This window comes from Ixodes scapularis, unplaced genomic scaffold (assembly GCF_016920785.2).
Source record: "Ixodes scapularis isolate PalLabHiFi unplaced genomic scaffold, ASM1692078v2 PGA_scaffold3__209_contigs__length_174095766, whole genome shotgun sequence".
NCBI lineage: Eukaryota > Metazoa > Arthropoda > Arachnida > Ixodida > Ixodidae > Ixodes > Ixodes scapularis.
Window position 1 is genome coordinate 11,877,561 of NW_024609868.1, and position 144,179 is coordinate 12,021,739.

The following is a 144,179-nucleotide window of genomic DNA, read 5'->3' on the forward strand; positions in this document are numbered from 1 at the left end:
TATATTAAAACAACATAATGTAGCAACTGGGTCCAATAATACTGGTTACGGCGATTGATTCAGTGCCTGAAGCGTAACTATAAACCTTTGCAAACAGAGCTCTCTGGCCGCCGCCATTTTGCGACTCGAGCGACTCCTACAAGCCAGAAATTTCTGCCACCCACCTGAGCTGTGGAAGCCCGGTCAGCACGACTCCCCACCTGCATTGAGCATTCGGAGTTCGCCGGCTTTTCTTTAAGTTTTTACTTTATTTTCTTGTCTAGGATGCTTATGTGTTTTGTGTTATCTTCCACCGTGAGAACCAGGGAATACCAGGATTCGTAGCCTGCTCGGCCTTCCCAGGAAGCGAGTGAAGAGAGCGAACGTCAAGCAGCCCGCGACGCGAGCAGTTCGACGTTCTTCGATGATTATTTACGTTGAGATAATCTCCGCAAAGCCTTCCCGGCTATGTTCCCGGACTTCCCGAAAAATAGCGAATAGGGTTTGAGGTGTGGGGACGGAAAAGGCACCTTCGTTCGTTTGCTTTGGTGCTGTGCAAAAAAAAGCAGCACTCTTCAAAACGTGCCCCGTTAAAAGCCGGATTGCGTCTATTATCGTGAAGTGTCTATCGTCGGCACTGCATATTGGATATGCTGTGTTAATCGAAACCTTGTCAAATCGTGTTCGGATAACGCGGCGCCGTGGGGTATGTACAAGAGTTTGTTCGCATGATGAGACTCGCTGAATTTCGTGCTGTGAGCGGGAAATACCCCTGCATTTCGACTACCCTAAAGTGGTCAAATATTTTGGACAGTTAAAACTTCTCTAGATTGACACGGCTGAGTGTATGGCGTAGTAAAAGATCAACATAAAATGAAACAAACATTCTAATTGCATTTTCTCTGTCCCGCACAGACTTACTAAAAAGAGATTTCATTTGTTTTTGTTTTTCTCAAAAATAGTGCAATGCTTTCTTAAATACCTCGAGAAATTCTCTTCGCCATAGAACACAAAAGACGGAAAAATAAAACGGGCAATTTCGCCGCCACCAGCGTCCAGAATCGCGGCTACGCAGGCTGCCACAGCCTACTGACGAGAAAACCCACAGCCCAGCGCAGTCGGGCAACACAGAGGTACACTCTCAGAACCAGGGACGCGCGCTGTAAATCGCTTCGTTCGAGTCTGCCGCTGGAAAGGTCTGTAGTATACATTACAGGAATGCTACAATCGCTAATGCTCTTGAAAGGTAGGGATTGCGAACCATCAGAAAACATGGTAACTATTTTTTCCAAATTATGCGGTGCGACGCAATATTAGTAGTAACACGCAGTACTAATGGAGAAGGACCTTCACTTGTATTGTCTAACTCCACAAAAAGATGTGTGTAACTTTTAGAGCGCAGCTCTTAGGCGCCTGTTTCCGGCTTGAGCGGCGTCGCCTTGGCCGTCGCCGTCGCCGTCGCCGTCGGCGTTACCGCGCGGTGCATTATGGGTAAATTTCCCCGCTAAATCTGGCGGAAAAATTTCCCCACTAAATCTAGCGTAAAAATTTCCCCACTAAAACTAGCCGCAAGATTTCCTGCTAAATCTGGCGGGAAAATTTCCCCGCTAAATCTTGTGGAAAATTTCTCCGTTAAATCTAGCGGAACATTTTCCCCGCTAAATCTAGCGGAAAATTTTCCGCGCTAAACCTAGCAGAAAAAGTTCCTAGCTAAATCTAGCGGAAAATTTTCCCCGCTAAATCTAGCGGAAAATTTTCCCGGTTAAATGTATCGGAAAAATGTCCCCGCTAAATCTAGCGCAAAAAGTCCTCGCGAAATTTAGCGCAAAATTTTCATCGCTAAATCTAGCGGAAAAATTTCCCCGCTAAATCTAGCGTAAAAGTTTCCCCACGAAATTTAGCGGACATATTTCCCCGCTAAATCTAGCGGAAAAATTTTCCCGTTAAATCTCGTGGAAAAATTTTCACGCTAAATCTAGCGGAAAAATTTCCCCTCTAAATCTAGGGGAAAATTTTCCCCGCTAAATCTAGCGGAAAATTTTCCCCGCTAAACCTAGCGGAAAAAGTTCCTAGCTGAATCTAGCGGAAAATTTTCCCCGCTAAGTCTAGCAGAAAATTTTCCCGGCTAAATGTACCGGAAAATTTTCCCCGCTAAATCTAGCGAAAACGTCCTCGTGAAATCTAGCGCAAAAAGTTCACCGCTAAATCTAGCGAAAAAATTTCCCCGCTAAATCTGGCGTAAAAGTTTCCCCACGAAATCTAGCGGACATATTTCCCCGCTAAATCTAGCGGAAAAATTTCCCCTCTAAATCTAGCGGAAAATTTACCCCGCTAAATCTAGCGGAAAATTTTCCCCGCTAAATCTTGCGGAAAATTTCCCCGCTAAATCTAGCAGGAAATTTTCCCCGCTAAATCTAGCGGAAAAATTTCCCCGCTAGATTTAGAGGGTAGGTCACGTGACCCCGAGGTAACGTGACCAACAGCGTCACATGCCCCCCCCCCCCTCCCCCCAAGAGAACAGTTGACCCTCAGTAACCTTCCCTCCTCCTCAAGAGCTGCGCTCTAATTCGGCGTTACAGGGAGTTGTAAATGGCTTTCATTTTTTTTCAATTGTTTTGAGAGCGGTTACTGACAAGATTGCTACGCTTGTGGTGCCACGTGGAGGTTCGGCCAGCATCACCCTTGCTCGTACTTGTGCTGCGAAAAGAGCACAGCACGAATTCGCTTGTTTAATAAAACAGGGAATACAAATAACTGTGTAAAAACGACAACAAGACGGGGGCGAACGAAGCAGGCTCCCTGCATAACGGCCTATGTACCGATTTTCAGCCAAAGTTACTTATTTAATATTTCCAGCATTCCATTGAACGCCAAAACAGAGAGTCGTACAAGTGTAACCGTGCACCATACCAAGGTGACCATGGACGAATAACAGGACAGTGAATTAGCTACTCAACAAAGTGCTTCTATAGGGCATCATTAAATGTAGCAAGTGACACCGAACTAAAAACAACCTTGGGAAGCTTGTTTCATTCATTGACACTATTGGGAAAGAAGGAGGCTTCAAACACAGTGGTTCTACATAAGGGTTCATGAGAGTTAGATGGTGTTTGTTTCGTCGGGGCCTAGTTTTATTAATATCCGTGTAATGGCTAAAACGCAAACGCCAATTGAATCGGAGCACATTAAACCAAATTTAATGCGGTCTAGATTTTGTTTTGTTGCTAAATCGCACAATCCAGACAAAGCATATAAGTCGAAAACCGAAGACATTAAACTGTACCGATTACACACAAAATGCGTTCTTTTTTTTTTGGACTGCCTTAAGCATATTGATTAAGGACTTGGGGTGGGTCCCAGACAACAGCTGAGTGCTTTAACATGGGTCTGATAGTAGTTTTATAATCGGTCAACTTAGTTTCAGCAGTGCAGTGGCAAAGATTGCATAACAAAAGTCATAGTTTCTGCATAGCTTTTTTGGCTATGTAGTTTACCTGGGCGATCCAGTTTAGATATGAAGTGATTAAAACACCGAGATATCGAAATTGATCAACAGACACCAGTGGTTCGGCATTTATACAATACGAGAAAGACAAACGTATACTTTTACGCGTTACAGTCATTTAAACATCCTTTTTGGAGTTCAAAACCACGCTCCATTTTGTGCACCTCAAAATGGAACACGACTGTGACTGGCAAGACAAGGATCGGACGTGTTTTCCGGAGCTCGAAGCTAAGTAAAACTTTTTGTTTTGTATCTGGGTTTTCTTTTAAAAGTACTTGTTATGGCTTAGCATAAAGCAGATTCAAAGGAGCAGTAGGATCAGGAGGGTGCAGTAGGAATTTAGGTGTAGAGGGAAGTGGTGGTAACGGTAGTGTAGGGTCACGTGTCCGAACACGTATAGATGAACTCTTTTGGCGAGCGCTTTTTCTCTCTCTCGGTTGGTCAATTTGAGGCGGAGTAGATATAGGGACACTTTTTTTTTCTCCTCGGTTGGATTTACAGATATTGGGCAGAACAGGAACGCGAATGGCAAAAAAACAGGACAAGGCCACATCGGACAAGGCCAAACCGGATGTGCCCAACGTGGCATGCGGTAGTTGTGAACAATGTGCTTCCTCACGGAAACCCCGTTCGCGAGCGTGAAGGAAGCAGCGGGCAAAGAGTACCAGTGCCGGATATGCGTGAATGCTAATGAGATGAAGGGAATGTTGGAAATGATGAGGGGGGAACCCGGGAAGGAGCGCGAGGCACGAGAGAGGATGGAGGTGGAGATGGAGAGGAAGGAGGCTAGAGAGAGGCTCAGGGACGAGAAGGGCGAAATCAAAGGTTTGGACGGCGGAGAACTTGCTGGGCGGAGGAAGGGAACACACGTACAGTGTGGTGACTGCAAAAAGTCAGTAGACATAGAAGACACTAGGTTTGATAGCGTATATGAGGCAGTGATGACAGAGTTCACGTGTAGAAAGTACGTCCTAAACGCACTACAAGACAGGATGTAAGCACAGAGCACAGAGCTAATGGCAAGGATTGTGAAACTAGAGGCGGAACTGGAAAGGGAAAGAAGTGAAAGAAAGGCAGTGTACGAGAAGCTGGTGAAGGCAAAAGAGAAGTTGGCAGAGGAGGTGGTCCTTTGGCCATCGGGCAGCACAGCGAATTACACGGTCGTGGAAAGGAATGGGGGGAGGACGTACAAAGGAGCACTGAAGCAAGAAGGAGAAGAGACGGGAAAAAGGGGGAGGAAAAGTCAAAGGACAAAGCCCCTGCTTTAACAAAGAGTAGGGAAGATATGAATGGCAACGCGATCATAGCAGGGGAGTCCAACATGGAAAGGTGCCGGGGGCAGTAGCTGAGAGGGTGATGATTGACGCCAGGGTCCAGATTGGGCAACACTTAATGAGGGCAGTGATCGAGGGGTTGAAAGCGACACTATAAGGGACAAAAGAAGGCCAAAACCTCGTGATGATAGCAGGGGGACTGAACGATGTACTACGAGGGAACGGGAAGGTGTGGGGAAGCAGTCGCGCGGGGTGGTGAGGAACTTGAGGGCGACATCGGACAACGTACAGATCCATGCCTGCACATTGCCAGAGGTGTGGGGGCAGGGTGTTCACATTAAGAGAGCTGCGATAGCCGCAAACCAGGGCATCTGGATACTGGGACGGAAGATAGGTTTTAAGGTGATTAACATGAATTGGGAGTTGCGCAACAACAGCGAGCAGGCTTTTGAAGGGAGCGGTATTCATTTCAGCCATTACGTGGGGGGAGGGCCGTTGGGTGGCGGATGGTAGGGAAGGCGATGGCTTTTTTAGGAGGCCCCAAAGCACTCAAGGAGAGGAATCCTTTCAGGAGCGAGTCGAAAGGCCTGTAGGAGAGGGAAGACGTGGTGGGCACATCAGTGGGGCATCGGAAAGCAAAGGGGTAGATGAGAGTAGGGGTGTGGGTTTGGGGGAGGTGCACAAGGAAGGTGGGAGGAAGCCACGCTGAAGCAGGAGAAAGAGGCTACTTAACAGAGCTTTCATAAACATGCAGATGGGCAGGAACAGAATAAAGTGAGAGGAGATAGAGGAGTAATTAGAAAGCGAAAGCTTTGCAGTGTATGGATTAGCAGAAACACATCTGAAGGATATAAAAGAACCACCATACATACCGGGATATCATGGGGTTGTATTCAACCAAGCCAATGGGGAACAGAAGGGAGACGGATTAGGGGTGTAAGTGAAGTTTCAGGAATGGGAAAGGGAGCGAGAGTTCTGCAGGGAACATATGCGGATCAAAGGCAATATTGGGGGTTCAGGCACAATCATAGGTTTCGTGTACCTGAAAACAGGGAGTGATGCTGGCGAGAAAAACGCAGAACACTTAACATGTATATCAGGACACGTTAGGGAAATCGGCACTAACAAGGAAATAATTATCGTGGGGGACATGAATGCGCATTTGGAAGACTTTGATGGACATACGAATACAACAGGGAGGATGTTAGAGGAGTCCTGCGCAGCTCTTGATTTGGTATTGGTTAACGCTCAGGTAAAATTTAATGAAAAAATAACATGGGAAAGAAAGAACTCGCACTCGACTATTGACAACTGTTTAACGTCGCGGAAGATATACAACAAATTAAAAGGTATGGAAATAGACGAGGAAGGCACGAAAAGTTTGGGGGGCGACCATAAGAAAATGAAGATCAGATTTGGCACAGTAAAACCAGAAATGCAAAATCAGAAACAAGGTGGTAGGAATAACTTAAATGTTAAAAAATTACAGGAGGTATCTAAGCAAATTAAGAACATTGTACCCAAGCAACCGGAAGGAGAATTGACATATGAAACTGAGTGTTTTCAGAAGAGAGTTAGAGAAATGTTGAATCAAGCAAGGAGGGAGAAAACTAAAACGCAAGCTCAAAAGCTGGTGGGATAAACAGGTTAAGACAGCAATAGCGAGATGCCAAGCGGCATCTAGAGAACACAGATGGGCAAAGAAAGGGGGCCACACTGTCCGAAGTAGCATTAAAATGGGAGGAATTTCAGGAAAAAAAGCTGGAGGAATCAGCATTAAGACAGGCTGAAATTGGGAGGAGGGGTCTAGTGGATGATAGAGATAAACCAGAAGAATAGAAATGCAGCAATAAGGTTCTGGGAACACATCAGTGCACAGAAAAAAAAAAAAAGACCGCGGGGTACGAGCAGACACTAACCACACCGGGAGGCATAAAGCTAGAGGGGAAGATGTAAGAGAAAACATTAGACATACAATCGAAGCAGCATTTTCGGAGTTAGAACCAGATCTGGCCATAGGGAATGGTAGCGTCTACAGAACACAAGAGGAGGATTATAGTGAAAAGAAAAAAAAAGAAATGACTACAGGGGAATGGGGAAAAAGCAAAAGGAAAGGTTCCGGCTGGAACTGCGACGAGTCCAGTCGGCATAAAAATGAGACTGATAAAAGTTCTAGGCAAAACAAGCAAATTGAAACTAAGGCAGGTTATTGGTCAGATACTTATGGGAGGGGAGGTACCCAGTGACTGAAAATTGGGCAGGATGATAATATTATATGAGGGAAAGGGAAACAAAGACAGTATCAAATCATACCGACCAATCACAGTAACTTCAGTAATATACAGACTAGCTATGCTAATTGTAAAATGAAGAATAGATGAATGGGCAGAGAGAAAGCAGATTCAGGGGGAGCTTCAAAACGGTTTTAAGAGGGAGAGACGACTAGATGACAACTTATTCGCAATCACTCAGTGCATAGAGATAGCAATGACAAGTCAACAGCCATTATGGGTAGCATTTTTTGGACATCAAAGGGGCATATGACAATGTGAACCAGGAAAAACTCTGGGACCAACTAAAGGGATATGGGCTAGGGGGAACCAAGGTTAAGTTTCTAGAACGGGCTTATACGGAAAATAGGGTGGTTATAACATGGGAAGCCAAAACTACAAGACCAGCAGCAATACAAAGGGGACTTAGACAGGGTTGCCCATTGTCTCCCCTTCTCTTTATGATATAACTCAGTGAGACGGAAGAAAAGATAAGAGCAGTGCAACCTAGGTGTGACCTGACTTAAATTGAGGAAGGACATGCAGTAAATCAAGTATTACCACGGTTAATGTACGCTGACGACATTGTACTCGTAGCAGAAAGTCGTGAAACAATACAGGAACTGATTATAATTTGCCGCAGGGAAGGGCATACTTTAGGCCTAAACTTCAGTAGGGACATGTCGAGTGTAATAGCAACCGGCGGAATCTTCCTATACCTCCCATTGGGACTCCAATTGCAGATGGCAGCGCCAAATCTCCCCTAAAAGGCGTTGGGTTTCTCCAAAAGCAATAAGAAATAGACAAAACAATACGCGCGCCGTCGTCATGGCAACTGATTGGTTATGGGGGAGGGTGTAAGAAGTGTGGTCCCTTCTCTCCCTCTCTCTCACCCTCGGCGACAAAAGGATGCAAGTTTGTTCGGAGTTCGGAGCAGCCTCCAAACTCCGAACGAATTTGCATCTTATTGTCGGTGATGTTAAAAGAAGAGGGAACTGCTTCCATTGCCGCCGTCTCGTTCTTCTACAATACAATGTAATCTTTTTAGAAAAAAAGAAAAGTGTGTTTACCTTTTTTTGCGAATGTCCGACGCTTCCGAAACGATTGCGCTTGACTTTGCGTCACTCGATTGAAATCGGCTTGGCAACAGTGCATGTTCAGTGACAGCCAGTTCTCATAAAATCATCAATCAATGAATGCAAAGTGCGCCCAGCCGCTGCTGTTTCGCGGCTAAAGATGGGCGCACATCGCCAGTCTGAGCACAAGTCCAAACTTCTTTTGCAAGTTCTCTTTTTATTAGGCAAAAAAAAGTGAAAGCCGTTTACAAATCCCTGTAACGCCGAATTGGAGCGCAGCTCTTGAGGAGGAGGAGTGAAGGGTACTGAGGAGAGGGTAGACCCCTCCTCTTTCTCCTCCTCCTCCCCTCATTCTTTAATATGCTCCGGGGGGGGGAGGTCACGTGACCTCGGGGGGGGGGGGGTCACGTGACTTCGGGGAGGGGGGTCACGTGACTTCGGGGAGGCGTGACCTGGGGGTCTCGTGACCTTGGGTGTCACATGAGGGTCACCTCAAGGTCACGTGACCCCCAAGGTGACCCCCACGTGACCTCAGAGGGGTCACGTGACCTTGGGGGTCACCTTGGGGTCACGTGACCTTGAGATGACCTTGGGGAGACCACGTGACCTCGGGGGTCACGTGACTTGGGGGTCACGTGACCTCAGAGGGGTCACGTGACCTCGAGGGGTCACGTGACCTTGGGGGTCACGTGAACCCAAGATGACCCTACGTGACCTTGAGATGACCTTGGGAGGGGTCACGTGACCTGGAGGGGTCACGTGACCTTGGGATGACCTTGGTTGCGCCGACGGCGACGCCAACGGCGACGCCGACGGCGACGGCGACGCCGACGCCGCTCAAGCCGGGAACGGGCCCCTAAGAGCTGCGCTCTAAAAACGTTCACTGCACGGCACAACAAAGTAACAAAATCTACACGAAACTACTATTCAAGTATTCACAGACCTGCAATCACGCATTTAACTTTGCAGTAGTTAGCGACAGTGATTCGATCGCCACGGTCTCTCGCAGGTTCCTTCTGCAGCGCCAGCTGCTCCACGCACGTGCTACCGAGCTGCGGTGCTCTAACACCGATACCGCCCACACCGCTATTTTTAAGATAAATGCGCTGTCCTTTGTGACCTCCTACAATAACTCTACCATAATGAAACATGCACCAGCAAGTTTTCGGCAATCCGACACTGTATAACCAGAAGTATAGCAACCCGTCTTTACCTTTCGTCACTCGATCGGGAACCTAAATAACTTGGCAGAGCTGTTGCAACTGGAATTAGAGCACCACTGAGTCGAGCAATAGACAAGGTTTCGTTTGCTCGGTGTACTGGTAGAAGAAATAGACCGATAACCAATAGGTCCACGCCACTGGCCGCTGCCGCAAACGAAAACCACCACCGCACCGCTGGCACAGGCGCCGTCGAGCAGCCGACGCATACGCGAGCGCGGCAGCCGACGCTCAACTGTTCTCAAAGGTTAAAATACGAAAAACAACCGGCCAATGAGAGCAAAGTATGATGGCGAAACTTTAGCTAAGCAAAATATTTGTTTCATCTTACCAGGATAATTTTTTTAAATCTGTAAACAGCAACAATAATATGTATCTCATCCTATTAAATCATCTTTCCGGCGGAAACCGGAAGAGCTTAATAGAATACCAACGGATAAGAGATGGAGCTCAAATAGCTGACAGGAAGTTGCTTGAAGTTTCCGCCGGTTGGTAATAGTTTTTAACGACGAGAAGGTGGAACTCCTTATACAGGACACAGTGATAGAACACGTAGAAAAGTACAACTATCTGGGAGTGTGGTTAAGTGAGGGAATAAAGTATTTAAAACAGCATGAAGATATTATAATAAAGAAGGGGAAATGGTATTCAACTATTATGAAATATAGGGCACTCTGGAACTATAATAGATATGAAGTCGTTAGGGGTGTATGGAAGGGAGTCATGGTGCCAAGACTCTCATTTGGGAATGCGGTATTGTGTATGTGGTCAGAAATTTAGGCAGTTTTGGAGATACAGCAAATGAGTGTAGGTAGGTTGGCATTGGGGGCACATGGGAATACACCAAACGAGGGAGTACTTGGGGATATGGGTTGGGCATCTTTCGAGAGAAGAGACGCGATCAGTAGAGTAAAATTTGAACAAAGACTAGCTGATATTGAGGATACACGGTGGGCAACGAAAAAAAGGGGGGGGGGGGGGGGTGCACAAGCATCTATATATGAAAAGTATAAACACTAAGTGGACAAACCGAACCCGCAAGCTGAGATCTAAATACATTACACGAGATGGGGCAGATCAGAGCATATCAGTAGAAAGGGAGTAAAGGAAACAGAGGAAGTTGCGGGAAGAGAGAAAGCAGGGAAAATCAGCTTTAATAATATACAGGGCAATAAGAAAGACATAAAGAAGGAACAGTTGTGTTATAATTCATTGGGGAGCTCATTGCTGTTTGAAGCTAGAACGGGGGTGCTAAGAACGAACACATATAGGGCTAAATTCCAGGAAATAGACACTCTATGCGACATATGCAAACTCGAAAGGGAAACTATAGAACATGTAATTGTAAGGTGCACGGGGCTTCGTCCCACCCTCTTCGGGGGGGGGGGGGGGGGGGGGGGGGGGGGAGAGGGGGGGGAAGGGAGGGGATACGGATTTGGAGGGGGCACTGGGATTCTCTGACATGAATGGACTAATGAATAGGGAAAGAATTGCGGTAATTAAGGGTAGATTGGAAGATTGGTGGAAAGATCTAGGGAGGGGTAAAACAGATAAAGTAGAGAATGGAAACACTTTTAAAGGGGGGAGGGGTAGTGTTAAAATAAAATTTATATAAATTAAAAAAAAAAGAAGGGACATCGAAATGTTAGCCTAGGTGGCGCAAGCTGCCGCCAGTTCCAAAGGGTATAGCCGGTCATTAACATCCATCCACTCATCTACCCATCCACGAATGAATCGAACAGGGACAGCGATTAAGGGATTCCTGGTCTGACAGACTCTTTACACTAGAAAATAAAACACAGTCATAGGCAAAAAAACTGACAATGAACTGACGGATTATTTGTTTTCAAATCATTGATAAATATTAAAAACAAGAGTGGCCGAAGAACTGATTCTTGGGGCACACCCAATAAGACAGATGATTCAGGCGAGAAAACACCATCCATACTTACATACTGCCGTAAATTTGTTGAATGAGAATCGAGCCAACGTAATATGTCCTCGTTAGTGATAATAAAAAGCAACTTGTGTGGCAGTTTTCGATGAGAAACGAGATCAGAAACTTTCGTGAAATCTAGAAATATTACGTCAGCTTGACCGCCTGTATCAATGGTAGCCGAAAATTCGCGTATTGTGTGAACTAATTGAGTTACTGTGGACATCCCGGGTCTTGACCCACGCTGTTCATCGTTAAATAAATTAACAAATTTGCCACGCATATTAACCAAAAAGCCAAAATGGAAGCCTAACTTTGGCACTCGTTAGGCACTTTTTGGCCCAAAGTTGCCACATGAAAACCGAACAGCTAAATTGGAAGCCTAACTCCGGCACTTTTGAATGGCGATTTAGGCACAACGATGCCAGATGACTGCGAAACTACCAGGAATGAAACCTAACTTGGGCACTTTTGTTTAGAAAGTTGGGGAACAGTACCTCAGACTCTGACTAAAGAAGGTCAAGGTTTGCTCTACCTTTGCTGCTTCGAGCTTTTTAAAGCCCAAATTACCGAGACAAAAAAAAAAAAATCTTATTTTTAATCTTCTCGATTTGGGAGACCTATAATAAGGACAGGCGCTCACTTCAATCTAACCTACAATTATAGTTTGAATAAATTATTTAAGTACTATTTCAGAACTATCGATTATTTATTTATCATCGGGTACAATTCATGTGCCGGAAGATATTCAAAATCGTTTCTATAAATGCACCTTTAAAATTCGCCGAACTCTATTTTTATCAGGGACACTGTGAAGCGCCCCCAATTCAGGCAATTCCCAGTGTCTCAAACTCTACTTTTCACACTGCAGTCCCCAAATTTTTCGTGGTCGCTGCCATTTCTGTGCTTAGTACAGAGATAGCGCAATTGACGATGGTTACGATTTGAAAATCTGACTTCCACTGCTCTGGATACGGTATCGAGAACCTCAGTTGTAAGGATTTGCTGTGTCCCGAACTATTTTAATATTTTCTAAGGACAGAAAATTGTTTCCTGCAGTTTTAGATAAGGCTAAAGGTAACCGGTAACGATTATTTTAAGCACCAATATTGCCGAAGTGATTGGCACGCTGAAGCGTAGTTTAGTTAGTGGGTCTAGTCGTGACGATTTTCGTTGCCCCCAACCGACTCTAGGATACTTCCCGACAGAGTCGTCAAAACGCAAGAAACAGACACCCGCTTCCTATATTCCGAGATCCTCCGATCGTTGATGATGGTTGTGCACTCACCAGCAGACAAGGCTCCATCTCGGAGTTTCTTCTAGAAACGCACCGCTCGATCGCTCGACGTTCATGCACCGAGAATCTATCGCAGTCTTTCTTTGGCGTCAGGAGTTTACCCTCGACCATACGGCGGGAAGGGCAACGTCCCTGGCCCATCGATGCGATGAGCGGTCAGAGAGCCCACGCGCCTGACCTGCGTCCATTACACACGCCACTGAACGCGGGGTTTGCCCGAACGAAGGAACGGAGATGCGGGAAGCTTGTTGATCCGATCTTCCACAGATTACGGGGTTGACGCTCGTGACGCGAAGCTGTCCCACGTACGCCGTAATCTTCGTTGTGCAACCTGTGGCTTGTGCATCTTCTTTTTGGCTGCTTCGTAGATGATTTTTTTTTTCTCTCATTCCCATGCACGCTCGGCCGCGCGTGTGTGTGCTTGTTTGATTGGATCTCGGCGGTTTAGGCGATATTCGTCGGAGATCTTGAGTGTTTTACGGCACACAAAACAGGAGGCTCTAAACCCATATCCAGAGCGCGCTTTTCTGTTTGTATATTTTTGCTGCCCATCATGGTCAATGCCTCCTTGAAAGGTCAATGCACAAGCCGACTTGGCTTTCGAAAGGCCGCGTTCTGGACATCCCTCCACTAGATGAAAATCGGGAAAGGGCGGAGAAATTGATCAAAGCGTACAGCGCATTTTTTCGCGTTTGCTTGTGGCTGTGTCTGTAGGTGGGATTATATTTCGGCGTGTATGTGTCTCTGGACGTTCTTATCCAATAACGTGTTTTTTTTATTGGAATATCTGTGGAGGTCGGTGGTGGCTACGCTCGGATATACGTGACGGAACAAGTGAGTGCGTGCGTGCATGCCTGCTCGTTTCTCGTGTATTGAAAGAAGGCATAAAAGGGCACGAAAGCCGATTGTGGTGGTTTTTATCCTTTAGGTCGTCTGAGATGTAGCTAATCATGGGGATGGCAAAAAACGGGGTTGCAACAGTTGGCTCACCCGGAGCCTTGATTCTCCTTTTACGTCTACCACACCCCATGCCAACAGAGCATTTTGGCTCACTCAGATCCTAACTTCTTTTCGAAAGTGGAGATCTGCCTGAAGCAGTTGGTCGCTTGGTTCCCTTTTGCGTTGGCGTACGCCTACCATAACTAACTCCACTAACTCCGTTTCAGCTTACAATATACCACGCTACGAGCCACCGCAGTGAATTTGTGGCTTGGGTCATGTCACGTGGCATTTCAGTTGAGCTCAGCGACACGCGACACGTGACGTCATATGGTGCACGTGTATCGTTGGATCGGCATTGGCTGCTCGAAGTGTCCGTTGGGGTGAGTTTATTTATTTATTTATTTCATAATACTATCAGTCCTCCAGTGGGGACTATGATAGGAGTGAGTACAAAAAACAGTAGACAATGTAATACATATGCAGAACACAATTTGTGTTGGGGTATGATGTAATCTCGCTTGTGTTGGGGTATGGTGTAATCTCGGTAAATAAATGTGAATTTGTGAACCATTCATGGCCGTGTCATTGTGTTTATTTATAAATTATGATTGTCCAACCAATTACGGCGGGTCCCAACTTCTAGCGAAGCCCACGGCTTGTTGAGACTCACCTCAATACTCCAGTCTTGGAAGTCAAGTTCTAGAAGATGCATCAGCCATTTGCATGGGTGTAAATTTGAGTCGGGCGAGGGCACATCGTAAGCGCTGATATCGACGGTACGGACAGCAATAGGAAAATTAAAAGAACAGAAGATTATAAGAAAAACAAAGCAGACCAGAAGGCATACATGTGGTCATTGATGCAGCAAGTATAACTTAATACACTATTTTTCATTTTCAGATTTTCTTTCTACAGTGCACGCGGCCGATGTTTAAAACATCTGTATATACCGAGCTTGAAAGAGAGTTTGCTGCTGTCTTCTGTTCACTAATTAAATTCTTACCGGGCATTTGAGACTATTAGGACCGCAAGTGGCAGTCACTATATTTCACACTTCGGAAGCGAATACACTAAATGGGAAACTGACGCACCTTTTACTCTAGATTTTTTGTAAGAACTCCATGAACGTTTGGCAGAAATGTCAATCGAACTATAAGAATAAATATTTAAATGTTGGTCTCGGAATACTATAGTTATTTAGGTAATCGTTTCCCTGTGTTTATATAACAGATGAGATAATTGGATGTTGGTAAGTTGTTCAAAATATGTAAAATGTTTTCATATAAAATTGTATATTTAGAGAACACAATTTCTGGGACTTGTACAGCGTTCGCCATGCAGGAATCGTACGCTTTAATGAAGCATTCGACTCTATTTCTTGCTCTTTTTGGCATACACATAAATGCCAGGTGGAGGAGAGGCAAACCAGAAAAATGTAAAGGTATTTTTACTTACTTCATGTTACTAGCCACTAGGTATTGATAAATTTATTTCTGTTCATTCCACAGTTAGTGTAGGCGCTGTGTTACTTCATTCTTTACTAAATGCGAATTGATCTTTAAAAAAACGTATTCCAGAGTGTCACGTACCTGTTATGAACCTCGATATTTTTAACAGAAATTTTGTTTATAGGCTGGATTTTATAAAAAAAAAAAATGTGTATCGCTCGATTGTGACGAAAGGCGTTACACGCAGACCAAGGCAACATAAACGATGCATGGCTCGTAGAAGGCAATGCTTAAGCATTCAAAGCATGTAGAAGGCATTATTGGATATTACAATCCACATGTACTCATTAACTAGAAACAAACAATCGAAACCAAAGAGAATCACCACGGAGCTCAGCGGTAATCGAACCCCGGTCTATGCGACGCGCAGCCCGACACCATTGCTCGGCGTCACAAGTGCAACATGAACGAGAGCTCAAGCAAGTGGACTAAGTGTGCCTTGTCGCCGACGGTCCCCTGTGCTAGCACGCGACTGTCCGCGGCGAATGAATCTTAGTCCAGCGTACTTGGTTCAGCATGCTGAGTCCGCCAGCGACCATCGAAGGCGATGTTATACGTAGTAACATATTGAGAAGGCACGGAAGCGCAGAGAGCGACAACATGGCTAAATGCTTACTGTTAATTCTGCAGCTGCTGCCGTGGATTTTTGCCGACTGATCGTTCGTCACTTCACCAGGTCAAGCATACGTCAGAGCGAATTCAGGTCAGGTGCAAGTCGACTTTGATCGGTTCTTCAAGCCACAAAAAATGACGTCCCCAGAGGGAACACTACAAAAAAAGAGGGTGTAGTACTTGTGCCGATTTGGGTGTATGTAACTTGTCCGATATACGGCACCCCCTGGGAATATACGCTACACCCCAAAAAGGGGTGCACAAATGCACCTCATTTTGAGGTGCACATGTGTCCCGTTTTCCTTACACCTCCATACTCAGCGGGCGTAGAGACACACCCCACCCCGGGGTGTATATATATCCCGCTTTCCACCCTCCTCGGTGACAGAGAATACTACTACACCCTAGTCTTAGGTGTACATATATCCCGTTTTCCACACTCTTCTCACTTACTGGGATTGCAGTTACACCCAATTCTTAGTTGTACATATATTCCGTTCTCTAAACTCTCCACACTACTGGGAATACCGACACACCCCATTCTTAGGTGGACATGTGTGTAGTCGACAAAACTTATATACAATCCGTTAATCCATAAGCTGAGACTGCGGTGGGAGATACGTGCCGGTGGGATCAATCGGCCGCGTCTATTTCATCACCTTACCCTGCTTTCTGCGCGTAGGTATGGACGAGAGCATGACCACGTGGAGAAAGAGGCGTATGACTGGTCCAATGGCGTATAGCTTCCTCCAGTCTCAGCTTATGGATGAATGGAGTAAATGCGAGGACATTGCATTATACAATTACATGTCATTTTACTGTATTCGTGAATCACTTGACACTAGTACCATACCGTTATATGATGTGTGCTCGTAATTTTGTTTTATCGAAGTTTGTGTCGTGGTAGGCTTGTTTGACCATCATCTAGTTGAATCTTTTAATGCTAGAAATCGAACGGTGATAGTCAAAATTAGTCTAGACTGCATACAGGCCGAGTGACGTGAAGGCGAAGTTCAAAACAGTAGAAACCCGAATCAAAAAGAAAAAGAGGGACCCAAACAACAATCGCAATTCCTGTTGGTGTCTTCCCTCCTTGTTCCTTGATGTCAGGTTTGCAAAATGTTGTAAGTCCAACAGCTTGCCTGCATCTTTTGTTACATTCCTGTCAGGATCATGCAATATTTGATAAAATAAGCTACGAAAATTGGCATCTTTTCTCACATATTTATTGCTCATAAACACTGGATTAAATATATACTACAAAAATACACATTAAACTTGCGGCTTGCTGTGTGGTCTGACGAAAGGCATGTGCCAGAAACGACGCTTGTTTCCTTTCTCCTTCTTTTTGCATGTCTTATAGGAAGGGTGTGTACTTTCCGGTGTTCATTTCTGAGAAGAATCGGCGGATGTTTTTCGGTGTTTATTTATTTTCAAAACACCGGTGTATTTCGGTGGAACGTCTCACGACAAGGCTAAAATCGGTGATTATCGGTGGAAAAAAATGCGATTGATCACAGACAGAGAGTTCCAATTTTATTCACATATTTCATACACTTCTTTTTTAGGAAGCATCTTTTTCTCACACTTGGTTATTATAGTAGATGCAAGCATACATTGAGAGGCTTGCATCCGTCATGGCAGCAGGTTGCTTGCGGTTCATAACCCACAATTATGAAAACTCACGCTCCTGTATGACACGGACGTTGGCAGTGTCTTCCAGGAACCACAGCAACCTCTGAATACGTGGCTTGCACCGACATCACTTGACCAGACACAATAGGGAAAGGGCACGAGGGCCTACCCTCCACCGCGTTAATTTTTCCACAAAAGGGGGCCATAGGAGACACAATAGGGGAAAGGCGTGTAAGAGCTTAGCTTCCACTGCGTTCACTAGACGCTTTTGACCTCCAGAAAGGAGGGCGGACTGACGCCATGTGCAAGCCATTTATAAACACTGGAAGGATCCACGAGATAACACGTTTGACGAATCTCTACGGGGAAAAGGTTTCGCTAGGTCGGAATCATGCCACGACCGGTGTTTTTCGGTTTTAACCAGAACGAAAAAATCCAACCACCGGTGTTTTTCGGTTTTAACCGATTTTATATTTTCGTCACCGACGGATGTTTATCGGTGTTTTTCGGTTAAAACCGGAAAATACACACCCTACTTATAGGTCACCCTCTTAGCTATGTGCCCTGGGTACTGACCACCAAGAAAAGCAATGGAGCATTCCTGAAAAGAAAAACATAATTATATACCATGATTACATACATAGAGTACACTGTGAAGGCCCCACACCTTACTTAATGAGCAAAAACAAAAACCCCTAAATCAGCCAAATTCAAAAAAAATATTGAGCACCAGTGAAGTATAGCGAAGTGCGAAAGTTGCCAACTTCGATACAGGCGCAAGGCTGGCAGACTGAAAAAACACATATGATGAGAAACAAAAACAATGCATGTTCCCAATATATTGAGACATAACTGATTTTTGCGGTTTTCGACAATGCCCAGCCTGTTTCTTATATCAACTGTGTATATTTTCACTATTAAAACACAAAATTATCCCAAAAATGCCAGAAGCAACCTTCTTTTCAGTGATCGCCAAACCAGATAAACTAATGCAAACATTCGTAGTGTTCTAATGCAAGCTTCATTTATAAAAAATTTTGGACCATCTAAAACAATGTTCTCAACTCATTCGAGTGTGGGGGCCAGATAGCCCACCCCCAAAAGGTCAAAGGCCAGTGTAAGGCACGGCGGGAGGAAGGGGGGGGGGGGGGGGGGGGGGGGAGGTCAAGAAATTTGTTAAGGGGACATTGTGCTCTCTGCTTTTTGTAACTTGCAACTTTGACAGTGGCATTTAAGCTGCGATTCGCAGCTCCTTTTGGCCCTTCCCCGATGCAGTCACAAGAATTAAAATGGTACTGCCGCCCACATACTGCATTTTCTAAGAGGAAAAGAGAGGAAGCACACTGTCGTTTCCGTTGCTGTACTTCACTCCGGAATTGTCCGAGCTCAAAATGTCTCGAAACAAAGTCTTAATTCAACAGTTCCTGCTCTTTTGAGGATTTTTGATTGCACCAGTATGAGAAAATACTTGTATTTTAATAGTGACCATCGTTCTTTTTTCGTTCACCTGGAGAATTAGGGGTTAAACGTTTCATCTACATTAAAGGGACCATGAAATGACCTTTTTACTTTTTCCCAGGTAACTTTTACATTAAACCGTCAATGTTCACTGAATGCCGAACAGGCATCCGTTTTCGTCTCGGTTTATTAACTTCTACACAATAAATTAATGAAATCTCGACTTTTTCTTTCTCTCCAACTGACCGCAAAACAAGCCGTGACGTGTGCTGTTTCCGGAACCGGAAGTTTTCTCGGCAATAGGAGAATGTGAGCGTTAGCGGCGACGAGTTGGGGTGCGCCGGTAGGTTTTACTGCGCTGATGTCACCGATGTATATTCTGAATCGGCGCCTCTCATCGCCGCATCTCAGCTGAGCGAAAATCAATGAGATATGTTGCGTGGCGACAGCATGGGACTAGTCCCATACGCCGGTATGCCTGTTGGGAAGTGCAGAGAGTCTTCCGGTGAAGACTCCAGAAGTCAACCCAACTGCCATTGTTGGTAAAAGGCGGCCCGTGTCAGTCGTTTGCAAAGCGACGTAGATGGAAACAAATTGCCGCGGCGTTTTTCGCGGCCTCGGAGATGCAGGAGCGAGCCGATGTTAAAAAAGATACGTTTGAACTACGATTGTCAGCAAGAGCCTCGTAAATACCTGTTCACACTCGGAGCGGACGCGCGCGCTTGATGGAAGTGCTGTATTCGCGCTGTTGGTAAACGCTTCGGGACCGATCTTTTACGATTGCAACTCGATACTGACGCGACACTCGGCAAAGAAAGTTTGGATCGGCATTGCACGTATACCTCCCACGAACTGTTATAGCTCGACGGTGGCGTGCAGTCTGTCAGAATAAAAATGGCATACCAATAACAAAGTGTACATGCCGTGTTACGAAGGTAATCCATACGGCGTTTATTTCAGCTCTATATCACACAAAACAAGAAGATAGAATCGACGAGAGTCCCTTTTCGACGAGTGTTCGTCAACACGGCCTCGGAAAACAAGGGGAAGAGATTGACCTCACCTCTTAATCTAAAATTGAGGTAGCGACCAAACTATAATACGGGAAGGGTCCACAAGGGTAGCGCGGGCATATTCCATTCAGCACGCCAGCCGGTCGTAGGCAGGCGGTCTTGCGACGACGCAACGCTGCGCCGAGTCGGAGTGCCTGCTTGGCCTATATTCTGAGCAGCTCGCTTCGTCGGAGTTGGTGGATTCGTCGCCGTTGTCGCTTTTCTCGGGTGTTTGCGGATCCAGCGTTCTTGTTCGTCGTGGTCTGTTTTAAGTACTTTTTTTCTTGCTGCTTGAAGTCGGCACGCGCGAGAAGAACACGTAGAAAAATAAACGTTCAGTCAGTCAGAGTTTTGAGACGAAGGAAATCAAAGGAAATAACCGTTCGTAGGTCGTCGCGACCCAAGCGACCCAAGTAACTGAAGTCAGCCCTGCCCTACTGCGCACGCGCAGTAGTTGCTTCGTTTACCACACGATAGATGGCGCTTGGCTCTCAGCATCATCAAATTTGGCAATTTGCGCCACACATCTCTAATTATGCTACAAAATGTGGATCTCAATATTATTTAACAAAACTTTTAGGAAACATTCGCCGGATATTTGTTGTTTACGATCGCGGTGCTGGTGAGGTAGGCTCTTACCCAATAGGCGACGTGGATTCGGCTGACTTGCTCCGTTTCCGCGGATGCATCTTAGTGAAAAGGCAGCGAGCTTTCGAAGGAAAGAAGGCGCAAAAGAGTCCAGTTTTCTTTTAAAAGTTCTATAGCAAATAATTTTTTTTTGCTCCCTATTTTTGTGTTTTTGTGTTTCTTTTCACACCTTTTACGACGTGCAATGGATGAAATTCGATTTTAAAATCATTTCATGGTCCCTTTAAAAAAAATTGGGTTGCGTGTACGCTTATACAGCCTAAAACTTAGTCTGTCTCAACGGGCGACTTGTCTCCCATCTGCAGATGAGGAATTTATCCAGCGCAGTACAACCGCAAGCCTGGGGTTTTTAACGTGCACCACGCAGTAGTGATACACGACCGCACACCGGTACGATGGTCATTCAGATCGAAACGAGCAGGGGTGTGGATCGAGGCCAGGATCCCTGGGTTCTGCGGCGCGAGCTTTCGCTCCACGTGCTCCGAGCTGGTGTGGGCTAGACCCCTCGGCCACCGGTCCCTGCCTCTCCCCTCCCCCCCCCCCCTCCCCCCCCCCCTTATCTACATTTGAAGCAGCAGTGGTGAGGTGGCCTTTGTTCATTCTTTTTACAAACCAGATGTTCTGCGGGACGTCAAAGACTAGAGCACCCCCTGGTGGCGTATGCCAGAAAAAGAATCTTAATGAATGCCTTGAAGGGCGAAGTACAAAGATTAACCCCTCCAATAAAACGTGCCCATAGCAGCTCACAAACGTGATTCTGAAATTAAAAAGTTGTTTCGAGCACTACTTTTTCCGCTCACGATTAAGTAGTAAAGTAGACTTCTGCTACCTTGATTAATTCTCAAATAGACTGATTAATAATATTTAGAATTTTAAAAACGCATTGTTCTGCTTGTTTCTTTCAACTGAGGGTTTTTATGTTTTTGTAAAATTACCAAATCGCGGAACCTGGATTTGTTTAATCATTTCTAGTAGCTTCCTCCACCACTGCTGCATATTTCAACAGAGCCGTCTTGATTAGACAAGAAATAAACAAGCACAGAAATTGGTAGCATTAACGTCTAGCCTAGAGAAGGTTGTTGTGCCTTTATACTCAACAATTTCAAACACGCTGATGTGTTTTCATCTTATCACAATCGATTTTATTTCGGATTCCGACTGCCTTCAGATGTATAGTTTTCACATAATACACAACGCTTACGGGCGATATGTGCACAAAACTATTCGTTCAATAACACCATTTTGTGGGTCCACCTGCCACATATAGCAGACGTTTTGCCACCCAGGTTAGCCATAAAATACCATACGCCTGAATTTTCGCATTGCCTCAAGCCGTAATTACTACTTTATATACACCTCACTCGACGGATACACCACTTTTTGGGCCCAGCATAAGGCTACACATTGCAGCACACAAACCTGTTTTACAGGGCCATATGGGGAAATTACATTTGCTTTAACGACTTCAACATTTTTTACTAGATCGAGCACGATATGGCTGAATAACTCGTGGCAGCCATGTCAGCCATACCACGAAGTAATAGGTTGTAAGAAGAATGCGGACGGACTTTAATTTTCTTTCCCTTAAGGATTCTCTAGAACTGCGTGCCTGCTTACCAACCCAGGATATAAAACCTGATCATAAAATCTTACCTTCTTTTTAGAGCATAGCAGGGTTGTTAAGACGCGCTGTACGAAAACAAGCTACATAACATTAAACCTCCTTCGGAGAAGCGATAAAGCTTTCACACATTCTTAATGTAACTGTCGCACTGCTATTGTGGACATTAAGAAGAAAAAAAAGATTAGCAGAAAAACAACGGTTTTTAGCACCACAGCTGTGCGAACATTGTAGGAATACTAGAGATATGAGCGTTCTCCCTGGTTGTTTTCGTCAAGAAAGCTAGGGTTTTTAGGGGCGAAGTCAAAGGTGTAGATGGGCGATTACTGCGCTTCAGCCTTCATCTATTCTCCACTTGAAACTTTGGCGAGTGACAGCTCTCTGGAACCGGAGTTTGGTCCAGGTTCTCTTGGTGGTTTGAAGATGCTAATCGCTTTAGTTGGCTGTGGGCGATGTAGACCCCAGGGCTGCTTCCTAAAGCACCGCAGTAAAACCCCTGCAGGGCAACTAACCACCGCCGGGCCAAAGCGATCAGCCATTCGCAACAGGAAACAATTAGGGAAACGGCGCTGTCCCAAAACGTTTTTAAGCTCTCTACGGCGCCTAAAGCGGCAAATTCTCTTCGGGTCAGTTGAATCACACAATTAAGCTCGGAAGAAACTTTGTGGTAACAATGAGACTTTATTCAGACTTTCAGTCTCGGCTGATAGAGCAAAACGCAAGCGCTATTCTAGAGCGAAAGCGGTTAGATGAACAAATCTTAACGCATCTACCGAAGACGCCTAATTATTTTAACGAAGGCTGTCAAAATGATAGGGAGTTTTGAAACGTAAATTTATATCTATAAAAAAAGTTAAACAAACATTATTATTTACTTAGATTTCAGAGTGTTTCCGACTGCTTGATAAGAGTAGGCTTGTTCGATCTACCTGCGCTTCCTTCACCGGTGCAAAAACAATGTAGGTTGGCGCACTTCCGGTCGTCGCTCAACACACATACCGGAAGTACACCGTCTTACACTTTTCTGCGCCGGTGAAAGGGAGAAGGTAAAGGGCTGTAGAAACAGGACGCTTTAAGAACGTCTGATGTGATACTTCTCCGCCACATAAAGTGCAAAACCCACTTCCGTCCGGACTTCTTTTTTTTTTAAGGGTGTGAAAAATGAAAGTTTTTCTTTCCAAGGTAGTTTGTGTCTTTCACGAAGGCTCATCACGTGGGTCCGGACATCACATGCCATATTGGCTGTCAGTTAATCGCTCAAGGCCTCCGCTATTCTTGAAGTCCTGAGAACTGGAAAGGGAAGGATACGGGGGCGCGGCGCCAACAGATGGGCAGGCAACAGGGACACTATGTGCAGGTTACCTGTAACGTCAAGTATGACGAGCACTGACGTCACAGAAAAGCAGAGGAGGCGAGGAGGAAAGCCGCGATGTTTGCCCGGTGGACGTCCAAACAGAAGAGGGACTGCCGGACTCCAACTTTCACTTCATATATGGTGGACAAGTGTTGCCCCACGTGTTTCAAGTTTCCTGTGTGGGCCACTAAACTCGACAAACACAAAGTTGGAGCCGAAGTTGACGGAGCACACCGATTGGCCTATCCCGACGATGACTTCGCGCTTTCTCCGCCGACGTCCAATCGGACCGCATCGCGAACTTTCTGCTCCGACTTTGTGCTTGACGAGTTTAGGGCTCCTGGTTACCCCTTTGAATCGAACGAGCCTACTGAGGTGGTTTATGGGCTACGTTTGCAATGCGGTGCGAGAGGGTGGTGTCGAAAGCGTTCATCATCCGCGAGCGTCTGCGCTCTCCGTCCGCTTACCTCCTCGCCACGCAACAACGCTACGCATGCGCACTTCTGAGCAATCTGGCCAGCAGGCGTCCGTCATTAAATCGCAAACGCCTCTCATTGGTTTAAGCTGATCCCTCTCTTAAATCTAGGCTTTCCATCACAACTTTCGACCAGCGGCGACATCTATCGCGAGCAAGGGCAAGCCAAGAGAAAGTCAACTGCTACCGCCACCTCTTGCATCGTGAAAGAACTGTTCTCGTTCACTGTTTGGCGCGAACGCCGCGCGATGCCTCTACCAGCGTAAACGAATCTGCCTGGTGAGCTCGTCCGCTTCAGCGGACCGTTCGATTCCCTGACAAGCTGTCGGGTCCGCGCCTTTCGGCCTTGGCATGTGTGTGTAAAGCAACCGTGTGTACAGTTTCGTTTATTCATAATTTCCTGCGACTCTCTCGCGCTCGCAAAGCAAACCTGTGTAGATCGAAGTACCTTATTATCGCTCCGTAGCTCATGACATTAGAGAGTTTTAGTATATCGTTTTCAAAGCACCGCGCGCTTCAGAGCACGCATGGAAGTGGCGGCGCGAGCTCGCGCTACAGATATCTACAGATATGTAGCATGGCAACAAAATCAACTGATTTTGATCCATGCTGACAAAATCGACCCCCCCAAAAAAATAAGAAAACATTTTTTTTTTTGTTTCTTTGTTGACGGCGTGCAGTTGTTTATTTTACATATAATCTCGACGGAATATTAATAGAGCGTGTATCACTCATTAAAGATCTTGTGTGTCTGTGTTGATTGATAGTGGCTTAACTTTTAGAGACCATATATTGTCGTGGGCAATGAATATAAAGTGTTAAGAATAGTATCTCGATTGACGAAGCCTTTTAGGAACCTCCACTCTTCTATGTGTCTTTTCAATTCTTTAGTAAAGTCACGACTTGAATTTGCGTCTGTCACACAAAACTCAATAAAAAAAAACACGCAGGTTATGAGAATTGAAAGTATTAAGAAAAGGGTTATTCGAATTGTGATTGATAGGTTCTTTGAGCGCCGTTATTTTATAACTATGTTTCCACTTCTATTTGCGTCAATCAAAAGAACTGTTCAAGACTGCGTTTTTTGCGTAAACTTAAAGATTGGGCAATGGATTCAGCGCAGCTACTTGAGAAAGTTAGCTTTCATTTTCCTTTACCTGCAACGAGACATTTGGTTAGTGTTTATGTTCACTCGCCTTGTAACACTTTACTATTTTCTAGGATCCAGTCATTGTATAACACCAACGCTCCACCTCACTCTGACATCTCGTCATCAATTACAGAGTACCGTAGCTAATTGAATGAGCACTCATCTGCCCCTTAATTTGTTATATTTATTGCTTGTTAGACTTCCTTGATAGTGTTTGGACAAATAAATAAAGAATATTACTATTATTATTAAAAATTTCAAAAAATTCAGAACGTTTTTTTTTATGCCAGTTTTATTGCTTTTATTCACTCACGTTATTTTGATACTATTCGTTTTTACCACACTTAGTTCTTGGGTAATAAATCCTTAGTATACGATTGCAGAGCCTTTACATTTGGTATAGTTAGTTCCTTGTTTCCGGATAAATCCGAAAAAATAAGAAAAAAACCCCGGTAAAAATTTTGGTGAATTTGGATTTATCCGATAAACAGCGAACTTGAATGTGCCAATCCCCCCCCCCCCCCCTTTTTTTCTCCCCAAAATTACAAAAAATACAAAGGGTGGTATTTTACAATTAAGTTTGATCAGCGCACAGGGTCAATAGTCCTAGAAAAATGACACCACAGTAATGTTTCACATCTAGGGCCATCGTCGAAACGATTTACCTCTTATCTCGTCAAAGTTCATTCAGGACAACAGGTCATTGGACTTTTGGGTCCCGACAAAAGCCACTGTGTTGTTCTTTTTTTAGTTTGGGATATACTGTTCGTGCTTTAGAGAAAGGAGAGGTTCTGTTTTTGTAACAGTGAAAGCTATGTGCCATAGACATTGCATAACATGGGGGCTTCTCTGTTATGTCCTATAACACCCAACATCGCGCGGCGCGGGGTAGGTTATTGGAACAGGATGGGATTAATACGAGTTTCCCAGCGACTACCTTCAAGAATTTATCAATTTTAAGGTATTGACGTTAATCGAAGCAAGATTTTTCTGCAACTTTTGTCGTGGGACAAATTAGTATTTTCAATGACAATTACATAAACGCCAAATCCAGCTGAAGAAATGTTAATTGATACGAGCTCGTTGTATTAATTCATTGTTTTATCGGGAATACATTTGCACCCGGATATTGTTTATTAACTTATTTAGTTTTAATAGGAAACAATGCGAAATTAAACTCCTAATTTTGGAGAATTGGAACCAAAAACAAACAAACATTAACTCCGATAAACTTCGAATTTTCGGCAAAACACAAATTCCGTAAAACACTTTCCGAATGGGACGAAAAATAAACTTTGAATACACGGAACCCTAGGTATAATACACGAGCTACTAACGAGTGGCTTTTGACACTGCCCTTTGTGCCAAGTTTCAATAAGTCAGGCGGGACGGTCAATTGTCTCTGGAGGGAGTCTTTTTTGCGTATAGTCATGCTGTTCTTGAGGTGTTCCTTTCTTTTTTTCTTTTTGATAGCTTCAAAGCATGGGAGCACTAACGGCACAGCAAACAAGCAACAAAACGAACAGTCCTCACGATTTGTTCGTTTCTTCTACCTCGTGATCTTTTGAGCACCGTACAGCAAACACCGCAAGCTACAAGCCCAGCGAGCCAATACTGGCAGCGTAGTAAGACACGTGAGAACGTATTACAGGAATTACTTTGACTAAGGCGGTGTCACCTCCCCCACTCTGCGCTCTTACTGGCTGTCATGGGGGCCATAGCTCTAGGTGTTTGCCAAGTTAATGCGCGCCCCGTATGCACGTTGAGCTCACTGCTGGATTGGCTTTGGTGAAATACCTCTGGTGCGAGTAATACATGCGGACTTCAATCATAAGCAAATCAAATCGCAGCCTCAAACGTGACTTTAAGCGCGAACAGGCGCCGTCGACGCCATCCGGAAATCAAAACACAGCTGCGTCTGGTCGGAGTGGCCGTAGTGACGTATGGCCGACTGCAGGCATCTTTAAAGGAGTACTCTGGCGATTTTATGAGCTAACCCAACTAACTATATTTTCGGAATCACCGGCCTTTAACTTTTCCGGTATGCTATTCAGAATTTCGAAATTCAAAATAGATACTGTGAAATCGGCAACTGAGGATGATTCCAAAACCAACATTCAAATATACCCGCGCTTTTCAGTGCCGTGACGTCAGTGGAAGGCAGGCTTGCAGGTCGTGCGTGCAGTCTCAAAATGGATTATGCCGAACATTTGTTTTGTGCTGCTGCGCGAGTGCTGGAGCGCGGCCTTCGAAAGTATTCATTTGAATCAATGGAACTCCTTGTAATCCGTTGGAAACAAAGTCTATCGAGCCCGAAGAGTTAACTCGTGCCTTCCCCTGACGTCGCTCTTTTATTGTTGCCAGTAGAGACTTTCACTTTGAAAAACACGATGATAATCAAAAGTGTAAATTCACTAACTTTGCGAAAACAAAAAAATATTTCGGCCCAATATTTTGGTTACCATTTCAGCAATGTTTGGTGGCGTGTTTAGCAAATGTTACGCAAATCAGGGGCTATGAAGAAAACGCCGGAGTACCCCTTTAAGGCTGGTTCAGACACCTGCAACGAACGTGTTAGCTATGGCTGCGTCCGTTGTGAGCGAAGCGACCGGAACGACCACTTTTCACCGTGTATACTCTTGCAACCATTGCAATAAACGCCGCGACTCTGGTAAGCGTGACGGTCGTCAGTGGTCGTCACACACCAGAAGGAGATGTGCTGCCACTCACTGGCGTAACAGAAAAGGGTCAGAAAGTTATCGATAGCCTCAAGCTTTAATCATTTTTGTTTTTCCAATACAGGACTCGCAGGGCTGAGTGGTTGGAGCAAGAAAAACAAATGAAGGAAGTATGCCGTCCTGGACGATCATGACTTTACCACAACTTTACCGCGGTCACAAATCTACGAATTCTATGATCACAGAAGACGGCGCAATCATAGATGGCGATGTTGCAACGTAGAGGTATGAATTTTATTTCTTGATCACATAGACGTTGCAAGCGTTCAGAATTTACACAACTATCACTTCTTGGATGGTGAAAACGTGTGAAAAGTCGGCCCATTCAGACACATCTTCAAAAACAGTGCGCACCAGTAATACCTTGAACTTGAGCATAGGCGTGGATTACGAAAAATAAGGAATTCGGTGTGATGTTCGAAGGCAAAAATTCTAAGAGAGGGCTACTGTAGTCTCTTCTAGGACGCGCTGGTTTATCATCGCTATGCACGACAATATTAACAGTCGCGGATAACGCTCTAGACGAAACGATGAGTTTCCAACACGCCGACCACGTCGACAATCGCCACTGACGCCATGTTTCCCACCAGATAGCAGGAACCGCGACCGGCATGCAACGCGCGCGGACGAGCTCTCCTCGGTCCATGATTGGATTGTCGCTGAGGTCGCTCCGTTCGTTGCCAAACGTAGCAAAAATTCTCAGCACGGCTCATCTCCTTGTGTTGCGGACTCACTTACACGACACGGCGGTTTGGCGCTTCGTTGCCACGGCAACTCGTCGTTCCAAACGTTTGCATTCGTTCGTAGCCGTAGGGGCCACACTGAACGCAACTGTGTGAGCGGGCCTTGACGTCTCCCGTCGTGGCAGGCGCCAGTGGCATGCTATACATTGGACTCAGTGTTTCTATAACCTGGCAAAAACAAGTAGCTGTAGGTTCTATGAACCAATACAAGCAGTGGAGCGAGACATATAAGGACGCACTCCTGGAGAAAACTCCAGTGTGTGCGTCTCTGTTGTGTGTGTAGGCATTGTAACTGGAGATTAGAAGAAGGGGGGAGAGAGAGGGCCAATTGCGTACGCGCACAAGGCGTATTTGTCATTGGCTCAAGGGAACTCCAGTGAGGCGCAGTCACTTTCCTCTCTTCGCTGCTCCTATTGGCTCCCATGGCAGACATTACAAATAAATCAAGAATACGGAGGAAGGGAAAAAAATCCCCTCTTTGCCCTTTCCCAAATAGTTCCAGCGTCTCTGGTTTGTAGCAGTGTGAAAGGCATGCTAGACTTGACGGTGTGGCACGAAATAGCTGACGCAGAGTATTGAATTGTCTTTGCGCTGCCATCTTCGTCTGCTGGGCTGTGGAATGCGTTCTGAGCATGCGCTGTTGCTCCGCTCTGCGGTATATCAGACGCTGCGCATTAGTCCACAGTTAAGTGACTCAGCATCTTTCGCCCGGGCAATATGCGATGCAAAGGTTTGTAGTATACACCAAGAGTGACGTTTTTCTTGACACCCAGGGGACCCTAAACTCATCAAACTCAAAGTTGGAGCAGAAAGTTCGTAGAGCGCGCCGATCGGACGTCGGCGAAAAAAGTGCGTAGTCACCGCCGTGATAGGCCAGTCGGTGCGCTCCGTCAACTTCAGTCGCAACTTTGTGTTCGACAAGTTTAGAGGCCCAGGAATATTGTAGCATTAGTTCTTTAACTTAATTCTTGAATTAAAAAAAATGATTTAGAGTTAGCCGAAATATAAAAACTGAAACCGGAAATAGCCGAAACGAAACCGTCTTAACAAATATAGAGCAAAAATAAAAATCTTAAGACCAGGTACAAAGGAAAGGGGACAAAAGTGTTGAGTTTGTCCCATTCGTTCCTAGTGTCAAGATGTTTTTTCTCGCTATGATCGTTCTCCAGCTCGCCTACGCAGTAACCATTATTCCAGTATTCATAAATATAACGGTAACCGCAAACGTAACCGAACCGTTGTTATTATCGGTTTGAGTCCCTGATTTGTACCGTTAATGAAGAAATGCCTTACTAGAAATACATAACTGACGTATGCTTATTTATCTTGACATTGCGTGTTGTCAGAAACCACGTTGATATTCGATCGTAGGTTTCAAGGTCGACAAGAACTCACGGATATATTTTTTACCATTTGTTTTGGCTGTCTTCCTTTCCGTCTTGGTTCAATTCGGTGAGAGATTGCCTTCTTTCTTACACAAAAAAATTCATCGCTCTCTCTACCTTAAAGTACATATATTAAAAAAAAAAATCTAAAGAAAAGCAGAGGTAGAAGAATCTGATACGGCCTTCTCGTCTTTCCTAATATTCAATCCAGGACTCCGGAGAACGACTTCATTTTGAGTCGAAAATGATACTTTGCGAAATTAAAAAAAAAAAATAATAATAATAAAAAAGGAAACAAAATCGTTATCAGGATGCCGTCGCAGTCAGTGCATATCTATTTTTACTCCCATAGTCATCTTATTCTGAATGGCTGGTGACCTCCACGTCTGAGCTTTTATTTTCTTTGTAGGGTTTGTGACGGAATTTCAAGTCTATATTGTGTGTGTGTCTGTGTGTGTGTTTGTGCGTGCGTGCCTGCGCGTGCGTGCGTGTGTGGATCTGCGTGCGTGCGTGCTTGCGCGCGCGCGCGCGCGTGTGTGTGCATGTGTGTGTGTGTGTGTGTGTGCTTATGTAATTCTAGGTTTTGCAGGTAATGCTATTTAAAATCTTGAGTAACAGAATGTGCAACCGAAAGTGAAAAATATCGCTTGTTTCCGATCCAGCGCTTTAGCCTTGGAAACTAAGTCGGCAGTTTCGTTTTTCATTGTCACGAGGAGACCCTCCAACCGAATAGTCCTCGGTTCATTGGGTTCAAGTTTTAAAGGCGGACTTAACGAAACACGACCTCATTATAGGCATTTATCTAGGCTGCATAGTATCCATTACCCGCGAAGCTCCTTTCGCACAGTTATGGAGTAATACAAAAAAAAAAGAATAAGAAAAAAAAAAAAAAAACAAGGGCTAAGCATCATCAGCCGGGCGATTTGCGCGAGGGTTCTTTTACTCTTTTTAACGTTCAGCCCTGGGCCCACTCATTTTATGGGATACTTAACAAGACTAACTACTTCCCGGCCGCCCCCCTCCCCGCCCCCTCAAATCCTTGTACACCTCCCAAGCCCTTCGATCAATACCTTTCTTAAATAAACAGAAAGTGGAGTGAAGGTTGAAGAAAAAAAATAAATAAAAAACACAATTTCCTACTTACGCAGAGAAACCAATAAATTCATCACCATTGTGCCCTTTATATACTTTTACTTTTTTTAAATCTTTCACATTTTTACACAATGAAAACCGATATTATACGGAATGTCCGACCTAGACTATGCATTCATGCAATATTCGCACACTCCGCAACCTGAAATAAATATCTCAACTCTTTTTATTTTATGAATAGTGTTGAACTACCCATGTTGGTACACAAGATAAATCCGTTCGATCCTATTTGTTTTTTTTACTCTCTTCCAGCACTTCTAGAGTTCTTGGTGCCATCATCCGTATGGCACGTTCAAATTCTGAAGCATTCTGTTTGTTTATTTTTTGCGCTTGTTTTGTTCCCTTGTACGTTCCCGCGTCGAATACGGCTCTTCTGTCTGGAATTGTATTGAATCAACTAATTCAAGCGTAATTGTTCGCGCACAAAAAATGCAGGAGGAGGCTTAAGATTCGCTTTTAAGAGTGGAACACCGATAGCTAAACATTATAAACTCGCTCGCTACCAAGCCGTCCAAGCGTGTCTGCATGGCCACAATAAAAAAAAAAGTGTCTGTGTGGCCTATAGACCTTTCCAGTGGCAGTCTCAAACGAAGCGAGCGGCCAAAAAATGCTGAGTCACTGAGCTGTGGACGCATGCGCAGCGTCCGATATACCCCAAAGCAGATCAACAGCGCATGCTTTTAAGGCGTTCCACAGCCCAGCAGACAAAGATGGCAGCGCGCAGGAGGCGATTTCTGCAAAGGTCTATACATTGGCTATGTTCCGAATTTTACTCGAGTAACCTGCCTTCTACGTCAGAGGGTAATACCACGTGACATCGCGAGTAAACGATCCGCGACTCGATTTTGGAACGGCCGGGATAATAACCTGGATACTACGCGGATTGGCTTCGTCTTGGGCTACGGCAAAAGGAAAACACAGCAGCGGTGGCAGAAAATAGCAGACGATCCTTCTGATCATCAAGAAAGCACTCGAAGAGACAATAATATTAATGACGACGCGCTTTTTTTTTCGGTGGATCCACCAGCTCCTTTTACTCACCTTCTCTTTTAGCTGTATATTGAGATATAAATTACTTACTCTTTACAGTTAGATATAAAAAAAATGTATTTTTATTAATCAGCGCGATCGCCCTAAATGCATATATTCCACGCATTGCAATTTGCACCGATTATGTTTTGCAGAAATTGATTCCACACGGTGTTGGGGTACAGCGCGAGGGTGCTTTCTCAAATATAATATTAAACTGACGTTCGCTTTGACGCGAATATGATTACAATAAAATCATCGAAGTCTTCACAGCTTTACAAGCGTTATCCTCTCATTACACACACTCTGGAGGAAACAAAAATGCAACTTTGAATAAAGAGCGTGCTGGTAGGGGTAAAGACGTCCTCGTCTTTAGGTCCTTCTCTTATTTATAAAAATACTACCTTATCATTTACTGGGATCAAACATCTTCAGTCTTGAACGCGAGAATACGGCATTCCCTCCAACGCCCAGGACGAGAATGCGGAGAAGCTCCTGTTTACGTTCGCACTCTGATAATAACAAGTATAACTTCCCGGGGACGGTGCACGGTCTGGATGTAATGAAGTCCATTCGTGCGTTGAAAATAGCAAATCGCAATAACCACACATGCTGCACCTATTCTTTGTCATTTCGAAGGTCCGCCACCAAAACGAACGGAGCGAGTGAGCTTTGACCAACGTTACTAAAACACTCAGTTGGGAAACTCCCATAGAGACAGCATTAAAATACACCATCTTCCCGAGGGGAACCATGGGGTGATGCGGAGCATCGTTCCATCACACTTCATTGGAAGAACGGAGTGAAGTGGAGTCAACAGCGGTGAACTGAACGCGCGCAGAAATTGGTTTGCTGTTTATGTTTATACAGCCTTGATGGAGATGCGCCTCAACGGGTAATCGGTCTCTTAGCTGTAGATGAGGAATTTAGCCAGTGCAGTACAACCGCTAACCTGGGATTTTTAGTGTGCATCACACAGTAGTGATTACACGAACGCGTGCCGGTACGAAACTCATCCAGATCGGAACGGGCGGGGGCGGCGGGGACTACACTCCGCGACAACTTTTCTTGGCAATGCAGCGGAAGGTACAGGCCCGCGTCCCTTCTCCCATTTTGAGTGTACGCAGGCTCTCCTCCTCCCCCATTTCCGGGGAGAGGAGGAGAGCCCGCGCAGACTCAAAATGGGAGAGGGGACGCGGGCCTGTACCTTCCACTGCATTGCCAAGAAAAGTTGTCGCGGAGTAGTTCTGCCGCTCGCTTCAAGCGTTTGCGCTCAGCGTCGCGTGTCCTCCGCTGCGCAGCTTTGTGTGCAGTGGACGCTTCCATCAGACTTCATCGGAAGAACGGAGTGAGTCAACAGCGGTGAACTGAACGCGCGCAGCGCGGCCCTACCGCTGCTTACATTCACACTTGAAGGAGAGGAAACTAGAGGAGGAGAGTTGCGCCTGCGCGCGGTGTGAGTAGAAACGGACGCACGCGAAGTGCACGCAGCTGGTAGCTGCCTGCACTTCGCGCAGCTGTTGGAGAGAGAGAGAACGCACGCGCAGCTGTTCGAGAGAGGGACGCAGCTGGTAGCTGCGTGCACTTCGCGCAGCTGTTGGAGAGAGAGAGAACGCACGCGCAGCGAGGAGAGTTGCGCATGCGTAGTGTGAGTGCGGACTACGACGCCGCGGGACATAGACCCGAGCAAGAGATGCTCCGCATCTAAAAGTGGCCCCAAACTGTCTCCGAGCACCGAGCTAATGACGAACACAACGCCACCAGTTCTACCGCAGCGGCCACTCGAGGAACTGCACGCGACTTCTACTCTGGCTTTAAGAACAGATACAGCGGAAGAGGTTACAGGGGTGCCACCCCCGTCTCCCCGGCGGACGTGCCGCGTCAACCTACTGAAGTTAAGATGCACCTAGGTCGGGACGCGCTACCTGAAAGCCCCGCTGAGGCATGGTTGTATAAAAACAATATTAATTGTGCCGCAAAACCCTGCAAACCAAAGATTTTAAAAACGTAACGCGCCCCTCTTTTTGTACTTAACTACAATAAATTTCATCCTAAAAAAGTCTTTTCCGTTTGTTTTTTTCGCAAAAACAGTCTTTCAAAAAGCTCAAGGTGACCACTGTACAGACAAACGATAAAGAGTGGCGCTGTTGTCGCATTTAGCTCGGTCACGGTGGACGCCAGCGGCCCAGGCTTCGATGGCGAGTTTCCCAACTGAGTGTTTAGTAACGTTGGCTTTGACGGCTGTCGGCGCAGAAAGCAGACGAAGAGCAGATCGCGTGACGTATTTACTCGGTTTGATCCGACGTTACCCCCCGATCGAGGAGGGTAGCGCGAGTAATTACTCCGGAGTAAACAAACCGCTTCTGGAACGCGAGTTCCGACGTCATAGAGTAAGCTCCAGAAAGTTTTGGAACGCCACGGTACGAAAACTTTACTCCGAAGTCGGATCGAGTAAATTTTGGAACACAGCCATTGTTTCACGATAAGTGGCGAACTGTGGAGGCTAGGGACCCCGCGACCCACTAAGAGCGTCGGAGCCAGGCACGTGACCTGACGTCACGGGAGCATTTGTGTTACGACGCCAAATGCCAGGCGTGAGGCCCGGAGGAAGCGACTGTCGTCTGCTAGTCAAGAGTCGTCTGCTCCGAAACAAACCAACTTCGGATGAACGTCCAACGTAGCAACATTTCCGTCCGCTAGAATAGCGAGCACTGCGGAGAAAGATCATGAGACAAGCATACATTCAATTGAGCCTAGAATCTATGACGGCTGCTGATGCCAGGGCACAGTGCCATGCTTTGAGCGGAAACGGCCGATTACACGGTTGCGATCGCCGGCGTTCGCAAACGGCCACGGAGCTATAAGAGGAAAACAATCGAGCGGATCAGGATGCGGCGTCACTTGATTGGTTTAAATATAAATGAAACTCATAGATTTCTGATTATTCATTCTTTATTCTTCATATCTTCTCATTAGAGCTGGAATCGGGATATTTCAATTGCTACAAGCCTAGAACTATACTTTGTGTCGCGGAGGGCTCTGTTGCTGTGGCGGTAACGAAGCCCCCGGGGCCTCGACCATGAAGTGTTATCACGTGCCTTGTTCCTGCGCCCTTATTTGGTCGCGGGGGCAGCAGCCTCCAGCGTTCACCAAGTTATCGTGAAACTGAGAATAGTCGGAAGCGTGTCTGGCTTGCAACCAAAGAGTCGTGGATTTGAATCTCACCACCGCCCAAAATTGTTCATACTGCTAAGAATACCAGCTTAAAGCTTGGTATTCTTAGCAATTCATTTTCAGGCAACTCAAGCTATAGAATATGAATTACTTTATAATGTGAAATCATTTGCGACGTACGGCGAGCTTTAATTCGCATTGCATGTCCCGTTTTAATCACTTTCACTCCACGCGTGACGGCACACTTCAGGTGAGCGTTGTGGGTTGTTTGAAATTCCCGCGCGAGGTCATGTGGCATGTGACGTCATGATATCATCGACCAATCATGATGTTCCCGTCAACGCCGACGCCGACACCTACGCTGACGCCGTCGTTCCTGCGACACAAGCACCTCAAAGCTATCGCTTTAAAAATTGTTAGCGTATTACATGATTGATACCTTCAACCTAATTATTACTTCAGATACGAAATGATGGGCAGACTATACATCGTTGCACCTCAGGACCGAGTGCAACGGATGCTACAAGCCACCGGAGCCAACCCAAGACCGTGAAAGTGTTACATGACCTTGGACAGGAGGCGCAGTGACGGGCGGAGTGCGTATCACGTGCTACGTTCACGTAGCTCCATTGGCTGAGATCTGATGTCGGACGTAAGGTGAAAGGGAGTGTAGTGAAGTTCGATACATTGTACAATAGAAGCACGGTGGGGGATTTGATGTTCCTGTGTTATCCTTGATGCTGTGTTATCCAGTTACTCTTGCCGCTTAGCTACATCTGCTTGCGTGTTCCTCAAAGATCTACCGCACTGGGTTCATTATGTTATCCTCCTGATTCACATCATAACCCTGGACTCGCTCATCATCATCATCATCATCATTTATTTTCCTTGAGGGCCCCAGGGGGCATTATACAAGGGAGTGAACACACTAAAAACATCAACAAAAATAGTTAATAAAAAACACGCTGTAATCTATACTTGTATTTCAGAAAGAAAGAGGTTAACGGCTGCAGCAAACTTGTTAGTATCAGTCATGTTTACAATGAGGTCAGGTAATGAGTTCCAATCGTCAATAGCAGATGGTAAAGTCGACATTTTATAGGAGACAGATGACGAAGTAATTGAGCGCAGTTTACATGAGTGGTCAAAACGAGGGATTGACATAATTGACTATTGAAGAGATCGCTATTAGTACTACCCCTAGCATTTTTGTGAAGTGCGTAGCTTTCGACAGTGTATTAATGCCATTTCGTTTTTATAGTTACGGGGCTTGTGGAGAATTATATAAATGAAGTCATTTATATTATCATACTCTAACGCCATAACTTTATCACCATGCCCCATTTCCTCAACTATACTCTAACTTTTTTTTTTAATTTGTTCAAGAGGAGTTGAAAAGTGGACCACTGAGGAGGCGTCAAGTTGCTTGTATGGACAGGGAAAAATAAATCAATGAATGAACGAATGAATGATATATGAATGAACGAATGAATAACCGCAATTATTGAAAAGGTTCGATTTTTTGTATTATTTTTAATAAATAACTTACATTTGCTGAAATTTATTTTTCTATAAAAAAATTGTAAAAGAAAAACAAAAAAAAACTCCTGGTTGCTGTGCTTAGTAATATATCTCTGATTCCTTGGGCTCATGTAAAGCATTTAATTTGTGCGACGTGTGTCTTTTTTTGTTTGGACAAACGCTCAAAAAGGTTTTCCTGGTACATTGGAGCCTGCTACGAATTACAATTTGACGCATCGTTTTGTTTCGCTCTACGTTACAATTGGCATTATGCATCACCCTGACGCATGGAGGTAGAAAGCTTCTGGGGGCTACATGATGCCACCAGAGGTGAAGCCAGATGTGTGGAGGGCAACGCCGGCCCCCAGCAATGACCAAATATGAAGAGACGCCATTGGATGAAAATAAGAGCTAACTCGGCGCTAACCGCTGTTTTGGTCACCCTCGGGGCCTCGGACTTCACCTCTGGTGGTCTTATGTCGCCTCCAGAAGCTTCCTTCCTCCATGCCCTAAGGAATCTGCTGCGTCCGCTTTCCCGCCAAGCACCTGGCAGAGTCATTTGCCGCAATCTACCTAGCGAGCTCAGCGAATGAAGGCAGCTGAAAATATGATTATCCCTTTAAAAAAAAATCTATCTGCGTCGTGGCAGTGAGCGCGACGCCTCTCCCAAGTGCTTTAAAGGAAAGTAGACGCACCGTGCTTCCTTGGGTGTGGACTATAGCCGGCACTGTGAAGTCAGTGACAATACTTATCTATCGCTTTTCGTATATTAAAGAAGAAAAACAAGGGGAAACTTTAATTATTTCTGTGATACTAAAAAAAGTGCTCACTCGTTTATACTGTTGATACGCACTGTGACAGAATCAGGATTTCGTCGTCAACTTCCATGACGTCAAGAAAGATATCTTGACGGCGTATCTAAGAACTGCTTGCCGCGTCCTATTAGGAGCACCTCGGCAGAAGTACATGCGGTTGTCTTATTACCTTAAGGCCTTGAAAATCCTCATAGGCCACGGCGCATAAAAAGTAAAAAAATATATTTGCCAAGACGTCAAGCTCGACACTTCCGAACGAGGCGTTGATGTTTCTGACGTCGGATCGTAGAGAGCAGTATGTCTGCTTTTTCTTTTCATTTCAATACGCTTCAAACTGAAGGACGGTACACATCTTATTTCCTGAAGCTTCCCAAAATATGACATTTCGGGGGACAGTTATGACGACGATGAACGCCTCAAGATAAAGGAACGCCTAATCTCAAGAAAAAAAAAAAAAGAGAAGAAAACCCGCGAATAAAATTGATTTTGAATTCTGCCACCTTATTTATAGAAGCAGTTCTTCCAAGTTATTTTGTTTGTGGTCTTATGTGATTATTCGTAGCTTACCAGATAACTCTAGTGTGTTAAGTGGGACAATGTCGAAAAATAGCAAAATCATGTCGAAACCAGTTGTAGCCTTCAGCGGAGGCAAATGCTCTCAGTTGTGTTTGGAAAATGAGATTGCTGCTAACTTGGAAGTCTTTCTACCAGAGCTGCAAACACGACTTTGCAGTTAGAGCTGAGGTTGTATCACAGTAAACATACAGTTACAGGTTTTCAGAATGATCTATATAAGGATCAACAACTTTCGTGTGGTACGTTTTGTTTTGAGTCTTGCCTGATTTCCACTGTCTTCCAAGCTGCCTTGTGCGTTCGCATGGATTTGATTGGCATCTCGTTCGCTCAAGAGCAGATGCGTATTACACGCAGGACGTGCTGGTGCCGCAGTGCGATGCTCCGGCATTCTGGAAACTATGTTAGTCTTTGCAGCGCCGCGGAAAAACGCAGACGCTGAGTAGAGTGACTCTTACAGTTACTCACAAAATCAAATGCACTTACAGTCTCGATAAGTTCGAAAAACGTGCTCGATATCATTGTTGTGGGCCCTGGGATTGACCATCCGCTGGTCATATTTCAAAGATAAAACATATATACAGGCAGACTTTGGAAGAAGACCGTAACAAGCAACGGATTACTTGTATTCCGTTACTTTTGCTTGTAATTTTTAGTTGCCGCGTTACTTTTTTTCCTGCGGTAATTAGCATTGTAAATTCGTTACAAGATATTGGTAACAGACTATTTTAATTACGCGTTACTTTTTAATAATATTAACATAATACAGAAACTGGAGTAACATGAGCAGGCAATTCAGCAGCATAAATATAGCAAGCTGAACAAAATCGAAACATTCTGAAGAAGAGAAGAACCGAAAAAAAAACACGAATTTTTGAATGTTTGGTGACTCGAACGACTAGAAAATCGTGCGAAGTACATAATAGTAATATGCGAAAAACAAAGATCAAAAACACAACGCGTGCAGCCCATGCATTTATCAGTACCGCATGCCACTATACTTCCATCATGCATAAGCTGACAGTGCGTCAAGGCTACAGGCACGAGACCGCAGCTTTGAGGCGTTGCGCTCACGTCTGAAAGACCCGTTTCAAAAGGGAGCTTTCGTAGATTGGTTCCTTACCTTCGAATCTCCAAGCGGAGGTAGACGCTGCTACTGAGCACGCGCACCGTTGGCTTTGTCAGCAGAATTCCAGAGGTAATTTCCTGTCGCCACACGGTACGAGATGGCGGGTGTGGCTGCAGCTTTTCCTGCCTTGTCAGCTTACAGGTGACAGAAGTGCACCTACATTCTATCTCTTAAAGGGAAAGTAAATTGGTTCTGCATTTGAGGAAAAACACTGAAATCGTCTTCTTATGGCCTCCAGAATCACGAATATCGTAATTATTCTTCAATTTGGTGCACGCAGCTTGCAGAATACCATTTTCAACGTATCGTTGAAGCCTCTCCTCCCCCGAGCATGACGTCATATAATTAGTTTTCGGGATCTCCGCTCTCGCGCTTCTTCAGCGCCTATAAAAGCTATGCACGCGTCCTGCTAATATTTTTTCGAAAGGACAGAAGAAAAAAATTAGACGTTTACAATTTTCTGTAACGCTCACTTAGAGCGCTACTCTTAAGCAGGAGGAGGGGAGGATACATAGGAGAGGGTATGCCCCTGTTCCTTCCCCGCTAAATTTAGCGGGGAAATTTTTCCGCTAAATATTTCGAAGTCGTTTCGCTAAATTTAGCATGAAAATTTCCCCCTCGTGACGTCACACATGACGTTACCAGAATAAATTTAGCGAAAATATTTTTTCGCCAAATTTAGCGAAAACGTTTCCCGCTAAATTTAACGGGAATATTGGCAATGTTAGACGCGTGTGACGTCACACGTGACGTCCTACGTCACGTGTTTTCTACATTAACGTCACACATGATGTCACGAGGGTAACCCTCACGAGGATTACGAGGGGTACCCTCACGAGGGTCACGAGGGTTACCCTGATGAGGGTTACGAGGGTTACCCTCACAAAGGTTGAGCGTAGCCCTCGTGAGGGTAACCCTGGTGACCCTCTTGAGGGTAGATTATTCTCAAACTTTGTGAGGGTAACCCTCGTTAAAGTCCCTGGATCCTCGCAAAGTTGCGCCATTGCCTTCCCTACCAGCTAGCCGGACACAAACAGACACTAACATACAGACGACCTAAACTTCGCAAGGCGATTGGCTTATCTGTCGTACGTTGCCATGGAAATTGCCATCTTGGTCCATTCAGATCCACGAAGCTTCCAGAGGTTCCTTCTAAACCAGTCGCGCCGAGTTCACCATGGAGGATCTTCGTACTGGAAGCGTTCCTCGCCAATATAAGCGTCTTTGGCACTGCGTATATGCAATCAACTTATCAATCATGCCCCTCTCCACGGATCTCTTACAATTATGTTGTTGTTTTTGCGTATTTTAAAATAGTAAACTTATTTTTCAGTGCCTCCAAGCACCGACACAGCGTGTGGGGGTGGTACGAAGATGTACGCTTGTTTCGCCGGTGTGTGACTGTGGATAGCAAAATCGCGGAATACAAGAAACGTCTTCATAAAGCTACCAGTCACCAGCGAATTTCGATCGGCTCACCAAGAACCAAGGTCATGGAGAAATTGCTTATTTCACGTACCAAGATGGCGACCATACGGGGAGCTTGGCGCTACTTTCCCAGGATCCAGTGACTTTAACCCTCGTAACCCTCGTGAGGGTAACCCTCGTGACCCTTGTGAGGGTACCCCTCGTGACCCTCGTGATGGTACCCCTCGTAACCCTCGTGAGGGTAACCCTCATGACGCCACGTGAGGGTAACCCAGCTGCTGTCACTGCGGGGAAATAGACTAAGGAAGCTTGCAATTGGACGCGCTGCCCACACGAGCGACACGCGCTTGGCGGTCCAGAGGTCCTAGATAACGTATAACGACTGGTTGGAGGTTTTTCCTGTTTTCTCGCGTTTAATTTCTTCTGCAGGGAACACAAAGTGATATTCATATTCACGGGATAAAATACTCTACAATTCTTCTGTTATGGCCCCTGCAAACAGGATACTTCGAAAATCGCGAGGCGACCCGACTCTGGCATAAATCGTGCGGCGCTCCGCTTCCGTCTGTTTTTATTGCAGGGGATAGAGTTCCCTCCGGTCAAATTTCGCCCGTGCCCTCCACGGGGGCCTGGAGCATTCTCATCACGTGAGTCCGGACAACCACCCACACGCTCTGTTGGCTGTCGGTCAATCGCCCAAGGCCTCCGCTGCTCTTCAGGTTCCGAAAACGGGAAAGGGAAGGGCTGGTGCTCGAAATCTTACCCAAATAGATCCGACCTACTCCTCTGGAACGCGTCACTTGATAACACAGATTGAGCGACGCTGGACGCGGGTAGGTTTTCGAACGCAAAGGTACAAAACCCTTACCCTGGAGTAAGATTGAGTACGTTTTGGAACACGGCCCAGGATACGAAGGCCCGGCAGAGCGGATGGACAGCATTAGCAGGTGTCGTGTGACGTCAAGTCTGACGAGCACCGAGGTCACCTTAAAAGCGGAGGAAGCGACGAGGAAAATCGTGATGTCTGCTTGGTGGTGTTCAGACATGGGACTGCCGGACTGCCGGACGCTTCAACCTCCACGATTTTGACGGAGTCGTGTCGTCTCCCCATTTATGAAGTGTCCTGTTGAGACAGACCTGACCTCGTCTTTCTTCTTTTTTTTTTTTTTTTAAGAACCGCTTAAGCATTCCTTTATATACAATACTTTATGTTTACAAAGGCTACCATAGTGTGGGCGTATGAGAAATGAAAGTACTGTTGCACAACATTTTTGAAAACATCAAAGTTACTTCTATTGTTTTATTGATAAGTGTACGGGAAAAGTAACGTAATTTGAAACTGCAATCTATTACATTTGAGTCTCGCTAATTTGTAATTGCAATCCATCATACATTCTTCAAATAACGCGCACAAGTCTGTATGCAAGTTTTTTTTTTTTTAAAGTTTATGAGATTTCTTTAAAAAAAAAAGCCATGAAAGCTACACTAATGCGGTTTTCGCAGTTGCGTTACACGGCCAGTGGGACATAGTATAAGAGGCTAATCGTAATAGCTAATTAACTAAATAATGTTAATTAACGTCTTAAATATTGAAAATTAAGATATGATTTTAATTTGAATCTCAAAGAGAGTCATCGAAAACAACTAAATGAGTCAATATTAGAAAGACTTGGAACTCGTGAGAAGCACGGTGAAGGCGCTAAAGTGACCACTGGTGCAGCAGAAGCAAGCCTATCTCTTACACGAGCGGCAAGTTAAACGCACTACTACGATTCCCACGAGCTCACTCTTTCTAAATTACTGATTTAGTGGTTTTCGACGACGCCCAGCAAGGCTCTACTCGGAACCACATCTCTATTCTCACCAATTAAAGAGTTATTTAACAAAAGCTAGTCAATGATACGATTTATCGAGACGATTAACCTCCTATACTATGTCTCCCTGGCCGCGTAACTTACCTGCACAAACCGTATTAGTGTAGCTTTCGCGGCATTCTTGAAACAAATGTCTAAAGCTGAAAAAGAAACACCCTGTAAATCGTATAAATCTGCCGCGCTCACGCGGGCGCGGCCAGGAGAACTTTTTTTTATTTTTCGTTCCTTTTAAATTATTTTCTTAGCTCAAAATTTGTGTATCGTAAATATCTCCGAAATCGGAACGCTGGATATATATTATATTGGTTCATTTCTGTTTTGTTCGGCAAGCTGCATAAAGGATATACTATATGGGTAGCGATAGGAACGCAGCTGTTCGTGCCATATTCTCGCCCGGTTTCGAAACCTGTATGAAATGAATTCACGTGACCAGACACTAGAAACTGTTGCAGTTAATATATGTCTTTCGCTGACAGCTTAAGGTACGCTGGGCGCAGTGGTGGGTCCTCGGCATCTCATTATCGGTCCGCAGCCAATGAGGTTGCTGCATCAGCCGGTGAAAAATCCCCAAGAGCCAATCACAAAGCAGCATGGGCTGACATATTAAGCTACGCCATGTTTTTTTTTTTATGTCAGTGATTATGAAAGCATACCGGGTGTTACACCAAACAACGACCAATTCTACTCCTGTAAAAATCAACTAAATAATAAAAAAAAAAAAACTTGGCGCATTATTATTTAGTACTGAAGGTTTAACTTAGTGAGGTGAATAGCGCTTCGGGGGATAATTAGGACTTTGATTCGATTTGAACGATCAACTTCTTGATTAGTACAAATTAACATGTTGTATTTAGAAGCTTGCTCAGCGTCATCGAAAAAAAATGAAACAAAGTTTGTAGATTTGAGAAAGACTCAGAGGCCGTGGAAGCTTTGTGGTGTGTAAAAATGGTAACCGATAATGCGTATCATAAAAAACGAACGACCCCGTGGGAGCGTCGAGGTTGGATGTACTTTCGGGGCCTCGAAAAACGCAGCAGAAGTTCCAGATCTTTTTTTTTCTTTTTTTTTTTTTTTAATGACTGATTTTGCTGTTTTTGAAGATGCCGGTCGAGCTTTCTGTTGGATTTGTTTAGTTGGCGGACTCCCTGGCGGATCCCAGGCATCAGGCCAACCAGGTTGCCCGACGCCCGAACTAGACAGCTGTCCTTTGAACGCGTACCGATAGTGCCATGCCACGAGCTCCTCGTGCTCACCGCCTTCATAAGGAAGAACAGAGTCGACGCTCATACTCACGCCGGTTGGCCGCAAAGTCGTAAACGTCGCATGGCTCATATATGTTGTCTATGTCCAAATAAATGCCGTTAACTGTTCTCCAAACCGTTGGCTCCGGGTTATTCGTCGGACTCAGATATGCAGCGAGGCATACCGATCACAATATTTACTACTACAAAAGATAAATATTAGAAAAAAATTGGAAAAACAATTGTCCCCAACGCAACGAACCTCAAGAAACAGATTTTTTGACAGCTTTCTTGCCTCTGCCCGATGTCTAGTCTTCATGCAAATATTTCGGTCGATGTTCGGTAAAACACTCAATTTTTAAAAGGGGAGCACTTAATGGTGTGGAAAATCCTTTCATTCACTTATCACTCGGAAAGGTAACTATGCATGTTTGTCTAAAAACAATAGTGTTCGACTGGTTAGCCAGGCAGTTGGATGTATAAAAAAAAATGCAAGAGCAATCTAAAGAACATCCTCTGCTCATATTGCTTCTCTTCTAATTTAATTAGGAGCTTGTTCATCATGCGTACCTGATCGTAACTAATAGCTACATAGTGAATGCGTAGTGCTTGATTTTGTGTCAAACTGACAGCAATCATGCACGTATTCAAGATGTTTATATAGGGGGCGCGAACCCTATGTACACTGCGATCATGTTAAAAAATAAATATGTAATGCAGCCCATACTCTAACTAATGTCTTAAAACCGTTATAATTTTATTTCGTGCTCCACATCTTTTACCTTATTGAAGAATGTTTGAGGGACAGTATGGCGAACCACACGCAAAAACACGGGACGAAAACACACGTCAAAACAAAATAAATATTCATAGAAAGTTGACAGACAGATAACTTCCGTTTCATTTTATTGTAAAAAGAAACCTTAAATACTACAGACATTTCAAACAGCTGCTTGTCGTCATTTCACAAATAGGCAAATGACGATGCTATTAACAAAAATATACAGTCGTGTATAAAATGCTGCTTTGTTGGTGATCAGCAGAAAAGTTTTCAAATGTAAAGCCTGGCTTTTTTAGCTTGTTCACTTCAGTGAAACCGACCCTTCTGTATTTCAGAAATACAATGTTCGGAATAAATAACTGAGGCTCAAATGATCCATTCAATCCCCCAGCCAAGGCTTCATACCAGCTTACCAAAACGTGGACTTTCTGCAGTTAACAGCTCCGAATACGTCGTCAATTAAACAAAACACTTTTGTATTTTTTTTACAGAAATAGGCATATCACTAGCAGTCAGGCCCATTCGATTCTGGTTCCTTTGGTCTGAAGTACGAAACACTGAACGATAGTCCAAGACCGCTAGCCTGTCATGGCTCTGACTAACTCGTATTTCATTAACCTTAGCCAGCAGTGTTTCTGACCCTCACGGGTTGGTTATGAAACTCGTGGAATGCCTCGTGCGAGGGAAATCGGATTGGCCTCTTTGTGCCAGCGTCACCCGGTCCGCCGCCGGTTCCGCCACTTCCCGGTCTCGGAGCAGGAGCACCTGGTCGGGCCGTGGTCTGGCCTTCAGGAAATATTGTTCCGCCTGGGCCGGGACGTGGACCAGGGCCTGGGCCGGGCCGAGGGCCTGGGCCGGGCCGAGGGACGGGAACCGGGCCGGGGGCCGGGCCTGGGCGTGGTCCGGTAGTCGGGCCGGGCCGAGGGCCGGGAGTCGGGCCGGGCCGAGGGCCGGGAGTCGGGCCGGGACCAGGTCGCGGGCCAGGACCAGGCCGGGGCCCTGGGGTTGGTCTGGGCCTCGGTCTCGGACGCTTCGAACCGTAACCTGGAGCTTCGGGTGGCGAGGGCTCTCCCGGCTCTCCAAATATGGCCGTACCGGTTGGTCTTCTTGGTGGAACTTGAGGTTTCACTCCAGTTGGAGGTTGGGGTCTCGGCGATGGTTGTGGTTGAGGACGAGGCTGTGGCGGTGGTTGAGGGCTTGGCAGGGGTGGTGGTGGTGGTCTTGGTTGTGCTGGAGTTGGCCTTGGTACCGGAGATGGCGGCTGTGGTCTTGGAGAAGGTTGAGGCCTTGGTTGTGGTTGAGGCCTTGGCGGTTGGGGCGGTAGCGGCCGTGGTTGTGGCTGAGGCCTTGGTTGAGGCTGAGGCCTTGGCTGCGGCTGAGGCCTTGGCTGCGGCTGAGGCCTCGGCTGCGGCTGAGGCCTTGGTGGTGGCCTAGGCCTTGGCCTTCCTTGGCCATATCCCGGCGCCTCAGGGAACGGCTGGGGAGCTGGCTCAGGCAACTCTGGTCTCGTCGGTTCGGGCACATTAGGAAGTGGTGGGGGGACAGGGGGTAGAGGACCTGGAATGAAGGGCCTGCCGCCGCCGCCGGGTGTTGGTTTTGGCTTTGTAGGCCTCTTTCCTCCATAACCGGGGGCGTCTGGGAATCCTGATGGTGGTGCAGGGGCGGGCTGAGGAACCGGAGCCGGTCGTGCTGGTGGTGGTGGTAGAGGTACCGGTTGTGGTCTTGGACCTGGGGCAGGCGGGGGTGGCCTGGGCGAAGTGGGCGGACCTCCACCAAATCCAGGACGTGGGGGTGGTATGCCCTGTGGGGACACCGGCCTTTGTGGCCTGTAAGGAGGTGGGGTAACTAAAGCACCGCCTGGGGGTGAGGGAGCCGGAGGTCGGGGTCTTGGAGGCGCGGGTGGTGGGAAGGACTGAGTTGGGAATGGAGGGCGAGGAGTAATGGTGGAAGGTCCCGGAGGTATGAACGGCCTCGGAGGCGTCTGAGGAGCAGGGGGTGCTGGACGAGGTCCGGGACGAGGACCAGGGGGCGAAGGAGGTCTTGGAATTCTTTGGGGTCCAGGTATTGGTCGAGGCCTCTGCGGTGTAGGCGGAGGCGGCAAAGGCACTGTAGGCCGCGGAGTGCGTGGTGGGCCACTCGGTCGTGGGGGACCACTTGGTGGGAATGGGAACGACGGTCGCGGAGGCGGTGGTCCCGTCTGAGGTCTTGGCGGAGGAGGAGGGCTTGGGAAACGTGAGGGACCTGACGGAACTTGAGGGCGAGGAGCCGGTGGTCCTGTTTGAGGTCTTGGTGGAGGAGGAGGGAATGGGAAAGGCGAGGGGGTCGGACCTGGTCTTGGGCCGGGCTGTGGTGGACGCTGCGGAGGTGGAGGAAGTGGCCTAGGCGGGCTTGGTGGTCGAGGCGGGCTTGTTTGAGGTTGTGGCCGAGCTGGCGGTGGTGCAAGTGGTCGTGGTAGAGGTGGGGGAGGACCTCTTGGCGGGCCTGGGGACACTCCTTCTGAAAAAAGTGCTCCACCTGATGGACGCGATGGTTTCGGACGTGGCCTTTTCGGTTTCGATGGATATCCGGGCGTGTCAGGAAATTCGGGAAAATCGGGGGCTGGACCTTGCGGTGGTCGAGGCGGAGGTGGTGGAGACGGAACGCGTGCCGGCCCAGTTGGAATTTGTGGCCGTGGGGGAGCAGGTCCGGGTCCCGGGCGAGGTACTGGCGGTGAAGGAGGGAAAACAGGTGTTGGAGGAGGACTTGGTCTAGGAGGCTGTCTGGTTGGAGGTAGACTTGGTTGTGACACTCTTGGCGGTGGTGGTGGGGAAGGTACTCGTTGAGGGCCAGGTAGCGGTGGCCCAGGGACAAAAGGTGTCGGCGGTCTTCCTTGTGGAAACACTGCTTGACCAGCAACAGGGGGTGATGGCCTAGGCCGAGGACGTTTTGGCTTTGCTTGGTACGTTGGGGCTTCCGGATAGAGAGCAACGCCTGGCGGTGGCCTTGGCCTTTGGGGAGGTGAAGGAGCTGGTGGAGATGGCGGTAACGGAATGCGTTGTGGCGGGGGTCCCGGCGCTGGGCCCGGCCTGGGAGGAGGTCCTGGTGACGGCAGAGGTCTGGAAGGGGTGGGCCCTGGAAATCTTGGTGGCGGAGGTGGAGACGGAAATCTTGACGGGCCCGGAGGTGGTGGTCCCGAAGGCCGGGGGGGACCGGGAGAGGGTCCCGGTGGAAACACCGCACCGCCTCCAGATGGAGGTGACGGTCTTGGCCCTGAAGGTCTTGAGCCGGGGTATGGCCGAGGAGAGCTGCCCGGTTTAGGTGGCTGGATGAGGAACTCGTGGAATTTGTGGTGTGGGATGTCAGACGGCTTTCTTCCAGGAGTTGGGCGTGGTGGAGCAGGTCCTGGAGCTGGCTGTGGGCCACGTGAAGGGGGAGGTCCAGGTACGCGTGACGGTCCCGTTGGAGACGGTGGGCGGGGGGGTGCAGGACCAGGTATTGGCTGAGGGAATCCAGGAAAGCTTGTTGGGGGCAGAGGACGTGATGGTCTGGCTGTCCCTGTGCCAGGGAATGGTGGAGGGCGTGGACCCGGTGGTGGTGATGGTCGGGGAGGAGCAGGACCTGGTCCGAATGATGGAGGTCTTGGTGTCGGGGATGGACCTGGTACATATGATGGCGGTTTCCGAGGCGGAGATGGGGCTGGTCCGAACGATGGTGGTCTCGGAGGCGGGGATGGACCGGGTCCGAATGACGGCGGTTTCGGAAGCGGAGATGGACCGGGCCCAAACGAAGGTGGTCTTGGAGGAGGGGATGGACCAGGTCCGAATGATGGCGGTCTCGGAGGCGGAGCTGGACCGGGTCCAAATGGTGGGGGTCTTGGAGGTGGAGCTGGGCCGGGTCCGAAGGATGGCGGTCTTGGAGGCGGAGCTGGTCCGGGTCCAAATGATGGGGGTCTTGAAGGTGGGACTGGTCGAGGTGGAGTTGGGCCGGGTCCAAAGGAGGGAGGGCGCGGAGGTGATGGAGCAGGTCCGAATGATGGGGGCCTTGGAGATGGAACTGGTCGAGGTGGGGACGGACCTGGTCCAAAAGATGGTGGCGTGGGAGGTGGGGACGGACCGGGCACATATGCTGGTGGTTTTCGGGGAGGAGATGGCACCGGTCCAGGTGATGGTGGTCTTGGAGGCGGGGATGGACCGGGTCCGAATGATGGGGTCCTTAGAGGCGGAGCTGGACCTGGTCCGAATGATGGGGGCCTTGGACCCGGGGCTGGACCAGGTCCAAATGATGGTGGTCTCGGGGGCGGAGATGGGCCGGGTCCGAATGATGGAGGCCTTGGTGGCGGAACAGGTCGTGGTGGGGATGGACCGGGTCCAAACGAGGGAGGTCGTGGAGGCGATGGACCAGGTCCGAATGATGGGGGCCTTGGAGGTGGAACTGGTCGAGGTGGGGAAGGACCTGGTCCAAAAGATGGTGGCGTGGGAGGTGGGGACGGACCAGGCACATATGCTGGGGGTTTCCGTGGAGGAGATGGCCCGGGTGCAGGTGATGGTGGTCTTGGAGGCGGGGATGGACCGGGTCCGAATGAGGGGGGCCTTGGAGGCGGAGCTGGACCTGGTCCGAATGATGGGGGCCTTGGAAGCGGGGATGGTCCAGGTCCAAATGATGGTGGTCTTGGGGGCGGAGATGGACCGGGTCCGAATGATGGGGGTCTTGGAGGCGGAACTGGTCGAGGTGGGGATGGACCGGGTCCAAACGAGGGAGGTCGCGGAGGCGATGGAGCAGGTCCGAATGATGGGGGACTTGGAGGTGGAACTGGTCGAGGTGGGGATGGACCTGGTCCAAAAGATGGTGGCGTGGGAGGTGGGGACGGACCGGGCACATATGCTGGGGGTTTTCGTGGAGGCCCGGGTCCAGGTGATGGCGGTCTTGGAGGCGGGGATGGACCGGGTCCGAATGATGGCGGTCTCGGAGGTGGAGCTGGACCGGGTCCAAATGAGGGAGGTCTTGGAGGCGGGACTGGTCGAGGCGGGGGTGGACCAGGTCCAAACGATGGAGGTCGCGGCGGTGGGGCTGGCCCGGGTGCAAATGTTGGGGGTCTCGAAGGTGGAGCTGGACCGAGTCCAAATGATGGAGGTCTTGGAGGCGGGGCTGGTCGTGGTGGGGGTGGACCGGGTCCAAACGATGGGGGTCTTGGTGGAGGCAATGGGCGGGGTGGGGCTGGACCAGGTCCAAAAGTGGGAGGTCTTGGCGGCGGTGGTGGTCGTGGTGGGGCTGGACCCGGTCTAAACGATGGAGGTCTTGGCAGAGGTGGTTGAGGTCGGGGCCGCTTTGGAGGTGACGGGAGTCCAGGTTCCGAAAATATCGCACTTCCGCTTGGCGGCGGTCGCTTCCTTGAGGGCTTGGCTGGGTACCCCGGAGTGTCAGGGAATTCGTCCCCTCCGTCGAATTGGCTAGGGGGTGGTCGAGCAGGGCCAGGTCCTGGTGTTGGAGGTCTTGGTCGTGGGGATGGACGAGGTGGTGGCTGTGGGCTCGGTATTTGGGGTCGTGAAGGTGGAGGAGGACTTGGAAACTGTGGCCTCGGGACTGGACCAGGGGGTGGTGGTCCAGGAAATCTGGGTGGACTCGGTATCTGAGGTCGGGGCGCCGGAGGTGGACTTGGGACAAATGGTCTAGGGGGGGCAGGACTGGGACCAGGTCTGGGGAACTGGGTTGGAGGCCCGGGAGGAGGCCGCGGTCCTGGAACAATTTGGGGGGGTCTCGGCACTTGCGGTGGTGATGGGAATCTTTGCGGTCCCGGTCCTGGAAACACAGCTGCTCCTGCGGCCGGCGGTTGAGGTTTAGGACGGGGCCTCTTGGGTTTTGTGCCATATCCGGGTGTGTCTGAAAAAATGGCCGATCCAAAACCAGGTTTTACCGGCTGAGAATGAAATTCGTGGAATTTGTGATGGGGAATATCATGCACAGAAGGTTTCTGTCCACTTGGAGGACGTGGAGGAGTTGAAGGAAAGGAACCCGGTGGGGGTTGCCTGGGTGGAGGTGGTGGGGCAGGAAGGCGTGGAGGTGGTTGTGACGGTGGGAATGACGGGGGTTGAGGCCTTGGTTGGAAAGGTTGAGGTGGTGGTCGAGGAAGGGAAGGTCCAGGGCCGGGTTGAAAGGGTTTCGGAATACCTGTTTGTGGTTTGTCTGGAAACCGTCCTTCTGGATAGAGCGCCACTCCCTGGGGTGGTCTTGGAGGTGAAGGTGGTCTTGAAGGAGGGGGTTGTCTAAGAGGGGGTGGTTGTCTCGGTGGAGGTGGTTGCCGAGGTGGTGGTAATCCTGGAGAAGGCCTTGGTGGTGGAGGTGGTCCAGGTGGAAATCTTGATGGAGGTTGTTGAGGCGGACTGGGCCTTGGACTGGGTTGATAGCCGAATGAAACTCCCGGTCCTGGAGGTCCTGGTCTTTGCGGTGGCGGCCCTGGAACTGGCTTCGCGCCTCCGGTTTGCACGTTGAATCCTATGAATCCTTGTCCTGACGGAGGTCTTGGGAACGATCCGGGTGGGGGACTGAGAGGGCGCGTGAAACCTGGACCAGGTCCTGCTGGTACTTGCGGTCGTGGTGGAGGAGATGGAAACTGCGGACCGGGTCTTGCGGGTGGCGCCGGAATGAGGACTCCGACAAGGGGAGGTCTTGGCGCTGGTGCTGGAGGGCGCGGCCTTGGCGGTTGTCGTGGAGGTGGCAGGTCGATTGTGTTAACAGGGTAACCGCTAAAGGCTGGGGGCCTTTGTGGAAGATCAGGTGGTTCGTACTCCATCACTGGAACCAGAATATCGGGCTCGAGAACATTGCTTGGCGGTTGGAAAGGCCCTTCTGGCCTGCCATAGCCCCCCGTTCCTCTAGATGGCTGCGATGGCTTTTGGGGCTTCGTGGGGGGCTCGAAAGGTTCACCGAAAATAGCCGTTCCAGGGGGCCTCCTCGGAGGTGTGGGACCAGTTGTTAAGCTAGGTGGGAACGCCGTTTGTTGTGGAGGCCTTGGAGTTGGCTGAGAAGGTCTTTGCTGAGGTGGCCTCGATGGTCCGGGCTGGGAGGGACCTGTTGGCGGTCTTCCTTGCTGAAACGGCCTCACTGGCTGATTGTGAAATTCGTGGAAAGCCTTGTGAGACGGGAACGCCTTCCCCGCGCTATTGGTTTGGGCAGCTCCTTCCAGGTCACCGTAGAGACTTTCAACGAAGCGTGCCAATCGGACTGATACATCTTCTTGTTCTCTTGGGTCACTCTCATGCTGTGGCCTTGCCCGAACGAACGTCACTGAACACAGCAACAGGGCCACCAGCGTGGCATGAGGTATCTGCACACAAAAAGCAGACACAAGAAGTCAATGTTTAGTCCCCTTCAAGTGTTAGGCAATGAGCAAGAGTTTTTGTTTTGGAAATGCTTGGACGTTTGATTCTTTAGCCCCATGTTCCAGGGAATAAAAAACAGCCCTCGGATCGTCAAAAACACATGTTATTCGTTTAAGGCTCGTAAAAATATTAGGTGCTGGAAAAAATCAGCCACCTGCGTTAAGTCCTTAACTCGAACTTTTTTTTTTTTTAATTTACTTGGGCTCTCTGTCCGTGCTTTTCAATGGAGAGAGCCTAAGTACGCTCCTGATCTCACTGCACCGTCGTCTCCTTCCGCACAATAAAGTATGTGTCAACGCTACTAAAACACTCATTTGGAAAGCTGCCATAGAGACTGCTCTGAAAAAGTGGCCCCGATCTGTCCTCGAGAACCGAGCTAATGGCGAACATAACACCACCATTCCTCCCACAGCGGCCACTCGAGGAACTGTACGTTACTTCTATTTTGACTTTAATTGGCCATTGTGGCGCCAAAACAGATACAGCGGAAGAGGTTACAGGGGTGCCGCCCCGTCTCCCCAGCGAACGCGCCGCGACTTACTACCGGAGTTGAAATGCACCTAGGTCGGGACGCGCTACCTGAAAGCACCGCTGAGGCATGGTTGTAGAAAAACAATATTAATTGTGCCGCAAACCCTGCCAACTAAATATTTTAAAAACATCACGCGCCCACCTATTTGCACTAAACTCCAATAAATTTCATACAAAGAGAGTCTTTTCCGTTTGTTTTTACGCAAAAACATGCTTTCTTAAAGCTCAAGCTGATCGCACTACAGACAAATAATAAAGAGGGGCGCAGTTGTCGTATTTAGCTCGGTCTCGGTGGACGCCAGCGGCCCAAGTTTCGACGGCGAGTTTCCCAACTGAGTGTTTTAGTAAGGTTGGTATGTGTGCTACGCTATGGCCACCGAATGTCAATAGACGCGCACGCGAACGCAGCGTCTGAAGCCAGCTACAGCCGCGCCATCTTCCGAATGTCGTCTGCTACCAGCGCGCCAACGTTACCTTCGGCTCCAAGCTAGGCTGCCATGCAGACAGCGCGGCAAGCGAAAACCCCTCGCTTCGCTCTGGGAAGTTTAATATAATGTCAGGATCAAGTGTGCTCCAAGTCTTGTCGGAACCGCCAGGGGTTCGCCATGCGACCGCTCTCCGTTTCCAGCGTCGATCTACACAACAGCGCGTCCGACTTTGGAGCGTTGTGGCGTTCATATTGAGGCCCAACCACACATTAAGTTTTTGACGCGCTTCGTCCACGTCAGCGTCACCTCGCTCCAGGCGCGGTGCTCCGTACCTATATCTGTCCCGTTCAGATTTCGGCGTCGACCGCGCGTCGCATTGTTGTGGGTGACCTCGAGCGACACGCGTCGACGCTGACGCTGGCTAGGCACGTAAAAATACAAACCTGTGTGGGCGTATTTTTTAAAGATGGCGACTTCCGTTGCTGATTCCAGACGCGGCGTTCGCGCGCTCCTCTACACTGAAGACCCTTCTTGCCATGGTGAAGTGAACCGTAGTAGACGGGCTTTATTGTGCGGTAGCAAAGGTGGGGGGCGGAAGCGAGATTAGACTACACCACCTACAATAATCAAAGCCTCTGCATCGCCTCGTCTCCCTTCATGAAACGTGTTCACAGTCGGATCGCGATATCTCGGCTATTGGGCCCGAGTCCGACCTTCGACGCGCTGATTGAACACGAGCCCCCGCCGAACACTGACGCAGCACTCGTGCCCAATCACAGGCCTCGATCGATCTGACTGTGATGACGGTGTGGAGGCCTTCTGCCTATCTAGGTGGTGTTGGACCAGGTGTGTGCTTGAGCTCTTTCGCTGTGCTTTTCAATTGGCGAGACGTGAACAAAAGTACTTCGAAATGAGGACTTAACTCAGATGGCTGATTTTCTCCAGCACCTGATATTTCGACGAGCCTTGCATGAAAAACATTTTTTAGCTCACAATTTGGAAGAAGTTTTCAGTACTGCAACATTGGGCTAAACTAACGAGGAGCCCGAATGCTTTAACTTTTATTTGCTTAATCGTGGAAATGTTGCAATCTGAGGTTGATTAATATTATACTATAAAATGCAAAAGTGAGCGCTTCATTATTATATATAAGGTTGCATCTTTGTAAAGGCTTGAACATAAAATTCAATAAAAGAAATTCGGGGGCATAGAGTGGTGACGTGACTACTTTATATGTACACAAATGTACATTCGGCTATAGTTGCAACTCCATAATTCGTTTTACCAGCACGTTATATTGTTCGCAGAGTTAAAGGAGAGTAAAAATAATGATATACCAAAGTTCATTGTTATTAGCACATCGTACAGTATCAGTAATAAAATAACAAAACCAATTGTAAAATTGGGGTGTTTTCCTTCTACTTCTAGTCTCTCAAAGTTACACCTGAAGAAAATCAAAATGTTTTCAAAACGTACTCGTTATTTGTGTATTTGTGTACAAATAATAATCATAAAAGCATTCAAAAGCGCTGGTATTAGCTGTCGTGATGCACCCCTGGGAGGATGACTCTGCAAGATGCCTAAACTCAAAGAAACTTCCTCACATTCAATGAACGTTTGTGCCACCGCTCTTTTAGTTTATGCATATGCAGCTTCAACTTCCACTTTTAATCTTAATTGCATGGCATTGATTTTGTTATTTTCGTTTACTTTTACATGCGGTCGTCCCGTTGGCCATTATAGCGAGGAATACAGTATAACACAACTTTCCATTTCACAGCGTCTCCTGAAACGCATATCTGCAAGGAAATAAAGTAAAGGAAGGGAAGGATGTTTTCTCCGTAGATACATAGCATTGCAGACATGTCTGCGTTGAGGTTCTCCCGTGCGGTCGCAGACGGGAAATTGAACGCGGGGTGCGGGTGGAAAGACAAGTCGCGCCTGTAACTCGAAGCTGAAAGAACAACAACAAAAGGAGAGCGGGCGACGAAAATACTGGAACCGGCTTTCACTCTCGGTACAACAGAAGACCTACAACTTGGGGCCATGTGTCTCACGCGCCTCGGCCCAGCCAACGGAGGAGGCCAAGCGGCCTCGCGACGCCCTTTTTGCCCGGACCATTACTGCGTTATGTGTGTCGCAATGACGGGCCCCCATGGAAGTGGCGCCCGCCTTCGCCGCGTGCACTCCACGTCCTCCGCAAAGCCCTTTGTTCCGCGAGCTTCTTTTCAGGGCGAAATTACTGCCGAGATAATTGGGCGGCCATCCCTCATGTACTCCACACGCTTCGCACTGGGCCACCCCCCTTCCCCTTCCACCACACGAAGACAGGTTCTCGATCCACTCCAACCTTGAAGATGCGCTCGAAACTCGGCTCCGATAATCTTCGGTCGTGAATAACTGGGATGGAATCCCTCCAGTTGGACACGAAGCGGACCCGGTTAAGTAGCCGCGCAGCGGGTGCGCGAAGGCATCTGTCTTGCTCGTTCTGGAGGGCAAGGACAGCGGCTTGTACGCGCGGGATACCGTGCCCCGGTGGCATTCGCGCGACACCGAGACAGACGATGTTGCTGGACCCTTCTTTTTCTCAGCGATACATTTACCACTCTCCCTGTCAAGGTCTCGCCCCTCTCGTGGACTGTGTCCCCCGCCGTCGGCTTCAGCTGTCCTACTTACGGTGAAGCGGTGACCACGATGGTCGGTTCTTGGACGCCTGACAGCTATGATGAGCGGTTCGCGCGCCTCTTTCCGTCGGGAACGCGTCTTCCGGTTCGAAACTACGTGATTTTTTTTTTTTTATGTAAGCGTAAGTAGGCATCAAAAGTGTGCGCAGGAGGTGTGTTTTGTTGCTGGAAGAGTGCTACCAGGAAACGTTTTGCCCCGATGTGGGTGCCAGTGTGCCTGGACCGTGATGGGAGGCACGATGGAGTTGCTTGAAAGGGGTTACTTGATGGGAATCGTTTCGGGTTTATTTTGAACGAAGATTGTTCAATGTCCCATTGACAGACGCTATTCGATGTCGTAAAATTTAGATACTCTTTTTTTTTTTTTTTCGAGCTGACGTCGTTTAGTTTGTCAAGATAACGGTCTAATATCCGCTGGGTTGCACAAAAGAAGCTCATTTCAATCAGAAGACGATAGTCGCTTGGCGGTATTTTACTGTTAGCTCAGACATTGCTTAAAAATCAGGGGAGTCGTAGGTATTTGTCATGTGACATCACCGTGCGTCAAGACCCGCTTTAGCATTGTGTAACAAATCCTGCTAATCTACGGACGAACTAAGTGCGTTCCCTCTGGGGAAATTGGCGGCTTGTTTTATAATTAGGAAGTACACACCAGAATTATATCTTTTAATTTTAAAGGAACCAGAATTTGAATCTTTTATTCTTTAAACGACTATAGACCAACACTCTGTTTACAAACAAGGCCGCGTTTGCCCACATCAGGTGTGGGCACTGGGCATGCACAGATACCGAATTCGCGTGAAGTGAAGCGTTTGCGCATGCGCAGTGCCGTCAACAGCGCCAACGTAGCTGGATGACGTCAGGGCCGCGTGTGGGTCTATAAATAAACTGGAGAACATCGGCTAAAGAAAATATTTTCATCGTTTTTTTGTTCTAAAAATGTCAAATGCTTCGATCGAGTCCAGAGTTTCACGAAGAACTAGAGAGCAGCTGATGAGCAGCGCTTCTATGATCAATTTTTACGCATTAACCACCTCATCATTATTGCCAAAGTGCGGTTTAGACCGTGACACCTACCGATATGGGGACGTGAAATCACAGCTTTGCGCAATGATTAATCTGCTCTATGCTCGGTGAGCGTGAAAGACTCCGAATGATACCCTTCCGTGCACCGATATCCCTTGAATCATGCCGTACCATCAAGCGAATGCGTCCTTGGAAACGATCGAGGAGAATTGCGCCGCTGAGGTTTTGCATCTCGCAAGCATACACTGAGCGCCATATCAAAGCATATAAGTTCGTAAACAAATACATTGGTACAAAATACTACATTGAAATATAATCCGCTCGATATATATTTCCAGGGAAAAAATGTGAATGGGATATTAGTTACATTTCTTTGAGGGAAAGGCAATTGTCCTTGCTCTTCGCAACAAAGTTTGCGTTTTTTTTTTCCCCACTGTTTCCTGGCAATGATTCATTACTCGGAGAGAAGTTTCGGAACTACTAATGGTCTTTTAGATTCCGAACATTCTAGGATGATCCCCTCTTGCGCTCTCGTTGGGCTTTTGTCGGCAAAAGTCGTAAACAAAAAATTAATTTCAGACGGACAAATACAGCATTTGTAATGCTCTCCGGAAGAGTTAAAAACGCAAAAAAGGCATTATTAATGAACACTAGTTAAAACCTCAAGAACGTACACTTCTCATTTCTAGACCCGACTTATTCTTTCGCATTCACTTCTATGGACCCCATTTGCGACATCTTAAATTTCTTTCCATTAGAATAATAAAAGCCGTAGTATTCTCAAGTGTTGTAATAGCGGCGGTCTCATAGCATGCACGGAAATTAAGCAATAATTCTATCTATGAAATGTTTATTCTTCAGAAAAACAACAAAAAAGGAGTACCTTAAAATCTTGCCAACGCTTTCCCAACTGTGAATTACTCTAGATTAATTGCCAAACAATAATCATTTTATAACACTATAGGAATGCTCATAATATTTAAATAATGTATAGAAGAAATCACCGAAAAATTGAATAAATAAGTAGGTGGGACGTGTGAGCTGGATAGAGGTATAGAGGAGTGCTTTTTTTAAAACCCCGAAGACTTGGTAAGAATTAAACACATAAAAAATTGGCTGCGACCTTTTCTTTCAGAGTATATATAATGCACAAAATGCATATTAGGGAATCGGTAAAGAAATTAATGCGTCCCGTGACGTATATCTTCCCGCTAAATTTAGCGGGAAAACCGAATTTGTGTCTTGGCCACAGTACCTTAATTGTCCCGGTAAATTTAACGAGGAAAATGAGTTGACATAGAGATCACGTGCCGTCAATGTTACCCCAAATGTATAGGTCACGTGATACCACTTTTTTCGCTAAATTTAGCGGAAAACGTACTGACGGACGGACGGACGGACTGACGGAAGGGCAACATTTTGGGATTGGGGGGTCGCGTTAAAAGGCATTTCACGCTTTAATATAAATAACGCAAAAAGTGACTATAGTCGCCGACAGCTTAAGAAGTGCGGTGCGGGGCTTATTACCTTCACGTCTCTTCCTTCGTGATTAGTTCCATGGCCTTCTTATTGGCTAATGCCGCAATCTGAGTGTCTGCGGAGCGATAAGAAGATGCTCGAGAGTAGCCACGCCCTGTGTTTCTTAAGTTGTCGTTAGTATACGGCACGCAAGTCGTCTGCTCATTGCACAGGGGTTGCGAAGATGTCAGAACACCAAGCTCTTATTGGCTGATTGAAAAAATAAATAGTGGATAGTCCTCGAGGCATCTAGCATTCAGGTCTGCCCACTATCCTTTACTTCAAAGTCAATCAGAGCTCGCCGTCGTCCTGACGTCACCGCAATTCCTGCGCAGGAAGCAGATGACTTGCTCTCCGCATAGCAATCCGTTGGACGCCATGCCAAGTGATGATTATCAATCGCAATTCAAAATAATAAACTTATCCCAGGGATTTGTTTTTATTGGCGACGGCAGAGTTTAAGGTATACCAGAATGTACCAAGCGGACCCTCCGCTGTAAAATAAGCTGGCAAAATTGGCGACTGCACATAGAAAGCTCGAACTTCCACCGAATGTGCACCGAACATGGCAGTCTTACCGTGTGAAAGTTCAAAGCGCACTTATTTTTTCCAAAAAAGAGAAGTGAAAGGGAAAACACTTGGCGAAGTCAAGGTGGGGCGCTATCGCAGACGACAAAGTTAGCGACGCTATTTACTTGTGGCGCCATCTTCCGTTAGACGCAACGAGCAAACGATGCACTCTGGTGTCTGCTCGCCACGGTTATAGGGAGGTGGCGGCACAAGTTAATAGCGTCGTTAACTCGGTATTCTGCGAACCCGCCCAACCTTGACTTTGACGCGTCCTTTGTTCAAATGTTTTTACACGAAGAGAACTGTGCCTTAAAATTTTACACTATAAAACTGACCAGCTAAGTGAGCATTAGGCGAACGTTTGATGTTTTATAGGTGCAGGCGTTTCACAGTAGGAGGTCCGCTTGGGACAGCCTATACTTCTGAATCTGCATCGCGAATATTAAGCGAAACATGTTATTACGAAGCTTGAAATTGGATTCCAGATTTCCTGCCCTCGTCCATTTACCCATATACAGCACGAAATGTAGCGGAAAGAACCGCAATGCTTTGGTGTAGAAGTAACGACCCTCGTTTCGACATAGACAATCTGCCTCATGAGCCGGTTTTGATGTCTCGGCGTTGCTCGGTTGGCGGCTACTGCTGAGAAATGATCGTAAATGCTCCCGGGAGCGACCGTGTTTAAGTACAACAACCATTGGCGCAAGATTCCGCTGTTCCTCAATTATAGATGTCTCCCGGCGCTATCACAGCATTCCCTCCCACTCGCCAATCCATCTATACTTTTTTTTTGCAATCTGTGTTGGAAGGGTCAGGTCAGTGAAATGTAGGAGGCCACCGCATCGAAGAGAACGGAAATGGAATCACATTACGAGACAAGTTAAAAAAATATATATATATTTTCTGTTTTTCCTTTTTGCGATTGCCACAGGAACTAAGCTCCAGTGTCCCGGACATTTCCGAAACTTTCGTTTCGTCGGTGGACAGGAGGAAGGTTAGTTCGATGTCTCTGAAGCGGCTACGTTACCAAAATCTTGTGTGTGCGTTTGTTCCTCGCTAATTCTTATTTTGAAACTTGTCTCTTGCCTCTGACAAACGGTCGGGCAATTGAATGCGATTGTGGCCGGAACGAATTTCTTTCTCTGTCGTTTTGGCCTGTAATGTTACCCTGGTTGTGGAATTTGGGCATGGATTATACTGCAGATTTATTGTATCATTAATACAGCGTGAGAATTGAAGCATCACCCGACGATTGATCCAACGTATTTTTTTGCCTGCAAGAAACAACTTTTTTTTTTTTTTTTTAAGTTCTAGAGCAGTACTGTCTAATGTAGCGAAACAGCGTTATCAGGTCTTGAAGCCGCAGAAGACGGCACCTAAATTCCCCTGTCCCATGGAGCGAAGCCTGTATGTAGTCTGCAGCAGCGGAACAAGGAATCAGGGGTTTCCCCATAAACTGAAATTAGGGGGGTGTCTAAATGTTTAGGGCGGGGCGCGGCAGGAAGCGGCATTGAAAATAGAGGGGTGGTTGCCAATTAAGGGGGTGCCTTCAGAAAAACAAAAGGGGGGGGGGCGGTGTACCCCCCCCCCCTTCAGGGGGCGTGTAGGGAAATCACTGCAACGAACAAAGTCTCATTGGCCCATTGGCTGTGACTCGTCATATCAGATGCTTCGTCACGCAAGCCGCCGGAGCCACTCAAGGACAAAGCGGACATGCCTCAGAAACAAATAAAACACAAAGAAAAACAAAGCAACGCATAAGAATGGTCCCGGAAGCCGCGGAGCCGGGGGGGGGGGGGGGGGGGGCGGGGGGGGGCAGGGGGGGGGGGGGCGCGGCTGCGCAGTGTGGGAGCGTGATGTCACGGCCGGGGAGCGCAGTGTGAAAAAGAAAGACGGGGTGGGCACTGCTTGTAGGAATGCGCTGTGTGTAGCGAATGCCTTTCGGATTGGTTACACCTAAGCAGTTTCTTTTAACGTCTTCTCTTTTACTTTTTTTTTGCTTTACTTTTGTATGGAGTATATTTCGTTAGCTGGAGGAATATATGATAACCGATATCTCGCGTCGCGGATATGAACCTACAAGGCAGTTGTAGGTGTATGTTAACATAAGGACGCTCACGTGATGATGAAAGTGATTGTTCGCGGACCTAGACTATTATGCAAGAGGTCTCATAAGGCGATCTCTCACATTTCAGTAGGCGGACTTGGTATGTTTCTTTAAAAAAGACTGAGCCTAAAGCTTTTTATATGAGTAAACATAGTTTGGTTCATGTAGATCACTGAAATATCAAGTTCCGAGAAAAGAAGATATCGTTATAAAACAAAAAAATAAACATATAGTAAAGCGCGTCCCGAAGGGCTCTTCACAGATACATCGAAGACAAGGGCATTCGGCTCGAGCGACGTAGCGTGAGAACGTCAGAACCGAATCCCAGTCCGATCGCACGCCGGGTACTTATCGCTGTTGATGAGGAGCAAACGCTACATTCTGCTCGAACGGCCTTCGTAAGTCAATTCGAGCGGACAGCACGGAACGCCATTTTGCAGATACAAGTTGTGTCTGTCCTTCACTCGTTTCGCATTTCTTTTTTAGAAAAAAAATCATCTGTGCCGAATGACGCCAGCGTTCCAGATATCGGTTTGCGTGCTGACCATCATCATCATCAACCACAACACACATACACACAAAAAATACGTGTCACGGAGCACCTTCGTGTATGCTCAAATGCCACGTCGTTTTTCACTCCAAGCAAAAGCCTCCGCTGTCAGTCGTGGCAGGTTCGCAAACTGGTTTACCTAGTTCCGTCGAGGACCCTGCTAACTCGCGCAGTTTTCTTTTCCACCGTTTTCTCGGTATTTTTTGTCTATCTTTTTAATTCAAGATTTCGTGTTTGTATGTGTGTGTGTGCATGTATGGCGGTTCTGACGACGTTCGAAGCCATCCGAACCACGATTCTTCACGGCGGAAACGCCGCGGCTGGTGTGGACGGAGATTTTCGAAACAGGTCAGCACTTTGTTTTGGCTTTTTTGGAGCCGTCTCCACAACTCTTCGCAGCATGCGGTCGGTGTAGGTTAAAAGAGCCTCTGGATGGATTTATTCGGTTGCCCCCATGTTTAGCGAGTCGGCTTCCGCACATTACTCAACCGCCGCATGAACTGCGGCGAGTGCGTATAAGAGGCATGCAAAGAGAGCGCCGCGAGAAAGTTTGCCTTAGCAAAACTCAACGGGTCATGTTGCCCATTGAGATTCGTAAAAAAGTTGGCAAAGAAGGTTTCTTTTGCTTTTTTATTTTTCGCGTGCATCTTTATCTTTACGCTTATGAGGAGCGTGAGGCGGTTTGGAACGTTGGAACCATTCTGTGAGTTTAATGAGTCACTCATGTATCGAGCGCAGGGTTTATGCCAGTTCCGGTCGTTCTGAGGCAATGTTCACGTTAGAGAAATATATTTAGTTGTGTATTTTTTGCCGCGTGATTTACAAGATGATTTCCCTGGATAGCGTCTGCGGGTTCTGAAGTTTTGGTGTTTCGTTGGAGTCGAGATATTTCATGACCTTCTGGTGTAACTATTCACGAGGCAAAAGTTTCATCAATCCCCGATGCGTTAGACACAATTGAAGTACTAAAGTAAACAGCGGCTTTAATGATTCTGATGTCGGAAAGTAATCCAGAGCTTATCCGGCGTGGGTTTTGACCCTGGTCGTGCAATTTTGCTTCCGATTACACGTTGTGTACCCAGAGCTAATGTAAAGTATAACCCATATCCTGGAAGGAACAAAATGTCCTTCCTTGTTTTGGCATACAAATCTACCCCCTTTCTTTTAGTGCTGGTGAAGGGTAAATATACCCGGGTGATATTTTTTATTCGAAACAGGTTTTTAAAGGAAGGTGCCTTTACTGCTACGTGAATGCCGTCTTCACTATATGTTTCTTGAGCTTGGCAAACTTTCGAGGGGCGAACAACCGTCACAGTTGGGTGAGTAATTAACTCAAAGTTGTTAATTAACTTCTTAATTATTAAAAATAAACATGATTATCATTAGAATTTTACTGAGTGTCATTTTGAAACCACTAAATAGTAAATTTTAGAAACACTTAGACCGCGTGAGAAGCGCAGTAGTGCGCTAGAGTGACCACTGGTGTGCAGCACAGGCGAGGTTACCGGCGCAATAACGCGCCCGCGCTTTTTTTCCGTCTCTTATCATAGCCCTAGCCTTGAACCTGTTGCACGAGTCATACCTTTAGCGCACTACTACGCTTCCCATGCGCTCAAGCTATTAATAAAGATTATGAGCTAGTGGTTTTGGATGACGCTTAGCAAGTTTCGAGTTGGAACCATATATCTATCTTCAATAATTAAAAACTTAATTAACAATTTTTACTTCATTACTCACAAGCCTGCGACGGTCGTTCGCCCTTCGAAAGTCCGCCGAGCTCAAGAAACATATTGTTAATACGGCGTTCATGTAGCTGTAAAGACACATTAAAAACAAACCTGTTTCAAATAAAAAAAAAATATTACACGGTATATCAAGCGAAGCGCGCACATAGCTTGTGGGACGTTTGCGGGGTCGTCAGCAACTCGCAGGACAGCGCCGCGTGACGACACAGGGTTTCTTCAGAACGGGACAGTTACGAAAAATGTTGCCATGGATACAATAATTTATTTTGTCAGGGCCCACTGCATTGCCCTTGGGTATCAGTATGTGCTAAAGTGTAAGGAAGATAAGAAAATATTTTAAATACTTTCAGACTGACGAACTGCAACAGTGAGGGAACCTAAGCTCTGCCGCTCGCTTAGTCACGGAAGGGGAGAGTAGTTCAAGGTAGGAAAGCTAAAATATCATTTTTGAATATTGCGTCTTGGTGAACAAGTGGCCCAGGATAATTTATGCGAACTGGCTTATAATTTAGTCTTGATATTAAGTAGCAGCTTCGTTTGAACAAGGTCCTCATCTTGAGCGGGCATGCATTATGCATTCGCGAGTGTTTTTCCGAAATCCACTTCAGCAAATTAAGATATTACGCGGAACAATTTCGTTTACTTCGTGAGCAGCAACGGGTGTAAATTACAGTACCGAAGAAGCGGTTCTCTTTTCCGCACTTTCTTCTCTGGGGAATTGCAGTGGGCGTCATTGACGGCTTAATGGGGCGTAAGGCCTTGTGCGCAAATTATGGTGGCCCTTATAGAGAGCTACTCCGTTACGATGGATATGAATACGAGCGATTCAATTAACATAGCTACACAGCGACATCAATCGAGAGTCACGGTCATGTCTTTCTCTAGGGAGAGAAAATCACACTTTCCCGCTCGAGAGAAGTGACTCAACCAAGGGTGGAGATAACTTCCTTTCGAAGTTCTCGGCCTTCCGGAGACCAACGTTTCTTTAGGCTGCTTGAGGCTGTGATTGAGGATGGCATGCAACTCAGTAAGGTCGAAATGTTTCATCGCGTCGGAGTTCCACGCGGCAGGAGCAGGGGTGAAGGGCGATTGCTCTCTCGCGTATTTCTTCCTGGTGGAACAGCGACGGACTTCGGTGGGCGTCTCATAACGTGTACTTAACCTTCTGTCGTCCGTAGTTAAAACATTTTTTCCTTTTTGTGCCTCGCAATTGAATTTCCCGTTTCTTTTGCTTGCAAAGCGTCTTGGGGTAAAGTCTTGTTTTTGTCTACTTTCGGTGTTAGGAACGTTACGTAATTTAACCAGGACGTTAAACTCACATTTGCATAACTCAGCAGTGAGACATGAAAGGATATATATAGTTACTTGATATTGACCTTTCTTCCCATAGTCAAGCTAATAAATGTAGTTGGTTTTGGCCTTATTCGTGAGAAGAAATAATGGCGACAAATGTGAGAGCACTGCTCTGCCAAGACATTTAAAAAGAAGCTGAAAGGGTTCTTTAAAAGGACGAGCTAGAGGTCTATTCTAGAGTATATTTATCCTGAAATTTTGGATACCATGAGCATTTGGCTTGAACGTATCCATAGACGCGAGAAAAACTAAAAAACATTAACGCCTGGGTGCGACGTCACACCCAGATGCTTGAACTGCCTTCCGCGGGCCGCTTGTGAGGGAACGCGAACAGTGTTTCTGATTGCTCGGCTCACACGTGCTGAAGACACGGAAATGTGTAGAACTCTGTATTATAGGTCACAATTGTCTCCTCCTACCAAACGCGCCGGGTCGGAGGGGCCTCAGCACTATTTTAAAAGTTTTGCTGAGGCTATCTTCGCGCATTACTTTGAAATGTAATCCTGATATTCGCGATCCTTAATGGAGGCCAAAGGAAAACGATTTAGGATGTTTGCTTCTCGTATACGCAACCGCTTTGGTTTCCCTTTAACGAGATATTTGTATACAGGCGTGTAAAACACCTGGATCGCAATACTGAATTCTTTAGAACACAGGAGAGGCCCGAGGCGACGGCCCCTTACAGTAGATCATGTGAGGACACACTGACGCCAGGGAGCTCTTCACCGAACTGGATAGGTAGATCCTAGGATCAGCACAGTTTCGAGCAGTCTGGTCACGAGGCAATGCAGTAATCCAGGCCTCACCTGACCAGTTCCAATAGTTTTCACGACTCCATAGCTACAGCAGAATGCTTCCCAGACCTGGGTTCTCCAGGATAGGCCAAGGCTTTCAGAACTCAACTATGTTTAACACATTTTTAAAACTTAAATATTATCTTTTTTATATATATATATGGAGTACAAAGAGGGTAAAAGCTGTTCTAATGCGCCTCTTGCTCCATACCACCGTGTGTTTAGTTTCAGTGCGGAGAATGACACTTCTTCGCTGTGATACTTCATTTCTCAGGACAAAGATAATTCAGCTCTCGGCAACAAAGAATGTGACTCTTAGTGGGCCAATCTGTTATAAGGAAGGAAAAAAAAAAAGGAAGGAAAATTGCCGTGCGCTTTTTTATTACCTCCGTATTTTCGGAAAGCAATAGGGTGTACTATCAGAGATCTTAAACTGTTGCGAATAGATGTACAAGAATAGAAAAACAATTTCCCAGCTGATAAGAGTTTGCGGAAGCATGCTGTGTTTCAGCCAATAACCTCGATTTAGATGGATAAATCGATTCGTATGACCCAGTTTAAATTTGAGGTTTATATACAACCCAATGCGCAAACAAAGTTAACCTATACGTCTGTACTTCTTTAGAGAACTAATAGAACTTCCGTTTTAAGATGATTAATCTCCAACACAATTTTCTTCGCGTCCCGGAAATAAACCGATGGAACCGTAAAACACCTAAGACAAAACCTGAGATGTTGTGTGTTTGTCCCGTTTTTCGTCCGTCGTCTTCGGTTTCTCAAAATAATTTCTAAAAGTGTTAACCGAGCCTAAAAAGAAATACAAAAGATAGAGCAAGAGCTATCGTTTGTTTCCCGGGTATCGGCGGGGGCACATGATTTATGGAATGGGCTGAAAACGAAAAGACAAGCACAAGTACGAGATACACTCGGCAGACGTTTAGCTGAAATTTAATTTTGGGGCAAATATAGACACTATAAATTCCTCTTCTATCCATCTATCGAGACGCCGAGCAAGGTTTAAGAAACGGCGCTCAAGATGGATGCTTCCGCCATGTTTTGTTGAGCACGCCTGAGCGGACGAATCACAATGTATTAAAGTGAACCACATCGCAAAGAAATGTTTGTGTTCCGTTGCCTGCAATCAACGCGGTAAAATAGCAGCCAGCAAATAAACGAAATTTCGTTAAACAATCCCTGAAAGAAATCGTTTAGTGTATGAACAAGCGGTGAAGAACTCATCAATACTCACCGTCAAGTTGTATATTCACATTTTGGACAGAAACTTTTAAAGTTTGTAGGCACAAAGAATGAAATGTAGGAGGCTGAGTACCAAGTGATATTGTTTGAGGCGTTGAATAGACGCGTTTACAAATTCAAGCCAGACGATTGTCTTGAGAGCTGCTGCGTAAAGAACAAAGTTGTTGTTTACGCAAGGAAACATAAATATAAACTTCAGCGAGGGGCACCACGACTTTCGATACTCTACGATATAGATGCATTACTCTCCAGCCTTTGTCGGTTTTAGAAAATATTTCTTTGGAGACGCCGTCGTGCGGTAAAGCCCCTATAGCGGAGACAGTAAGTAATTAGCTCAATTTAAGTGAAAATATGACTTTTCGTTTTGGGGGGTCATGTCACTCAATGTTTTGTCATAACAAGTTAGTACAAATCACTGCAAACAATTATGAATATAAAAAAAAAATTAGCTACTGAGGTGCAATTTTGCGACATTTAGAAAAATCTGCTGCGTTTCTGCATTAGTTACACAACTACAGCATATATATTTATGTATTCTTAAAATGTATCTAAATATGCTCATTTTTATATATTTTCCGCCATTTTATATAAAGTACTCTATGGGTAAATAATTTCTAAATGTGTCTCTGAAGCGTCTTGATGTGTTTCGTAGCATTTTTTTGCATGAAAATATTTATTGTAATTTCTAATATTCTGTGTGCAGGATGTAAACCTTCAAATAATATATATATACATATGACTACCACCTGCATGCTTCTGTGCAGAATTAATGGCTGTGCAAAACATTATACATGGTGAAGCCTGGGACATCTCCACACCTCGGGCTTCGAAATAGTGTATCTCCAAAACAAAACGAGCTACAACGTTCACATATAGCTGGATAATCCTCCCAGGAACATGACTTTCACAAATATTTTTACCATCATTGCATGATATGTCATCGAAACGCCCCGTCCCGCGTTTTAATGCTTTACCGTAGAACAGGCACGTAGCCAGGATTTTGTTTCAGGGGGGGCCCACTTATGACAAAATGCTGTATGAGGAGGAGGGGGGAGAGGAGGACCCATGCAAAATGGAAGATTTCGGGGAGGGCCCGGGCCCCATGGGCCTCCCCCCTGGCTACGTGCCTGCCGTAGAACAATGAGACGTACTCTTCGAGACCTATACTTTCACTTAGAGCATGCAGTCAGCCAACCCGTACGTGAGACATGACCAAAAAAAAACTAGTTTTTGATGACTCGCTCCGTTTCACTTTTAAGTTCGACCTCGCCGACGAAATAATTGATCCGAAGGTTCCACCCAAGCAACGCCATGAGTGCACCATCCCGGCGCTCATATCTTTTGTCTGTTTGCTATCTCTGACAGAGCTAATCACGCTAAATAAATGCGCCGCGATCCTGCGCATTTTTTGTCTTGGTGAGTGATTGCATGGTTTAGCCGCCGAAAGCCAACCACAAAGACAACGTGAACCGCAACTGTGCACTTTTGTTGCTGCTGCTCGATTGAATCCGTCGAATCTCAGCGTCGGCTGCGGTCGAGCTTAAAGAAAAAATTTAGCATAATCGTGGCTTAATGCACATCCGGAGGCGAACAACATAAATTCGCGCGCTGATTTTAACACCGTCGAAATGTAACTGGCGCACGAACGAGGCCGTTCTCTTATGTATGCTAAAAGAAGAGTCAAGTCTGTCTGTATGCGGGGCTGCTTTTCTGGTGAGCAATACAGAGGTCGGCTGATATGGAGAGTAATTGACTGGTCGCGGCGTAGCGAGTTTCTTGAGGTATACGTGCGTTCTAAGCCCGTACGTAATGGTCGTCTCGGTTTAATGCCGACCGTTAACGTAGGCGTAAAATGAGGCCTCTAAGCGATTGTCTATTGTGTTGCCGGGGTGGCGGCTGACGGGAATGCCGATGAGCCGGTTCGAGACACTTGGGAACTGCTAATATAATTCTGCGTGGATGATCATCGCCTAACGGGATGACTAACGTTTCGGGCCACCTGGCTCCTTGTGGTTCCCAAGGTGTGTATTGATGACGCCGCAATTTCTTTTGGATTAGTGACGGTGGTTTGAACGGCTCAAAATTCAGGGAGTTCTCGTGCCGCTTCTTCCAAGTGTGATTGCTCTGCAGCGTCTTTGAACGGTTTCCAGGATGGATAAACAAACCTTTGCACCATTCATTCGGGTTTGAGATTTCGTTGTCCCAAAACCTTCTAAATGAAAATGTAAGGTAATTAAATTGCCGGGGTGTTTATGCTGTCAACAGATAACGAAATGCTATAGTTTTTTTAGTGGATATATTTTTGTAACGAATTGTTGAAACTGAACCCATGGCTAACTTCGAATCTTATCGTAAAAGGAGCGGACAAAAACAGGGAGGATTATTAACTCAAATCGATTGTTGCAAATTGACTAAAACAAGGCTAAGCAATTAAAATATTCGCCTAAGCAGCTTCAAGTGACGAAGGTTCATTCAAAAAGAGACATTGGCTAATAAAATTTCCCGTAATGCTCCCTGATAAACAGGCTTCTTTCTCCGTGTCATCGCCGGATGCATTCACAAAAACAACGATCATTCTTTTTGCTTTCGTGTCTTGCACCGAGGCGGCCCAAATATTAACGCTGATATGTAAACGCTGTTATGAATTTACTTTTCCCATTACACCCTCTTGAGTCCATGGTACTAGTTTCTATCCTAATGTTTCAAATTCTATTTCGGAACATAAGTCACTGGGCATGAATGCCTTCTGACTTCTTTTGTTACGCAGTGTCCGTCACGCAGAGCCAAGCTATATAAAAACAATTGAATACAGCACCGTTGGGCACAACGAAATATTATAATGAACGGAATGGGGTCTCAATGTATTCTGCACTATCCGCGTTATTGCATAGAAATTCCATAACGCTCTAATTTAGAATCTAGAATAGAAAATACTAGAATAACCTGATTCGCTTTATGTAACCGATAAAGCCCGTTACTGGTGGTGAAATCTACGGATTAAATTCCCCGCTGTTTTTAATATTCATTGTTTATGATTTCGTTCTCTTGAGCCGATGATAGATGGGTAACGGAGCGAAGAGATGAGCGCCATTTTGGGACGAAGGCCAGAATTGAAATCCATTCCGCTCTTTCCAACGTGGACTTTGAAAAGCTGCATTTCTGTAAGCAAGACGCGGGCATCTCACAATAACAGGGATTTGATACCTCACAAAAATGCAGTCGCCAAAACCTACGGCGATCTAAATGGAGCGGACAGCCGCAAAAAGAGAAACCGCCCCTTTCTATGCGGTGGGACTGAGGCTGTAGGCGGGTGAGGATATAGGCGGGCAAAAATAGGAAGCGTCCGTAAAAGGTGGCACATGCTCACAAGTAATGCATCCATCGTTATTTAATTTTATTTTCTATACTAGCCTATCGGTTTGGAGGGAAGCGAAAGGGATTCATGGGGCCTGGTCGTTCACCTTTGAGTACCCGCATTTCGCGTGCGCTCAAAATCCCGAATCATTCGTCTATACTCCGTGTCGCGATGGACCGCAGAGGACATTACTGACCGTCGTAGCGTATCCAGCACTGTGAATGCAACACGTGACTTTTAAGCCCCGCCAATCGCTAAGCCCTTTTCGAACGTCACGTGACATCAACACGGCCCTGGATTGGCTTACACGTCGCGTTGCGTCCTACGCGGTCCGTGTTAAGGGAAGCGGAGTCTTGAAGAAAGCTTGCTTGCATTCGAGCAATATGCTTCCGGATAGCTCCTCCGTCTGTCAGACTGACAAGATGGGTCTATCCTTTAGCCTTTTATGGCGTTGCGCGGTTGAGGGCACAGAACTCGACTTGTCTGATCCTCCCCGCCGTCCGTCGGCTCCGTCGAGGTAACCCAGAGCTTTGCCGTCTGTGCGTTGCTATTTACGTCAGCGTATCGAAAACTAACTTTATTCAGACTCGCAATGCCGGGATTACTTTCTTCACCATCCTTCGAATTCACGAGATAACAATGTAATAATAATAATGTAACGTGGTGATATGATAAGTAATGCTAATATAATCATCTGACTCTGAACATGTTGCAAATATTAACTGCTGTGAATATTCTGTTTACAAAAAAAAAATATATGTACTACTTTCCTGCTTCGGTAATGAAAAAAACAAAACAAAACACCTACAGTATATTTTAAAATAAAATGAAAAAATGCGGCGTTGTGCTTTATATTATTTTGCGTCTTTGATAATTCTCTCTCTTGGGCGTCCCGCAGTACCAAAAAACATGGACTTTCCAAGTATTGCCTGCTTGCGTTTATTAAGAAATTTCGATTTATTCTTTACCACAAATAAAATCACCCGATGCTGCGTGTTGTTTACAGTCCTGACGATTCGCAGGAATCGGCTGCGATATTGCAGTGCAGATGGAATGCAACATCTGTCGACGGTGCCGAAGCTGGTCCTCCGGGAAAACTCGAACCGCTCGGAGAAATAATGCAGCGTGCTAGATTGTGGGAGTCTAGCGGCCGAGCCGATATGCTAATAACGACTGCGAAGCTACACGTGTGTAAGAATGTGCCGTTGGCGTTGAAGATTCGTATGCCTGTTTCGTATTTTCGTCGTCACGGCGCGTTTTCTGGCGTTAAACCGTCCCGCCTAGCACATACAAAGGCATTATTTTACGCAACGAAATTTAGCAGTACGCGATGGTACAATTAGTGCTGTTGGGAGCTGATAGCAAATCTCCTGTACTTCATCAAATGAAACCCTGTCTAATAGCATACACAAAAAAAAAATGCTGTCGCTGTTTTTTTATTTTTTTTATGCTGTGCGTTGGCATTGAAAGAACTGGCGGGAATGTGTTAGCGTCAAAGAGCCTGCTCTTGCAGAAACACGCCAGAGGAAAGCGCAGCTTGGAGAAAGTTCGGTAATTTTTGGAGCCTGACTTGGGTTTAATATTGTTTTCCTCCAAGGCGTGATTTAACGTCCAAGTACTTTTATTTGGCCGTAACTAGCACGAGAAGTGCCAAGTCTCTGGTTCTCCACATACTTGCCAAAGTGCAAGACATGGGCCAAAGATGCCACGTAACAAACAAACAGAAAGACAGTGAGGCCTAATTCGGGCTTTTGTTTCACAATTTAAAGCCAAAATAACCAGACCCTAGCCGGAGAATATCAAGTTTGAATATACATTGGCATCTATGAGCTTTCAGGTCTCTAACTTGCCTAGCAGAAGCCATATTGTGCTACTTCGGCAGCTACCGAACTCTAGATCGTGACAATTTGCTCGTTTAATTTTTTCAAAGAATATCACGTCATACCGTTGAAACTAACAAACAAACCGATCGCGTCGGTATTTCAGACACGAGTCTGAAATACCGACACTATCGGTATTTTGAACGCGTGTCATCATTCGCGACCCTCTGCATTCCTCAAGCAAGGGTGAGCGGACGCTGAAGTCTTCAGCAGCCGCCTCCACTTTTCTTTTTTCTTTCATCGATCGCTAAACTCTAAGAGGGACACCACGTAAGCTCTTGCAGGAAACTGTGCGGCCGGCGTAGCGCGCATTGCCTCCCACCTCATGGCAGCCCGAAAGCGAGTTCTCCAGACCGGTGAAAGTACGACGGGAAGTAATGGTCCGGCCGAGGGAAACATCAAGCCAGAGGCGCACGGCCGCCTGCGTCGGCAGAGAAGAACGGGTCCCCCTTCCGGCTGCTCTGGGAGCAGCGTGGGGTCACCGTGTCACGTACACCCCGGGCGGGAGCCGATGTGCATTGTGCTTCAGCCGTACAAGGGAACTGGCTTCCACGGGAATGCCGGCCGATGCCTGTCGCCGCCGCCGCCGCCGCTCAGGCAACGGCTTGGACGTGCACTTACCTCGAGGAGGGGAAGTGCGGGGGACCGAAAGGGGGCGGGCAGTTGCATCACAACGCTCTAGCTAGTGATGGCGTTTAGTTGTTTGCGCTGGACGAAGCATAATTGCTCGATGAAGCGAGTAAAAACGTCCCCTTTGACCTTTAACGTGCTCATCGTCTCATACGGCTCGCATCTCTTACTGTTATTCGGTCTACGATGACTTTCAGCCTCTCTCACTTCAAGCTGGACCGAGCACTAAATGAAAAAATTAGCGAATGGCAAACGTCTCTTTTTTTTCCTCAGCCCTAATAACGTAGTTCAGGCGATACTCAGTTTCACTACTTAAACCTGACTGCAGCCAAGGCTACGATCCTATGGCGGAAATCAAGCAGCGTCAAAAAGTTCATCGGCAGGGTGCGGCATCGATGAAGCGAGCGAAGGTGCACCATTTACCCTTTTACGCACTCATCGCTCATCGTTTCACACAATTCACACATGTTTCTGTTATGAAGACTCAAAAGAGTTTCACCCTGACACACCTCAAGCTGGACCAAGAACCGACAATTAAACTAATTAGTTAATAGGTGATGCATTGCGCTACCATAGAGTGACATGGCGAAACGTCCGTTCTTAGCCCTCAGCTACTACCCCCTCAGCTGCTACCCCCCTCCTCCCCACAAAAGAAAAAAAAAAACGCACGCTAGAGCGTTGGTTTGTAGACGTCAGTCAAGATTGGAGTTTCTCGTTTTTCCTCTCGATTAAGGCCGATGTATAGGCGACCCGAGAGAGGAAAAAGAAGAGTTGGTTTCGATTGAACACGTAACGCGTAGCAAATGAAGCGTCCGAATAAAGGTTCCATTACGCGGCCAGGTACGGTTGCATGTCGGTCTCTTCGCCGCCCCGCCGGGCGTTGGTGGCGGATTTCCTTTTGACCACCTAAGATAGTTGAGTCGAGTCATATAACTCCGTTTTACGCAAAGTTCGAGCGCAGCCGAGGAAGCTGCGGTCAGAAGTAGCCAATCAAGCGGCTTCGAAAGGGCATATTGTCGCGGCACTCGCCTACTTTGGGGGCATATGCCATCATCGGCTGAACCGGTCACGCATAGAAAGTGACATCTTGATCCCGCGCTTTTTTGTTTCTGTTTAACGTAAAACTGGATACTGTGCAGTCATTGGGCGACTGCAGGTTCGAGCACAGCTTCGGATCGTTGCGAGGTTCTTTATAACGGCAGGCTATGAGGCTACAACCGGTGAGATTGGCATGCTCTTTGCTATTAACGGGATATTACCTTCTCAGCATGTAGGGCTTAGAATGTTGTAAAAATTACACGTTAATATAAAAAAATTGATTTTTTACAGAATTATTTTTTTTTGGAATCCGCGATATAAATGCACATCGAGTCTTATAGTAATGAAGGTGCAAGCAGCGCATCAGCGTTGCGATATTAGCCTACTCTTTTAAAAAGTAAAACGAGACGCGCTATTTTTTAAACGCCGAAGAAGCGATGCGCTTTTCAAGCACGAGCGATACGGTAGTGCGTGCAAATAGAGGGCCAAACCTACGTCGCGTTTCAGCAAACCCCTTTCTTTAAGTAATCAGGCTACCTACTGGTGTCTTGCGTTGAAAGAGCTGTTGAGAGTCACTTTCACCAGGCATGTTAAACAAAGAATACAAAAAAAAAAAACTTCAATGAATGGAGCCGCACTTTAACGAACATATAAAAAAAATTTGAAACACTTGAGAAACAATTAGCTACGGGGCTAATTTTTTCATGGGTTTCAAGATTTCACGTCGTGAACAAGACTACGCAATGCTCAAAAGTTTCCTAAATACAAAAGTTGATTTATTTTTTAATTTTTTTAATGTTTTATATATTGTCTGATTAGGAAAAAAGTTACACATATTTTATCAAAACCTTGGTGTGAGATAGTTGGAAGTACAGGGTGTCACAAAAGAAAATTTACACGGCCTTTTTTACCGCAAAAATAAACTAGGCATCGCCGAACGCTCATTCTCCGCCCAAAGGTAGAGCTAGAGGTCACAACCAGATGCCAAAGTTTCACTCCGATCCGATAACTTAATCAAAAGTTATAAATGATTTTCTATAAATTTCAATGGGAAAATGGTGGCCGACGAAGTTTTCGAACACATGGGGCTCTATGGCACCAGAAACCGAAAACGGGCAAAAATGGGCTCCATTTTCCCATTGAAATTTTCAGAAAATCAGTTATAACTTTTGATTAAGTAATCGGATCGGGCTGAAACTTTGGCACCCGGTTGTGACCTCTAGCTCTACCTTTGGGCGGAGGACGAGCGTTCGGCGATGCCTAGTTTATTTTTGCGGTAAAAAAGACCGTGTAAATTTTCATTTGTGACACCCTGTACTAATAGGATATTTAAATACACGAACCAGGTGTTTTAATTGTTATAGATTGCATTCTTCCGTGCATGAAAGAGTCGGCTCGAAACCTAAAGTTTCGTGTTGTCTGCACAGGGGCACATTTCACTCTATGAAGCTTGTTTTCTAATACTGACAATATGGGTCATTTTGAAACAGCGATTTGATTTATTCCCGTTAAGGAACGGGATCGCTTCCTAAAGAGCCACGCCATTCAAGCAGTTTTAGAGGTTGTGGAAGAATGCATCTATATTCGTAAGTAAACTTGATAGCCATGAGCTCGCGTTGCCCTTGAAGCTCTTGGTTGATCACCTCTACCTATCCCAATTTTGTTACAACTGCAGCAGACTACATTGGGCTTCTTGAGTGCTACACGCGCCACTTTCTAGGTCCTTTCGTAAGGATGTAATGGGATCTTATAACACCTTAATCACACAGGATCGAATAAAGGAAAAGGACACAAACTACGAACCGGTCGTTTTCGCAACTGTAGCTTGAGTAGCAATTTCTAGGGCAGCGAGAGGTGTCATCAGCACAGCCGAATTACGTCTGGAAACCAGTTGGCAAGATCGCCTGCTAAGTGGGCAATCATCACGATTCAGTCAACTTTGACCACAATTCGTTATCCCGCGCGCGTGGTTTCTGCAGTTCACAATATAAAAACAAGGGTAAATTTACCAAAGTGTTTATACGTATAGATAGTCATATAAACACTGAGCAAGTGTTCCTCTTGGTTGCGAAGCAATTCCATGTAAAGCGTTCACTGAGGCGTGGGAGCTATGTTCTATCGAGTTAAATGGAATGGGGTTATTCAGTTCAGTAAAAGCTATACGCTATTGCGCTGTGCCTTCCCTTGAGGTAGTGTCGGTTCAGATGATTTGGAATGTGCTTAATTGTTTCCTACAGACACAGACTTTACGCACTGGTTATTGAGGAAGGCACGCAGGAATAATCCCGACCCTAGACGCTGCGCAATATTAATTGTTTTAGGACATTTACTTCAAGCGCTAAAGCCTCGTTGCCACCAGAAATGTGTAATTTTTGATTTACTCGGCCTTGATAACATACTTAAAACAATAGCCTACCTTAAACAATGGAGATAGATCTCGCTTAAAAGTTACGAAAATACGCAACATCTGCCCTTTGTTTTACTCTAAAAAACAACAACTTATATTTCAGTTTATGAAGCCGTCCAATATGTCAAAAAGACTATTTATATTACTTCTTAATTACAGTGAGCTTCGCCATGAATCCCAATCCTACAAGGTACACTTATAAATCACGACGTTTCTTGCGGTATGCAAGAAGAACTGGCGTGATTTTTGTATCTTACTGATGGCATGACAGCCAATGTCTTCGACAGCCTCTTGTGGGCAGGATACGAAACCTGATCTGAACGCCGTGCCCCTCTTTTCCCTGCCACCCGGCTGGCTCTTCCTTCATTTTAAAAAGCGGTTGCCTGAGCATAGCCGGGGAAGCGTTGTGATATCCGGAGAAGTCGTCGGTCGACCGGCTACTTGACCTGCACACTTGACCTCATAGAAAGAGTGTTTGCGTTAGAGGTACTGGTGTCCTCCGATGTATTGAAAACGTCTACTGCGGAGCATTATCCGTGCCGCAACTGGGAAGATCTGAAGAGCGGTGAATGTAGACTGACTAGAACGAGGACGGAAAGAAAACAATGCTCTAAGTGACGTCTTTCGCTTCTCTTCCGCCTCGGAAGATTTCATTAAACTAGAATAGGATTCTTGTTTGTAGGTTTAGAAACGAGGAAAACATGGTCGTTAGGTCCGTTTCCAAGTTAGGGACGGGAATTCTTTTGGTAATTCGCGATAGTTCAGAGCGAACGAGAGCAGAGAGGCAAAGTGCAAGCTGATTTCTTATCGATTGAACGACGTGGTCTTTGCATTATTATTTCCCAGATTTTTGGCTTTTCGTAGTCAAATCTGTGCAAAGTGCAGATCGTGATTGTTGAAAGTGTAAGTTTACTACTCTGGATAGATTTATACAATTAAAGTAAAATAAACCCGGGATTTTTTAATCTTTTCAGTTCAACCGAATAGGTTGGAGAGGTACGAACACCCTCTACAGATTGGGTTTTAACAAATTGTATTGAACGAACCAGACTCATCAGCGTTAAGTGATTAATAATTCTAACAATGTGTTCTCCATATTCTGAAAGGAAAGGGCAAGATATAATATGGAGAGATTGGTTTAAACTCTATAGTAAATATTAACTCACAAATAATCTATACTTCCGGCATGACAATGCACGTACCTTGTATGCCTATATGCCGGGAAGCATCCAACTTATCATTAGGCGGTTTAAAGAACAATGAACTGTGTACGTTGTTTGCAAAAGTGCGCTTGCTATCGTACCACTCTCTCGTCTGTTTGGTATATATGTTAATCGGAGCATCTGATTGGGTTTTCCGTCTCAATCGCTCATCTTGTATCTCGTACAATATGAATCAATGTATTATTGAATCATATTGTATGAGATGCAAGCCAAATAAAATGCCGACTGCGTTATGTTGTTGGTTGTTATCAAATACGTGGAGCCTCAAGTTGTACCAAACAAACTGCAGATAAGATCCGTCTTACAATGCCTAATCTCATATTTACGTTGCTCATTCAACACCAGGAACAACAATAAGCTGACAACACTGAGCCTGGTGTTTCCCAGAAGTACAAGTCTTCTATTTATGTGGATGGCCTTTCCACGTGGTTGTCATTTATGCCAATAGCAATCAGCTTCCATCTATGCTTTTGTATAAAGGAGAGCGGAAGTCTTTATAATGTTCTCGCTAGAACAATGAAGCAAGGGTTGAAATGCGCGGCTTTTGCGATTTGGTGGTCTTCTATACACAACTTTATACAAACTTATTGAAAAAAAATGGTGCCGTTTAATTTTAGAACATGACCTTAGAAAGATGTTCATTTTGATTAGTTTTATCAGCTCGGATTTAAATCGAAACGCGCCTAAAAGGAACTGAAACCCACTAGACCCGATTTGATTTTACGGATTTGACTTTGAAATTGGCAACTCCTCGCTTTGCGCAATGAATCTTACGTCGTGAAAGAGACGGAGGGTATGAGCTTGACCTGGAATCCGCATAAACCTCGCCGCTGGCGCGTTGTACGTTTTACCCCGCGACCTCGAGCAAAATTATGCAAAATATTCTCTTTCTAGCGAGCAGCGCGCGTGGGCAGTACGCTATCTCGATGCAGTGGGTGGCGTTTGACGCCCGCTGCTGAAGCAGTTGTCTTTCATGTACGAAGACAGGTGAAAACGAGGCTTATTTCCTCAGAGGTAAAAATATTCGTGAGGTCGTGATTGCGACGAAAGAGATGCAAACAATCAAAAAGATAAGAAAAAAAAAAAGAATGAGTCTCAGGGAAACCGTCTCACGCCGCCCATCTCCGAGACCGTCTTGTCGTGCGCGGCTACACGACAAACGGCTGCAACGTTCCCGGGGCGAAACGGAAAGTGTTTTAGGCGTTTTCCTTCCAAAAAGAGTGGATAAGCTCCTTGTCATGGCTACCTAACAAGGAGACACGTATGGTACAATATTTTTGGTTTGTTTGTTGCAGTGCTTTTTCTTCGTAAATGGAACAGTCAAGTTTCCTTTAATGATGTTTGGCTTGGATTTACGTTCGTGTAAGTTCTCAGAGGATTAACGTTGTCCGGACATCTCGAATGTAAAAAAAAAAGAAATGTTTAAGACCGGTCTCATTTCAAGTTGCTTGGTAGTTCGAAGCACCTCGTAAGGAACATCTCTGCAATACTTGATGTCGAGATTCCTGTTTGTACCCAAATTCCCGGTAGTTACGATTTGTCATTGTACGTGGATGACACAGATTAATAGCTTGGAACGTCCTAGTTTTTTTAACTTTGCGCTAATATTATCTACGATCCTGAAAAAATCCTATGGTAACAAGAAGAAAAAGCACTCGTTCCGTTTTTTTTTTCTTTCTGGAAACAGATGTATTATTGAAGGAGCGATTTTTTATACCCAGTTTTTTGCGATAAAAAGCCCAGAAGGGCCATTATTTTTTACCAATGTTCTTTATCGAAAAAGTGAAAAAAGCTATTGATGTAAAGAAGGAAAAATAGATTGCCTAAGCAGGCATGACGAAACATCAGAATAAAACAAAATAGCTTTTCGTAGATGGAATCGTGTTCAGTATCTAGTGGCCCGTACATGAACTGGAAAGTCAATGCCAATCGTTCTGAGGGGCCGGATCATCGATTAGAATGTTGTTTTGAGATGCAAACTTTATGGCATCTGATTAGAAGCGCAAGCTCTTGATGCAAATCCTACTATTAACATATCTCATCTATCGCATTTGTTTCTTCCAATCTACTAACGCGTTTTGAATAAATATTATGGGAAAATTTTATAAAGCAACCAGTATGAATGCTACATTGGCGAGGAGCTGACATCTAAGCATTCACAATGTTTTCATGGAAAACATAGAGAACAGCAGCTCTGACGCCACTTCAATCGTTCCTTATTTGATGTTAGTATACTGGAATGCTGGAAACTGCAGAACCCTCTTGGATTTGATTCAGTTTTTTGTAGTGCACTATGCCAGCATGGCAAGGCGAATACCAGAGAAAATAGTTGTATACGATCATGTGACAACTTGAGTTATTTAATATATCATAGGCGCCTCAATTAACCATGGGGAAGATGGTATTTTATGATACTGTATTTTATGGCGAAAGAATTATTGTCATAAAAGCTGCTTCATAAAAGTCACAAACTTAAGTAAAGTAAGCCACACTTTGGTTATTATGCCAAGTAACAGTGGACGTTAATAAGATGTCTGTTATCACATGTTTGGTACAAAAAGCACTACCGAGAGCAGAGATTTTGCTTGGCTAGGTGCAAAATAACTGGAACAGCTCTGACCGACATTAAACAGTGTTGAAATTCGATGCACTCAACTGACAGGCCTAAATTGATAGCCCCATGTGAAAATTAATATATTTTTTTCATCAGCACAGTGACTCGTCCACACACTCCATTAAGTGCATCTAGATGGAAGGCACTGATGATATCCTAAATGCAATGGCCGAAACTTTCTACAAACCTTTTGTGTAGTCACTGACAAGATGAGAATGACAGGGCGTCTCTTTTGAACGCCCGGCGTCGAGCGCACGCTTGTTGCCTTTCGCACTGCTTTGGCTTGACGCGAACGCTGCAGGCTGACAAACATGGCTTTGAGGGGTTATCGCAAGTATGCAGCGTCCGCTGGGAGTTGGGAAAACTGAACCTCTTCACAGTCGTTCTCAGTTTGTCAGTAGCTGTAGCTAAATTAACTGAGTACAGAAGTACTGATCAAATAAAAATACATTGGGTAGAAAACTAAAAAAAAAATGACTCCAAGATAACAGGTAAACATTCAGTGCACAGTTAGTGCTCCGCCTGCTGCGAATTTTTAAAATACAAATCAGCCCTGCAACATTTTGATAAGCACGACAGGGGGAATATTGGGCATGGATGAAACACACTGACTCGGGGAAACTCCCAGTTTAGGTTTATCAAAGAACTCAATAATCAGCAGCTAGTCCGCGGCCTTACCAATGCTCAAAGGCTACGGGAGCTTTAAACCATCAGAACTAGGCATGGTAATCCAAAAGAGAGAGGGAGAAGGAGGAAACACAGCGGGCCTTCTTCCGGAAACACCACCGGCATATCCCACGAAAGCGCACAACCTCGTGCCGCGTACCACTGACTACTGCCTACAGTCGTGCTTGCCGTCACCAAGCCTACGCACGCGCACGCTACAAAACGAGGCAAATACGTTGCGCGGGCCGCGCGATGCGACGGGCGCGGGGAAGCGATAGTCCTCGAGAGCGGCGCGGAGGAGCATCCCAGCGGGTCCTAGTCGCAGGCCGGGACGGCGCTCACCATGATTCCGTGCCGAGCTGGCTTGTCCCAGGCGCCGGTGTCCGGAGAGCAGGACTAGTCTACGCGCATCCCGGCTGCACACTGACCCACAAAACATCGGCAACTTTTACCGCCGGGGCGGCTTATATACGAGGACCCATTTCTTCTCTGCCGAGACGCCTCGTCATTGGCTCTTGGAGCGCAACCCGCTGCCCCTCCGAGAAGATGCTTTCTCCTCTCGACGCCCTCGCTGCAACCTTTTTCCCTTCCTTTGTCTTTGCTTGGACGCGTCACGCCGGTGTCGGCTGCCGGCTGGGGCTGCCCGCTCTCGACAGGCTCCTTGCTGAAGAGGGACACTTTTTCGTGCTGTTTCCCTCCCGCGCACGATGCTTCATTTCCGGACATTCCGGCGGCTCACCTCCGCGAGGACGACGAGCGCTCCGGTGACATCGGTGGGAAAGTTGTCTTTCCGTTCCGGGTGCGCGGCGTCGAGGCCTGAAAGGGGGCCGCGATGCGCGGAGGAAACGCCATCGTTATTGCACTGCTGGTGACATTCCCGCTGATCAGGTCCACAGGTTCCATACTGACCTATTGATAGTTGGGGTCATCACCACCTGCAGATTACATGAGCTACTAAGGTAGTTTTTAAACTGCAAGCGTGGGGTGCAGCCTCAAGTGTGCTTGATTGTATGTGGGCTCTGACTCGACGGCCGAAGTCCCTACGTCACGAGAGCTCTGCCTTTCTTTATGTATGTCTTGATTAATCGATTAGAGCCTCTGTGCAACAAAAGAAATGTTGTAGACAGCGTGACCCTGTTCAATTAAAAAAACTGTGCGGCGCTCAAAGATGTTTTCAATTTATCTTTAAATATGGGACTGTTGGTCTTAAAAAAAAAGTGTTTCGGCTGTCCTAAGTCGCACTCCATTCCATAGTTTGGATATTGTTTGATTTACATATATGATTAAAACGGAGCTCCGTCAATATGAGCGCGGTCGGATTAGAGCATGTTAGGTTTAAACTGGTTTACTGGTATTTCTAGGTGTTTGATGAGCTTCTTCTTTCTTGTTCGAGGCACTTTCAAATATTTGTTATTGGTATGGATGTGTACACTACAGCTAAGCTCAGAACGTTCTGTTGCGAGACAAACATTCTCCACTTTTTTTAGCGTTGTGATTTGGACGCAAAACTATTATAACTTTAAGATTAACTTAAATCGCTATTTATTAACTTCGTGCTCGCGCTGCAGATCATTTGAAATTTCCCAGTTCTGCTCACTATTTTTATCATATTTATGTGAAGCATATGGGACAAATGTAGGAGTTATTGGGTGGCCTGAAACGTGTCAACGAATGAGTGATTTCTACGTTCCTTCTGACAATACAATCCGCACGAAACCCACTCACGTTTTTTAGCCTTTGCAATTGCTTCGTCAAGTCAGATGAATTGAATGAAGCTATATTATTTATTATGTTTCAGCATATTCTAAACACTTACCTTATGGCTCTGGTTATTCACCACAAAAAACATTGGCTAGCTAAGTGAAGATCACATGAACGGAGGCGTATGACAATGTGTTCAACATTTTTGCTGAGAATTTACTTTAGCTTTGCTCCTTAAGAATATACGATGAGTAATTGAGACACCTAAGATTCAAACCTATGATTCACGTAGACCATACTGGAATGTATACATCTGAAATAATCTCCCGGCTCTTCAGATTGCGCGCGTCATCTGGTGGGATTTGAACTTGCCAGTAACAGATTTTGCAGGTCAACGCAGTTAGATTTGAGTCACCCGGGCGCCACTTATATGTTATACTTGTATCATTTATTTATGTACAGTATGCATGGCATATGTTTAGAGTCGACAAGATATTCATTTATTGGATAAACGAAAGATAAATTAGCATATCGTAGTTTAACGAATGAATCTTCTTGCATAAGCTATGGGTACACGCTTTATTGCATTGAGATATTGCCTCCCCTCCGACACCTGACAGGACAAACATCAAATAAAAAGGGTGTTCTTAATACTACGAACTATCTGTCGATAATCGTCACATTACGGAGTTTTTGCTTCGCAGGAAGCAACCTCTGAACACTGAGTGACCGACGCCTGTGGAAACGGTGCCAAGACGTCAATCACCTCCATTAGGGCGTGCACGTGTCAAAAGAGATGTCGCTCTCCCATCTTCTTAAAGTACTCACTCATTAAAATTCCTGGCTGTCCTTGCAGCTTTATTTTGTGCTCAAGAGCATCCGCAGAACAGATCATCCAACCTTTGTGGGTACGCTGTTCCGATTTCAATGCTACACCGTTTCGCCGTCTTCTCGATGTACCTTTCCTGCTTGTTTTCTTAGGAACTTCATCGTTTTATTTCCCGCCTTTTTAGAACCAGCGGCAAGTGCAAAGGATGACCCCCTGTAAAGAGCTGGGCTGCCATTGATATGAGAAAACGGCGAGTCGTCATTGATGAAAAAACACGGTCGTTACATCGTCGGAATTCATTGTGCAGTCCTTGTTTGACGGCAATAAATACAAGGTCGTTTGTCCGCAATATTGATGAACACTCGGCTGCTCCATCCTGTCCTGACAAGGAAGATGGTTGATCGTGTTTCTGAAAGGCATTGCCTCTGCAGTGCACACGGCGGAAATATTTTCCAATTCTTATGGACTCGCGAAACTGGATTCTGTTAAAGCAAGCAGAGTGTCCTGGTGACTGGGTGCTGACGAAGAGAACAGTCTTTGTTGTACTTAGTATATTGTTCCCAAACGCGTCATTGCAATCAATGAATGCTGGAAAGTATTTACTTTCGTTTTGCTTTTTGGCGCTTGATTTCAATTTATACATTCTCAGGCTACTTTCATGCATGTAACTTTTTCAGCTCAGTAGCTACCTGACGGGCGCATAGAGGCCACTGACGCATTCGCCCCCATTGCGTAGCGCCTGTAGCATACAACCAATCAAACAGTATTACTGAATCACAACAGAAATTACTACATGGCTTGGAGCACGAATTGAGGTTTTGTGTTACAAACGGGATGCCTCTTGCTATGTTCGTCGATCGTCAAGGTTTGGTGTCAAAAACCCTAAATTGATGCAAGTGGAGGATCACCAACATCTATGGCAATACCCGTTGGCACTAGTTTCTAGGGAAACTAAATAATGAAAAGACTAATGCATGAATGCAAAGTGAAAAAGGCAGGCCGAAAACCTGATCAATGGCGCTTTGTGTCGCAAATAGCAAATGTCGCGAATTATTTTGAGAGCTTTTAAGAGCGACAAATTACTCAAACCATTCGTGCCCTGGTTTTAGAAATATATATTTTTATATTTTTGCAGTGTGTTCGCTTTTAAGAAATTGAGCACTCCATACATATTCCTGAAATACACCCAAGACAGAGTAGGTGATTTCTTTAACTCTCGGTCCTTCTAAAATACACATTAACAATATTTCAGAATGTTGGCCGTAGGAATATTAGCTGCACGGACATCTTCTAACGGCAAACTTAGGATACAAGGAATATTAAAGGCCCACGAAGCGATGTCAGACATCTGTGTTCTGAAAAATGTGACGAATTCAGTTAAACGACGCCACGAGAAGTTGCCCCCCGCAAGTTTGGCTCAAGTCGTATTCAGGGTGCAACTTCATGACCCTGTGTGGGCAGAACTTCATTCCTTTGAACAGATGCACTAAGTACAATTCGGAGTTGGCAGCCACTAAAAGTAAATCCTTACCCGACTTTGGATGCATAGTGATGGGGTATTACGATGTAGCCAGCTTCTTTTCGAGACCACATGTTGAGGTTCCCATGCTCTTCGTGACAGTTTTTTTTTTGCCGGGGAGCTTTAACATTGAAGCACTTAAGTGTCTGTCAACGTGTGACCATTCGATCCTTGTAGATCATTCGAATTAATAAATAATAAATCGAGCGAATGCCCAGATTGCCAACGCAAAAAATAATGTCGAAGACCACTGTCAGACGTTCACGTTAAGGCCTTGAGAAAGAAATTTTTTTAAGACTCGTCGAATCACCTCTGGACAACACCCTCATCGGCAAGCGCTGGTTCACCAACCCTTTAAAGGAGTTCTTTCTGAAGGCCTTTAATGTGCCTGTCTGACAGGGTTGTAACAGATTTAGGTTAAAATTATGAATAAACAACTCGCTCGATGATGATTATTCCACTATTCCTAAGCATCAGATAAAAGGCAAATGAAGCGTTCGTTGCCTATCTTTTCCACAGTTCTCCGAGACATTCAAAAGCAACTTTTTTTTATTTGTTACGAAAGCAAAGCATAGAATCGTTCAGAGAAAACAGATAGAGGATCCTTGCGCTGATTATTTATTCGTTTTACTTCCGTAGGTGATTAAAATTCGGAGCAAAGACTTTGCGGTCCTCATTCCGAATGTTCTTCCCCTATCGCTGAAGGAACCTGCGCTGTCGTAAGTAATTCGCCTCCCGAATGTCGTGCTCTCTTATGGTCATCTGCGTACCCAATCTATGCCTGTGCTAACGCTGACTTAAGTGCCGCGTCACACGCATCCGGTTCGCCTACGGTGAGATTAATAGTAAAGACCTGTTACGAACAAAATAGAGTGCGGAAATTGTGCGGGAAATGATGACATGCAATTAGGTGGAAGAAATATGCATCGAGAAGCAATTTACAAAATAAAGCAAAAATTCCGGTAACACGCCACGAAAAACACGAACTCAAAGCATTCGCCAAGGTGCAGAGGAGCGAGCGGAGCAATACGCTGAAGCCCCCTAATGGCGCCGGGGTCACGTGATTCCAAAATGGCAGCGCTCATGCTACGGCGGGTTAAAAGGTCTGTACTGCCCACAGTGGAATCCGAAACAATCAATGATTTTGCTATCAACTTGGCCAGTGGTCGAGGCAAGCGCTTCTAGTCTTCTAAACAGGCGTACACACTCTTTGCAGAATCCTACTAAGAGACACGACAAGAGAGACCGCACAAAGTGACAAAAAAAAAACGGGTACAATTACAATATCTCTAAAAGCACCACCCTAGTGAAAAAATAGATTAATATATATCCTATAAACAGGATAAGATAGGAAAATCACAAAACAACTCCTATACGCCTTATGTATGCCTTAAATGATTTATACAAGTTGCGATATGCTACTGGACCAGTAATCTATTGTCGCGTGCGTGATCAAGTTGGCAAACCCACGCGGCTGCCACGCCAAGGTACTGGGATCGAACCCCAGCGTGGCTAGTTCTTTCTTCTCCCAAACGTTACTCTTCTGGAATGTGTAAGCTCAGTCTTGTCTTTTAGCGTGTGCTCAGGTTTAAGAGTTCCTTAGCACAACGGACGTATAAAAGCAGGGAAAGCTCGCTGCCTTGGGCTAGTCACCCTTCCTCTGACGACGCTGTATCTATGGTAACTTACTCTTTTAGTTTGTAGAAACAAAGTCGCTACATAAAAGGTTTGTTTTTCGTTTAACATTCAATTACATTTTCTTATTCGTGAAAGTATAAAATTTTCTTTTCTGCGCACTAGAACCGTTATAGTCAGATTCGTGCCAAGAAACAAAAAGAAAATACAAACTCGAATTTTGCATTTCAATACTTGTATTAATAAACTTTTTCTCAAAGCAGACAATAAAATTTGAATACCATCCACCATCTTAAATATCTGCAGCAATTTGTGTCACATGTTTTCTGCTGCTCCACGTCGACACCCAATACTTCGGAAAGAGCCCGTACATACATTACCTACTTATTTTTGTTAACTTGGTGAAGAGTTTTCCTTTCAATTTCAGGTCTGTCCCACTTCACAAGTTTGCAGATCAAGAGAAACTAATACACGGAGACTTAGCGCAGCTCTATTTTGATATATGCGTGCCGCTCTGTTTAAACACATGCATTTGCATCTTATAATACCAGTCCTATTCGAGCGCTGTCCTTCTGCCTGTTACTTTGTTGTTTTTTCTTTGTAAAAATGTGGTCAAGGATACGAGCGTATTTCACTTTCCAGCTTGGGACTCGTTCGATTATAAATCGAGAGATTATTATACAGCTGTTCTGAAAATCTCAGTTTATGGCAATATACATGGTCAGTGATAAACAACTGTTTCGATGAAGCTTCGTTCCTTCCAGTTTTCCCGCTATTCGAAGTTTACCTTAATGCCTTCCTTTCAGTGCCCTGCGTGACCGAGGGTGAAGTAAATGCATTTATAGTTCTAAAAAGAAAGCAACGAAGCTTTTCAGGAAAGATATTGGTTGAATAATTCGAGAGCTTTCTTTAGTGACTACTCTGACAATCATTCTACAATGATGTGGCTTTCCCTGAAATGGTAAGCAAAACAACGAAAGTAAAAAGTAACTCCCTTATGGTTAGATATCTTAAATTAGAAGTTGCTCAAATTTATGCGACAATATCACATACCGACATATACGATGGCATCCGGTGTTTTTGCCCCCGCCCCTCTTTTTTGGGGGTTATTTCTAAATCTGCTTTGTAAAATAATCCATCGCCATCTTGCTTGTTTTTAAATATTACTTCAATTACTAAAGTGATAATTTCCTTGGTGCAAGTTTTTTACGTTACCTACCCCTTGAATACTACTATATTTGTAAATAAAAAGTTAGTTCAAGGTATTAATCACTCAACCTACCGTATGATCTAGCTTTTTTATTTTTTTTTCATTTATCATTAGGAGTTTCTTAAATGTTGCATTTTATCATCAGGGCTAAGTTCATGACTGAGGTCTTCATTAATGTGTTGTTTTCGCCTCTACACAAACACACAAACATTAATTTTTTTTCTGGCAATAGGTGTTAAAGTTTACATAAAAGAAAATTCTAGTGTAATTGAATAGAAGCAAAAATGGTTTCTTTAACCCCGTTTTCGGTAAAACGTGCCGACCTTGCCGGATGCAAAAAAGTTGGAGCCAGGCAAACGTTGTTCCGTCAATGTACTAAATGCATTTTTTTTCCGCTATTGAGACATGTTACAGGGATTTATATTAATAATATACAACATGTTCACTTGTCCGGTTAAGGAATTATTTGAGTAACACATCTTAGCCAGCTGCAGGCCGCACTATATCTCCTTCAGCCCTTCATAGCGAGAAGTGCCTGTCCTGCTGTATATTTGTTAGGTCGCCATTTTCGCGAGAAACTTTGAGTTAGAATTACTGTCGAGTTCACTTGGCTAACATCTGAAAATATTTTCCCAGCACTATGACCCCTATATGTATGTCGCCTCTTTGGCCAAGGGAAGCTACTGTCCTATGCATGTTTTCACAGTACTGTTTATTTCACCGACACGCTTGCGATCAGCTTCCGAAATCTTATCGGAGCGTAATTCTGCAAGCCGCATCTCTAAAACTGGAGATATTGTTGGAATCGAAATGAACGTTACCTATATTTCAGTTTATCCCTATTTCTTCTTGATCTTGGTGACCGACTACGAAGTCCATATATTTAGCTTTAATTTAACTGAAACGCAATTTCATCTACTAGCGAACGGTGCAAAGCGGAATCATTTTAGCACGTCTACATCCGTGTTACAAACGGAGATGCATATGTTAAGATACAAGATACTGTTGCAGTGACTGCCATCTAAGCTTTCTTTAGAGGACGACTCTCCCCCGAAGAAACAGTCAAGGATTTCATATATCTTGAAAGCCACCAGAGTCAACAAAGGGCATCGTTTTTTTTTCTTTTTCAGCTTCAATATCTGATGCTGCTGCGAAGCTATCACCCTATGAAAATTCCATACGGGCTCTTGGGCTTTAATATTACTAATGCCTACAGTCATAACCATGCAATATCCGAAAAAAAAAAATACACTCGGGATTCACAGAGGAACGACGATGAAAGCAATTTTTGAGCCTGAGTGTAATCTCAGTGCATTCATGGCAGTCGGTGTAATGGAAGCTCTGCTTAATCATAGACCATTTACTTTGTTACTAGACTTCGCGGATTTGACGACGCCTATTTTTTGGGGGGTACTTAAACCGGCTGTTAGTGAAAATGATTTTTTCGGGGGAGAGGTGCTCCAAGAAGTGTCATGATTTCGACTAATTGCGTTCTAAAGTAAAACGTTCAAAGACTGGCATGGCATGCAGAGAAATTATCAGTCAATGAACATAGTTTTTTTCAAAATCGACATACTATGAAATATGTATTGGCATCGGAGGAACCAGCATTAGTCGAACAATTAAATTAAACAAATAATTCGTCTACAATGATCCGGTTATATTTCCTTTTATTTACATTGGAATAACCCTTATGATGAAAGCGGCAAGAAGAAATTTTAATTAAATCCTATTCTTGACTTTTTTACCTTGTTTGTTTTCAAAGGAGGGGTTTTTCACATATTTTACCAAATGTCGGCTATCGCTCATGAGACTTTTTTTTTTGGAATGGACATTCGGGATTCGGTTTGCCGCGGCAAGACGCTTTGAAAGGACAAAAGTCCTTTCGGGTCAGTGTGTTGTGCGTTGGTCGCTTTGTTATAAATCTTGAAATATATAGCTTTGTTGTGTAGAGGAGAAAATGGTTCCGTAAACGAAAAAAAAAAAACTGTCATAATGTTTCATTTTTTTAGAAGCTGCCTGTGTGTTATGTGGGTTTTTGTTTATAATTTTTGCGTTTGCAAAAAAATAAACATGTTCCCTTTTTTTAATTAACATTCATACATGTACTTGAAGCGGTAAGTTTGCTTGCTGCTGGTTGCAAGTATATGGTTCCCCCCTGAACCCTATTTACTCTTTTTCAATACATTTTACTCGATAATCGAGCCACGGCTGTGAGTACTTACTCAATTTCAATGTAGGTGATTAGCCGAGAAGTTTTTTTTTTTTTTTTTTGGCAATCGTAACATTTTAATGCTTCTCAACTTTCCATCCTCTTGCTTTCTGTGGAACTTCGACGTGGCAGTATGCTTTACCGATGAAAAACCAAGGTTCTTTGGGCTGCCTCTTCCATCCTTACCGACACTTGCTCTTTCCTCTTCTACTTTCCTTGCTTCATTTCCTGGAGTGAGAATCAGACCACTGTTTCTTGCAGTGACCGTTCGTGACATGATAATTTGTGTATACGGACAGAGTCGTAGTTTATTCAGACTGACTTCACGGACAGGTAAGTAGCGGCACATCATTCCGAAACACGACCGCTTCAAAGTGTGCTCTTCAGGTCGCAGTAAGGTCATCTTTCTCTGTTTGGATTTTGTAAAACAATAGCGCGAACAAGAAGCTGTCTTGGGGCCACGTTGATAGCTGCCAGGACTGGGCATTCTATATAACGCCGCAATTAGAAAGATACCACAGCTGAAACTTCTGCAAGCTTGTCCCATGAGAGCTGCTCCGATTGTGTCTGCTTCGCCATTAATCTGAGCTTCTTTATCTACCACAAGGAAGTTTTGCGATATTCAGTAGCCCTCCCGTGTGGAAGCTCATAAAAGGGCACAAGTAGTAATCTTGTCCAAAACAAAGTCGTACAGTCGCTGGAATCTCTTGACGGGCCAGCAAGCCACTATCATATAGCTAAAACCGAGAAGCAGACGGTACAAGACCATTTGTGTTGTGGCAAAGAATTACGAATGATATAGATAACTAATAATATTGATTTCGCGCCTTAAATTTGCGATTCTGATAACTTTAGCTGTTATTCTAGGGCAAGCACCGACTTTCTTATATTGCGTTGACTTTCTTGCCTGCTTACAGGGTCTAGGCAACGTCTCCAGAAGGGGGTTTAGGTAGCCCTTTAGTTAAAATTCGAACTTCTGAAGTCAAATATACAGGGTTTTCAAAATCACCAGTCATTCACCGGTGAAGCAGTAGTCCAAGTAAGTTACCTCCCTTCTCACAAGTAGGACGTATTTGGTTTATCCCAAGCCATTAAAACTAAACCGCATTCGATATCCTTCCGCGCCGCAGTGTAAACTTCAACCCTTTTCGGCTTTTTGTTTCCAGGAGTAAAGCAACAAAAAACAACGACAATAACAACAGTAACAACAACAACAACTGCAACAGCAGCAGCAGCAAGAACAACAACGACAAATGAAGTATGGCAACCTTGCAGGCTTGGTCATGCGATTCTACTAGTCGGAAAAAGCGACTTTCGTATAAATGTTCTTGTCAACGTAAACTTTGCACGTACTAAACTTTGCTCGAGGTACCCTTCAATGGCCAAAACATAAGGGCACCGCCCGTATATTCTCTGATGACGTTTACTATCTGACAACGTTTTCACCCGCAGTAGCATTGTTTTTAATTAACTCCGCGGGAAGTTGTTAATTCGGTCCACCAAACAATGTCCGTATCTCCTCCCTGACCGGCACAGATTACGCACGTGCACCGTCCCGAACTACGCCGTGGTTTCACCTTAACCTGGACCACAGCAAATGCTACGGGTCAGCTCTGACCAATCAAATACAACAAAATACGCAGAGCCAAAACGCCCTTCGTGCTGGGACACCTCTTTAATACGCCCGAAGTAATCTATCGATAAAGACGAGTCATATCGCGAAGATGTTCGCGCGCGTGTGTGTGCAATATACGATCGTTGTATACTTATCAGCAACTTCCCTAGCCTTCGCGCTAGTCCAGGTAATGTCGAAACGGAATACGGCGCCATTATCACGGTTCCGGCGGTCCCCCCTTTAACGAGCACAAAGAAGCCCACAACAAATTACCATATGGAACAGCATTTTTCACGCACGCTTCAGCGACGCCACGCGCTGCCGCGCTGTGTTACTTGCTGCTGCTGAGGACGGAACCGAGGCATCCTGGCGCAAAAATGCGCGCTCACGTTTACGATCCAGATAGACAAACGCAGCGGAGCGAGGTGTAGGACTACTTCCCTCTTGGCGGCTTGTGGTGGTTTGGCACTCGCGGAAAGAGGGGCTCACGATTTTGCGGGCACGGCCGTCCGGCGTGGGGATCAAGGGGTAGCACCTGTCTGGCCCCTCGGCGACCAGACTGAGGGTCGTTATGTAAGGGACCACTCATCGCTGAGAGGGCATCCTTCTCCTCGACCTACTGGGCCTCGCCGCTTGTTACTGCCGCCGGCGAAGGGAAGCTTCGAGGATGGGAGCATTCGGAGATCAGTCGGTGTTCTTTGTGTGCGCTTCCCTCGGTCCTGAATAATCCCTTTCTGGTTCATTTGATGTCCGTATATTTGCATTACTTTTTGGTACTGTGTTTGCAGGTATCTTTTTTATAATATTCAGTCTGGGAGTGTTACGCAGTCCGCGTGGATTATTGTTCGCTTCTTATGGAAACAAAACTACACTAGAAGAAAAAAAAATCACGTTTACTAACTCGGGAAGAGACTCGGTTAATGCTGAAAGAAGCCTAATAACCCACCGCACAAAAAATCCTTAAATGGAAAATAAATACTGAATCCCGTAATTGTACATTGGGATCAGTATGTGCCAATTCACTTAGAAAATTGAGCAGTCGTGCACCTCAGTATATGCTGTAGCTGTTGAGACGACCCATAGAAATAATTTGTTTGCCTTATATTTATATCAAAGGGTCCGCTGTTTTACCCCAACCCCCGCCACCCCGCTCCCCTCCCCCCCCCCCCCTCCCTGCCCCTAACCTTCTCTTAATGTATTGCATTTTCATCTTTGTAAATTAAATGCCATCTTGACATATTTATGCGTGATTGAAATGTGTAGTGAAACACACTGGTGTGTGTGTCCGAGGTGGCAGTTCTTTGGTAATAGTCTTTGATTTGTCTCACATGACTGGGCTCGAACCGCCTTTAAACTTCAACAAAGCAGGTACGATTCTCGTGGTACCAAGTGCAATTATCTGTGTGCGCTAGCCCTGGAACTCGCTGTGCGCGCTGGAGCTAGATTAAAAAAGCATGCCTGGGCAAAAGAACAAAAAAAAAAAAAGGTACGCATCTGCACAATCGAAACACTGAGGCACGGAGAACTCATAGAACGTGCATCAGGGTTTAGATTATGTTTCCTATCCAGCTCGTCTGCATACACTCTATTCTTGCAACTCTTCATGCTGTCGAAAGCGCCAAACTGAATAGCTTTCCAGTGCTATCTAGCTTTCGCGCTAAATAGCTTTTGAGTGCTACGTGAAATAAATACACCCTATTACGTGTATGCATTTTCCACCCGTCCTTTAAGGAAAATCAACACGAGTCACCACTTGAACGATATCAAACGTATTCCACGGTTTTTGAACTTCTCTTTACTTTACTTATTTGATTAAAAATGCCGTTTGCTTCACCACTATGTTATCTCGTGTCGGATGGCTCATTTATTCCCCTTAATTGTCTTGCATAATCTGTAAAATTTCGCAAGAATCAGCTTACAGCGTCTAGAACGTCCTTGAATACATTCCAACTTCTGAAAGCTTGGGTGGACAGTTTTAAATTTTCCGGTCGGGACTGGCACTCAATATCATTTAGCCGCCGCCCCCCCCCCCCCCGCACACACACACACACACACAAATCCCGGAGAAGTTATGCTTTAACGTGTAGTGCAGCCTTGTCATTGTCGCAATGCTTTCCTGCGGCGGAAATTTAAAAAAAAAACAAAAACGAGTGGGCAGGAGAAATATTACGGGCTGTTTTTTTCGCGTGGTAACCGATTTGTTTTTTATCGATTTCTCAAAGATCTTGTAAAAGCACTGGACTTCGCAGCAAAATTCAAGCGAGGACTAAAGCCCCCAAGTTCTCACGCTGTCGGCGCCTATGTCTCAAGGTAAAAGATAAACCTGCAGTAATCAAAACGGATTGATTTTTGTTAATTAAAGGGCGCAGGCACTTTTTAAGACAACCCGTGCGCACGAATCCGCGAAAAATAGCAAATCGCATGGAACTTAAGACCGGATTTCCACGCACAATCTCCCAAACTACGGGGAGCTTTTCCAAAAGCCTCTCATCTTCAATCGAGATAATTGAAAGACGCGCTGTTTTGGGTCACCGGATCGACATCACTCAAAAAAGGCACCAGCTATTGTTCAATACGAGAGCAGCTCCCGTGGTGCCCCTATGCGAATGATACGATACCTCTCCGAAGCAAAGCGACTCCAGGCGAGCTTCTCACGCATTGAGAGCGAATCGCATTGCTTCACGAGTGTTCGATGCGCAGACCGAAGCCAGCTAACCTTGGACAAACTCGTAACGATCTTCTCTGTTTTGTTGTTTAGTGGGGGATTGCGCTAGAGGCAAGAAAGACCACGCATCTTGGACGCACTGAAAGGGGTCCGCTTTCGCTTGTGCGCAAACACGCTGCGTCAACAAGGCTGCGTACAAAGAGCCGCCAACACACGCGACGCGCGAGACGCACGGGGACGCTTGACGTTGAAAAGGAAACTTGTCGGAGACGCGCCCGAGTCCCTGTTCGAGGGATGTCGAACTTCGCCCGTCGCTTACGTTTTTCTTGTTCTGGCCGCTCTGGTTGCTGTACGCGCTGCAGCTGCCACGCGTCAGCGGAGTTTGTGTCTTGTACACCGCTTCGGTTTTGGCATAAGGAGGTTGAGCCTCCAAGTTCGTTGTCCTGACTGATTATCCGAGGGAGCGGTGCTGGCGGTGAAGCCATCCATCTGAAAGAAAGGTTAACGTCTCTAAAGTAAGTGCCAGCCGCTAATGGCGTAGCCTGTTTCCGTTTTCTTCTTATATTTCCGCGTTAAGTTCTCTTTCGTCTTTCACCGACGGATGTGGAAATGGGCTTCTATATGTAGAATTTTTAATTAATAGGGGGTAATTAATGTTGCAGTCGATCCTCGATAATTGGGTACTCGCGTTTTACAAGAATTTTCTATAACCGGGTATGCAAGGTCGTGTTTACACGATGGTAAATAACAATATTTTTCGTCCTTGTTTACCGTTTGGTGGTTCTGACAAATGTAATAAGCATAATGCGTGTGCGCAATATGAGAAACTTGGGTCGGTTTAAATTAAACCTTTTTTACGCAAGATTAGGGCATATGTCATTAACACATATTTGCCTTTCGTCAGAAAGCATTATTTTAAGCTCTTGGTGGTTGAGTCCCACTGTCTGCTGCTCCATAAGACCTCCGGGACAAGTTCAGCCCACAATTAAGCTTCGCTCATTGGTCCACGGGGCAAGGAACATTGCTCGTTTGGCTGATATTTATTTTTCGTTGTTTGCCAAGTTTTTCAAAAAATGCCGCTGAGAGACGCTCCTTACTTTCGTGATGGCAGAAAAAATGTGAATTCATACCAAGTGCCGTGTGACGCCATCTCTATTTGGGATTTCGGGATTCGACATCCTTCTGGAGTTGATATTGCTGCGGGCGTGGTGGGGTTGGCAGCGCGCGCCGCTGTCACGCGGAGGAACGGGATCCGAACCCTGCTCGGTGTGGATCTCCCTTTTTGTAATTCAGTACTCTTCTAAAAGATTCCGGCCAATGCTCGGCGGGCGTTGAGCGTTATGGTGCCGAACATTCCTGAAGGCACGGCGCGTAATACAGCAGCGTAAACGCGCTGCTTGGGGACGGTCATCCGTCCGTCGCCAATTTATCTCGAGGCACAAGCTCACCTTATTAAACATTTATAGTTTTGTTGTATTCGTGTTATTGATCTGTGCATTTTGAGCACGTGTTTCTGCGTTATGCAAATCTACTCCTATCTTGGCTTTGCGTAGGACCGCTAGTATATTAAATAAATAAATAAAATAAATAATTTTATTTTCATTTGTAAATGCATCGTTTGTTTTTATTTGTGACAATATGTTTCAGTGGGCTACCGTGGATTATAATGTGTATTACACGAAATCTGGAAGATTCCTTTGGTTATTACAAAATAAAGCGTTTTTTTTTAATTCTCCAAAGTAATTTATTTAAAAAAAGATTTATATGCAAACCTTAGTCGACTTTGTTTGATTTCAAACAACGTTGGAGAAAACCGGCTTAGTAAAACACGCAGTTGTAAGAGTATGCACCCGGAACACATTTTCGGGCGAGCTTTCTAGAAAGCTAATATTCTTTTCGTTTCTAGGTTGCCGCACAGAGTGCCATGGTTTTGCTCTCCCTGAGTGAACCGAACGAACAGAAGACCCATTTCTTCTTCTTGACCTTCCTTTTTATTCCATGGATTGCGCTCTGCTGAGAACAATGGTGGGAACCGTACGACTTCATTGTAGTTTTGAAATTACGAACGCGCATTGTTCGAAGGCGACAGCCGACTTAGTCCCAGTTCTTGTGATTGAGCTTCACGCGCGGTCACGAGCGCGGTTTCGGCAATTCTCGGAGTTTGAGCTCCGTAATATCTGAATTAGATTAAAACGAAAATTTATCTAAGAATGATAATGGCTAGACTACAAATAATACGAAAATACTAAATGCATACATCACTCCACAAAGTTGATAAGATTGTTGACTGCAGCCCTAGGAAAAAAACCGCTTGTATGAGAAATGTCTGGTGCCAATAAACATAAATGAATCGTACAAGATATATAATAACATATACGAACCATATAGGAACTATATATGATATACAAGAAACATAGAAAAACCATATAAACAACTTATAGGAAACTTCTCACACGTTTCTTATATGGTTCTTTTATGTTCTTATATATCTTGTATGCTTCATATGTGTCTATTAGGCACAGAAATGTCTCATACAAATGGAATTTTTGAATAGGGAGGGGTGTACGAACGATACCATGCACTAAGGTAAAACTGTAATAATGTTCAACTAATTTATGTGAAAATTGTGTGGTCTTAAAAGGTCCTGGATATCCTTTACTGACTCGTCGTTTAGGGGACATCTTGGTGCGGCAGGGCGAATACACAACATTGCCTGTTTAATGAAACTTCGACATAAGATTACGTACACGCATTAGAGTCGGAGACTGCGGCAACAAGAATTTTTTTTAGCGGATCTTTTTTGCACTTCTTCTGTGTACTTGTCGCGATTCCACCAAAAATACTTTCTGTTCGACCGAGTTTGTGTTTATTATTATAGGTTACAATTAGAATATTCAATGTATGCCGGCTTTTTGAACACGTTGTGTTACAGAAATTAGGTGCGCTACTTTTACTATTTCATCAAAAATGTTCTAACCTCAGAACAGTATTAAAGCACAGGTAAAGTTTGTGGACTTTTTTTCTTAATTTAAAGGATTTAAATTATTTAAATGACAACTAGGTTCAACCGAATAGATTTTTGGAGCTAATTGTCCTTCGGTCTATGTTACCCGTGACTCAATATTTTCCAGACGCAGATAGTTGACCTGCAGTAAATACTGTGTATAAATATGTAAATTTAGCTGTTGTTTGAGATTTCATTGGAACCGATTTATTAAAAAAAGTGTAAAATGTAGAATAATGCGATCTGTTCAGGTGAGTTACATGGCCAAAGGGGACGTAATCTAGGGTTCCAGTGTGGCGATAAGCTAAATAATTAACTAAAATTTGTTAGCACAACCTTTAATTTAATGCAAGTAACATATCGTCTCAATTAGAAACTTGCCGAGTATCATCAAAAGCCATTAAATCGGTCAATTTCGTAGAAAGATTTGATGCACGTAGTGAGCGCTGAAATGCACTAAATGTTTTCACACGTGCAACCGCGCAACGCTGGCTGTCCGAAACTGCAGATGAAAAGGTTACCATCCTCGTCCTCGGACCGCCTGTGGCACGGGTGGAAACTTCTGCGCACACCCGTGATAACCACCTGCTTCGAATCGTAAGAAACTTCAGGGATGTAATTGTTTTAGATGACGCTCAGCGAGTTTCTAGTTTAAACCACGTGTTTATTTTAATCAAGGAAAAAGTTATTGAACAGATCTTAGTTAATTATTTAACTGATTGGGACATTTAGTACCCTATATTATGTTATCAGATTAACATAACAGAGGACCACAATATAAGGGAGCTTATTACCACATAACAGTGGTTCTCAAATGGGGGTCCGCGAATCCTTGCCACATCAGTCAAGCAAAGCAATTAAAGTTCTATTTTTTTTTTCGGAATGGAAAGAAATGTTCCAATTTTCGGGTGAGTTTTCTCGTGTGTATGTCAATGAGAAAAGACTGCTCCACACTAACCTTTAGTTATATCTGCTTATTAAATCATTATGATAAATAGACTACACAATTATCATATTTCTTCACCACAAACGGCGTCCTCCGTCATTAATGGTGACCGCGTATCATCAATGATTGAGAACCACTGACCTATATAATATAAATCTGCACTAACCCCGATGTTCTACACCTTGCGGCTTTTTTTTTCAAATAAATCCGTTCGAATTAAGATCAAATTCCCTTTATACATAAAGTACAAAAACACAACAGTTTTGAAGAATGTATTCAACAAAAGCACACGATCTTGTTTTTATTTTTCATTTAAACACGACATATAGAACCTGACCGACGAAGTAAACCAATACAACATGTGGACGTATCGCCATAACGAACACAAACTTTCGAAATGAACTTGAGTAATCGATTGCTTGTCAAGTGCCAAAACTTCCGGCAGTCCATTAATATTCTAAAGCGGAAACAATCGTTGACACCAGCACGAAAAAGGGGCGTTTTCTTCCCGCGCTTTTACCGGACATAACGCAAGCGAAAGTGCGTAGCTGTAGCCGCTTTGGCAACAAACGCTCCCAGCGGCGCAGCCTGCATGCCTGGTGCCAGTGGGGCTTTATGTGCGTTCCTGCGCTGTGAACTTCCAAAGCGCCGTACTCACGTGGGATGCGGCGCTGGAGCCAAGGAGTCAGTCGTAGACCTGCCATAAGGTCTAACCCCACAGTCAAGGCGAACAAGCGAGCGACCTACGGCGCTTTAGAGCCCTCCGTTGCCGAACTCGCTGTCCTTGATGGTTGGATCTTTAAGTGCCGGGTTACGAAGGAAAACGAAAAGAGCGAACAACGGGACCCATTTACTGTTTTATTACTTTCTCAATTTTCGTGTGTTGTTTATTATAATGATGTAGGCTAACGAGAGCGGATGACGCTCGTACTACAGACCGTGTGGGCGAGGGATCGTCACGCTTCCGATGGTGTCTTGCTCCTATTAAGTTCCATCATTAAACGTCGGAGAAGAGAGCTCAGGTTATGTACCACCCTAAACAACAAAGGAAGTGAATGAACCTGTCTCTAAACGTTGCACCGGGTAAATGTGTGATACTAACTGAAATATGTCCACTGGAACAAAGAGGAGAGGCAATGCAGAAGTAGACTGCATGTATATCGGTTACGTATATTGTGCATGGATAGGTACAAAGTTGATCTCCCATTTCAAAATATATCTGCCACTGTGCCTTTCTCTGTCCATTTATATACTCGCACATGCAAAGTTTATTTATTTTTTGACTCGTGAACCGTAGGATGTGAGAAGAAAAAAGTTTATTTCCTCGCTTTCATGAAAGGGCCCTTAAGTTCTGAACGGCCCTGGGAGAAGAAACAAAAAAGTTGTTCTTTTGACACTCGGAATGCTTGAAATAATAACAATTAACCAAAGCAACATAGGACTTCATTTCAGAAATAAAACAAGGGCAATGTTAGCACAACGAGGCTCGAGTCCTGCCATTAATGTAGGGGAAATTCATCACGTGCACTGAGAACGACGGCTACCTTATTTAGCGCCCACGGCAATTGCGTAAACAAGTTCCAAGACTTCGCTGTTGCGCGCAGTCCGAGAACAAACGTTTCCTAAGCACTTCGTGGTTTTGTTGATGAGCGGCCACAGCGTGCTCGCTTCGAAGTTTCGCAGCAGCGAGTGGATGGATGGTCTTCCTCGGCGGAGGGTCGTTTATCCGGCACGGGTTACCGGTGTAACGGACGCTCTCGCACGGCCATTGGAGCGCAACAGATTAAACGGTGCACAAGGATCCTTGGACAGGATTAATTAATGGGAACGAGCTCGAAGGTCTCGGGCCTCCCCAGTTCTTTCTTCGTTTTTCTCTACACTATCGAGCGTCAAAAGTGAGCGTCTGTACCCTGTGCATACCGCTCCCAACGATTTTTATCGAGTGCGTTCGGCATCTTAGCCCTTATTTTCTGGCTGGAAGCCCAGCAATTGACAAATTTGGGATGAGCTCATTCCCGAGGCATGCGCACATAAGCGAGCCGCGGGATTTTCGTACATTCATTTTACGCCGATCCTTGAAACCGACGGTTTATTGATGGGCGTTTGGCACATGCATGCAGCGAAGAATGCTTGCTGCGGTGAATGGCTAGAAATAAGTTGCGACGACCCGGAACTACTAGAAGAAGCCCCGCATATTCTCAGTAACATACTTGTTTTGTTTTCTGCTTTGAGCCGCATAGTAATTCGGCTGTCTTCTTTTTTTTTCTTTTTTATGTACAGTCCACGCCTTTCAAACAGTTAGCGACGGCTCCACCAACATTCACGAATGTTTTATTCGCGTCGTCTGCCATCCGGATTACGTTTCTTGAGTACAGACCTATGGGCGTTGCATCAGTTTCAGACACTGAGTTATGCATAATTCGACCCTTCCTATTCCTTCGCTATCCTCACGTCTACTTACTGCCACTTCCCATTTCTCAGCAGAAAGCAATTCGTGCTAACGGCGTTCAAGAAGGTCGCTTCTAATTTGCCTCTAAATTACAGCGCATCCCGCAGTCTGTACGGGTGCTGGCGAGCGAAGCCCGCACGACCGCGAGGCTTTATTTAGGGCCCGAATTAATTAACCGTGATGCCTATAACGAAGTGGCGCGGAATGCAAGGAGAGTCCGCATCCGCTGCGAGGAACAAGCGTGACGCCTAGAAGACTGCGTCTTCAGAGGAACCATACGCTAGTGTTCGATCTTCGGTGGTGGTTCCGCGTGTAATGAGGGAAGGGACGGCTACCACGGTCCTACTCCTTCCAGCGTAATCGACGGCCGCGGAGGAAAGGCTATCCAACCGGTTGCGGCAATCCTTGAGCTTTCCTTCGACACCGTGGTCCGTCCTGCTTGGCGCTTGCCCGACCGCCGTGGCGGCGGTGGCGGCCCGCTCGTCGTACCTTCTCCCTCGCGACTGTTTCTATGTGAATGCTTGCTTGTATGCGCGCGCGCGCTGGCAATGTAACGTGCCAAGGTCTCACGATGCAGCAGTCACGATCTTCTCCAAGTGGTCGACGAGCTTCGTGATTTTGGTTCGCCGTGCCCCGTCCGATCGCCCGACTGTAGACTCGCGCAGGGTGCGCTGTGTGTTTGTGGAAGGATGAATTTGCTTGAATTTTTTTTTTTTTTTTTTATTTTGTTGGGATTGTGTTGTTTGGACGAAAGGATTGGGCGAGGAAGGACGATGAAATGAAACGGAGCTTCGTAGATAAGGTGACTGGGGAGTGAGTGCTTGCAAGCGTACGTAGCAGCTGGATCTTACTCGTCTTTCGCCGGCTGAATGCTGTTGTAGGTTTTGATAAGGAGGACACACACATACACACGCGGCGTGTGCTCGACCTTTGAGAAAGCGAAAGAAAAGGACAGAGAGGAGTGGAGAGGTCTGTTTTGAAGCAAGAAAAGTTACGTAAGGTTATTGCACCACAGGATCGTCTTCGGTGGGAAAGGAAGAAGCGGAATGCACAGAGCAATGCCGTTGTATTGAATCGTTACGGTTTCTAGCGAGAAGGAAGAGAGGGGAGGCAGAAACAAGGTGACGGGTTCATCCTCTTCCAAACGAGTCAATTATTTGGAGTTGCACGGCTAGAATGCGTGCCGTGACTGTTGCGCGAGTGGGGTATAATGAAGATTAAGACCTGCCATAAAGTTGCCTCTCTTTACGGCAGGTCTTTTCATGTTTTTTGTTTTTCTTCCTATGAAAACTAGCGTTCTGTATTAATATTTCATACATCGGCAAGCCGAAGTTGCGGCGATGTTTTAATTAACAGGGGCAGGGCAATACATCCTTGAGGCGTCTTGAGTTTAGCAAAGAGAAATTTGTTGTGATACGAACTCCTTTTGGCGCTCCCCAACCCAAATCGAAATGTCTGACAAAGTAATAAAACAAGAGGAATCATGTGATCAAAAATAGTTACCTTGTGCCGAAGTATTTATAAATTACTGCTCAAAACAGACTTCGTTTTTGAACCCGTCCTTATTGAACATCCTGTTTTAATAAAATAAATATCATTCGATATGGCTTTACATGAGAATACTCGCGTACACTCATCCGAAACAATGATAGAGCTGTCCTTCCAAACAAAATATGATTGGTAATGTTGATAACCAGAATATTATGCTATTATCATATCATGTCCGTGGTTTACCAAGGGTATAATCACCTAATGGTCATAACGGCTGTCTATAAGGAGAACACACGACTTGAAATATAATCTGATACTTTCACATTAATACCCGCTACGCTTACGCTACATTGATGGGGCCGGATCCGAGGACGTCGATTGTGTCAATTATCGGTATATTGAGTCCTTCCCAAATAGGAAAGGAACACATGTTTCACTGAAGGAGAGGGTCAAAAACGATATTTAAAGCGTAGTTCAAAAACAAAATTACAGTTCTTATTAAAATACACCCGGCCGGCAAGGTATTATAAAAGAGGGAAAACATGGCTGACACGCGGTCCCGAAAACGCATGTAGGGAAGTTAAGGAGGAAGACTCACGACGGGAAATTCGAGCCCTGCTACGGCCGTCGGGTATAGCTTCCCTTCCCAGAACTGGAGAAGACATTAGACCTCACTGTGCGGTAACCATTCTTTCTGTGAACAAGCAAGCTGCCAGATCTGGGGGGCACAATGGTTTCTTTTGTAAGTTGGAAGTAGTGAAAAAAAGTAGAAAAAAGGCCGGAAACAGATCGCCCGTTTTTTGTTTTTGTTTTTGTACGAACGCGTTGAAGCCATCAGCAAGGTGGCTTAACATTCTTTACTGAGGTCATCACACCGGTGAGTGAACAATCTCTACTGAGGTCATTACGCCGACTATTGGGGGAAGGACATCCAAAAGCTTCCCAGACACCCAATCGCCAGCTGAGGGAACCACTTATCGTTACGCTTAGAGCAAGAATTCACAAGGTTTTCGCTCGAAAAAACAGATTCTATGGGCTGGACACCGTCACGGGCGTCCAATAAGACGAGGGATTGCACGGAAGACGGCTCTTACAGATGCCTTCCTTTCAGTATTAAGAGCATTTCTGATAATAGTCATTTTCCCTCAGGTTGTTCTGTGTATCGTCAAAATAGAGACTACGTTAGATTGGGCATGAAATTCGGGGATGGTGTGCTTATAGCAGGGAAGTGTCTAGTTTAATCCCACCGGAGGGTGGATTAGGTATCTTATGCGGAGTGTGTCTGGGTTGAGATTCCAGTAAGTGATGGTTACAACTATTTAGTTGGTAATTACTATTTCCCTCCTTTGTATGATGACGCAGCGTTCATTGAACACTTCGAATCACTTCAGAAAGCCGTAGATTTTACTAAGTATCGCGTCCACATATATGGCGACATTAATTCGCCAGGGATGAACTGGGCAGCGGGGGCACCGTTTCTTTTACGTCAAGCGTGACTTCTAAAAAGCCTTACCGGTTACTTTCATTATTAAGCTTTGTAGATTTTTGTCAGTATAACACACTTTTGAATTCTTGCGGAAATCTACTTGACATGTGTTTATCGAACACCCCGCTTGAGATTGCGACTGCCGCTTTGAATCCTTTGGTGCCTGTCGATACTTATCACCCTCCTTTAACTACGAAACTCTGCATATCGTGCAGGCAAAGAGTAAACAATAATTCGGTTGAATACTCGTATTCCCGTGGCGATCATCTTGGACTGTACCAATATCTGGAGCAATATGACTGGTCAGATGTCTTCGAAGATAGTGAAGTTGACTCGGCTACTAGCAAAATGACCTCAGTTGTCAAAGGCGCACTCGAGGCATTTATTCCGAAACAACTGGCGCGCTCCTCTCATTATCCCAGTTGGTTTTCAAAAGATTTAAAAATTGCATCCCAAAAGAAACTACACTATCATCGCATGTTTAAGAAATCAGGATTGCAGATATGGTGTCAGAAGTTCAGTATATACCGTAGTCTGGTCAAAACACTTCACGGACAAGATAACCGGTTGCACTTCAATGGCATTGAACATAGACTGACTAAAAGTCCTAAGGAGTTCTGGAGCTTTACTAGACAACACTTGCGGGAAAATTCACCAAATATCTGTCTTCATGATGATGCTGGTTATCACTGTGTGCCAGGAGAAATGGCGAATCGTTTTGGTGATTTTTTTAGTTCTTGCTATTCACCGGCACAACAAGGTGGCGCTTTTAGTGACGTTAGTATCCAGTGTGGGGACCTATTGCCTACTTTTAAGGTTGACGATGACGACAATTTAGAAGCCATAAGTGAACTTAAACCTAAATTATCCACCGGTATTGATGGCATACCTAGTTTTATTATTAAAGGTTGCTCCTCTCTTGTGTTCCTGTGTTGAAGCATATTCTTAACTTGTCACTAACTCAGGCTAAGTTTCCTGAACTCTAGAAATACTCGGTAGTAGTTCCTGTCTTTAAAGCCGGTGATTCTACTTTAGTTAAGAATTACCGTCCTGTTTCGTTGTTATGCGGCTTCGCGAAGGTTTTCGAAAAGGTAGTGCGTAAGCGGATTTACTTTTACTTGAACAGAAAAATATCTTAATTCCAGCATAGTTTTTTGAAGGGCAGGCCCGTAGAATCAAATTTATGCCCATTCTTGAATTACTGCGCTCCAGTGGTTTCCGGAAGAGGTCAGGTTGACGCGATTTTCTTTGACATGTCGAAAGCCTTCGACCGGGTTAATCACGCATTCTGTTACACAAGCTTGCCCTACATGGCTTCAGCCCGCACCTCTGCGCCTGGTTTTCAAACTATCTCGGTCATCGCCGCAATTCGGTTCGTGTTTCCGGTAGCTACTCTGATGAGTTTATTTCGACTTCCGGTGTGCCACAGGGCTCAAATCTAGGACCCATGTTATTTCTTTTGTTTATAAATGACATTGTATCTTGCGTTAAGGATGCCAAAATTCTTCTTTTCGCTGATGACGTTAAGCTTTTCATAAGTGTCGAGTCAGTGTCTGATTGTTCCAGTCTTCAAGATGATTTAGATTCTGTTTTTACATGGTGTACCGAAAACTGTTTGTCACTGAACCCACAAAGAACTGTATGTATTGTGCTATCTAGAAAGCGCGAGAGGATTTCCTTTGCGTACACTGTTGGTGGCGTCCCAATTCCCCCCATATCGTTTATCAGAGATCTTGGCGTCTTTCTTGTCAGCGCACTATCATTTTAATAATCATGTTGGTACAACCGTAAATGCGGCGCTAAGAGTATTAGGTATGATTTCACGTTTATGTCGCCAATTTTCTGTCCCTTCATGTTTATTGCATTTAAATAAGTCTTTGGTTAGATCACGGTTAGAATTTTGGTCTGTGGTTTTGACTTCACTGACTATTTCACAAGCTATCGCGATTGAAAATGTACAGAAGCGAATGATTAGAATTGTCTATGATAGGTATATTGGAAGGGGTGTTTCTACCACTACGAATCATTGCTTCAAAGGTTTCCATTGCACAAACTGACTTTGAGAAGAGAGTACCTAGATTTTATGTTTTTATACAAACTTGTACATGGTGAGGTAAACTCGACGGACTTACTGCAGTCAATTTCTTTCCATGTTTCACCCCGAATCATTAGGAACAAATCAACGCTTTACCGCTCCTGTACATCACCTGTGTCACCTCTTTTGAGGGTTGAATTTCATTTTAATGAAGCACATCAGAATAACTGATATTTCAGTGCACATCAGGATTTTATGCAACTATTGCGCGAATGGATGAAATTGCCTTAAGCAGGCCAAATCAAGCCTACCCCTAGTTTTTTTTTGCTTGTGTTTGTTGTTAGTTCTTCTTTGATAATTTGTATTTTGTCTTATATGTATAATAATTCACCCATGTTTGTGCACCACACAGTAGACCGCTAGGTTGTTTGTGGGCACTGGGAAATAAACCATTATTATTATTATTATTATTATTATTATTATTATTATTAAGAGGTAAGGGGGAGCGGGGAGGGAAAGCGCACGGCAAGAAAAGTGAAACTGTTCGTTGTGTATCAATGGTTTTCAGTCAAGTGTTAGACATGTCTAAAGCTAGACTTATATTTATATTGGTTTGCTCGTTCCTAGGCTTCCTTCTGTTTAACAGATAGAAAAAAAATCGAATGGTCCGTAAAATCTGTGCTCTGAACTTTATAAAGCAAAATCAAGTTTTTTTTTTCCTTTTGTTTGAAAATAATTTTTTTGTGGTTGAAGGAATACATAGAAATTAATTAGCTGAATTTGGATAACACTTAACGTTGTGCATTAACAAAAACAAATAATTCTGACGTTCATGTTTGCACAGCGTAAGGACGGTCTACGTTTAAGGTTCGGCAACTCTGGTTTATGTTCTTGATGAAATATTTAGCCAGTGCCGTGCCACTGCTAGCTTGAGGTCTTTAACGTGCACCACGCGGTAATGATACACAACCGTACGACGGTGCGGTGCTCATCCAGATCCGGGCAGGAGTAAGTGCTGAACCCGGGACCCCTGGGTTCCGCAGCGCGAGCTTTCGCTCCATGTGCTCCGAGATGCAGTGTGCTAAGACAGTCGGCCACAGATCCACCTGCTGGAGCATTCTGAAGGCTCATGGGCTCAATTAGACGCTTAGCAAAGACTGACCGTAGTGCAGTGGAGAATCAGGGCACTGAAAATAGTAGCATGGGAGTATATGAAAAGTAAATAAAAATAAAATAATACTTTTTCACAATATTCGATTTGCCGAGAAGGTGGTTAACTCAGTCTGCCAGAAACGTCAAAATCTTCATCTGATTTCACTCGTGCGCCGTATGGTTACTTTTCGCAGAGTTGGCAAGTAGGTAGGACGTCGTTTATCTTTTGCTTAGTAAGTATAAATGAGGCCTGGCTTGGTAGGTAACTGTAGTTGGGCTTCATTGCCATGAAGATGTGCTTCTAATTAGGCTCAGTTCTGGCACGCAAGTAGGAACCCTGATCTTAGGTACAGGGAACTTGAGTGTAGGGTTACTCAAAACATCTGGTACTAAAGTACATCTTTTGTTTCGCATGATTCACTATTAAATGTGGTTACATGTGAGCGCGTTATTCATCCCTAGAGTAATTAGGATTTTTTTTGTGTGTCTCATGATAAAAGGGGCGACGTGTCTGGCGGCTAAAGGCCCGTTCACACTCTTGCAACTGAGTGCGACCGAGAGAGACGAGACCTGTTGAAACCTCTTAAAATTTCTTAGGACGAGAGAACACATTGGCACGCTGGCGCCGTCTCTGCGGTGACCCTGGAACTGCATTTCAGAAAAGCCAAGGTTCTGCGGGATTTCCGAGGTCAAATGTGTGTAATACCTACAAGAAAGGCTCGTTTATAACGTTGACAAAAGTTTTTCGAGCCAAAAAAGAAAGGATAGTAAGCGAGAAAAATAGAAAATATGCCGGACTGGATGGAAGTTGCACTGCTACCCGATAGGTGGTGCCAGTGTGTCCTCGTGTTGTAAGAGGTTTCAAGGCACCCAGTTCTAAGATGCCGCAAAAGTGTGAACGGCTCTTAACAGGTTCTTTGAGTAATATTATGCATGCGTAACCATGAAAGTTCAACCGCATGTAGCATGGGTCAGGAAGCTGGCCACGAACGAAGTCTGCGAATACATAAAGTGTCCGCGAATAGATAACTGTTTTATTCTACCGAAAAATGTTAAGCTTCTTTTATACCAGCCTTTATTTATTTCTCATATGAATTATTGTCATCTAGTTTGGGACACAACCACCCGCACAAATCTTGAAAGAAGTAATAAGAATACTTCTATTGCAAAACAAATATGTGCGTCCATTGAGAATGCTTCTTACGACTCTAGCACCTAGGGTCTGTTTATAAAAAAAAATAATATACTTCCTGTTTACAACGTGTACAAATGTAGATTCGGGATCATGTTCAAGTTAGAAAATGAAAGAAAAAGGATAGCCTAGTAAACCCTGCGTAGCTAAAAGAACATGCAACTTCCTACCCAAATCGGTTGGTGGAACATTGGACTGTGTTACTTTGTCACAACAATTTAATTCAATCCGTCAAATACACACATCCTACTGTATTGAACGCCCTAATAAAAATATCATCGATATTATTTTTATTGCAATTCAAGAATTACAAACTGAACTAATGTGGGACGAAAACGAAGGAATCGATCTATGAGACCTGTTTGAATTGTTGCTATGTTATCTCGGTCTTCTCAGTGTTTCACGCCTTTGCCTTGTTTTTGGCTTCTGTATATGACACTACAAGGGAGCAAAAAGCTCTCTCAAGCTGTTCTTACTGCTCTTTTCCCTTGTTTCCTCCATTTATGTATCAAAATGAAAAATAAAGTTCCTCAATAAAATGGAGTCTGCTACTTGAAAGGAAGCGTCGTTTTATCGTTTTAGCGTGTTCTTTTTTCTTTAGGAGGAACGGGCGACGTGTGAAAATTTTAAACGATAAAATGACACTTCCATTCTAGTAGCAGACTCCATTTTATCGTTTAGTATTTTTACCACCCATCGCCAGTTACTCTTAAATAAGATAACGATGCGCTTTGAAGGCTTGCCATCTGGTCCCGGACGCCAGATGTTGCAACTTAGCGGTTGTCTGCCGCACAGTCGATTGCGCGGTATGAACTACGAGCTGGGCACAACAACTCTGGTCTGTCGCCGGTGAATGACTTAGGCTTATAGGCCTCCTGCTCTGAAGCTTTGAACAAACTGTGGCGCCCTCGTTTTGAGTAGTACAAGCTCACCTGGTTGGGACTCCCACTATCATGGCGCCTTCGCCGTGATTTTTTTCCTTCTGTGTAGTACAGAAGTACAAAAAACACCTTTGGACGTCCGAAATCGGCTACATTCAACGCCGCTAGACAATCGAAAGTTCCGGAATCATGCCACCACCGCTAGGGTACGCGTCTCGTACCTCACAGTGGTGACGTTAGAACATCTGATGTCCCGACGTTTTTGTTTTTTTCTTCCCCTTTATGTTTCTTTGGCACGCGTGATACGGCGTTTTTTGGTTCACGCTCTTATCGTCCTAGCTTTGACCTGTGCTTCGACGGCGTTAGCGTTTTTCTTTTTTTTCTATTTTCCTCGTTATCGTTTTCCGCTCCAGAGCAGGCACGCTTCTATATGTGTGGCAGTTTCAGTCGCTCAAGTTTGTACTACCCAAAACAAGGCCTAACAAGTCATTTTTCGCAGCGCCTCCTGGGCAACGCAGGAGGCTTATTGCCTCGAGCCCCCCTAAGATATAACCCGCGCTTGGGGCGTCGAAACAAAAGGGGTTACGAGCAACATTTAGTTTAGTATCAACAAGTAACATCGACGGATGAATGATGACGCTGCGATATTTCTTCTCCTTACGTTGCAACCGTTGGATTGGTTTACGGGTCCCCGTCGGCCGTCGTAATATTGGTAGGGCTTGACCGCCGGAGGGACCACGAAGACAAGGAAGAGACAACTTGGAAGAAAAGAAATGCGCGAGGAATGGCGCGGTTTTTGAAAGGGGCTCGAGAAGGGCGCCAGCGTAGCTCGGTCTCGAGAAGGCAGCTACGAACAGCTCTTCGGACCTCCGTCGACGTGACCAGGCGTTAGAGGCCCGACTCTGTCCCCACCTCCTCTCGTGGTCAAGGCGCCGGCCTGTCTGAGGCCGACTGGACTACGTGAGGCGCGGAAGGCAATGCAGCGACCGATTTCACCATCACCTCCGGGAACCAGACGCTCCAGGCTAACAACTGCAGCCGAGCTCGTCAACAGCGAGCCCTCCACCATCCGCCTTCGGCGCTACACTCTCAACAAAAGGGGTGTCGTAGGGTACTACACTTGGGGTAGTCAGAAGCCGTCACAGATATCGCTACCCCCCCTTCGTTATACTAACAACCCCATGGGCAGTCACACGGCGCGCACTCAGCAGGTAATCACAGTGAGCACCCCCAAAAGCAACATGGCGGGTGGCAAGCGACAGTGGAGCAACACGAGTAAGGCCTAGCGAGCTGGACTGCTTTTTGCTAAAATACGATTCTCAAGTGCGTACGCCCGTTCGCTGCCTTCCGTGCGCACAAAGCACTCCGAAACGCGCCTCGAAGCACCGGCACCGCACCTAATACGAGTAGTGGCGACGATGTGAGGGGGGGGGGGGGGGGGGCGCATTCGAGGGGGTTTGTCCGCGATTGCTTTCGAGAGGCCGGCTACATTTACTTCGCGGCCAGAAAACATTCAAAGAAGGAAACAAAATAGCGACAAATGGAATGATGTCTTTATTGAACAGAGTATCTGCTTGCTGCGCTTGCCGCAAGTGATCCGGCGTTTTCGGTTGACAGCGGCGAGGCGAAGCATCACCGATTTAAGCGGCGTCGGTTCCGATCGTTCAACGCTCCTGCTCACCTGTTAGCATTCGTTATCCACTTTCAAGTCCCTGGTAATCCTCACCGCGTCTGTGCACGCACTTGGCGCTATTCACCGCACGGAACACCCATTCAACTGGCTATGGGACTGATCCCATTTGGACGAGAGGCCGAGGACCGAACCAGACCGAACCCTTTGTGGTTGCTACGTGGAGCCTTGGAACGCCTACATGTTTTTCACTAAAATAAGTAGACACATAAACGCGCGACTCCTTGAATTGGGCGGCGACATGCGCCACCTAGCGGACAGCGCTCAAACTAAAGAAAAAAAAGACACCAACAATTCTTGCTCTGAGCGCCTCGCCAGACAATGCCGTATGTACATATCCCACATCACACTTCACTCATTCGCGACATGTAGACATCACGGCATTTTATACGTCAACGCATTCAGAAACAGCACAAGGTACATCATCATATATTGCCACTCTACATTCCTATACACACGACCCGTCGACACCACCAGCTTATATACTGCTGTATTTTATGTGACCGATCAGGATGGTGACCACTGTCATATTTTGCATATATACGAAAAGGGGTGGTTCCCGTTTCGACCCATTCCCGAAACAACCTTCCCGTTTGTACCTTCCCGTTTCGACCCGTCTCAAAACGACCTTCCCGTTTCATCCTTTCCCGTTTCGACTCGTTTCAAAACGACCTTCCCGTTTCATCCTTTCCCATTTGGCCCTTTTCCGAAACAACCTTCCCGCTTCGGCCATCGTTTGGTTAGCTTGTATTGTTCGTTAACAGTTGATTAGGTTCAAGTGTCAAGTGTCTGTTCTCCTTGCTCACATCACTTCTCACTCTTCGGAAACAACCTCGGAGACATGGCACCGTAAGAAAAGCGCTGTGTCAGGGAGGGCTCACCCGAACATATACAACTTCATCGACCTGCAAACGGGACGATCCTTGAGAAAGATATCGCTGCAGCAGCTTGCAAATGGTGGTGCCGTGCGGGCCAGGTGACCGCCGCGAACTATCACAATTGAAGTGTCGCCTTTCTGATGGCGCGATTTTCCTTCTCGACTTCCTCAACCAAGGCGACAGCATTTTGTGGTTTATGATTTTTAGCTGTGTACGCGACGGTTCTGTGTTTGAACTTGTAAAAAAAATGAAGTCGCAATTATATGCCCGTGAGCCTGTATGATTTATCACTTTTAAAAAGTATCCCATTCACTATAAGGAAGTTTTAGAATAACGCACGTAAGCGCTTTGGGTAACCTAAAAGTAGCGTCGCGATATAAAAACTTAGGCAACGCTAATTTTTGCTTACTCAAAGTGCTTGCCTGCGTTACTCTAAGACTTCATTAGGTGCTTTCGTAGACCGCGTTTCCCCTTTCGCTAAGCTCTCCGCAACGAAGAAGCCGCTACTGCGCCTGCGCGCCGATGGCCTTAACTGTAGAGTTCTGGGTATCGTAGCGGGTTGCGAAGGAGCGTCGCGTGACTTCGAAAACGGTCTACGAAAGCTGCCTGTTATTGTACAGAGCGCGAAACCGTTAGCGCAAACAAGTGATTGTTAGTTTTAGCTGTTTGTCTACAAACAAATCAGAAGACTGCCATCAATATTACTAGTGTATTTCAAAGTGCTCATCTGGGCCACTAACCTAAGCGGTAAAATGTGATACCTTCTAAAACCATTTCGAAGTAAAATTCGAAAAATCGCCAAGATCGTGTTCGTGGTAACGTTGTCGCGCAGTGTATATAGTCCATTTCGTAATTACACATTTTGGGGACCATCTTGAAAGAAACATTTTAAGTGGTTCAAGTAGAAATATATTTCCTTGAAGCTTGTCTGAAAGTATTGCATATTTTAATAATACGTTTACAAGCAAAAATATTTCACAACATAACTGAATTGCTCGCCTGCACCTTTTTATTAAATGCATTAACATGATTTTGGGACATATTCTTAAGCAGAAAAACTGCGCAAACCAGGATTAGAACGATGGACACTTTTTGCGAAGAGGTTGAGATGCGCGGGGTTTTCAACCAATTAACGGGTTCAAACGGGACGAATTCAAACGTAAACTATGTCTTGGCTACGGGTTCAAATATGAAGGGCGTTTCGGGAACGGGTTGAAACGGGACAGGTTCAAACGGGAAGGTTGTTTCGGGAATGGGTCGAAACGGGACGGGTTCAAACGGGAAGGTCGTTTCGGGAATGGGTCAAAACGGGACGGGTTCAAACGGGAATGGGTTGTTTCGGGCTACACCCACGAAAAGACTGTGCAAGATTTAGCCGTATATATTCTTTTCCTCTGCTGCCCTTAGGAAAGCGCTCGTATCTCTAATGTAGGGCCATTGCAAAAGTGAACTGCAGGTTATAAATAAATTTGAATAGTTGTTACACGTCACATTTTGAGCAGTTTCGTTTTCTCGCTTGCCTACACTTCAAGTATACAGAAGCCTGTTTCATTAATTGTATTAATTATCGAAACCAATTTCTGCAATCACAACTTTCTGAACACACTGATGCATTTTCTTTTCTCTTTTTACATATCCAGACTGACTTTAGCGGCGGTTGGGTACACGTTGAGTACACTGAGCACGCGCAGGTGATTTTAGCGAAGCCCGTCCGCCGGTCCTCCCCGAAACGTTATTTCAGTTTTCCTCTTTTCGCTAAATATGCGTTCTTGCGCTCGCGCTCACGCCAAGAGGACAGTGCAGAATTGCTGCTTTCGGGCCCGTGCCTTCACCTGCAACGAACGCGAAACACGTATGCTAAATTATCTAAATCCTGGTTGAGACAGTAGTGTTTGACTGCGTGCGTCTGACTGCGTTGCGGCAGCAAGAAATCAGGACATCCCTGCTGCTTATATCGCGTGCCAAGATGATTCCTTGAATTGGATTCCACGCTTGATACGAAGCACAGACGTGCCGGTGAGTGGCTTTCGGTTCTCGACGCAACGCTGTCAAACGCTAGTGTCTGAACCGGCCTTGTTTGAAGCATTTTTTTATCGAGTATGCTTGATGAAATGTGCCAATTGAACCAGAGAAGGCGAATCATGTACCTCGAGACAGAGAAACAGTGAAATACACGGACATGATCCCAGAGATCTGTGTACGTTCGTCCTGTCTGGCCTCAGTCGGGGTGTTCAATGCTTCATACTTCACTGCACTTGAAAGCAAAAAAATTGGGTACGACAGGCGCGCAAGTTCGGCGGAACCGAGGAAGCCAGTTGCAACTGATCTGCACGCAGAACTGACCGATCACACCTTTATTGAGAGCACGTTCTTTACTGAACCGCACAATAAAAGACGACGAGAGTATCTCGTCCCGCGAACATTCAAGTCAACTCACGCCTGTGCGTAGCTTCCTGTGCTTTTCTAGAGATTTGGTTAAAGGAGCTGTGCAACAATTTTTGTACTGTGCACAAATACCGCTTAAAACGGATCCCTAACGTTAATGACCTATGACACACGCGTTCGTTTTTCACCCCACGCAATAGAAGTCCCAGAAAAAAATTTAAGAAAAACGAGCAGCGTTCACCCCCTCAACTTGCAGCCAGAACAAGCGGCCACGTGATCTGGAGCCGATTATATGCCGCCAGTGTTGATCATAGCCACGCGCTGGGGTTGGCAAAGCACAGGACACGCGCTGAGTTCCAGACATTGTTATGACTCGGCTGTTGTCGTCGTTGCAGCGATTGGACACGGGTCACAACCCGAATGCTTCTCGAGCTAGCAATTGTCACGAGCCCAAGTCGAGTGCCCACGCAATGCTCGGGTCCAATCTATGAACCGCATTCAAATATCGTCACTTGGGTGTACTGCGATCCCCGAGTTACGTCATCAAATTTTGCAAAGGAGAGGTTGAATGAAAATGACCTCTTTTGTCCTTGAAATTACACCGCAACAAAGGAGTTTCTTGGCCAATGGCGTTGCGCGTGAGTATCCTTGAGTCCCAGCTGTGCCAGTAAGCTCGTGTAGAGAGAAAAACATTCCAATTGAATATCGTTGCACAGCTCCTTTAAATTCCTCGAGCACGACGCCAGCTGCCAGCTGTTTACTGCTGTACATGGTAAAACCCGCCACGGAGCCAAAAGGACAACCGCGATACTTTTTATCTGCCTCGGGTTTTAGCAGGTGCGTACCAAGGTTGCTTGTACTTGTTTGTTTTCTGCCAGTTTAGATGAACTGAGCCACACGCTTGTTTCGACTAGAGCACTGTATAGCTCCTTCGGAGCAGAGTAGCGCAATCTAGAACGCCGTCTCTCGGCGACTAGCGGCGAACGCCCGGGGGTTCCAACTCCGGCCACAAATGCATGGGGAACGTGAGGAAATCGCTGCTTCCTGATTATTTTGGGGATCTACGGAACGGCAATAGTTTTTTGACATAATAAGGGAATAGTTTACAATAATTCGCGCTAAGTTGTGCGCCATGAAATTACTTACATTTTTTTTTAAAATTACCTGAGCAGCATCATGCAGCAGACGACGCGGCGACGTCACACCGTTCACGTGACCCGCTCCGGCCAATCCATAAAGTCCATCTCCGCTGCGTACAACAATCGTCTGCTTCAAACGCCATTGCTTTGAAAATTGCCTTCGCACAATTTTCACACGCATCCAATATTATTAAAACTTTGATAAAGTGTTTATTGCTTTACCAACTTCACGACAGACTAGTTTTGAAAAGTGTGAACTTGGCGTTTATTTCTTAGTCAGCCGTGTTGAGTCGATCTCCATGTATTCTCCCATAGGGCGGGCCGCCTCCTGGAACCCTGAGTACCACGTGACTCGCGCCGAGCTGCTCTGTCGGCCATGTTGTCGGCGAAACACGTGGATCAAAGGATTGCGCTACTCTGCTCCGTAGGAGCTATATAGTGCTCTAGTTTCGACCAGTTCAAATTTGAATAAATGATAACCAACGCACAAAGAAAACAAGTTTCAAGTACTTTTTGAGATTTTTGAAGTGACTTTTACTATTGAATGACTGCATGCACTTGAATGTTCAAGTCAAGAGTTTATAAAACGTGACTACCCCATGCTTGTCACCTGCCAACAGGGTGCTAACTCTCAATGGCTCAAGCCCAGTAGGTAGTTAAGTAAGCCTGTGGGGTAGCTACAGCCGTCAAAACGCACGATGACGAGGGGGGTGACTTTTTCTTAGAGTGTACCTCACATGTGACCAGGGAAAAAAACTGTGAGAAAGACAACACGTACAATGACAATCTGTAAAATAGCCGTGGTGTGAATATCTGCTGTTGTTGTTGTTGTTTTTTTCTTCTGATGTCTAGATTGCAATAACGAAATATTCCCTAACGCATCCTGGGTCTTCCGTTATTCTTTTAACACCCTAAACACACGAACCGTACCATCCCAATTGGCATCCGCGAAAGTCTCAAACCTAGTCCCTTTGTCGACGAACTGTTCCTTCTGTAGTCTCGATTACTAGCATTCTTGAGTCCAAATTAGTCCTGACAGTGCCGGGTGACCATGTTTCGCTTTGACCGAAATTATAGATCAACACTTGTGCCCCAATGTCCCAGGATTCTTTTGATCCCCGGCACATTTTCGTGGAACACGGGGCGTGATATGGTACACTCATATACAAGCGTGACCGAATTTGGTACAGCAGAAGTAGTACCCTTCGGGATTCGCAGCGTGGAAGGGGCGTCCGGCCATGGTTGATTGGAAATTGCGCGAGATTCTTTCCCAAGTCCCCCTTCGTTATCTTTGCGAAACCCAATCGCGCTTTCATCTAACCCTTTAAATTGAAGGTGACTTCGTGCACAGCGAATGTGGTAGGCATTGTTTCCGTTTACAAAGTTTTCGAAGGGCAGACTAATACACTGGTGTTCATTATCTGAAACGCAGTTTCTTGGAAGCTGAAATCCGCTAAACAGTTTTCGCTCCCCGTTCACTGTGGCTTTGGCAGTAGTGGATTGCATAATACGAGCTTCAATACACGTCTAGTGTGAGTCAATGACAATTAGAAGTATATTGTGTTCAATGGACCCTACAAAATTGATGCAATCTCGATAATGTTTTTCAATTTTTGGCCAATTCATTGGTGAGCACTTTGGGGGGGGGGGGGGAGGGGGGGGCGGCTGGTATGTAGTCTTTACAACATAAGCTCCGTGGTTTCACCTCACCGTCAAGTCTAGGTCACCAGAACGATGACCCAGTATCGCTCTTTATGGCGGATACCTCCCGGTGGGATCCGTGCAGCATCACCATCTCCCGGCGGGCTATGTCCGGGATCAGGAGGCGCCGGCCCCAGTAAAGCAAACCGCGCCGCACACAGCCAATTTGAGCTTCCTGGAAAAGTAAGTTTGCAAGCATCTCGGACTTTCTGGCAACCTAGCAAGCCAGACGTCCTGCACATCTATCATGGTTTGTAATAGCGTGACGTCCGTTATTGTCAGGCCTTGCAGCCGTTGCAACCGCGTGGTATCGTCTTCATGGTTCATTGTCTTCACGTATTCTGGAAGCTCTTCTTCCCCAAGTTGTCCTTACTGTGGCCATGGCATCCGACTCAATGCATCGGCGTTTTCATTCTCTTTCCCTGGTTGAAATTCTTTATACGGCGTGCATGTTCGTTTGCTCTTCGTGTGTTTTTCTACCACCAAAGACGTATACGTGCTTTTGTTTCCCCCCGACCTCAACGAATGACGGCACGCGTTGGCTACCTCGTCATCGCGCCTTCCCTGCGCGTTCTCCACGTTGCCCTTTGATTACCATGCTCCTCCTTGCGCTCCGATGCGTGAAAGACGCATTTTGGAACACTTGCTCGCCGTATAGTGTGCTTAAAATTGCTGAACAGAAAAACGCATCGTTAAATCCTTCCGGATGCCAGCAGCGGGGTTGACCGGTCTTCTCGTAGCAGGCCACCCAGTGACTGGTTATCCGTGACCAAGACGAATTGTCGCCCCAATATTTAGTCGCGAAATTGGATAACGCCAAATACCGAAGCAAGAACCTTATTTCCGTCACTAATGTTTGTTGTCTTTCGGCTGGCGGGTGCGTTCGTAATCAAAGCGCTATCGGCTTATAAATGCCATGGTGCGATAGCACGTCTCCGGTACCGTTGGGTTACGCGTCACATTCCAGTCTCAGGGAGATGTCAGGGTAAACAAATGTGAGGAATGGTGACATCGGCAAGACGGCCCTTAACGACACCACTTAGACAGAACGCCCGCGCAACGTCATCACAGTGAGATCGATCGAGGCGTGAGATGGGGCACGAATGCCGGGCCAGTGTTCGGCTGGGGCTCGTCTCCAATCAGTGCGTCGAAGGTCGGGCTCGGGCCCAATAGCAGAGTCAGCTCGATTTGACTCTGATGATGTTTTAGAAAGAGAGAGGAGGTCATGTGAAGGCTTTCATTATTCTAGGTGGTGTTGCCTTTACGCGCTTCGCGACCTCCTCTTGCCGCGGCCCCTTGCTATACTTTTAATCTGTACCGAGCTGCCCGTATAACGGGGCTACCAGGTAGCCATGTTCGAATAAACAGGTGGTGTTACGTGAGCTGCCCAAGGTAAGAGCGATGTTCAGTTACACCCGTTGGGGTCGGTGCCTCTCGGACGGCTTACGAGTTCTTCTCTATCGGGCGTAGTCCCTTTTTGGCAATTATATGACCCAGGTAAGTGACGTTTGTTTTTCTACACTGACATTTCGGCCGCCGAAGCTTTACACCCGTGTCGCGGAAACGCTGCAACACGCACATTAAGTTGTCGGCTACCTGTTGCTCCGGTGGGTGTACTTGTACACCCACTAGAGCTGCCGCTATGTTCTCCACCTTTTCTTGAAAAATCGCCGGTGCAAAAGCAATTTCAAACGGCCGGTAGGATCGAAGCAGAAATACTCGATTCGGGTTGATTGCCATTAGCTTCTTGAATCCTTCGTCGAGTGCCACCTGGTTGTATGAGTCTCTAAGATGTAATATGCTGAACACCGACCAGCCGCGCAACGAAGCAAACATACCCGCTATGTTCGGTAGAGGAGACAATTCGATAGTGCTTGCAACGTTCATCGTCAGCCTGGAACCAGCAAACAAGAGCACATAAGCTTTTTGTTTCCTGCTACCCCACAATCGAAGCTGCCCACTCAAAATGGCTTACAATGAAAAGCACACCTGATTATACTAAAAAATCTACCTCATCAGACACTTTCATGCAAGCAGTGTAAACAACTGGTCTTGCCGACATATACTTGGCATAGCCGCTTCCTTCAAGCGCAAGAGCACTGGTGCTCCCTTTATGGTCCCCACTGGCTCCAGTCTGGGCTGCGTATTTTTAAACAGTAGGCGATATGCGGCATGGCAACGCCACTCGCGCCGGATTGGCTCCTCCTCGAGGAGGACTCTGTGTTGGCACACATAGCAACGAGCGGTTGCTATCCCGGCCGGCAGCGGGCGCGTTTCAACCAGACATGTACACGCTACCACCCCCCCCCCCCCCCCAAAGTTACTAAATACCGTTGCTCGTTATTGGCCCAAAATTAACTAAATATGTTGTTCGTTTTCAAAATTAACTAAATATGTTGTTCGTTACCGATTCTCAAAAGCAGCACGTTAAAATACACCAGTGCTTTTGTGTCATGCTTTATTGTTTTCCTTTCAGTAGTCGTTGCACTTGAGCAGTGGCTGCCTCTCGAAGTTTTTATCAATTATGTTTCCCCGCTTCCTTGAGATTACATCTCCGGCGACGCTGAAGAGTCGTTGTATACTGGCGCGCTCGAAGGAACGGCAGTGTTGTTCTTCAGGAAGAGCTGGTCAATATGGGATTTCGCTCTCTCTTTTGTTCTCTCTGCTTCCAAACTTTGAAGTTGAGAATCGATTCTGTGCCTTCGAGCGTTGGAAACTGCCGGGTTTACATTCTGTGTGTACACGATTCTAGAATGCTCAACCAACGAACCTTATTATGTTCTCTTGGTGAAGTATATTCCCAGCTGTAGAGTTACGACTGACGTGTTCAGCGATAAACGTTGCTATACTGTCCTACTATTTAGTTTGTTTGTTTTCGGGTGTCCGTTCGTTTTTGTCGCAATCGACGCATACTGAGGTTGGAATTAAAAGTAGGCTGCCTAAATGCTGTTGTACACGTTACTCCTCAGAAGTAACAAAATACCGTTACTCGTTTCTTGGCCTTAAAAGTTACTAAATACGTGACTCGTTCCTTTTCTAAAAAAAAAAAAAAAAAAAAAAAAAAAAAACTAAATGCGTTACTTGTTACCAAAAAAAGTAACTAGGTAGAAGTAACTCGCTACTAATAACACGTTACGTACATGTCTGGTTTTAACCTCTCCTACCCCTCCTCGGTTCGCGACGCTTCGCGGCGACATTGCGCGTGTGTATCCCTGGGTGCGTGAATGAGCCGCCGCAGATTAGCGCCGTGAAGCGGCGTTAACGCCGCTTCACGGCGCCAATCTGCGGCGGTAGGTTAAAATTCGCCCCAGTGATAAACGCGCAACGCACCCACTGTCGGCCGGCACAGCAATCGCCCGTTGCTATGTGTGACCGCACAGCGTCCTTCAGCCAATCCGGCGCGAGCGGCGTTGCGATGCCGCGTATTACCTACCGTTTACAAATACGCGTCCCGGCTCTAACAGGTCCATGTACTCGAACAGCAGATGTTCCACCTCCTCCGATGCTCCTGAGGCCACACTTGACATTGTGGGATCGAGCAGGTTCAGCTCTCCGATCATGTCTATATGCAATCCCCAACCACCAGCAGCGGCAGTGTGACGACATCTTTGATGGCCGCCCTCATGTGTAGCTCTCCGAAAATGGGCCGTTTTCCCAAATAGCAGCGAGGTCTTAGTTCTGTTTGGGACAGCGCCAGACAACCATTTTTGTGCTTGCTGTACACCTCCAGTGAAATAACACAAACGGGAGAGCCAGTGTCACCTTCTACCGTAAGTGGAATACCCTCCCAGAAGATCAGTTTCTCTAGGGGACGGTCGCACCTCTCTTTTCCTTGGGAGTGCATCATGTACAGCCTTGTTCATAAGTTTGGAGCCCACCGCTCGCGTGGCCGGAGCGGGCTCACTCCCGTGCCGCGGCGCTCTTATCGTCGGTGCTCACTGGCTGCTAGATTTTTTAGAGCGAGACGGAACTTCACTTTCGCTATTTTGCGCCACTTTGTTATCAAGACGAGACAGAAATGAGAGCAATGTCCCCCTCGCTCTCAAAAATCTCGCAGCCAGCGAGCGCCGCTCCATGGAAGCGAACGAGCTCCGGCCACGCGCGCGGTGGGCTCTAAACGTTTGAAAAATACTATACATAGCTGACAAGTTCACCTATTAGATTTCTGCTCCTGTTACGGCTGCAACCACTGCGCTCCGTCATCTGGCCGTTTTAAAGTGGTGGCTTTATAGGGCCAAACAACCTCAGGAGGTGAGCACGAAATGTGTTGGTCGGTATGTACTATCGGGGAAAAATGAAATGCGAACAGAGGAGTGCGTGGCTCGCGGTGCAGGCTGCGCCGCCTGGAAGTGAGCCTAGGGGCGAGGGTGCGTGGCCTACTTCGATGTGTTCACGCCCCTCGATTGGCACTCCCCCAGCTTCGGCAGTGCGCCTCTCGGTGCGCTGAAAGCTGTCACCGCTATCTTTGCCTGCTCGACGAGTGCGGCGAGCTTCTTTGCACCGCACGCGCTGAGCCAGCAAAGATAGCGGTGATAGCTTTCAGCGCACTAAGAGGCGCACTGCTGAAGCTTGGGGAGCGGAGAGGGAGGGGCGTGAACACGTCGGAGTAGGCTACGCACCCTCGCTCCTAGGCTCACTTCCAGGCGGCGCAGCCTGTACCGCGAGCCACGCGCTCCTCTGTTCGCATTTCATTTTTCCCCGATAGTACGTAAACGTTAAACCCACTTGGTTAAAACAGAACGACCGGTGCCAGGGATCAAACCCACGTCACCGGTGTGGAAGCCAAGTGCGCTGTTGACTGAGCTACTGACCCAGCACAGAGGAACGAGAGGAGCAGTTGCATGAGGTGTGAGAAGGCTCGGGAAGCAGAGAGGCGTGGAAATGGCAAGAAGGAGGTGGTGTAGAAAGAGGGCGCGGAACGAGGAGGAGAGGAAGAGACAGGAAAGCGCGCTTCCCCTCTCGGTGCACGGCAACCTGTGCCAGGAGCGCACCCCGGTCACCGACGTGGAAGACAAGTGCGCAGCTGACTGAGCTACGGACGCAGCACACAGGAACGGCAGGAACAGAAGCAGGTGGTGTGAGAAAGCGCGCGGAGCGCAGGGGGTTCGAAAGAACAAGAAAGAAAGGAACTGGAACGGGTGGTGTAGAAAGTGTGCGCAGAACGAGAAGGAGTGGAAAGGACAGGCATACGCGCTTCTCCACTCTAGGTGACCCGGCAAAGTTAGCGCGAAAGCTTTGTATCCAGGTGGTGCTGAAGGGCAGCGCGCGCAGCGTCACAAAGAGAAAATTGTGGGATGTAATCTATATTGAAAAACAGCGCGAATAACACACGGACAAAGAAAAAGAGATTATTACCAACAATCCCAAATTTCCATTCTAGTAAGGGATGTAATCTATTTTCATACAAAACCCTGCCCTAAGCACCACCCTAACTAAGATCACCACCCACCCTATAGAGCTACCACGTTTAAACGCTTTTAGCCGAATAACCAAACATGCAGCCAGTGTTTTATTTCCCGCACTACTATGCGAACTGCTCTCGTCGGCCACATCGGAAACACTTTGCGAACCTGTGGCGTTACGCATCCCATGAATATGATTTTTTTTTTCCTGCGAAGCTCGCGTTCGCTTTTCCGCGAGCTGTCATATCTCTTTTACTAACCGGCCACGTCAATCTGTGTATCTCCGTCTCGTTCTTCACAGCGTTCTCCTTTATACTCTTCACCTTTCTGGTGGCTTATTCGAACGCGGTCGCTAAATCTTCAGCTTCTTGTTCTGTTTGATCCCGCTTTGAAAATAGCGGACGCTGAACCATGTCACTTAGTACCCCACACGAAAAATAAGGTATCTTAGTATTTGTTCTAGGCTGTCGCCGAAGTTTCAGCCATATTAACATTTACTTAGCAAAGGTTAGGCCAAAAACTTTTTCTGTCACTGAACTTTAAGCCGATATATCCTTCTATTGACAAAATCAAGAACCTAAGCTTAGAACTTTTATTTAGTGCAAGAACTCACAAACAGGACTCTCCTTCAAGAGTCACCCTTTCAGAGAGGGGCACCGAAGGTTCTGGCCACTTGCTTACAAGAGGAGTTAAACCTTCTTACGGTAGAGGATCCGTTCCTATCTCAAGGACTCAATTAATGCTATCAGGTTTTTCACCCAACTCAATGACAAAAGCTACAAGGCGTGCTCCGTTGATGTCAAAGACCTTTATTATTCCATTACTCAAGACCCACTTTTAACGTATGTGGAAAATCGCATTGACATTTTTGGAGCTGTAGCGTTTCAAAATGACTAAGTCGCGCCTTAGGGTAGTTTCCTTGAGTTACCCGAGGTTTATGTTCGATATGCCTTTCCATTTAGGATGGCAATATTTTTCAGCAAAAGAAGGGGTCTGCATTGGGTTATGCATCGCCCCAATTCTCAGTGAGAGCTATGCCTTGTGCAGCCTGATAATAATGTTATAGGTAGACTAGTTAATTCAGTAGTTGTTAAAGTTTTTCGTTTTGTAGGTGAGTTCTTGGTTCTCTAAAACTGTGTGTGATGATAATAATGTCCCTCTAGAAGTTTCCGAAGTACTTTCTGCCTCCAGAACTATTTTACGTTCGTTGGAGACAAATCATAAGCTTCCGAATGAAGGGCCAATAAGATATTTTAATTTCATAATACTGTGGCAGGAACATAATGTACGAAAACCCCATAAACCACGAGCAAAAGAAAAATCCTTTATTACTAGTGGGCGCATTCAAAATTAGTAAAAGAAGCAGAGTTAATATATGCCTAGCCATTGCACTGAGTAAATCTTGCCCATGAATCTATAAAGCAGGCTTCAATGCGGTGCTCTCAAGGCCGCAATCTGCAGAATACCCGGCTTTCCTATTATTTTTTATAGTCGAAACGTTTTTAATGAAAATAAAAGGTCGGAATAAAAATTAAAAAAAAAAAACTGCTAAGAAACAAGATGAAAAAGAAAAACCAGGAAGTGATGCCTTATATACACAATATATCGCACGACCTAAACAATTATAGTAAAACCGGTTAACGTAATTGTGTCCTTTTCGGCACCAATTAAGCTGAGTAGTTTATGTAAAGGAAGTAAACAACGCAGTGAATCTAAGACAAAGCTACATAATTTTTTTTTTATTAAACTCACTTTGTTCAGTATGCAGAAGCAGTGGTATAATCTATAAGCCTTTTCACCCTCCCTCCGTCCCATGGGCGCTGCCATCTTGAAACCACGTGACGCGGGGGGCCGTTAGGTTGCCTCAACCCGTCGCTCTCCTCTCCCCTCCGCGCATTGGCGGGTGGATTGTATTCGTGTTTTTCGTCGCGTTTCGCCTTGTTTTCTTGCCTTACTATGTAAAGTGTAGTTTGATACTTATATTTCATACCGAACTATATAACATCCTTATGTGCACGATTTCTGCAGTTAATTTTGCAGCAAGTTTTTACTATTAGCAGCATCGGCGTACCGAATACGTGTGAAGATGAGGCACCGGAGTCAGCGTTAGCACTGAGGCAGATTCAGTATGTAGATGACTGGACAGCCCGAGGGTTCAAATGCCAATTACATCTGACAACTGAGGTTTGCTTACTAATAGTGGTGGAATGTACCATAAGAATTACACCGAAAACAGTTGCTTCTGATTATATGGGGGAACTCACTGAGAAGATAGGTACCGAGCGTTTCACTTGCATTTCGTCTCGTGCTAGGAACAATGGTGCGTGGTCATCAGGCAACATGTTTGTTAGTGATAACTTAGCTGCATGTGTTTGAGGTTCTCAATAGTTTTTGAAACATACACATACACTTGATCGATTTATTTACTAATTAGAAGAAACTATATAACGTTGCTCGATCCCCTTTCTGCGATCTTCAAAGTGATTTAAATTTTTTCTTTAGTTAATCAGTTCGATTTAAATAATTTATTTCGACACAAATGTTAGCATTTCTTGCGTGAGAAACTGTCGCAGACGTTTGGGGACCGCAATATCCGACGCCGAAAAAAATTCCTTTGCGCAAAAATCACCCGAGTGCAGCGTTGTTGATGGCAAATAGAGATTTACTTTCAGTGGCTCCTGACGCCAAAAGCTGCAAAGCGCATCTGTTCAAACAAATAAATAACTGTCTGCATAGGTCCATAAGGTGACGCCATTGTCTTAGGCTTCAGCTAAACTTGCCGAGGTCACTTGTCTGGCGCCCTCTAATTGAATTCGTCAAATGTTACGGGAAACAAATATCACACTTCAATTTAACAGACCTGCCATTTATTGTGTAAGCGAATGTCTCTATAGCAAATAGTTCGTTTTTATGTCAATATTGTGAAATGCTGTTAATGAGCACCTTAGCAGGGCCGGTAACTCAAAAATGTACTTCTTTGCCTAGGTCAAACTGTCGAAATATTTGTCTGCACTTAATTTCTTTTAAAAAGTGTTAAAATATTGCACACAATGTTAGGGCAGAAACGAGCTGTTGAGGATTAAACACGATGAACACTAACCCTGAGACTAGGGAGAAAGACGATGATGAAGGACAGGAAGAACAGAAGTCCACATTTCTTCTTCTCCTTCATCGTTGTCTTTCTCCCTGGTCTCAGGGTTATAGTTCATCATAATAAAGTATTGTTTTTTTTAATAAATTCCTCGTGTCATATATAAAAAATTTCTGCCCCAGAGTTTAACACTAGGGGGGTACCAACCAAAGCCAAACATAACCTGCGAGTCCATCTGTTCTTTCCGATTCATCACAGTGAGAATAAGGCTGTTAAACCTATTCTTCACTATGCATTCACGTATGTTTCTATTCATTCGTTTATTTTTCTGGAACCTTGTGTCATCGTATACGGTAGTAGACGATGGTAATAATCCCTGTGAATCAACTCAGAGGTTTCGCCGCCGAAGAGGGCCGAAATTAACGATGAACATAATTAGATGCATCAAATGGGTTTACAAAAAAAAACCGCGATTCCGGTTCAAAACCACTTCGGGGTTCTCAGAGTGGCTCAGTAAAACTGTTTAGTTAGTTGTGTGCTACAACAGACACATTTGTATCGCATAATTAAGCAACAACGACATAAAGCAGCAACATAGCCGCGCTTACCTTGAAACCGCTCTCTATCCACCGGTGAGTTACCTACCGAGATGAAAAGGTCAATACCACTCTCTTGTGGCGAAGGGGATGTTGGACAAACTGGCAAATGTCTCAGTGATTGGCTGCGAGATCATAATGACACGAACAAGAGTATCTTTGGCCCTCAATGGATTTACTGCTGAGACTGTGGTTGCTATCTCCAGTTCACAAAATGCAATGTAATGGCGCGGGGTGACGAGCCTGGAATTAAAGACATTCTTGAGGTAGAGAACGTCGCGCGACTCCATGACAGGTGTATCAGTGCCCCTCCCGTTTCTTTGTGAAAAAAAAAGCATACTACTTGCCGAAGAGCGCAGATATTCAGTGTTTTTTTTTTGTTTGTTTCCTTTCTAACTTTGTCCAGTTTTTTTACAAAAAAAAAAAAAAAGAAGAAACGCGAGCTATGAGACAGCGCTGTGTTTGTCCCCCAATCTGTGCTTTCCTGTTGTCCTTGTTTGTAACGCGCTGTTGATGGACAAAACGGCGGCTTTTGCGAGTTGGTTATCCATATCTCTAAATAACAGCGCAAGTATGGGGTTACACACACACACTCGTCACCACCAGCCACAAAAACAATCACACTTAGTAACACAATCACTGCAGACAGAGCACTCACACAGTGCTGACTCACAACTCAATCTACATTTGCACTTCTCTTTCTTCTACTCATTTCTAGGCGTAATGAACTCTTATCACCAACTCGCCCAAGCTTCCACCTGAGAAGTGCAATGTTATAATGCACTTCTCAGATTTTTTCGTTCTTCTACCAAGAATTCTTATACAGACATCCCGTCTTGCTGTTAACAATCGAAACATTTGCAGCTCTCAGCGATTTCATTAAGTCGGGGAGACTAGGGTTGATCCAGACTGTCCACGACTATTGTGTACTCTACAGTTTGTTGACCTTTCGCGTTGCACACAATCTTCTTAAGACTTCCATCGTTCGAAAGCCTAACACAGCCACCAACAATTCTCCTTTCCTCTTGTCTTCCGCAATAGCACTCCCACCCAAGTAGGCTTCAACTCTAATCAAATACGATTCTCACTTATCTGCTGTCTCGTCGAAGTAGGGGAGCTGAAACGCCTTCGCCGTCGTAGTGACCATTCCTGCGGTGGCCCGTTTGTGCCCGTCGTTGCTTGCGTTCGCCTGGTCGCGGCCGTTGCAATTAAGCGGGTGTTTGTCGCGCAGTCTAGTGCGCGATATGCGCTAAGAGCTGGAAACATGAACTCTTGTTTGTGGCAGGAATATATCAACGTTTATTGCCTCGAGCGCTCTAAGGTATAGCCCGCGCATGGAATGCCAAAACAAGCAACAATTGGATTAGTGTCAACTTTAAATGGGGAATGAGAACGCTGCAACAGGGCGGTGGCTGAGCTTTCGGTGATGTAGTGCTTATTTTTGCGACAAGAAAAAACAAACAAAAAAAACATTTTTTATCTTTTTTTTTTTTAATTTAGTTGTTCATTGAAAATTCCAGGCTGTTTATATGGGAGCTTTCAACCGAGATGCTCTTTGGCATTTTCACGAGCTTTACTTGGTTCCGCGCTTGCAAAAAGTCGACCTGATACATCCGAAGTTCTAACTTTATTACACGCCTGATGCACGCTTGATGTTAAAGGGATAATGCTACACAACCAATAAATTATAAAATGGTTATATTTTACAATGAAAAAGCAGTGAGTGCGCAGACGAGCTGGTGGATGTTGATCATGATGTAGAAAAACGGAGACTGTGGTAAAAGCAGGTAAACTTTGTTGAAGAAGAAAGACGGGGGAAAAGAACGGTCTCAAACTCAGCTACTGCGTTTATTTCCCCAATGTCTTATATATCCACTATATATCTTATATATATATCGGAGATATCTAAACACATTAGTGAGTGCAACGATTCCATTGGTCGCAAACCGACATTGTGCACAGGGAGCGTGACAACTCTAAGAGGCTCGTAAGAGAGAGAATTCGTATCAAATCCATCGGTAATTGTATCAGTCATGCTTCGATGCAACTCAGAAGTAGTTCAAAAAATTTCTTAAAGTGTAATTTTTTTAAAAAGTTGTAAGTGAACGTTGTAAGTGAACAGCCTTTCCAGACTACGGCTGGAAAGAAAGTGGGTCCGTGTGTTTATTTTGTTGTGTTTGTATTGTTCAAGGTCCCAAGCTTTCAGTTTGGGATTGAGATCACCGTTTACGGGTGAGGTGAAGACCAGTGTGGGTAGGATTGTATAGATAACAAAGGTTGACCTTGTGACGTCGGTGGTCGGTGGTTAGGTTGTGGATATATAAGACATTGAGGATATAAACGCAGTAGCTGAGTTTGGGACGTTCTTTTCCCCTGTCTTTCTTATTCGATCAAGTTTCCAACCAAGTTCGATCAGGTTTTCTACGTCATGATATTTTACAGTCGATTAATATCACTTTTTTGTGCGTAATTTGTTTTGTAAACCATGCTTTACATTCGTGGATAAATTTAATTTAATCGGCGGAACCCGTCGGGTCCACCGATTCAGGCAGGCCGCCAAGTTTGAAAAATCGGTGACGGAATCGGCCTAATTTTTTGCATATTGTATGCATAGTATCTCTGCCAGCGTCCCTAGCGGCGCGGCGGTGCAGTTCCGACCGCTCTCTGGTATTCACTCGCAGATTTGACTCTCTGAGCGCTCGAGGTGCTTCGGCCTTCGGCTTCCTCGTTTCCCTCCTGCATTTTGAGCCGATGGAATCTACGCCATCGCTCACGTCGAAATCTTTTGTCTACTAGGTGCAAGGAGCAGGCTAGGAGGTAAAGGAATTATGGTAGCCGCGTATCATGCGGGGCGTGAGCGGGCGAGCACGGAGTAGCCTCGAATGAGAGGGAGAGTTCAGCAACATGATCATAACTGTGTGATACGTGGGCTCCATAATGTGGCTACTCTGGGCAGGCTACGTCATAGTTTAGGCAGGTCTGCCTGGTCCCCGCATGTAAGTGATCGACCTTAGCAAATTAAGTTTTGTAGTTACTAGAGCACTAAAATACGCGAAACTGTCGTGTATACTAAGTAACATACGAGCATTTTATATCATATTCCTTTTTTCGTTTAAGATTAGTGTTCTCAGCTTTTTAAGGTAGAGTTCCCTATTAGATAAGAGTTAGTGCAGTTCATTCAATAACTATATAAAAACATGTAAGGCGTATATAAGTTCTTATATGATCTTATTCGTACGGACTTATTAGTGGCTCCCCAAAAATCAAATAAACGAGATATTGCCTATGCTTATGAAACCCATGGATTTATAAACAAAAGGGTTACCTCGGCTTTGTGTGACATAAAAAAAAACTTTACTTAAAACAACTTTATGTTAACGAAGTTTTTGACACAACACCTGTGAACGCTATCAACATCGTCTTATGCGTTAAAATAAAATCTATTCAGGTCCAAAAAATGTCTATGCACTCTGTAAAGCAAAACAAACTGTAAAATTACGAGACAACGCGATTTCTGCAATTCATAAAACATTCTGCACCTGTTTTTTTTTTTTTCAGCCATGTTTTTTTTTCTATTTTTGGGGGGCAGAATCAATTATGGAACTCAGGCCCTCGTCTTATGGTGAATGCGTGTCAAACTCCTAGAATCTGTTCATACAAACAAAGGTGTTCAAGCTGTCTAGCATAACGAGGAGATAAAAAAAAAAAACGGAGTTAACGACGTTTTGATTAGAAGCTTGATCAGCTGTGCCACGGACCGCTCCCTGGGTGATGAGTACCCCTAGCTAGGGCACCACATGATGAGTTCTCGGACGTCTTCTTATAAACAAAGTACGTCGAGTTTCAATACAGACACAATCATTCATCTTCAAAGCGAGACTGCACAGCCGCCCTTTCCCGCCTGCTTTCCTAGAAGCATAAATGGGAGATTTTGAGGCACTCGGGGCATCATTTCAGACTCGAAAAAAGATTAAAGTTCGAAAACTAAAACTAGTCTTTTTGGAGTTTTTCTAGAACTTAATATGAATCGACACTTAAGTAGTATTTGTTTTTGTTTTTTTGTTTGTTTTTTTACCATATTGGCTACTCAAGTTGTCCGAGTAGAAACTGGCCCTTCTTCCGGCGGCTGAGGTTGGCTTCTTTAGTCGATATTCCGGTAGAATTTATTTGGCAACATTCAGGGATCAGGTTTTTGCGATAAATACATTTATGATGTTCATTGCAATAATCAAGTTGAAAGTTAAAACTAACAAATGCAAGTATATGCCTGTGTCCCGCTCGTCTTACGAAAGCTATCGTTACTACCTCAATCAGGCTTATTCAGAGTTCATAGATTCATACATAGCATATACAAGTGCAAACATAAGTTCCCACATTACATTAAAAAAAGATATATATATATATATATATATATATATATATATATATATATATATATATATATATATATATATATATATATATATATATATATATATATATATATATATATATATATATATATATATATATATGTATATATATACATATATCCCCGCTCGAAACGTCGCAATAAACTTCGAATTAGTTACTCCGACGATACCCATCTTTGACTTATTAACTTTTTCTGGTCCATTGTTTTTATATTTACCTTACTCTACCTAAATTTATATATATATATATATACATGGTATATGTATCGTTCTTGTGTGGGCTGGTAAGAATAGACAACTCGGGTATCAGGATAACAATGCCTTGGTTTATTCCGTGTTGTTACTTATATAGCCGAAGGTGGAAAGGGGTTAGTGTAGTAGAGGGCAAGGGAAAGGCACGTGGCAATGGAGCATACAGATAGCTTGTCCGCCTTGATCTGATACGATACAGTATATAACGCCTTTGTGACGTATCATTCAATGGAATAGGCCTAGTAGGTGATGAATCCCATGCGAGGCCGAAAACCTTTACTACTGGCATAAGGGCGATCTTGCGTGCGAGCGATCTACGCTTGTAGCCGCTCCGTCTCACGAAGATATGTAGGTTACATTATAATTCAACAGAACAGTGATTGCTATTTCGAGCAGTGGGTCATTTCTGTATTTACTAAATGAGACGACTAATACTCGATGATTTCGGCAGTCACCTATGCAGCCTGGTTGGCGGGAAAAGGAGGGGGGGGGGGCGATAAGCGATGGACGGGCGTAAGTAAGTAACCACCCCAGCTACTTATCATTCTTACGAATCGTTCCGCGCATTACTCTTCGCATAACTGGCCGAAATGTCAATTCGAGTTTTAGCGATGTGCGCGACCAAAAACCTAGCTGCGGTTGCAATTCGGGATTGGACAAACGCTCATTGTGACGTTTGGATTATTTTAGAGCGCAGATTTTAGGGGCCCGTTTCCGGCTTGAGCGGCGTCGGCGTAACCGCGAGGTCACGTGACCCCCCCCCAGATCACGTGACACCCCCCCCCCCCCGAGGTCACGTGACCCCCCTGACGTCACACGACCCCCTTGAGGTCACGTGACCTCAAGGAGTCACTTATCCCTCAGTACGCTTCCATCCTCCTCCTCAAGAGCTGCACTCTAATCCGGCGTCACAGGGAATTGCAAACGGCTTTCATTTTTTTTCCTTCGTCGACAGAAATCGAAGCATTGTCAGAGTATCAACTGTCACAATGCGGTGTTTTAAGAAAGAAAAAAGAAAAAAAACTCTTGCATTAGCAAACTATTCCATTTTGTCATAGACGTTCATTTTAACAATCACCTCTCAGTACAAACCGACATAATATTCATCGACTTCACCACGGCATTCGACACCACCTCGTACCACCCGTCTGCTCCTGAAACTCTTTCTACTCCAGATCAACCCAGGTCGTCAGATGGATAACATAATTCTTAACCAACAAATAGCAGTCAGTCTCGGTAAATAATTCTTCATCTAGCTCATTACAGGTAACCAATTAGGTGTCCCTCAGAGTAGCGTCCTCGGTCTCTTGCAGTTTCTTATCTATATTAATGATCTTCCTCCCTTCATCAAATCTACCATTCGACTATTTGCAGATGACTGTGTTATTTACAAAAAATTACTGAACCAACAGGTCATTGTCTTATTCAAAATGACATCGAATCCATAAGATATATCTGGTGCTCCAACTGGCAAATGAACATTATCCCTTATAAATGCAAAGTAATGACCGTTCCTTCGAGCTATAACAAATTAGTGTAGCGATGCAAGCGAGTTGGTTTATGATTACAAACTGGTAGCAGTGCGAAAACAATTCACAGACGAAGTTAGGAATGGAGAGGATGGCACTCGTCCTGTCCATTGCACTCTTCGTTCGTGTATTTGTTAAGCGCTGCCACCACTTTCTAACAAATCATTAGTTCAATATAGGTTATTAACGCTGCAACTATAGATTCTGTCTCGCTGCATACGTATCTCGGCGTTCATAACTCCCAAAATGTATCACGGAACCAACACATGAATAACTTTATCGCTAAATCACAGAAAATATTAGGATTCTTAAGGCGAAGCCTCTGTCTTGCCCCTTCTGCAACAAAATTACTCGCGTATAAAACAAAAATTCGCCCTAAACTTAAATACGCCACTATAATAGGACATTCACATCGAGACTGTCTGAGTAATAAATTGGAGACCGCTCAAAATAAAACGACCCGCTTTATATTAAACGATGTATCACTCGAAAGCAGTGTCACCGCCCTAAAATCAAACCTTCGTCCTTGTTCATTAACCGCTAGAAGCCAAACTAACCGGATGTGTTTCGTTCATGGCATGTACAATACTGCTCCTCATACTTCAGAAATACTTACTGCCAAGCAGCTCCTTATATTTCTTCTCGAGCAGATAACTCTTGCAAACTTCAACAATATCGGTCGCATAATAACTCCATCATGTTTTTCACTCCAATACATATACCATTACAGAATGAAACAACCTGCCGGGTGAAACAGTGGTCAACATAAATCTTGTAATGTTTAGGAAACTCTCTGAGTGTTTGTTTTATGTCTAATGTGCGAACAAATTATGTGTACCTTATGTACCTTGATTTTTTTATAGCTGTTATATGTCAATTTATAAGCTTCTCGTATAATGTTTAACGTGCCTTTCCCTTGGCCGATAAACCCCGCCCTGCCCCTCCCCCTCACCCTTTCCTCTCGTCCAATGTGTCTGAAAAGTCACCTCCGAGGTAAATAAATGAATAATTAAAAGCTCATGACGTCACGGCGAGGGAAATTCTTCGCGTGACGTCACGAACGGAAAGCATAAGAGGATGACTCCGTAACATCTTGGCGCCAGTAACTGACAGCTGAAGGAACACAAGGCGCGGCTCTTTCTGTTCACTCCTCTCATTCACTCTAGAGCGATAATGGGACGCTCGGGACTGTCAACGCCCTTTGTTTCTTAAGTTCTCACTGGCTACAAAGCGCCAATGCCTTTGTTGGGGACGACCGAAAGTATTGCAATTCAAATATTGCTACCACATGCTTTTTGCTCCTACAAACAGTACTTCTATTGCGTAGCCACGCAGCAGCAAAGATTGAACCAAACCGAACAAAATGTTAAATGGACATCTCGGAAATTGACCAACACCATTAGATACATCATTCCTTTAAAGATTCGTCGCTCGCACTTGCGCGAAAGAGAGAAACAAACACAAAAAGAACTCCGTTGGTGCGCATCACCGTTACTGTTAACGGCCCGTCCAGTGTCGACGCTAGTAAAAAATCACAGATTAACCCCAAGTGCAAAACGTCCACCGTGCCGAGTGCGCTTTCATTCTGGGCTGACCTGTCGCACAGATGGCGTGAACGCTTCAGGAAGCCGGCTTTCGCGACGTAAAGTCGCGCTGAGTGAATTCGCCTCGGCTCTTAATGCGTTTGATTTATTTGTTTTTATTTCCAGGTAATTGATTCCGAACGTCGCAGTCATGACGAAACATGAATGGAAGCCTTCCACTCTCCTTCGGATCATTAGCCTTTGCGCGGTGGATATGTGCCACGCTTCAGATGCGAACGAGTGTTGAAATTCAGGTTCTCTACGCATTGCGCGTCAGTGCGACCGCATAACCCGTTGTGACAACCAACGGAGCAGATTGAGGTGACGTTATGTTTCATTCAGTGTAACGCGCAGTTGGAGAGTGATTAAACGTATGTTTATACATCTTATCGTTAACGCACTACAATTAAATGGGTGATCCAATCGCTTGGAAAAACCGGAATCCTACGGGCTTTCTCCGAAATGGAACGCGACAGCTTTTAGTAAGGATGGATGAGTCAAATGTTCATATTGTAAAAGCTAGGTCTGCTGGGCAAGTTGGTATTTGACATTCATAATAAAAATACCGCAAAAAAGACGGGACAAAAAGACGAAGCACACAGGACAAGCGTGTTCATGTGACTGTTCAATATTTGATTCATTTAGACCTCAATATTTTAACAAAAGTACGATTGCAGCCATTATAATATAAGTGTAAAGAGGTATTACCGCGGACCATATAATCTGAAGCCCCCCTCGGCTTTCCTGCCAGCTTAAAACAAAAAAGCTTTGGAACAATTTGATTTTGAACGCTAAACTTAAGTCTCAATCTATTTTTTTTTTTTTTACGTGAGATATTATTTACCATAGGTGGCGCCACTCGTTTTCCAAAATGGCGGTTATAGTGAGGGTTGGAGATCCGTGCCGGGTATACCAGTTGCTGAGCCTGTCTAGAGTGCTGGCTTCACTGAGCGACACAAATTTTTTCTACTTATACGAGGAAGCTGGAGTGTTATGAGAGCAGGTCACATCTTTATCCTGAGAACAAAAATGGTGCTTAGTGTAATATTTACACCAGGAGGCCATTTCAATTTCGGAACGAAACCGAAACCAATATCTTTTTTGGAATTATTTTCTCGGTGTAGGTGTTAATTTCAGTTTCTGTCTTAACTTAAGATGTATTTCACAGCGTAATTATTTATCTAAAGAGATTGTTCGCGGAAACTTTATTTCGTGATATACGTGTCCGATCAAGGCACTTCAAAATATTTTGGAGAGTTCATTGTCTCTTTAAGGACAACGTCTTTCACACAGCTTAGAGGTAACATAGAATGTTGCATTGGTTGAAACAATCAGTGCTGATATTTGTGTGTTCTTGTTGCCTTTTCTCGCTCAGATAATCGTCATGTGAAATATTGAATTGGTGGCCTTTTAATAGCTTTTTTGAATATTTAGATTATTAATTTCGTTAACATTATTCCGAGCTCAAAAATAACAGTGTCAATTTAACTTTATAAAAAAATATCGCCACGGGTGATGAGTTTAGAATATGTTCACAAAACCTGTAAATTAAGAAACGCTCTTTTCACTACAAAAACCCTAAGACAGAATCCTAGTCAAACAGCAGAACTGTTTTCTTTAAGCAAAGCTAGACGCGTAGGACTTTTTATTACATCCAGTGCTTGACTGTTTGTCTATCTTGATAGCGATGTCAGTTTTTCATATGCTAAAAAGAAAACAAAATGATACCTTTCTGGAATGACTTATGGTTGGATGGCGTATTTTTGTGATTGTGGCGTTTACTCGGGGCCTACCTGGCTGCAAATTGTATTATTAATAAGAATGCAATTAAGATATTTAAATACGTAGTGTTTAAGCTCCAATATAATCTGTTACTTGTGACCTTGTTTTTAACGCGCAAACCAGCATGGCAATCAAAACTGTGCAAATTATCATCAATGGTGCCAATTGCACCATTTTAATAAACAAGTTATGGAATAAAATAGTCTCAAATCAATGAAAACATTTAACTAATCGAAGAGATTCAAATAAAATTACACTAATTCTAAGTAAGGCATCTGGTGCTATGAATGTCGCGACTTTTGGCAATTGGCAAAGCTTCCAAAGCCGCCGGCAATCCTTCCGGACCAAATATCCCCCCCCCCCCCCCCCCCCAACCCCGCACCAAAAAAAAAAAAAAGACAGCTCAGTTTTTTTTATTAATTACGAGTTTTTTGTTTTGTTTTTCTGAATATCTGGTTTCTTTGATTTTTACGTGCCGTCGTTCCGCCAAATTTCAGCCTTTCCAGTTCGAAAAAACGCCTACCCGCTTGCACGTCTGCTCACTGCAGCACGTTTTGTCATTTTGGAAACCGCTGAAAGAAAAGCGAGCTTTAGTATTGCGTATACGAGCGAACGCAAACACTGTTATCGTGTTAGCCTTGCGTGTACGTACACACTGCGAATAAGCAGAGCCCAAAAAGTTTGGTCTTGGATTCGCGCATGGCGAAGACACGTGTGCTCAACGTGGAGTACGGAACTCTAACGCAAACGCTCAGCGCTTGCGTTGGTTCTATACGCAATACTACAACTTTCTACTCAGGTACAATCCCATACCAGCTGCAGCACTAAATTGGGATTGTGAATAGTTGATTGGATTCGTAAATTACATTTCACGAGCCATGATCGCGTGCAGTTCCGCCACGCCCGCTGAGCAGGAGAACAGGGGGACCCTCACTAGAGAGCTTCCCGTTTCCGCCGCGGGAAGGTTTGTGTGAACTGTAGGCAGAGAAAACGTCTAGATAGTGTATTTCAGCTCACATTGTCCGGGCGCGCACATGTTTAGTTAAAGTGAGCACATCAGGAGTGCCACTATCTGTGAGGATTTAAATTGGGTCAAACAAACAGGTAGTGCTCGGTCGTTTACTTCCTTACTGGTACCGAGGATTCTTGCGTTTGTTTTGTAGCTCCGTTAGTTTCTGATGTACGTCTTTTTTATCTACGCACACCCACTTGAATTCTCGTGTTGACCCCACGTCTTCGTTTGACCCCACATGTTGTGCTTCCCAGACCTCATTAACCAGGTCCCTTCACCGATTTGAAGACGGGGAAGACCGAGTGCATATTTGCCAACGAGCGAGTAGCCCTAACCGGAAGGGAAAATAACGTCAAACACGTGAAAGACGTGCCGCAGACATGGTTTGCGAACCTCAAAAAAGAGCTAACGTCATAGCACCCTTTCAAATAAAGCTGCAAAGACGCCTTGGACATTCTTCCGGGCCAAAGCCGTCTGTCACGCAAAACCTGTAATCGAAGGCAAAAGGTTTCCCGAGGCCCTTATGACCCGGCCGCTTCCAGGATGTTGGTAATGTGAGAAATTGTCTAGACTGATTGCGTTGCCCACATTTCTGCCGCTGAACCTTCGAAAGTGCGACAGCGTTTGTATTTTAAGTATGCACTAGCGGCAATTAGCCAAACATCTAAACTTCCAACAAAACAATGACACGAGGCGCAAACCTAACACATAATGTGTTGGTTTTATGAAACAACTGTAATAGTTAGCCTAGATGGCAGCTTTGTGAGAAATCACTGTTCTAAGACGGTTTTGTAAAGCCTATAGTAGGTCTACTTGGACCTCAAACGCGCGTGCGATCTTGGTAGTGCATTTACTTGGGTTGTTCGTAATTCGATTTTTAGGCGCAAACCATTGATTGAATAAATCGACCCCGATAAAGAAACGTTTTGAAATGCTCACAACCAAGCTACCCCGGCCTCTAGCCACCTGCTAGTCATCAGGCATGTTATATTCAGTCGCTCAAACTCGTATCACATTGACATCCATAAATGAACGATCGCTGTAAAAAAAGTGAAGGCCGAACTTTGCGGTACTGCGTGTATTCTACCGTTTTGAAGAACACCCGAGAGACACCTCCCCCCTTTGACTTCTATACTGCACCTATGACCGGCCAACTATTTATTCCCTTCTCGTTACATCGCAGGGGCAAGAGTCCGTTGTCCGGCGCACCTCATGACCTCCCGACCATCTCTCTTGTCACCAAGGAGCGGCAGGGCCCTTTAGGCTTGCTCTAGTGTTAACGGCTGGAAATCACGGCAATTTGGGTTTTCGATTCGAAATACCTGGGGTTCATACAACGGTCCATTGTATTTATCGACAACGCACAAGCCTCGCTAGCCGTCCCCACACTTTCGCTCGTGTTCGTAAACTGTTACTGAACCACCGCGACGCTCTTTGACTTATGACCTATAACTTTTAGATGTAAAACTTCAAGATAGTAGAATGCTGCAGTGCATTTTCTGATAAAAAAATCCGCTTCAAATATGTTTCGGAATTGATGAATCCTCGAGATCGCTGTGCCGCCTTAAAAATGGTTCGCCCGGAAAGCAAACAAGGCTTTGCGGTCATCGGCCTGAGTAACGCGGCCGCTTTCAAAGGTCCTGAGTGCATTACGACATCGTTCCTGTCCTACAGGCTAATGCATCAAGACCGGGAAAGTCGTTGTCATGAAGAACGCTAGCTGAGAATTCTTTATATTTTTTTTTTTTTTGAGGGGGGAGGGGGGGGGGGGGGGGGGGGAGCCGGGTTTCAGGAAAGATGCATTCTTGCTCCAGGACTTTACGTAATCTTCGAACTCAAATATGCCGCCTAAACTATGCAGGAAAGCGTAATCTTGAGTAAGTGTGCGGAAAACCTCTCCGCGAAGTTTTGCGAAAGTTCGTCGCATCTGGCGTCGGCAAGCGCTTCCCGAAAAATGAGACAAGAGACTGTAGATGAAATCGCGTGCTAAAAACAAAAATGACGAGTGCGGCAGCTGGCATACTGGACTGGCTTTCGTGGGACATCAATTGCTGTGTATTTCGTATGCGTAGGGCCTTTGAATAAAGGAAGAAAAAAAAACGCTTTTCTGTTTCATTCACTCTTTTCAGACCTATATATGCACGCGCGCGCTGCACATTTGAATAAATCGAGAGGCGGCCAAGCATGCAGAATAGACGGCTTGCCGAGTGCTTTCATTTACCAGAGCTCGAAGAGCCCGAGTGTGTCTCAAACTACGGACCCAAAGCTTGCAGACTTAAAAACAAAACTTATATTAATATTCTTCTATTTTATAGGAGGTTGTATTATGAGAACAAATACCATGCGATGCAAGTAATCAACCCGTCTCCATATAGTATACACTGCGCTCACCAAACTTTTCTTTTCTGCAAGGCGCATTTACGCCTGTGTCGAAAGCTGCACATCACGCCTTGTAAACGTCACTTCCTATCTTCACTTGTAGATGACTCATGCTAAAATGACGACCACTCTAATTAACTCTGCTGGATATTTGATAACCGAAGGCTGCATAAACTCATTTAGCGCTCCTCGAAATTCCAGGATCCCCGCAGGCTTTGATGATCTCGCCCGTCTATCAATATCGAAAGGCACTCAGCTCAACGAACTTTAACGCTCAGCCATGGTTGCTTCCGGGACCGGTAGGCCACCTAGTTCTGACGGCCATTGGCAGCTGACGTGCTCGCTACCACGGGAGCTTAGCGAGGGCGCCACCGGAACCAGTCCCCTACATTTCTTCGATGACGTGGCCGAAAATATGTCAGCAGCACGCAATTCGTGCTGTTCCCTCTGACGTTCCTGCTTTGATAATAAAATCCAGATAAAAAACTATGTTTGGACGTGTTTTTTTTTATTTAAGTGGATGATGTAACATGCTTTGCATTGTTTCCCAGCAAGGAATTTAGAGATGAATATTAGTGAGATGAATCGAAGTGAGCGAATAGGAAGCGTAAATACCCCTGTGTGGTATCAGCGCACTGGGGAAGGTAAAGTCGTTTATTGGTGTGCTTGAAAAGGAAGTGTTTGACGGGTGAGATTCCCGAGAAAAGTGTGACGCAACACCACGGAAACCGCTACAGAATGTGCTATATACGTACTTCAGTGAACAATCAGTAATAAAGAACGGGTAATTCAGAAAAAAATAGTAATTCATTGAGTAGAACAAAATCCTAAGCCTGACCCGGCAGGAATCGAACCTATGACCCCATGACGAACCTATGACCCCTTTTATATCCTATCAGTGCCTGACAAAACGGCCTCCCGAGGCCGTCGCGCGTATTCTCTTTCACCGCTTGTGGCCACCGCGTGAGGCCCCTGCGTTACCAGGGTGTGCCTAGAATGTGCATATTTTAGCGTTTCCAACTGATCGATCGGAGTCACGGAGGTGACGAAAGCGTTGGTCGTCTGCAAACACTTTTTCCTTTCCGGCCGCGTTTCTCATATCCACGCGACAAGGCAACGTATGTGTACTAGTGGTTAATACGCCAATACTGCATCCGCCATTAAATTGCAAAACGTTCGATGGTTCGAGTTGCTCCCTCTAGAAATCCAGGCTCGCGAGGTCGGCCGAGGGTTCGCTTGCACAGGGTCTGCCTTGTCTGTTTCGGTCTGTTCTGTGTTGGGCGTTCGAAGATAGCTCGCGTGATCGCTCCATGAAGGTACGCTGAAATGTCTTACTTTTCTGTTACCTGGTACAAGTCCGAGGGATAGAAAATTGCAAACGACCAAACAAGGCGTGCTGCGATTGGCAACGGTAGCTGCTGCATCGTGGAAAATCATGTTGAAGTAGGGTTGCCTTCAGCCAGTAGCTGAACAATGTTTGTATAATATATATAAGTAATCTATAATATACAGTATAATTGATATTGTAGACGTGTGTGAAACGTGTGCTTTGGTGGAACGATTATGCGGTAGTTTGTATGTCTTGGAGGAATACACAAAACCGTGTTGTTTTTCTGTTTTTGTTTATTGTTCAAACGTTTTTTGGGAACTGGGCCTTCGTGACCGCGCCTCCGGTGATAGAAGTGAAAGTATGTACACGAGCTGTTCTGTAGAGGCGCGAAGAGCAGACGAGAACGGAACCTGGGCGGTGGCAGTGGGGAGGAGGGAACGTGTCTGCACAGCACGACCACGTAGGTACTCCGCAACGGCCGCTGCCCTAGGGGTGGTGTGAAGAAGGAGGAAAGAGCGGTCTCCCTTCGGGGACAGCGTGCTTTTTTTTTTTTGAACGGCGGCAACTTACATTGGTGAAAGGGGGGGGGGGGGTGAGAGAGAGCCTTTCCCTGTATGAGGAACGACGAAGAGAGGGAGAGCAGTCCCTCAGTTTTAGAAGGAGGTTTTGCATTTTATATGAGCAAGTTCGGCCGGGAAGGGCATTAACGAATACTGCTGTAAAAAAAGCCACTCTTTCATGAAGTTCCTGCTCACCCTGATCTAAGAGAAAAGTGGATTTTCCCTACCTACCAAAACAAATGGACACCAAATTCGAAGTCGTGCCATTCGAAGGTATCCCTCCAGCATATCAAGAAAGGACAGATTTTGGTGAGTAAAATGGCGATGACTCGAAAAGATCCCCGTTCTAATAAAGCAACAGCGTTGTGATTTCGACGCAGAGCAGAGGCGGTCGTTTGCCGTCACTGCCATGCCCGTGGAGCTGCACACCTGGTGCATGCAGCAGTGATGGCGATCAACGACCCTGTTTCCAAGGCGCACCAAGCGGCAAAACGTTGCACTTACGGCAGCGATGGTGACTCGTTGTTCATATACAGTTTCGACAGGCACAGAAAGTGTATAGAAGGCACTGATGTGGGTACCCACGTGATCGTGTTATGGGACCATATCACGTAATAGTACGCCATGGAAACGTGTAAAAATAACGCGTTATACGGATAGAAATTTAGGGACTGCGTGGGGACGTCAAAGCATCGTACTCCGACGAGCGCGTTTTCTTTTAAACGCGTCCGAACGCCAGCGTCCGGCGTTCGCGTTCGGACAGTGAGGTGAAAACAAAAATGCAGCTAGCTTTGTCTCTACCTACCCTCCTGTGTTGCGGAATGGGCAACCCCATTTCATTTCGATTGCATACTGGGAAATTGGAGTTTCCAACAATTCCATTCCTTTCAACTCCTCGCTCCCTGAAATGGCTGAACTCAACCATTCTATTCCTCTCCTAAACGTGAGAAAAAGGACCATTGACTGCCACATGTCTGTTACTGAAAAAATGCAGCATAAAGCTGCTAATGTAATTAAATGCACAGACGACTACATTGAGTGATTTGATGATGCAAAAGCACCCTCAAAGCACTCATTCTGCTAAGCCGAAGGGTGGTCGAACAAAGCGCTTCGTGGTGATATGATCCGCCACCCAGACAGCGGGTTCGGCTGCCGCGTGCTGTCGGACGACTGACACAAGCGGAGGCGGTTAGGTTTCGGGGTGTGTGTGAGCGGGAGGGAGACTCTTTTCCCGCGTTCTTCGGGGAAACGGGACGTGAGAGAAGCCTGGACCGGGGTGTGACCACGTGGGAGGTCTACGTCCGGCAAGACTACAGATCGAGACGCCTCATTACACGAGTGCTCTTTCCCCTCGCAGGTCCTTGGACAGGGACCTCGTCGTCACTTCAAGGGGTTACATTAGCCGGTGCTCGGACTCTAACAGGCAGTTCTTTTGTGAGGGACCTGACCGGAGCATCACGATGTAGATATTAAGCGGCATAATAAAACCGGAGACACGGGACAAAGACACACACAACACCGTCTCAGACACGCAGTTCAAAAGTTTCATTCACAACACTCCCTTTATAGTAAACAACCCTCAGCCGACGAGAAAGCGGAAAAACAACAATGCTAGTATCAGCGAAAAAAAGGAAAAAGGGCCATTCATCGTTGACATCTAATCATCTACAACCTACGAAGCAGAATCTAGAAAACTACAGCAGCAAAAACGTCCCACTTGTTTTCCCAAGAACAACCGAAGGAAAGCTGACGCCATTTCCCGCTGACGCAATCCACTGACGTAAGCAAAATCTAAAAATTGCAACGGCAAAAATATTTGCTCTTGTTTACCAAGAGCAACCGAATGAAAGCTGACATGATTTCCCGCTGACGTAATCCTAAATCTTTTCTTCAAAACACGTTTAAACTGATCCAATTCTTTGCAAACTATTTCTGTCAATTCCCACTCGGGCACAAAATCGTTGCGCTCGTCTAAATCGAAGTTGGGAGACTTCGATAGCACTGCCCTTTTGTTCTCTTATTTATTAACACAACGGCCAGTCTGCCCAACATAAAAAAGCCACGTCATAGGAATAATATAGACGACACCTTTCTTGCACGCTATGGCCGGATCTCTGTGCTTTGTGCCACACTCTTCATGTACTTGCAAGAAGAGAGTAAACCGACTCAGACGAAAATCGTCCTTGAAAACTACTCTAACACCAAACCGTGCTGCCAAACCTTTCAAATTGTGAGAAATTGCGTGAGTCGGTTGACTTCCTTTTTGGGAGTACATGAAGAGTGCTAAAAAAAAGCGCCGAGATCCGGCCATAGCGTGCAAAAAAAGCTGTCGTCTATAATATTCCTATGATGTGTGGCTTTTCTCATGTTGGGCAGACTGGCCGTTGTGTTAATGAAAGGCTCCTGGAGCACAAAATGGCAGTGCTATCGAAGTCGCCCATCTCCGAAATAGTGAAGCATCTAGACGATTACAACAATTGTGTGCCCGAGTGGAAATTGACAGAGATAGTTTGCGAGAATTGGATTCGTTGAAACAGGTTCTGAAGGAAACAAATAGGATTACGTCAGCGGGAAATTGTGTCAGCATTCCTTTGGTTGTTCTTGAAAAACAAGTGCGTGCTTTTTTGCTGTTGTCATTTTTTAATTTTGTTTACGTCAGCGGATTACGTAAGCGGATTACGTCAGCGGGAAATTGTACAAGCTTTCCTTCGTTTGTTCTTGGTAAACAAGTGCGGACGTTTTTGTTGCTGTAGTTGGTTAGATTTTGCTTCGTAGGTTGTAAATGATTAAATATCGGCGATAAAGGGTCCTTTATTTTATTTTTTTTTTGCTGATACTAGCAGTGCTGGTTTTCCACCTTCGCGTTGGCTGAGGTTTGTTTACTACAAATGGAGTGTTGTGAATAAAACCTTTGAGCTGAGTGTCTGAGACTGTGTTCTGTGTGTTCTTATTGTTCCGTGTCTCCGGTTTTATTATGCTGCTTAATACTCACCAGCTCGCCTTTGCCCTAACCCTTCTTTCATGTAAATATTCCAGTGTATGAGCGTTTACTTCCTCTGTGAACGCTTCTGAGCCTCTTCAAAGCCTCCTCGTTCAGATGTGAGGGAATGCTCGGCCCGGAACCGTATCAGTGGCAACCACTGCAGACATCGATCGCGCGATCAAGTGTAAAGAGGCTTGCAAGCCCCGACAGACGCCAAAAATTAAAACCACCCGTTCGTTTTCGCAAGCCGACCGTGTATACCCTCCACGGATACATGGATAGCGTGTTGCCTTGTTTGGTAAGGCCTTAAAAATGTTTTGTTTGTGCGTGGCGCAAGAAGGAGAAATATTGCTCTCTGCTTCGAATACTTCGCAACATCACTGCTCGTGAACTGTTAGAATCGACGCCGCCGTATACCTGCCCCAAACCTCCATTCAATGCGGCAAAAACAGAAAACCATTGAAAAAGGGCAGTCAGTATGCGGCGCCAGCACGAGGGACTGCACCCGCATATTATGGAACCTGCCTGAAAACGTAAATGTTTTCGTTTGCTGTAGATGCAATCTAATTTCTTACTTGTGTTCTTCACACACACCGGACGATCGTCTGAGTTAAGAGCAGGGAGTCGGATCGGTCATTATTCAGGTTCGGTTCGGCATCGGGTTGCTATATGTGTTTTGTTCCGGTTCGGTTCTGGTTCAGGTACTCTTTTGAAATAACGGTTCGGTTGCCGGTTCCACCAAGCGCAAACGTGTGCAAAGCGGTGTTTGAAAGAAACGTCCACAGCTTCCAATCGTTAAGAAGAAAAGCTGAGTTTAACACGGCGTCATCTTCACTAAAATGAATCAGGTCGTGAGAAGCTGTGCTGCGGAAGCGAGGACAGCAAAACAAATAAATGACTAATTTTGTTTTGTGACCTTGAATTTTTCACGCAAACTCCATTCTATGAAAAGACGTGGTTGTACAGGCGCTTAGAAACCGTACCGAAGTACAATACTCACGTGTGAAGGCAATCAGACAGCACGCACCGTGACACCATGACGGTATCGTGCACCATACTCGCCATGCTACCCACAAAAAAACTAATTAGTCGTTAGCTGTTTAGATAGTTTAGTCCACCAGAGTATG

At 45.5% G+C, this 144,179-nt stretch overlaps 1 protein-coding gene across 1 annotated transcript; it reads left to right on the plus strand.

Moving 5' to 3' along the window:
* The first annotated feature begins 4,089 nt into the window (after window positions 1–4,089).
* On the plus strand, window positions 4,090–49,857 carry LOC120841309 (PE-PGRS family protein PE_PGRS30-like). Its single transcript, XM_042292559.1, has 4 exons — window positions 4,090–4,309; window positions 46,588–46,656; window positions 48,139–48,463; window positions 48,570–49,857. Exons 1-4 carry the CDS (start codon window positions 4,090–4,092, stop codon window positions 49,855–49,857), a joined length of 1,902 nt encoding a protein of 633 aa, XP_042148493.1.
* The last annotated feature ends 94,322 nt before the right edge of the window (window positions 49,858–144,179 follow it).

Coding starts and splice junctions, on each gene's coding strand:
- LOC120841309 (XM_042292559.1), top strand. CDS start 4,090: ATGTGCTTCCTCACGGAAACCCCGTTCGCGAGCGTGAAGGAAGCAGCG. Junction 46,657..48,138: donor TGGAATTCTTTGGGGTCCAG/GTATTGGTCGAG, acceptor TCCCTGTGCCAG/GGAATGGTGGAGGGCGTGGA. Junction 48,464..48,569: donor GGTCTTGGAGGTGGAGCTGG/GCCGGGTCCGAA, acceptor CCGGGTCCAAAG/GAGGGAGGGCGCGGAGGTGA.